Source organism: Cydia amplana, chromosome 9 (assembly GCF_948474715.1).
Source record: "Cydia amplana chromosome 9, ilCydAmpl1.1, whole genome shotgun sequence".
NCBI classification, from domain to species: Eukaryota; Metazoa; Arthropoda; class Insecta; order Lepidoptera; family Tortricidae; genus Cydia; species Cydia amplana.
Genome location: NC_086077.1, coordinates 8,365,075 through 8,509,253, shown reverse-complemented (window position 1 = coordinate 8,509,253; position 144,179 = coordinate 8,365,075). Strand labels below are relative to the sequence as shown.

General features: G+C 40.0%; 4 protein-coding genes and 2 long non-coding RNA genes across 6 annotated transcripts in view; 4 read left to right on the top strand and 2 right to left on the bottom strand.

Annotated features, from left to right (window-relative positions):
- The window catches only part of LOC134651071 (26S proteasome non-ATPase regulatory subunit 12), a 7,719-nt gene extending 2,921 nt beyond the window's left edge, over positions 1-4,798 (bottom strand). The window contains exons 1-6 of the mRNA XM_063506058.1: positions 4,725-4,798; positions 4,403-4,519; positions 3,800-3,912; positions 3,214-3,442; positions 2,373-2,522; positions 1,301-1,524 (exon numbers count right to left, since the gene is read on the bottom strand). Of these exons, the coding sequence (XP_063362128.1) occupies positions 1,301-1,524; positions 2,373-2,522; positions 3,214-3,442; positions 3,800-3,912; positions 4,403-4,519; positions 4,725-4,784 (893 nt within the window). The 5' untranslated portion in view covers positions 4,785-4,798. The remainder of the gene's footprint in view (positions 1-1,300; positions 1,525-2,372; positions 2,523-3,213; positions 3,443-3,799; positions 3,913-4,402; positions 4,520-4,724) is intronic.
- Positions 4,799-6,334: 1,536 nt separating this feature from the next.
- On the top strand, positions 6,335-54,626 carry LOC134651045 (meiosis regulator and mRNA stability factor 1). The gene is made up of 22 exons (XM_063506025.1): positions 6,335-6,722; positions 7,268-7,431; positions 8,086-8,229; positions 8,903-9,063; positions 9,657-9,774; positions 10,226-10,416; positions 15,797-15,950; positions 18,256-18,379; positions 20,980-21,222; positions 24,967-25,504; positions 28,268-28,426; positions 29,249-29,259; positions 30,899-31,034; positions 37,500-37,605; positions 37,783-37,938; positions 46,110-46,304; positions 47,558-47,912; positions 49,797-49,949; positions 51,006-51,173; positions 52,122-52,279; positions 52,931-53,030; positions 53,651-54,626. The coding sequence occupies exons 1-22, from the start codon at positions 6,593-6,595 to the stop codon at positions 53,689-53,691; spliced, it is 3,705 nt and encodes a 1,234-aa protein (XP_063362095.1). The 5' UTR covers positions 6,335-6,592; the 3' UTR covers positions 53,692-54,626.
- Positions 54,627-56,181: 1,555 nt separating this feature from the next.
- LOC134651083 (uncharacterized) lies at positions 56,182-56,682 on the top strand. The gene is made up of 2 exons (XR_010097078.1): positions 56,182-56,368; positions 56,646-56,682. It is a non-coding gene; the product is annotated as an uncharacterized LOC134651083 (long non-coding RNA).
- A 158-nt stretch (positions 56,683-56,840) lies between these two features.
- On the bottom strand, positions 56,841-59,588 carry LOC134651044 (NADH dehydrogenase [ubiquinone] 1 beta subcomplex subunit 10). The gene is made up of 4 exons (XM_063506024.1): positions 59,415-59,588; positions 59,205-59,340; positions 57,866-58,005; positions 56,841-57,040 (listed from the first exon to the last, which is right to left on the bottom strand). Exons 1-4 carry the CDS (start codon positions 59,515-59,517, stop codon positions 56,934-56,936), a joined length of 486 nt encoding a protein of 161 aa, XP_063362094.1. The 5' UTR covers positions 59,518-59,588; the 3' UTR covers positions 56,841-56,933.
- Positions 59,589-63,790: 4,202 nt separating this feature from the next.
- On the top strand, positions 63,791-132,551 carry LOC134651069 (uncharacterized). The gene is made up of 8 exons (XM_063506056.1): positions 63,791-64,131; positions 102,074-102,174; positions 124,534-124,687; positions 125,261-125,446; positions 128,980-129,203; positions 129,681-129,897; positions 131,698-131,901; positions 132,368-132,551. Exons 1-8 carry the CDS (start codon positions 63,958-63,960, stop codon positions 132,503-132,505), a joined length of 1,398 nt encoding a protein of 465 aa, XP_063362126.1. The 5' UTR covers positions 63,791-63,957; the 3' UTR covers positions 132,506-132,551.
- Positions 132,552-135,325: 2,774 nt separating this feature from the next.
- LOC134650695 (uncharacterized) lies at positions 135,326-135,796 on the top strand. The gene is made up of 2 exons (XR_010097069.1): positions 135,326-135,362; positions 135,672-135,796. It is a non-coding gene; the product is annotated as an uncharacterized LOC134650695 (long non-coding RNA).
- The last annotated feature ends 8,383 nt before the right edge of the window (positions 135,797-144,179 follow it).

Here is a 144,179-nt window from a genome sequence, read left to right as displayed (position 1 = left end):
GTGGTCTTATACAGGATGGTCCAAACCTCGACGTCCAAATTTTTTTTTTATATTCCTTACATCGTGGGCTATCAGAATATACCCCATGTATGTTAGCTGATTTTTCGTAGCTTTCGAGTTATGAATTTTTAAACTTTTAACTTTTGTTAAGATATTCCGGGGTGAACCGATAAATTTATTAAAAAAAACTATTCAACTTTATTCAATGTTTCTTTTTGTGAATGTTGTTTAGAAAATAACCAAAAGTCCTTGAAATAGCTTGTAATTTATTTTTATTTAGGTAAGCGCCAAATCTAAAGTTGTCATGCTGGAGCGTAAAACTTTGACATGTCTTTTTTTTTTTTCAACTCGCAGCCAAGTGTTTTTAGCTACTGCGCCGTTTTTATAGGATTATGTTACAAAAATAAACATTCAATACAGGGTTGTATACCCTAGACGACACTTCCTGTACAAATAAAAAAATAGATAAAAAACGTTTATTTCAGGCAGAGCCTATAATCGCGTAGATAAAGTCTGGAACAGTTTGCCCAAATCCCTAATCAAAGCTCCCTCAGTGAACTTTTAAAAACAGACTCGACGACCATTTTATAAATGGACAAAACACAAGTGAAGGTCCTTCACTGAAGGATATTGATGTGCACATATCAGCTATAAGCTGTGCATTCATATAAAATAATATTTTTCTCAAAAATGGACGGCAAAGTCGACGTTGCCGGTTAAAAAATTAAAAAGTTAAAAACATTGCAGTCTCGATTTCGGGACTGCAATGTTGCATACAAATTCCAAACTTTTTCCAAATAGATTTCCAAATAGAGTTCCAAACTTTTTAAAAGTTTAAATGGCCATATCAAATGAAGGCATAGGTTCATTAAACAGCCAAACAGATGATCAGCACTTATTATTATAACGTTGGTACCGCGACTATTTAGGTGTCTCAAATAGGTTGGCGTTTTTTCAGCAGAAAAATACACTTCTATTTTTTTTAAAGGCGGCAAAGCAAATATTTTTAATAGTTTTACTTTTATCTGTGAAAATTAGAACGTTGATTCTGTAAAATATTTATATTTCTTGCACCATTTTTGAGAAAAGCACTATATATGACTCGGCTGGAAGGCTACTTGCTGGCTTTGGATTCATTTAAACGGATTCCCAAGGTCGTCCGTTTAAAACGAATCCTCAGCCAGCAAGTAGCTACTTCCGAACCTCTACAATAATGTACTATTCCATTATGTAATTCCCCATCCTAAAAAAAATAGATTAAAAAAACTTGTAATTGGGGCGATCTGTGTTGACTACATACTTGTAATCAGGCAGCTTGTCAAGATCCTTGTCCTCGTTGACTCGGTGCGTGAGATCGGCCTGCTCGTTGTCATAGGGCGCCAGCACGAGGAACACCACGCTGCCTATGAGCGCGTCCGCGCCGCCCGGAGCGCCCAGCGCCCGGAAGTGCCGGCACACGGACAGGTATGCCCCGTTGTGCTGGTCTACGGCGATCATCAGGCGGTAGAACTTCTCCTTTAACTCCTGGCAATGAAAAATGAAAATGAATGTGTGTGTGTGTTTACGTGTGTGTGTGTAGGTATATGACTGTGTGTGAGATCGTGTGAGTGCAAGTGAATATGTTGAACTTTTCGGAACTTCTTATACAATAGGTACTGTAAAGCATAATATCGTATTTTAAAAACTGGTAAGTACTTAAGAATTTAAGTTAATTAAATAATACCAACTTAGTATATCAGAGCCTCTGTCTCGTCATAGTTAAGTATTTTAAGCCATTTAGTTAGTGATTTTTTACATTTGTACAGTTGCAGATTATATATACTTAATACTTCATTGATAGTAAGTCACTTAGGTGGTAGAGGTCTTTCGTTGGGAATCTGTATGGTCAATGGTAACAATTTTAAAGCACATGAGAGTACTACACACAGTAAGCTCTTAGTGAGTCTACTCTTTTTTAACGGTGACTACATTGGATAAAGTTGGGTGGGTATAATATTACACAAAATAAATTTTGAAAACAGATAATTTATAATAAGTAATGCTGTGAGATAACTTTAACCCTTTAACAGGCTGAGGGAGATATATTTCCCACATATTGCACTTCAAACTTGTTCTATTTTCAATGAGTAAGATTGACATCCCATTGTCATTTTTGATCTGTCAGACCGGTAAAGGGTTAAACAGCATAGTTTAAAATTAAATGAATGTTATCTTTAATACCCCTATTTTTGTTTCTACACGGAAATATCTCCAAAATTTTTATAATACTGACTTTAGACACTAATAAGTAATCTTAATAAATTGTATATTTTTTTTATTTCTAAGGTATTAATTACTTTTCTACATTACTAAGCATTAAATGGTGCAGTTACCTGAGTATTTTCTTCCTCAAAGAACTTTGTGTTGATCTTCTTCGAGATAATTTGTGTCCTGACATAATCCTTGATAGCAAGGCACAGTCTCATCTGTTCCAATATAAGTTCTACTTTCTCGCGCTTGTCCATGGAGCCATACGTTTCCACCTAATAACAATAAGATTTTATAATACTTTGCACATATTATGATTGTTAAAAATGTTAAAATAAACCCAATTTATTCGAAAAAAAACAAAATAAATGCAGTTCTTTTTTGAAATAAAGAAGCTCTATTAACAATAAGTTTTGGCAAAAATTTCATTTTTGGTACAAGCTTTTATCGCTGACTGTACTTTTCTTACGACAGACAACTAATACTCATCGAGACAATTCTAAAAACCCTTAACACAATTAGGTTGCGTTGTTTCATCAGAGTTCATATGGCCACCTCCTGTCTCCATCATCAGATCAGCTCGATGGTACCATAATATTGCATTATCACCCGACTTACATATGTATGCAAAATTTCAGTTCAATCGGAAACCAGGAAGTGGATCAAATTTAACTTGCAAGATTTTATTACAGACAACGGGACAGGTGAAACTAAATAAAAGCTTGTAAAGAGGAAATGCCCAAAAAAATATGCAGTTGAAATCTCAAAGTACCTTCTTAGTAGTAAAAACACTATTTTCCTGTTTTTTTAGAGAGAATTATGTAATAAAGAGTACCATATTTGTATTGCATTGTACCATTAGTTGTTTACCCTTGACAGTGACATAATCCAATGGATACAGAACCTTAGAATATCTTTATAAACAACCAAACAATTATGCCATACAAATAAACAAATAAATTGTACCTGAAGTTCCTGAATAATTTTGGCTGCCTCTGCCACATTGTTTTCCTCTTCCCGGATCTTAGCCAAGATGTGTGTGAGCCTGGCCCTCTCCACTTCCACATAGATCTTGCCCTCGGTGATGGATCGCAGAGTCTCTATGAGTTTGACTTTAGTGTCCTTGTCCGGTGTTTTGTCAACATAAGTGTAGCATTCTTGGACCATTTTGACAACAGCCTGTTTAAGTTGAGATCTGAAATATAGTTTTATACAGTCAAAGCCAATGTATGTGTCTGGTGTGAAAGCCAGTATAGGATTCATAACTGATGTTGTTTCAAATAATTATAAACATATGCAATTTCTACATCCATGGATGCTAAATTCAATATGATAATGATATTTTGTATAATATGTTTTGTCTGTATAAAAAACTCTTGTTTACTTTTTGTTCTTTCTTTTGTTACTGAAAAATGTTTGTCTTGAATATGGATACCAAAGAATTGTTTAGATTAGACCCTTTTTTGCACACTATATTTATATTATATCATTTAATTTAACTCTATAGCAAAATATACGACTTGCTTAGGATATTACTGAAACCTAATATTACCTTCTCTTAGACAAAAGCACAATCTGATCATTCAGTGCAGTCCAGTTCTTAGCCTCAAAACAAATTTGCACAATTGCAACTAAAATCCTGGCAGTTGAAGCCATGTCAGCACCCTGAAATGAAATATATTTTTAAACAATAACATGGAATATGTGTGTAGCCAATACATTCTATAGAGTAAATAAATATAAATATGCCCCAAATTATATGAGCTAATTATGCGTGGATTCATAGTTTGGATACCCCTGAACTAGTAGATTTATATTTATATAGCCCTTTATTCTGAACATGTTTGTTGGTTTTAGTAGTAATCTTAGTTTTGAATGTTTATATGAAGTCTCTCAGTTCAGTGTGCCTGTCGGCAAAGGCCTCCTCCAACTCCTTCCAGTATTTCCTATCTCGCCACCCTTGTCATGAGTGGTCCCACTGTGAGTATAATTTCGTCTTCCCATTGTGTTAATTGAGTGCCTTGCGAACTAGTAGATTAGCATCCAAGAAAATAAACCATCTAATTACCAAGCTGATGAAAAATGAAAGGGTGATGTTTTGATTTTGTTTTTCACAAAGGAATTGTTTTACTATAAACAAGGTGTCTTCACTTACTGTTCGTGTCTGCTTCTCCAGCGCCAGCAGCTGGTCGATGGCTTCTTGAACCTTGCCTTTGGAGGCCCATGATTTCCATAAGGGGATCTTTTCATCACAGGTGGTGCTATAGTCCACCTAAAATAGTGAAAAGTATTATAAAATGTTAATAAAAACGGTATTATCGCTATTGTACCAAAAAATACCCTAATTAGTTAAATCTTCGGCAATTATTAAACCACAGTAGCGCTAACTCTTTGTAGCGTCATCTTCATAACCTATTTTTTAGCCATAAATATTGTTGTATTATGATATAAAGGTTGAACCTTAGATGTGTACTTACCTCCATTTTTACTATTTTGCCACCGGCATCAAGACTAGTAAGATCATCGTTCACCGACATTGTTTCAGGAAAATAGAAACTGAAAAGCAAAAGTTACGGTATATCAAACGGTAACAAATACGGCAATAAAACGGTACCAAATATAAGTGTTATGTATGATTACCAACTATAACAGAAATTTTATTCAAACACACACCCTTTTATATTATTTTAAGTCAAATATAGTGAGAATAATAAACCAAGAAACAAAAAAGTGACTTGCAATAGTTGCAATTCTCTTCTTGGCTTGACTTGACAATTCACGTAGTTTGACGTAACAAATCGCTGTGTTGCCACAACAATAAAGATGCATGCTCCAAAACCACTTATATTTGAAACTTTCTGGAAATACTAAAGCGTTAACACACGATCTAGTACTGACTGTATAGCACTCATAGTGTGAAGCTACTTTAAAATATGATAATGTTGTCGAACTTGATTATATTTCATTCATTCATTTACTCTACTGCTCGTTGTTTGTTTATGAAATGGATTGTAGTTTCCAGTGTTGCCAGATCGTACCTTTTAGTACGGTTATGCGTACTATTTTGGATCGTTGCGTACCTTTATTGTACGCAGCGTACATCGTACTAAATTCGTACCTTTTGAAGTACGATAGTTTTTAAAAAAAATTCGGTATGTTGGTTAATTCGGGGCAAAATTTCTAATTTGAAAATAATGGCCAACATAAAAAAGTACCATGTACATGTAGGTACTAAGGAAAGGAAATTAAAATTATGGACAATATATGTCCAAACAATGTACTTACGTAATTACAAATAGCAGTTGCAGTCAGCAGTTGTGTCTTAACAAAACTCTGATAGTCAAAATTCGGTCGGCCATAATTTTTCATGTATATCAATTTAACTTTGTTTATGTTAAAATGTATTTACTGAGAGAAATACTTAAAACAAATGAGTTGTATTGTGTACTTTAAAATACTTAGTTCTTTTTTTAATTGCAAATTGCAATCGTAAAATGATAGCAAAATGTAGGCAAACGCTGATGCTGTTTTATAATATAACCTTTTTGAATCTGAGGGCCTACCGCGAAAACCGAAATAAGCAAATTGCGGGGTTCTTTCTTTTTTACTCCAATGAAGGCGTAATTAGAGTGACAGACAAAGATGCCCGCAATTTGCGAACTTTGATTTTCACGGTTATAGCCCTGAGGGTCAACCGCGAACCACTTTTGACTTGTGGCCTCTCTGTCTCACTTATGAATTCGTACGTAAGTGTGACAGGGAGGCAGGCAACACGTCGAAGGTGGTTCGCGGTAGGCCCTCTGGACTATTCAAGTTTTTTTTTTTCCAAACAGGGCTATAACCGCGAAAATAGATGTTCACAAATTGCGGGCATCTGTCTCTGTCACTCTAATTACGCCTTCATTGGAGTAAAAGAGAAAGATCCCCGCATTTTGCGAATTTAGGAATTCGCGGTAGATTCTTCAGAAATATTGTTTCTGTAAGAAATTTATCCTAAAAAAAAATCCGTACTTTTTTTACCCAAATCGTACCTTTTTTGACGTACCTACGTACAAAAGCTGGGAGCGCTCTGGCAACACTGGTAGTTTCACCATTCAGTTATGGATATGGCGTAGAGATAATGTCGATATTATTTTTACGTTTTGTATATATTTGTTTTAATGTTAAGACACAAATCTTGTGATTTAAGTATTTCGTGTAGAGAGTAATGTGTTTGTACGTTCGAAGTGTGACATGTTTGTGATTGTTTGTGTTCTACATTGGTAGCCTAATTTGCTTTGTTTAGCATATGCTGAGTGAGAGATAAGTTTTGTATTCGTCACGTAGAACCAGTTAATTACGCATTATGGATTTTCTAAGAGATCTTGAGAGTTGCAACAGGGGCACAAGAAGTTATTCCGCTCAAGGTCTAGCCAGCAATGTTACATCTAGTCCAGTCATGAAAATACCATTACCCCCCCGTTTGTGGATAACAGGTGCGTTCTATTGACAATGGTATTTTTTGTTAGGTAACAGTCGACAAGTTACGGAGGGGCTACAGGCTTAATTATTACACTAACTACTGTAAAGATTAAAAACAATTAATTTATATTTATGGCACAAGTCATGACATGTCCATATTAGTAATTGATCTGGGTTTGTGGATTGTGGGTTTGAATTGAACACGAGTTCAATTTAAGCTCTACGTAACTGAATATTCGTTCACTAAGTTATACAATGAAGATCTCATGTTACACATGTGGAATTTGTGTGTGTTACTTATTTATTGTAGGTATTTTTTGTGACACTGATCTGTTAGATATGGCCTACTTTCTTCCAATTTTGTTTGGTATTTCTTCCTTTACTACTTCTAAATTAAGTGTACTCAGTTAATATAACTTGTTTATTAAAATTCAGTATTTGACTGGGGTATCAATTAAATGCCATGCCATGCCATAAATAAAGAATTCATTTATAATAAGCACATGGTTACACACTGTTTTCTGCCATGTGTTTAATTCAATAATTTATTTACTTGTAGATGTCTCCGATGAAGAATCTTCTGAAGAAATTGAAAGTTGTGTGAGGGATGAGGGAGTGTTTAACCTGGAACGGACCAGAGTCAAATCGAGGTTCCGACATTACAAGCAGAGGTCTAATGTTACTGTGCCCTTAGGAATATTTTGGGACATAGAGAACTGTCAGGTTGGTATCTTGTACATTTTTAAGTTTTTTGACCCAAAAACTCCTGAAGTTTCTTTTCTGTGATGTTATTTATTTCCCAAACTTACATATAAAGTACTTGATCAGATAAACTTTGTTATAGGTAAGTAAATATTTTATAATTGATAGTACTGTTCAAACTTTTGATGGTAAACAGAGATCTACATAAAATGGCAACAGGTTGTTGACTGTTTTATTACAAAGTGATGCATATAAATTCAGATAACCTTACACTTATCATAAGAGGTATTAAGATTATCACTTTTACTTAATTACCTATATTAAATGCAGGTCAATTAAATACATATTTGTAAAGACAGAAACAACAATGAATAATGTGTTAAAGTAATGGTATAACATTTAATGAACTTCTAAATATAAGTCTATATTGTGAACTTATATTATTAATGATAATGTTTATGCATATAATAATCTTATCTACTTCATCAATATTTTTATAGGTATTTACTTTTTTATGGAAGAGCACTAAAAAGTGACTTGAGCTGTAAATATTGATTTAAAAAAATCAATAATCTCTTTATAGGAGTCGCTATATATGTTGACTATTATTTTCAACATTGTAGTTAAAGTACAGTGGAACTTTAAACTGAGAACATATCAATGTTTAACTTCTAGGTGCCCCGTGGCTGCTCGGCAATAGATGTAGTAGCGGCTATCCGTGCCAAATTTCTGACGGGGCGGCGAGAAGCAGACTTCGTGGTGGTCTGTGATGTGAGGAAAGAATTACCACTGAGGCTCCAGGAACTTAATGATGCTCAAGTAAGTAGCTTTATTATCTTGAGTCTAATTGAATCATTATCTCTGTAATAACGCTTGGTCAAGTAATTCAATGCCGAGCATTAAATGTTAAGTAACAGAGATCTGTCACTTTACAAGTTCACACTGCTACAAACACTTAATGAGATTACAGTGTTTTTCTTTTGTTGACAAACATGGCCATGTGAATGAATGCAATTGTATTTATGTAGGAAGTAAAAAGAGTAACTTTGAATATAATGAAATGACATGCTTATTTTGCAATAGTTTGATACTAAGTTATGTCACACATCATATCTGTTTTCTTTTCGATCTTTTCATTGAAGACAATTTTGCATTAAAAAGAGATTTCAACAATCACTATACACATACACACTTCATTAAGATAGCCAATGTCATAGTTACTTTTTAATTATTTCCCAACAGTCAAATATTGATTCTGGAAGGGGTGTAAAATCGAAGAAAATAATCGAGCCCCCTTGTTTGACATTCCAACTACATGGTTCTATATGACGCTATATGTTTGGTGGTACCATAATAAAATTGTATTCTGACAACTAAAATTACCACGTAGTACCTACTTACGGGGGCGTACAACAAATTCAAAGCAAGTTTTTTTCTAAGACTTGATGCTGTTAATAATTCTATATCTCACCAACTGCCTTGTCTTTAACAGGTAAGCTTAATCCACGTGTGCGGCACGCAAAAGAATGCAGCGGATGAGAAGCTGCGGCAGTGTATGCGCAGGTTCGGGGAGCTGCACAGCGCCCCCGCCTCGCTACTCTTGATCTCAGGGGACATTAACTTTGCGGCTGACTTAAGTGACTTTAGACATAGGTATGAAGTTTTTCATTGCTATCCTTCCTTTTCATAGAATGTTGTATCTCATAGAAAATCTAATATTTTAACCGATAGTCAAGTCTGAAAGCCATTATTATTAAAAGTTTAATAAATGAAGCCTTAATCAGTCCCTTTTGTCTTAGGAAAGATAGAATAAGATATTCAAGAATTAAGAGAAAAACCATAATCAAGTAACATTTTACTTGTTGCTATTAAAAATAAAAAGTTTTGGTGCGTCTTAATCCAAAAAAAAGCGTTGATCTAAAATGAATCTACTTGAATAAATTCGGCACAAAAGTGGCACAAAATAATCTAAATGCAGTTCGTTCTTAGAAGTTGAAGAGTTAATTTAAATGAGTTAATATTGAGAGATTATTTTATCATGACTTCAATATTATAATTAGTAAAGTAATAGGTATGAGTTAAATCTTTTTGTTTTGCATATCCATTACGAATTAAAACTCATTTCTAATTAGTAATCTGTTTAATTGTTTAATGCATTCTATATTTAATAAATATTATTTATGTGTAATAACAAATATATGATTAAAATTGAAACATATTAATAGTGTATTCTCATTTGGTAACAGGAAAAATATGGAAGTGATACTGGTGCATAAGCAGAACACATCGTCCGCTCTTATAACCTGCGCCTCGTCGCATTACTGTTATAACGAACTAACTGCGCACTTGCCTAGAAATCCAAAGGTATGTATAGTTGGTCAAACCAAATTGGCAGTAAATAAGAACAAAAAAACTATACTCATCCTTTTCTTTTGGGTGCTAGTACTAGTGTAAGTGATAGTATGATTCTCTCTGTTTGTCTGATGTTTGAAATAAGACAGTCCTTTGACAAACTATATTTCCATATGGAGTTAAAAAATAGCTGGAATGAATATTGTACTAAAAACAGAGATTTCTGCATTATAACGAAATAAAGCAAAATAAGTGAAACGCGTGTAAATGAAAGGAAAGAATGGAAAATGTGTCTGGGAAGCTTCAGTAGCTCAGTTAGAGTGATCAGACCGGAGTTACAAAAGGTCGCTAATTCTAATCTTGCCTGAAGCTGTGATCTTTGAAGAGTTTAAATAAAGATTTGAGTCCTAAATTTTGTTGTTGCATTCACATTATGTTTGATAACATTATTATTATTTCATAGACGCTAAGCCAAACTGAAGAAGAGGAGGACCCAATATGCGAGGTGGAAGTGATGAATCTGCCGCAGGAGCAGCCGCCGGACCGCGTGTCGCGCAGACTGCGCCGGTTGGCCGACAACTGCGGCGGGCGTGTGCTGCGCGTCGACAAGGCCACGGCTGTGCTGCGGTTCCCCACGCCGGACCATGCTGCCAGGTACTGTGTTCACGCCCGACCATGCTGCCAGGTACTGTGTTCACGCCCGACCATGCTGCCAGGTACTGTGTTCACGCCCGACCATGCTGCCAGGTACTGTGTTCACGCCCGACCATGCTGCCAGGTACTGTGTTCACGCCGGACCATGCTGCCAGGTACTGTGTTCACGCCCGACAATGCTGCCAGGCACTACTGTTAGCTGTGCTTAGATACACTGCGGGTCAGGCTGGCCAATAACAGCGGCGGGCGCGTGCTGCGTGTAGAAGGTTCTCCATGCCCGACCATGCTGTCAGGTACTATGGGTTTACCCTTGAATTGCCGACAGACATTTCATCGAATGTCATTTCGAAGACAACGTTTCAAGTATTTTCATTTCATCGACAAGTCATTGCGTCGAAGAATCGATACTAGTTAATTTAAATCTCGGACTTTTAACTGGTACTTGAATTATTTTGCATATAGTTTATATCGTGGTATTTCATTACGGGTTTTCTTATTTCATTTTGGATTGCATTTAATAAAATTTATTACGCTTAATATTATTTCAATTTGTAATACTTTATATTTATTTAATATTTGTAATACTTTGAAAGCCGTTCGTTTCTGTATGGGGTCGCAGTTCTAACCTAACCTAAACCTACTTTGGTAGCCGTTCGTTTCTCTGTGGGGTCGCAGTTCTAACCTAACCTAAACCTACTTTGATAGCCGTTCGTTTCTTTGTGGGGTCGCAGTTCTAACCTAACCTAAACCTACTTTGAAAGCCGTTCGCTTCTGTGTGGGGTGGTAGATCTAACCTAACCTAAACCTACTTTGATAGCCGTTCGTTTCTGTGTGGGGTCGCAGTTCTAACCTAACCTAAACCTACTTTGAAAGCCGTTCGTTTCTGTGTGGGTTCTCAGTTCTAACCTAACCTAACCGAAACCTACTTAGTTTTATTATAAGTACATATTTGTATGACATAATTATATACATAATTTGAAAATTCTTACAACAGAAAAATTTGAAATGAAATGTATAGTAATGTATGTGTAGAAATGTGTAGTACGACATATAAAAATGTATTAAAGTAATACGTCGAACAAATGAATTGCAATGTTTAGTACTTATTTGTGTCAATTAAAATAATTTGAAACGAATCAGCGATCAAGTAATATTCATTGAATAGTATTTCTACGGAGTAAGAAAAATTGAAATAAATAGTATATGAAACAAAATAACGCCAAACAATATTACGAGTACTAATGTTTCGATGAATCATTGTCGATGAAATAATATTCGATGAAAAGTTTGTCGACAAAACAAGGGTACACCGGTACTATGTACTAGCTAGGCTTGGAGAGACCTCGGGTCGTAGACTGATGGATGAACTGTCGCTTCCGGTATTTCCGGACCGATACGACCTTCAAACCTCCAAGAAAAGAGCGTACTCTCGTCTGTAACGCTCTTAAAACCCGGTGGTGCTTCGGGTGTCCATGGACGACGGTAATCGCGATTCGACAGGCGATTCGTCTACTCGTTTGCCTCATATGTCATAAATAAATACAAGGTGTCCAGTAAATGATGGACAACCTTCTAACCTATAACTTCGATTGTATCGATAGCCACGTAACTTTTACTACCCCTAATCGTACATGTTTATTTTCTGGACCAGCCTAAGTTGCATTGTCTATGGTTAAGAGGGTTTCCATTACTAGACGCCCGGTATGTATTTGCGATAAAATTTTACACTACATACACCTAAATTACTGGTATTCATTATAAAAGAAAGAAAATATTTCTGGTATAGGCTGACAATTTAACCATAAAAAAATTACCGGTTGACGACAATACCATACGCTTGACTGCTTTACAAGGTTACTTAATTACACCCAGAAACGAGCCGTTACGCTCTTGCGATTTTAGCTTTTTTATTAATTGTTTACTTCTGAAGCATCTACTTGCTGAAATAACATAAAGACCCGAATTACAGTAATATCAATTAATACAATTTGTAATTTTTATTCATGTTAGTTAATATAAAGACGATTTTGTAAAAATGGTCATGATAGGCTAGTTGTATTCTTAATATTTCTTAATAAACTTAGAGGTAATAATTTTCCAACTACCGACGCTTATGCGTCGCTGTACTCGTAATTTATACCTGCAATATAATATTTGAGTCTAAATCTGTTGAGTTCATATAAATTGCAAAACAGGAAAATACACTTTCGATTTCAATTCGATTGTTGTCATAGAACTGTATAATCTTATATTGAACGCATCCGTTAGATTCTCATATGTGGGTACTTTGTCATTTATACTCATTCAGTTGTCGCAAATGTGTACTTACCCACAATAGGGGTCACCTTACAGTGCCGCCCTTCCACGTCCAAACGTTCATTACATCGCCAGACACAAGCCAGAAACAGTGATTTTTTACTATACATTCGAACTTTAAATATTATCCAACGGCCATAATTCGAAATTCGTGGTGTCTAACACTAATAGTTTAATTTTATAGGCGTCAAACGCCTTTTTAATTAGTTGCTTATTTATTTGTGAATCATGCTAGTCTCAGGGTAAGTTTTTTTTATGTATTTTTACGATTTATTGGAATTTTGTGTAGGAAAAACTGTTTTGGGTATCTTATTTTCGATTTTTTTATGTTCATTATTAGCAGATAAGCCTTAAAATATCATTACAAATTACCATTTATTCACTTGAATACTTAAAAGCATGGCGAATTATTTGGTTAATTTTAAATAATAAAATTTTAACGGTTTATTGCGAAACAAATATAAAGTAAATTCCCAATAAAAAAGAATAAAAAACGTGGACAAAAATAAAATTATCTCAATGAATTTTATTGTAAAAACACCTAGCATTTACTAGTTACGTATTAGCGAGTCTACAATTAAAAATGTATTGATCGTAACATTTGAAATCCTCTATACAAAGCTGCTGGTTGTGTTGGTTATTTAGCAAAATATTGGTACAGATTTTGAAACTTAGGAGTTGATTGCTTTCATTTGTAAGCAGTATTCTCAGGTAAATCTATTTCATCTAATTTACGTATTTGTTACTGAAACCATACTTTAATTTAAGCCTATGGTAATATAGTATGTATTATTATTATCCAAATAATAATTGTCGGGAAAAGTATTCATTCATAACGGTTATAAAGATGGCGGTTCTTTGACAGCTGATTTCAAATATGTACGTTGGAGGGGGTTGCACCTGTCACTTCATAACGAATCAAATTCAAGTTTGTAATGTTTTAAATGTTCGTTTTATAACATGGTTGAACGATAACAGCTGATTTCAGATTTCTCTGATATAAATATGTGTGTACACTTTACATATACAGCAGTGGAATCCGTTTATTATGACTCTGCTTATACTGACCAACCGCTTACTATGACGCAATTACTGTGCGAAGTTTGGTTTTCATATAAAATTCTTTGTGACAAAGTCGGATAAGATGACTTCGCTTATAGTGACAAATCGCTTACTATGACCTATAAATCCTATTTTTATGAAATTATGTCCGGTTATATTGACACATTCGCTGGTTTTCGTGGCCGTCCCCACGTCTTTTCCTGCGAGGACGTTTGGTGCGTGCGTGGCGTTTAATTTGTTTTAGTTTTGATTCTCGGTGAAAGTTGATAATTGGTACAATGTTAATAAAACTCATCTCTCACAAAGGAATTTGAAATTAATTTGGGAAAATTATCAAAAATAAGAAGTTGTACAACTTTGCTTTACATTACTTTAGTATGAGGTGTTTGTCACTTCCCTTCGATGTCATTATATGCGGATTCTACTGTATTTACGTACGTTTGTGGTTTACTCTGATAAATAGCTTACAAGTTGAATACTGAATTTAGGTGTTATCGTATGTTGTACATTTTATAATATTTTTAATTCTGAAAATCGTAGGACGATAAGCTATTATAGTGGTCATTATTTGGTCCGTCATATCCTTAATTTCATTAATTCACTTTCAAACATTTTAAGTCGGACAGCTCTTTTGAATTTCTTTACATTTTTAGGGTTCAGTAGCCAAATGGCAAAAAACGGAACCCTTATAGAATCGTCATGTCTGTCTGTCTGTCCGTCCGTATGTCACAGCCACTTTTCTCCGAAACTATAAGAACTATACTGTTGAAACTTGGTAAGTACATGTATTCTGTGAACCGCATTAAGATTTTCACACAAAAATAGAAAAAATACAATAAATTTTGGGGGTTCCCCATACTTAGAACTGAAACTCAAAAAAAATTTTTTGATCAAACCCATACGTGTGGGGATCTATGGATAGGTCTTCAAAAATGATATTGAGGTTTCTAATGTCATTTTTTTCTAAACTGAATAGTTTGCGCGAGAGACACTTCCAAAGTGGTAAAATGTGTCCCCCCCCCCCAAGAAGTTACAGTCTAAAATAAGAGAATGATAAAACTAAAAAAAATATATGATGTACATTACCATACAAACTTCCACCGAAAATTGGTTTGAACGTGATCTAGTAAGTAGTTTTTTTTAATACGTCATAAATCCCCTAAATACGGAACCCTTCATGGGCGAGTCCGACTCGCACTTGGCCGTTTTTTTATTTTCTAAATTGAATCATGAACGATAATTCGTTTTGTATTTACTAATTGACCGAAGCGTAGCGAAGGTCTACGTTTTGACTCGGGCATTTTGCTTTTGTATGTCCGGATGTTCTCCTCTACAGGTCGCAATTCATAACCGATTTTCGTGAAATTTTGTGACCGAATTCTATGACTAAATAAAAAAATTTTGTCGATCCGGTTTTTGGAAAATTTTCAAAATGGCGGAGTCGTGATAGCTCCCGCCTAAACAAATAGTCGTATCGGTATCATAGGAGTTTTTTCTTTTTGAGATATATTTATAGATTAAATGGCCAAAAATTCAGAAAATTTGTATCGCTGGTTTTGGCGGTATTTAGATATTTAGTTTTTACTTGAGAATGAGTAGCTAAATTTCGTCAGCTTTAGTAAGATAATGGCGTATTTAGCAAACGTTCGCTTTTTTTATTTGCATCGGGAGGTCCCTGGGTCCATCCCCAGTAAGTGTATACTGCTACATAACTTTTTGTATTTTTTTATACTTAAATTTCGTATAGTTGTTTTTTATTTTTATTTTTTATTTTGAAAAAATTAAAAATGTCGTATTTTTTATTTTATCAAGCGCGGGTTAAGCGTATTCGTTTAATTTTTGTTTGTAGCTTTATGTAGTTTTTAATTTTTTGTTTATATTACATGTACTATACCTATATTTTAATTAATATTTTTGCCATACATTTATTCAGTTTTAAGCTCTGCTCGCGAGGTCTACAGCTCACAGAGCCACTAGTAATTAATATTTGAATATTCGCCAGGGCACTGAAGCGTATGGACGGCGAGGATGTGTTCGGTCGTAAGATCAGCACGCGCTACCTGCGCTCCCTGCAGCCCTACCAAGCGTACTCCAGCGACGAGGGCTACAGCACCGCCGGGGTCGACAAGCCCGCCTTCATACCACCATCAGTGCAGGTGAGCGAAGCTGATTTAGTAAGGAGGTCCTAGTGTATGATGATCAACACTGAAGCGTATGGACGGCGAGGACGTGTTCGGTCGTAAGATCAGCACACGCTACCTGCGCTCCCTGCAGCCCTACCAAGCGTACTCCAGCGACGAGGGCTACAGCACCGCCGGGGTCGACAAGCCCGCCTTCATACCGCCATCAGTGCAGGTGAGCAAAGCTGCTTTAGTAAGGAGGTCCTAGTGTATGATGATCAACACTGAAGCGTATGGACGGCGAGGACGTGTTCGGTCGTAAGATCAGCACGCGCTACCTGCGCTCCCTGCAGCCCTACCAAGCGTACTCCAGCGACGAGGGCTACAGCACCGCCGGGGTCGACAAGCCCGCCTTCATACCACCAGTGCAGGTGAGCAAAGCTGCTTTAGTAAGGAGGTCCTAGTGTATGATGATCAACACTGAAGCGTATGGACGGCGAGGACGTGTTCGGTCGTAAGATCAGCACGCGCTACCTGCGCTCCCTGCAGCCCTACCAAGCGTACTCCAGCGACGAGGGCTACAGCACCGCCGGGGTCGACAAGCCCGCCTTCATACCACCAGTGCAGGTGAGCAAAGCTGCTTTAGTAAGGAGGTCCTAGTGTATGATGATCAACACTGAAGCGTATGGACGGCGAGGACGTGTTCGGTCGTAAGATCAGCACGCGCTACCTGCGCTCCCTGCAGCCCTACCAAGCGTACTCCAGCGACGAGGGCTACAGCACCGCCGGGGTCGACAAGCCCGCCTTCATACCACCAGTGCAGGTGAGCAAAGCTGCTTTAGTAAGGAGGTCCTAGTGTATGATGATCAACACTGAAGCGTATGGACGGCGAGGACGTGTTCGGTCGTAAGATCAGCACGCGCTACCTGCGCTCCCTGCAGCCCTACCAAGCGTACTCCAGCGACGAGGGCTAGAGCACCGCCGGGGTCGACAAGCCCGCCTTCATACCACCATCAGTGCAGGTGAGCAAAGCTGCTTTAGTAAGGAGGTCCTAGTGTATGATGATCAACACTGAAGCGTATGGACGGCGAGGACGTGTTCGGTCGTAAGATCAGCACACGCTACCTGCGCTCCCTGCAGCCCTACCAAGCGTACTCCAGCGACGAGGGCTACAGCACCGCCGGGGTCGACAAGCCCGCCTTCATACCACCAGTGCAGGTGAGCAAAGCTGCTTTAGTAAGGAGGTCCTAGTGTATGATGATCAACACTGAAGCGTATGGACGGCGAGGACGTGTTCGGTCGTAAGATCAGCACGCGCTACCTGCGCTCCCTGCAGCCCTACCAAGCGTACTCCAGCGACGAGGGCTACAGCACCGCCGGGGTCGACAAGCCCGCCTTCATACCGCCATCAGTGCAGGTGAGCGAAGCTGATTTTAAAATAAAAATGATTAAAAATTCAAATTGTTTATTTCGGACCAACATAATCCATGTGTTAGTAAAAGCTTTAGTAAGTAGCTGCCAAATAAGGTCTCTTAGTTTCTCTATGTTTAAGGCACCTGGCTGTTTTTTCCTGCTAAATTTATTAACATTTGTGGATAATATTCAAAAAGTCCAGTTGATTACTGAAACATGCCTGATATTTTACGTCGAGGAGGATTACCTCGACTTAAACTTATATGAATTATCATATCATATTATTGGAAGTAAATGGTCCGTTGGAGTAGTTCGCAGGCGGACCATTTTGGTATTTCGGTTAAATTATAGTCTCACAGTCCAATACCATATGGATCTAAGATAGTCAATCTCGTGTTGGTAATAGGGATGACGACACATGTTGAATTTTATAACAAAATCTAGTAAAATAGATAGCAAACGAGCAATTTATCACAATAATGTGGATATTAAAATAAAATATTGAAAAATTACAAAATTACAGGACCTGAAAGTTTCAAAATTTAAGTTTTTTTTAACTTCCAAAAACGATAAAAGTAAGGGTACCATTCGATTCCTTACATTTCATGCAAAAAAATATTGTATAGCAACTATATACATAAACGCAATATTTCACCGACAAAAACGCAATTTTCTTGTTTTGTCCATACTACAAGATGGGCGATGACGTCACGGCCTCTGGCCGTTTTGTATAGGGCGTTTCGCGAGTGAAGTGCGACTGTCGGACTTTGACTACAATTTCTGACTTTTGTGTTACTTTAATGCAATGGGTCCCATATAGACATTTGATCCTAAAAACAAACCCGATCGATTGATACCATAAAAAAAAATTAGTCATGTAGCCTATTAGTTAATTAATAGTGTAGTAAAGTGGTAACGTGTCCCGCAGCCCTCGCCAGTGCCGGCGCCGGAGTGGGCGCGCGCGCTGCAGACGCTGCCGGCGCCGACGCCGCCGCCGCTCGACTTCTGCCCGCCGCCCGCGCCGCGCCCGCGCAAGATCCGAGGCATGCACGGTCAGTGTTATGTATACTTGGTCAACCAGATCTTGACAGTAGAAACGGGCGGCAAATTTGAAAAATGTAGGCGCGAAGGGATATCGTCCCATAGAAAATTTGAATTTCGCGCCTTTTTTTACTGTCAAGATTTGGTTGACCAGCTATATTTATTAAGGCGTATTTACATCAGCGGCATGCATTGTCAGTGTTCTTCACTAGGGATTCTTCACTTGGCTCCGAACTTAAAAAAATCATTGTATTACATACAGAGAGCGAGACTTTGGTGCCGATGACAGACGTATGACGTCAAGCTAAATACAGAGTGTTGTTATTAGAGATGCCACGAATATTCGGCAACTATTCGGTATTTGGCCACTTTGCCAAACATTCGGTATTCGGCCGAATGTTGCCTACTATTCGGCCGGATACCGAATATCTGTTGCACCTACTTAAGAAGAAAAATTGCACAATAAAAATAACCAAAAACTATGTAGGTATATTCATTGATTACGCTAAAGCGTTCGACACTATATCACATTCCTCTATATGGGACGCTCTGAACCAGTGCAATGTACATCCAACATACATAAGAATAATAAGACACATTTATGAAAATTGCACCAGTAGAGTTCAATTAGACAAACTAGGACCAGACATACAAATAGACAGAGGCGTCAGGCAGGGTGACCCGCTGTCTCCAAAATTATTCTTAGCGGTACTCGAATCAGTAATCAATAGTCTCAACTGGAACAATATAGGAATATACATGAATGGTAAGTATCTGAACCATCTGCGTTTCGCGGACGATATCATATTAATGACAGAACACTGCGCCCAGCTAGAATACATGATACAAACTCTACATGAAGCTAGTGCAAAAGTCGGCCTAAGAATGAACTTTCAAAAAACAAAACTTATGACCAATAGCACTCAAAAGGACATAACCGTCGATGGAACGCTACTAGAGTACGTAGACAGCTATATTTACCTGGGTAAGCAGATATCATTCAGTAGTCAACGAAACGAAGAAGAAGTAGACCGACGAGTAAAAATAGCTTGGAATAAATACTGGAGCCTAAAGGAAATCCTGAAAAGTAATATGAATATGAAAATCAAGAAAAAAGTTATGGATATATGTATTTTACCTTCACTGACTTATGCAAGTCAAACCTGGCTGTTCACTGCAAAAATTAAATCAAAAATAACTACATGCCAGAGAGCGATGGAGAGAAGCCTGCTAAACATAAAAAGAGTTCAAAAAATACCACATATAAATATAAGAGCTGTAACAAAACTAATAGACGCTCTCGAACACGCCAAAACACAAAAATGGAGATGGGCTGGACATGTTGCCAGGCTGTCAGACTCGCGCTGGACCTTGAAAGCTACCACCTGGAAAGGACCTGCAGGCAAACGACGCTCCGGGAAACCTAACAGCCGTTGGACTGATGACATAAATAAAACAGCCGGTATAAACTGGAAAGATATAGCTACAAACAGGGATAGATGGAAGTCCTTGGAGGAGGCCTTCACCCGATGAGGGGTTCTTGTCCACCACAAATAATTAATACTTTGTATATTTATAATATGTGAAAATTGACTTAACAATAACAATAAATAATTCTAATTGACATTATACCTAAAATAAATACTTATAAATAAATGCTAACTTATACTGTTGTAATGAAATGAGTGTAACAAATTGGACTTGAAATAAAAGGCTTTTTTATTTTATTTTATTTATTTATTATGTAGGTATATTTAGAATGTGTTCTTGGAAAGTAGACCCTTTTTTGAGCATTAGTTGATTTAAAAACATTTTATTTTTATCATGAGTCTGTTTTGTTTGACTCTATTCATTAATGCTGTTCAACAAAAATATATCTTAGCTAACGTCATCTAACGTTAAGCTTTGTTAGCGACCAGTTTTCATAATAATTGTGACTCAAAATGTTCGCATGTCATGCCGAATATTCGGTCGCCGAATATACGGTATTCGGCCGAGAGAGGGGCCGAATATTCGGAATTCGGCCAAAACCACTATTGAGGTGTTACAATGTTGTTTTAAAAAACATCCTATATGCGACTTAACGTCATAATGACGTCACCGGCACCAGAGTTTCGCTTTCTGATTACATACAATATTGAGGACTGTTAATCTTCAATATTCCTACAAAAAAACTACAAATCATAAAAATTTGAAAGAATGCCAAGACTGAAATCACCCAGACACCATTGCTCAACAATTGATAAGAATTATTTAAAGAATATAACATAAAACATTGAATTGATTGAAACCTGATGATTGCATTCTGGCTACACGGGATAATTTACATCTCGCCAGCAAATTAACATAGTAGAGAGGCAGCGGTTACATTGTATCCTCATAAGGGGTTTGTCTAATGATAATTTATTTATACATTCGATGTAATAAAATTCACTATAATAACAAGGAAGCTGTTCTAGAAGCATCATTTTGATTGCCACAACTTTGGATACTTTGACGAGTCGGACAGTTAGAACCACATCCTGACCGATTTAGCAGCAGAAGATACATTCATATTCTAGAAAAATGTAGTTATGTGCGGTGTTTTATTACAGTTATTTTTTTTTAACAGGCTCCGCGAACCTGGACCGCTCGGGCTGCTCGTCCAGCAACAGCGGCGACGACAGCCGCGCCCGCGACAGCCAGAGCCGCGCCGCGTCGCCGTGGAACTCGTCGGCCTCGTTCAGCGAGCCCAGCAGCGAGGCCGAGGACTCCACGGCCGAGCTCACCGTCACCAACCTGCCGCCCTTCGACCCGGCCGTCATACAGGCCATGCTCACTAAACTATTCAGCCAGTACGTCCCCGTTGTCAAAGGTGAGTCTATTTTTCTCGTCCAGCAACAGCGGCGACGACAGCCGCGCCCGCGACAGCCAGAGCCGCGCCGCGTCGCCGTGGAACTCGTCGGCCTCGTTCAGCGAGCCCAGCAGCGAGGCCGAGGACTCCACGGCCGAGCTCACCGTCACCAACCTGCCGCCCTTCGACCCGGCCGTCATACAGGCCATGCTCACTAAACTATTCAGCCAGTACGTCCCCGTTGTCAAAGGTGAGTCTATTTTTCTCGTCCAGCAACAGCGGCGACGACAGCCGCGCCCGCGACAGCCAGAGCCGCGCCGCGTCGCCGTGGAACTCGTCGGCCTCGTTCAGCGAGCCCAGCAGCGAGGCCGAGGACTCCACGGCCGAGCTCACCGTCACCAACCTGCCGCCCTTCGACCCGGCCGTCATACAGGCCATGCTCACTAAACTATTCAGCCAGTACGTCCCCGTTGTCAAAGGTGAGTCTATTTTTCTCGTCCAGCAACAGCGGCGACGACAGCCGCGCCCGCGACAGCCAGAGCCGCGCCGCGTCGCCGTGGAACTCGTCGGCCTCGTTCAGCGAGCCCAGCAGCGAGGCCGAGGACTCCACGGCCGAGCTCACCGTCACCAACCTGCCGCCCTTCGACCCGGCCGTCATACAGGCCATGCTCACTAAACTATTCAGCCAGTACGTCCCCGTTGTCAAAGGTGAGTCTATTTTTCTCGTCCAGCAACAGCGGCGACGACAGCCGCGCCCGCGACAGCCAGAGCCGCGCCGCGTCGCCGTGGAACTCGTCGGCCTCGTTCAGCGAGCCCAGCAGCGAGGCCGAGGACTCCACGGCCGAGCTCACCGTCACCAACCTGCCGCCCTTCGACCCGGCCGTCATACAGGCCATGCTCACTAAACTATTCAGCCAGTACGTCCCCGTTGTCAAAGGTGAGTCTATTTTTCTCGTCCAGCAACAGCGGCGACGACAGCCGCGCCCGCGACAGCCAGAGCCGCGCCGCGTCGCCGTGGAACTCGTCGGCCTCGTTCAGCGAGCCCAGCAGCGAGGCCGAGGACTCCACGGCCGAGCTCACCGTCACCAACCTGCCGCCCTTCGACCCGGCCGTCATACAGGCCATGCTCACTAAACTATTCAGCCAGTACGTCCCCGTTGTCAAAGGTGAGTCTATTTTTCTCGTCCAGCAACAGCGGCGACGACAGCCGCGCCCGCGACAGCCAGAGCCGCGCCGCGTCGCCGTGGAACTCGTCGGCCTCGTTCAGCGAGCCCAGCAGCGAGGCCGAGGACTCCACGGCCGAGCTCACCGTCACCAACCTGCCGCCCTTCGACCCGGCCGTCATACAGGCCATGCTCACTAAACTATTCAGCCAGTACGTCCCCGTTGTCAAAGGTGAGTCTATTTTTCTCGTCCAGCAACAGCGGCGACGACAGCCGCGCCCGCGACAGCCAGAGCCGCGCCGCGTCGCCGTGGAACTCGTCGGCCTCGTTCAGCGAGCCCAGCAGCGAGGCCGAGGACTCCACGGCCGAGCTCACCGTCACCAACCTGCCGCCCTTCGACCCGGCCGTCATACAGGCCATGCTCACTAAACTATTCAGCCAGTACGTCCCCGTTGTCAAAGGTGAGTCTATTTTTCTCGTCCAGCAACAGCGGCGACGACAGCCGCGCCCGCGACAGCCAGAGCCGCGCCGCGTCGCCGTGGAACTCGTCGGCCTCGTTCAGCGAGCCCAGCAGCGAGGCCGAGGACTCCACGGCCGAGCTCACCGTCACCAACCTGCCGCCCTTCGACCCGGCCGTCATACAGGCCATGCTCACTAAACTATTCAGCCAGTACGTCCCCGTTGTCAAAGGTGAGTCTATTTTTCTCGTCCAGCAACAGCGGCGACGACAGCCGCGCCCGCGACAGCCAGAGCCGCGCCGCGTCGCCGTGGAACTCGTCGGCCTCGTTCAGCGAGCCCAGCAGCGAGGCCGAGGACTCCACGGCCGAGCTCACCGTCACCAACCTGCCGCCCTTCGACCCGGCCGTCATACAGGCCATGCTCACTAAACTATTCAGCCAGTACGTCCCCGTTGTCAAAGGTGAGTCTATTTTTCTCGTCCAGCAACAGCGGCGACGACAGCCGCGCCCGCGACAGCCAGAGCCGCGCCGCGTCGCCGTGGAACTCGTCGGCCTCGTTCAGCGAGCCCAGCAGCGAGGCCGAGGACTCCACGGCCGAGCTCACCGTCACCAACCTGCCGCCCTTCGACCCGGCCGTCATACAGGCCATGCTCACTAAACTATTCAGCCAGTACGTCCCCGTTGTCAAAGGTGAGTCTATTTTTCTCGTCCAGCAACAGCGGCGACGACAGCCGCGCCCGCGACAGCCAGAGCCGCGCCGCGTCGCCGTGGAACTCGTCGGCCTCGTTCAGCGAGCCCAGCAGCGAGGCCGAGGACTCCACGGCCGAGCTCACCGTCACCAACCTGCCGCCCTTCGACCCGGCCGTCATACAGGCCATGCTCACTAAACTATTCAGCCAGTACGTCCCCGTTGTCAAAGGTGAGTCTATTTTTCTCGTCCAGCAACAGCGGCGACGACAGCCGCGCCCGCGACAGCCAGAGCCGCGCCGCGTCGCCGTGGAACTCGTCGGCCTCGTTCAGCGAGCCCAGCAGCGAGGCCGAGGACTCCACGGCCGAGCTCACCGTCACCAACCTGCCGCCCTTCGACCCGGCCGTCATACAGGCCATGCTCACTAAACTATTCAGCCAGTACGTCCCCGTTGTCAAAGGTGAGTCTATTTTTCTCGTCCAGCAACAGCGGCGACGACAGCCGCGCCCGCGACAGCCACCGTCACCAACCTGCCGCCCTTCGACCCGGCCGTCATACAGGCCATGCTCACTAAACTATTCAGCCAGTACGTCCCCGTTGTCAAAGGTAAGTCTATTTTTTTTCCTGGGATGATTTAGCTTCCTTTTTGATTAAAGTATAATAAAATGTAAAAAATATAAATCTTTCTAATTTTATATTGTAAATACAGACAATAATGTACATAAAGATAAAAGATTTTTTATTTGCAAGAATACTTAATTCTAAAATACATAGGTGTTGTTCTGTTAAGTGGTGTACAGTATTCAGTCGCATAAAACGACATGCAAATTTTACAAAAAATGCTACATAGCATAAATGCATAAATGCTAATTTTACATAGGGTAGGAGCAGTCAAGTCGGCTACTTTTCATTAATAGGCAAAACTAATTGTTACATGAAATTGGTATGAGACAATTGGAATGCAGTCACAATTATTCCACCTCTTTTCTACTGAATTTTAGTGTATATATTTTATAATAATTATAACATATAATAAGCGCTAGTGGCCTAGCGGTAAGAGCGTGCGACTTGCAATTCGGAGGTCGCGGGTTCGAACCCCGGCTCGTACCAATGAGTTTTTCGGAACTTATGTACGAAATATCATTTGATATTTACCAGTCGCTTTTCGGTGAAGGAAAACATCGAGAGGAACCCGGACTAATCCCTAAACGGGCCTAGTTTACCCTCTGGGTTGGAAGGTCAGATGGCAGTCGCTTTCGTAAAAACTAGTGCCCACGCCAATTACTGGGATTAGTTGCCAAGCGGACCCCAGGCTCCCATGAGCCGTGGCAAAATGCCGGGACAACGCGAGGAAGATGATGATAACATATGAAATAATGTTCATCTCATTTTATCAGCGCATTTCCCAAAATTTGATTTTATGTACGATTTTAAACATTTTATTTTTGTTTGATAGTGATGGTGTGGGTGTACAACGACGGCCCCATAGCCACCCTGGTGCTCCGCTCGGAGTGGGACGCGCGGCTGGCCATCGCGCGCGTGCACAAGCGCCGGCTCGACAACGCGTGGAGCGGCCGCCGGCTCGAGCTCGCGCTGGGCCGGCCCTGCGTCGCGCCCAACCAGGACGTGCTGCGCGCCCGGCTGCGCGCCATCCTGCTCGACCACACCAACCACGCCCTGCCCCTGCTCCGGCTGAGGGACGCCTACGCCAGCCGCCATTGCTGTGCGCTAACCACGTCCGACATAGCCCGGCTTAAAGACACCGTTATAATCCACGAAGGCTACGGGCGGCTCGTCCAACTGACGGACCTGACGCCTGTCACGGAGCTGGATATGGAGGAGGCCCCGTGGAAGTGTCACATCCACGGTGGACTGAGCACGGGACACGAGGACGGGAGTAGGATTCTGCAGCCCGTGTTTATGGAGATCTCTGTGCTGGCGAAGAATACTCTAGCGCTGCTGGACAGCCACGGAGGAAAATTGCCTTTATTAAGGTTAGTGTAGGAATTAATTTTTGTATTTTGTCTCTGTCTTTACGCGAGTATATGGTCTAAATGAGGATTCAATAAGAATAGGTGTTCTAGTTATTGTTTACTAGCAACCCGCCCCGGTTTCACACGGGTTAACAGATTATACATAAACCTTCCTCTTGAACCACTCTATCTATTAAAAAAAATCCGTTGCGTAAAGTGTCATTCTATGGAACTTGCTAACTATGTAAACAAACCGGCATATTAAAATTGTCTCTGAATGTCAATTTAATAGTGACTTTTGTTTACAAAGTTAGCAAGTTCCATAGAATGACACTTTAGTTTTAAAGATCTAACTCAGATATTATAAGTTTCTTCTATGGTAAGTATATTGACGAGCAGAGTCGGGTGAGGAGTTAGTGGAAGTTAAACACCTGATGTGTGATAGTATAAGAACATTCTGAACCTTTATTCTCTAAATGCCTATTGTTTTATACACGTTAGGTTGCGCTGACACAAGCAATATGCGTTTATGTCGCAGTAAACCAAAGCGTTACTGCTAAACACGGAAAGTGGACATTTGCCACATTACACCTCCCCCGAAAGTTCCTCTCACCGCCGGGGTGGCAGAAGAAAAAATTTAAACGCATGTTACTTGTTTACAATTTTTTCTGATATCAATAAAAAAATATGTTAATAAATTGTATAGGTATAATGGAAACAATCTTTACTTAACTTGATTTTATGTGTCGTATTAATGTCGTAGTCCTTGTAAAAAAATATCGTTAATAAGAAAATATTATCTTCACTTAAAATGTTATTATCTCTGAAACGTTAAAATATTAATTTACTTCCTTTTCTCATAAAATATAAATCTCCTTCTTTAAAACATTTACCTACTCTTCATCTTTAAAACATTTACTATTCAACTTTAAAACATTTAGAAACAATTGGTATTCAACTTTAAAATATTCACTCTCGCTGTTTATAGTTACGGTATCTCCCATAATTCTGATAATAAAATAAACTAATGCCGTATTAAATGTTAAGCCTTTCACGGACACCTATAAGGTCGACTATGATCAAGGGCATAACTGGGTTGCGCCTCTGTGCGCACCCTTCACCTATCAATGCTATCCATAGCAATTCTTCAATAAACACCTAGGGCATGGTCACCCTTTATCAACTCTATAAAATGGCATATCAGGCCAGGCTGTACGGCTCTGCCTGTACCTAGAGACACAAATACATTAAGACAATAAGTCTCCTACAACTTTCACGGAGGATACTGTATATCACACTATGATCAAGTACGAAGGACTAGTGCTCTAGCTATAAGGTCACATTTTATAAATAAATGTGCCTAAACTCCTTAAAACTTTCAAACTTGTACCGTACTGTAAGCTTTCTATAAAATAAACATTATTATTTAACTTCCAAAATTAAAAAAAAACGATGTAATAAATCAAACTTTCGCTGTATATCAGGTGATCAGTCCGACACGTAGCTAAAGTATCAATCATTACTAAGAAACAATTAAATAATTTTATTGAATTGAGTTGTTAATTATTTAATCGTTATGCGATGTATCAAATTTCATTCATCGCTTATTAAAATATTCTAACTCGCGGCAAAGTCTCGCGGCCTAGTTAAGTTTTCTGTCGACGTGCGCACAACGTGTGGCACGCGCTGCAAATTGCAACATACATGATTGAGGACACTATTCGACACTTTTATATTTAATATTATATTATGACTTCTTATGAAAAATTTTTATGCTCGAAACGAAATTGAGTTTAGCGACAACCTTTAATAATTATGAATGATTTAAATATTACTGTTTTGGAAAATGCTGGCTTTTAGAGAAAAAAAAAATTAAAAAAAATTAATTACATGGTGGGTTAGAGATTACATCCTAGTGCTGCGTGGCTGGCCGTCCTCGGCTTCGTCTTCGTCCGGTCCGGTGCGAGTTCGCGTACGCCATTCTTGCTGCTGCTGGCGTGGCCTGGCGAGCTGGCATTTCCATGTGGCGCTCGCTTGACGCTTCCTATGGCTGGCTCTGCTTACGACGATGTTAGTGGGCCGGGATAACCCTGGACTCCTCTTGAAATGGGCCGGGATAACCCTGGACACCTCTTGATTTGCGAGCCGGGATACCCTGGACAGCGCTCTTCGGTCTTCTTAATTTCTTTTCTTAACGCGGTTTCCGCTTTTTGATGTTGGTTGGTTCTTCTCAGGTTGTTTCTTGATTCTTGATAAGCTGGTTGGTTCTGACTGCGTGGATTGGTGTTGAAAAAGTGGTTCTTCTTTTTTTTTCTTGCTTGATTTTTCCTTCTTTCTTGAGTGTTAGTTCCTTGTTGGTTCACTGGTCTGGGTCGCCATCAGATATTATAGGTTCCTTCTATGGTAAGTATATTGACGAGCAGAGTCGGGTGAGGAGTTAGTGGAAGTTAAACACCTGATGTGTGATAGTATAAGAACATTCTGAACCTTTATTCTCTAAATGCCTATTGTTTTATACACGTTAGGTTGCGCTGACACAAGCAATATGCGTTTATGTCGCAGTAAACCAAAGCGTTACTGCTAAACACGGAAAGTGGACATTTGCCACATTACATAACCATACATACAGACAGGGGGAAGCGACTGTTTTATACTATGTAATGATAGTGATACAAGAAGTTACAGTACAGTGTCACTCGTACAATTAAAGTTTCGTTCATTCCATTCGAGCAAGCTTTCTTAGAACCTAGTACATAATTTGGTTATGACTTGTTCGTATTTCAGTTTCGTGGAATGCTACGAGGCGGCATTTAGTTCATTCTCGTACGACGCGACCCGCGGGGTGCCACTGGAGCTGCTGCTGCACGGCGCCGCGGGCGTCGAGCTGCGCGACGCGCCCTCGCGCCATCTAGTGCGCAAGGAGCCGCAACACGATCTCAGTGAGTCCTGTTCTTACAATGTGGAATGCTACTAGGCGGCATTTAGTTCATTCTCGTACGACGCTACCCGCGGGGTGCCACTGGAGCTGCTGCTGCACGGCGCCGCGGGCGTCGAGCTGCGCGACGCGCCCTCGCGCCATCTAGTGCGCAAGGAGCCGCAACACGATCTCAGTGAGTCCTGTTCTTACAATGTGGAATGCTACTAGGCGGCATTTAGTTCATTCTCGTACGACGCTACCCGCGGGGTGCCACTGGAGCTGCTGCTGCACGGCGCCGCGGGCGTCGAGCTGCGCGACGCGCCCTCGCGCCATCTAGTGCGCAAGGAGCCGCAACACGATCTCAGTGAGTCCTGTTCTTACAATGTGGAATGCTACTAGGCGGCATTTAGTTCATTCTCGTACGACGCTACCCGCGGGGTGCCACTGGAGCTGCTGCTGCACGGCGCCGCGGGCGTGGAGCTGCGCGACGCGCCCTCGCGCCATCTAGTGCGCAAGGAGCCGCAACACGATCTCAGTGAGTCCTGTTCTTACAATGTGGAATGCTACTAGGCGGCATTTAGTTCATTCTCGTACGACGCGACCCGCGGGGTGCCACTGGAGCTGCTGCTGCACGGCGCCGCGGGCGTGGAGCTGCGCGACGCGCCCTCGCGCCATCTAGTGCGCAAGGAGCCGCAACACGATCTCAGTGAGTCCTGTTCTTACAATGTGGAATGCTACTAGGTGGCATTTAGTTCGTTCTCGTACGACGCGACTCGCGGGGTGCCGCTGGAGCTGAGGGCTTACCGCGAAACACGTTCGACGTGTTGCCTCTCTGTCGCACTTGTAAGTTCGTACGTAAGTCTGACAGGGAGGCAACACGTCGAACGTGGTTCGCGGTAGGCCCTCTGCTGCTGCACGGCGCCGCGGGCGTGGAGCTACGCGACGCGCCCTCGCGCCATCTAGTGCGCAAGGAGCCGCAACACGATCTCAGTGAGTCCTGTTCTTACAGTGTATATTTATGTCCTGAAAATTCTTTTCCAAGTGCCACATAATATTCATTTTGTCTGCGGTTTTATTGATTTGGCCGACAAGCCGACTAATCAGTAATCAGTGTGTTTATTGCTATGTGTTAGTGTGTGTGTGTTTATCGGCGCTGGGATGGCCGATTAGTCGGCCGACTAGTCGGCTAGCCGGCCAGATCATTAGTTTCGTCTAAGTTCAGTTCAGATGCACTTAAAAAACAACCGTTTTACTCCTTTCGTCACGCTATTCATCATATTATAGTAAAGCCGGCCACACACACTAGGTTATAACCGATGGTTATGCCTGCACAGTTTACTTACTACATAACTGAACGTGTGTATGACATGACTTCTTGCCTGCGCAAGCAAACTCCTTGCCTGCGCAAGCAAAATTGAAAATATCAAAATTTATATTTTTTGCCTGTCGGTTGTGCTTGCGCACTTCGCTTGCGCAGGCATAACTGAACGTGTGTGGCTGGCAGGCTTGATAGGCTTCAGTTATCCAGTGATTGCCGAGGGGATAGGTCGCAAGTCACTGTGCAACAATGTCGTCTCGCAAACGAAATGCAATTGTAGAGGATTTTTAGTAGATTTTTAGGGTTCCGTAACCAAAGGGTAAAACGGGACCCTATTACTAAGACTCCACTGTCCGCCCGTCCGTCTGTCACTAGGCTGTATCTCATGAAGTATGCTAGTTAGACTGTTGAAATGTTCACAGATGATCTATTTCTGTTGCCTCTAGTACAACAAATACTAAAAAACCGGCCAAGTGCGAGTCGGAGTGGGGCTCCCATGATTTTTTTTTCCGTTTTTATAGATAATGGTACGGTACCCTTCGTGCGCGAGTCCCACTCGCACTTGGCCAGTTTTATTATTTTTTAAGTGTGGAGTGGATTCATGGTTTGTATGCGTGCATGGCTGACGAAATATAAACCTAATAGCGCTATTTCGTCGACGTCAACGACCGCTACCGGTGCCATGATGGTTTGAACTGAGAGTTTGTGCAGGTTTGTCGTTACGTGTGTGTGCCCTATGGAACTCGGTCGTGCCTGTTGGTTTTGCTTGCACAAGCAAAACCGACACGCAAAACCTAGTGTGTGTGGCCAGCTTAACGCTAAAAATAAAAAATAAATCCTAAGGCTATATTTCATTTCATACGACAATCGAACATAAGAAAGCGACCACACGGTCAATAATTCGAACAAAAATTTTCGTCAGCACCCTAAATAGGAATTTGGGTAAAATAGGTGAAAAGCGTATGGTAAATATTTGCTGTTTATTTCTTTTAGCCCTGTTTTTCTGTCACATATAAAGTGCCGAGTAATCGGCAATTTTTGCCGACTAGTCGGCGATTAGTCGGTCAAATGAGGCCGGATAGTCGACTTTCCCGACTAGTCAGTACATCCCTAGGTTTTATTCACTTGAAATTTATAACTTACTTTACACTATAGTATCACAAGTAACTGTCATACCCAGGCTCTAGTTCCCGGTCGAGCGGCGAGCGCGAGCGGCCGCGCACGGCGCCGGCGCTGGAGCCGATGCTGGCGCTGTTCGAGCGCGAGCTGGTGGACCTGCTGCGCGCCGCGCCGCGCTGCTGCATACCCTTCAGCAAGTCAGTACCGTGGTTATTGTATCACTTGTAACTGTCGTACCCAGGCTCTAGTTCCCGGTCGAGCGGCGAGCGCGAGCGGCCGCGCACGGCGCCGGCGCTGGAGCCGATGCTGGCGCTGTTCGAGCGCGAGCTGGTGGACCTGCTGCGCGCCGCGCCGCGCTGCTGCATACCCTTCAGCAAGTCAGTACCGTGGTTATTGTATCACTTGTAACTGTCGTACCCAGGCTCTAGTTCCCGGTCGAGCGGCGAGCGCGAGCGGCCGCGCACGGCGCCGGCGCTGGAGCCGATGCTGGCGCTGTTCGAGCGCGAGCTGGTGGACCTGCTGCGCGCCGCGCCGCGCTGCTGCATACCCTTCAGCAAGTCAGTACCGTGGTTATTGTATCACTTGTAACTGTCGTACCCAGGCTCTAGTTCCCGGTCGAGCGGCGAGCGCGAGCGGCCGCGCACGGCGCCGGCGCTGGAGCCGATGCTGGCGCTGTTCGAGCGCGAGCTGGTGGACCTGCTGCGCGCCGCGCCGCGCTGCTGCATACCCTTCAGCAAGTCAGTACCGTGGTTATTGTATCACTTGTAACTGTCGTACCCAGGCTCTAGTTCCCGGTCGAGCGGCGAGCGCGAGCGGCCGCGCACGGCGCCGGCGCTGGAGCCGATGCTGGCGCTGTTCGAGCGCGAGCTGGTGGACCTGCTGCGCGCCGCGCCGCGCTGCTGCATACCCTTCAGCAAGTCAGTACCGTGGTTATTGTATCACTTGTAACTGTCGTACCCAGGCTCTAGTTCCCGGTCGAGCGGCGAGCGCGAGCGGCCGCGCACGGCGCCGGCGCTGGAGCCGATGCTGGCGCTGTTCGAGCGCGAGCTGGTGGACCTGCTGCGCGCCGCGCCGCGCTGCTGCATACCCTTCAGCAAGTCAGTACCGTGGTTATTGTATCACTTGTAACTGTCGTACCCAGGCTCTAGTTCCCGGTCGAGCGGCGAGCGCGAGCGGCCGCGCACGGCGCCGGCGCTGGAGCCGATGCTGGCGCTGTTCGAGCGCGAGCTGGTGGACCTGCTGCGCGCCGCGCCGCGCTGCTGCATACCCTTCAGCAAGTCAGTACCGTGGTTATTGTATCACTTGTAACTGTCGTACCCAGGCTCTAGTTCCCGGTCGAGCGGCGAGCGCGAGCGGCCGCGCACGGCGCCGGCGCTGGAGCCGATGCTGGCGCTGTTCGAGCGCGAGCTGGTGGACCTGCTGCGCGCCGCGCCGCGCTGCTGCATACCCTTCAGCAAGTCAGTACCGTGGTTATTGTATCACTTGTAACTGTCGTACCCAGGCTCTAGTTCCCGGTCGAGCGGCGAGCGCGAGCGGCCGCGCACGGCGCCGGCGCTGGAGCCGATGCTGGCGCTGTTCGAGCGCGAGCTGGTGGACCTGCTGCGCGCCGCGCCGCGCTGCTGCATACCCTTCAGCAAGTCAGTACCGTGGTTATTGTATCACTTGTAACTGTCGTACCCAGGCTCTAGTTCCCGGTCGAGCGGCGAGCGCGAGCGGCCGCGCACGGCGCCGGCGCTGGAGCCGATGCTGGCGCTGTTCGAGCGCGAGCTGGTGGACCTGCTGCGCGCCGCGCCGCGCTGCTGCATACCCTTCAGCAAGTCAGTACCGTGGTTATTGTATCACTTGTAACTGTCGTACCCAGGCTCTAGTTCCCGGTCGAGCGGCGAGCGCGAGCGGCCGCGCACGGCGCCGGCGCTGGAGCCGATGCTGGCGCTGTTCGAGCGCGAGCTGGTGGACCTGCTGCGCGCCGCGCCGCGCTGCTGCATACCCTTCAGCAAGTCAGTACCGTGGTTATTGTATCACTTGTAACTGTCGTACCCAGGCTCTAGTTCCCGGTCGAGCGGCGAGCGCGAGCGGCCGCGCACGGCGCCGGCGCTGGAGCCGATGCTGGCGCTGTTCGAGCGCGAGCTGGTGGACCTGCTGCGCGCCGCGCCGCGCTGCTGCATACCCTTCAGCAAGTCAGTACCGTGGTTATTGTATCACTTGTAACTGTCGTACCCAGGCTCTAGTTCCCGGTCGAGCGGCGAGCGCGAGCGGCCGCGCACGGCGCCGGCGCTGGAGCCGATGCTGGCGCTGTTCGAGCGCGAGCTGGTGGACCTGCTGCGCGCCGCGCCGCGCTGCTGCATACCCTTCAGCAAGTCAGTACCGTGGTTATTGTATCACTTGTAACTGTCGTACCCAGGCTCTAGTTCCCGGTCGAGCGGCGAGCGCGAGCGGCCGCGCACGGCGCCGGCGCTGGAGCCGATGCTGGCGCTGTTCGAGCGCGAGCTGGTGGACCTGCTGCGCGCCGCGCCGCGCTGCTGCATACCCTTCAGCAAGTCAGTACCGTGGTTATTGTATCACTTGTAACTGTCGTACCCAGGCTCTAGTTCCCGGTCGAGCGGCGAGCGCGAGCGGCCGCGCACGGCGCCGGCGCTGGAGCCGATGCTGGCGCTGTTCGAGCGCGAGCTGGTGGACCTGCTGCGCGCCGCGCCGCGCTGCTGCATACCCTTCAGCAAGTCAGTACCGTGGTTATTGTATCACTTGTAACTGTCGTACCCAGGCTCTAGTTCCCGGTCGAGCGGCGAGCGCGAGCGGCCGCGCACGGCGCCGGCGCTGGAGCCGATGCTGGCGCTGTTCGAGCGCGAGCTGGTGGACCTGCTGCGCGCCGCGCCGCGCTGCTGCATACCCTTCAGCAAGTCAGTACCGTGGTTATTGTATCACTTGTAACTGTCGTACCCAGGCTCTAGTTCCCGGTCGAGCGGCGAGCGCGAGCGGCCGCGCACGGCGCCGGCGCTGGAGCCGATGCTGGCGCTGTTCGAGCGCGAGCTGGTGGACCTGCTGCGCGCCGCGCCGCGCTGCTGCATACCCTTCAGCAAGTCAGTACCGTGGTTATTGTATCACTTGTAACTGTCGTACCCAGGCTCTAGTTCCCGGTCGAGCGGCGAGCGCGAGCGGCCGCGCACGGCGCCGGCGCTGGAGCCGATGCTGGCGCTGTTCGAGCGCGAGCTGGTGGACCTGCTGCGCGCCGCGCCGCGCTGCTGCATACCCTTCAGCAAGTCAGTACCGTGGTTATTGTATCACTTGTAACTGTCGTACCCAGGCTCTAGTTCCCGGTCGAGCGGCGAGCGCGAGCGGCCGCGCACGGCGCCGGCGCTGGAGCCGATGCTGGCGCTGTTCGAGCGCGAGCTGGTGGACCTGCTGCGCGCCGCGCCGCGCTGCTGCATACCCTTCAGCAAGTCAGTACCGTGGTTATTGTATCACTTGTAACTGTCGTACCCAGGCTCTAGTTCCCGGTCGAGCGGCGAGCGCGAGCGGCCGCGCACGGCGCCGGCGCTGGAGCCGATGCTGGCGCTGTTCGAGCGCGAGCTGGTGGACCTGCTGCGCGCCGCGCCGCGCTGCTGCATACCCTTCAGCAAGTCAGTACCGTGGTTATTGTATCACTTGTAACTGTCGTACCCAGGCTCTAGTTCCCGGTCGAGCGGCGAGCGCGAGCGGCCGCGCACGGCGCCGGCGCTGGAGCCGATGCTGGCGCTGTTCGAGCGCGAGCTGGTGGACCTGCTGCGCGCCGCGCCGCGCTGCTGCATACCCTTCAGCAAGTCAGTACCGTGGTTATTGTATCACTTGTAACTGTCGTACCCAGGCTCTAGTTCCCGGTCGAGCGGCGAGCGCGAGCGGCCGCGCACGGCGCCGGCGCTGGAGCCGATGCTGGCGCTGTTCGAGCGCGAGCTGGTGGACCTGCTGCGCGCCGCGCCGCGCTGCTGCATACCCTTCAGCAAGTCAGTACCGTGGTTATTGTATCACTTGTAACTGTCGTACCCAGGCTCTAGTTCCCGGTCGAGCGGCGAGCGCGAGCGGCCGCGCACGGCGCCGGCGCTGGAGCCGATGCTGGCGCTGTTCGAGCGCGAGCTGGTGGACCTGCTGCGCGCCGCGCCGCGCTGCTGCATACCCTTCAGCAAGTCAGTACCGTGGTTATTGTATCACTTGTAACTGTCGTACCCAGGCTCTAGTTCCCGGTCGAGCGGCGAGCGCGAGCGGCCGCGCACGGCGCCGGCGCTGGAGCCGATGCTGGCGCTGTTCGAGCGCGAGCTGGTGGACCTGCTGCGCGCCGCGCCGCGCTGCTGCATACCCTTCAGCAAGTCAGTACCGTGGTTATTGTATCACTTGTAACTGTCGTACCCAGGCTCTAGTTCCCGGTCGAGCGGCGAGCGCGAGCGGCCGCGCACGGCGCCGGCGCTGGAGCCGATGCTGGCGCTGTTCGAGCGCGAGCTGGTGGACCTGCTGCGCGCCGCGCCGCGCTGCTGCATACCCTTCAGCAAGTCAGTACCGTGGTTATTGTATCACTTGTAACTGTCGTACCCAGGCTCTAGTTCCCGGTCGAGCGGCGAGCGCGAGCGGCCGCGCACGGCGCCGGCGCTGGAGCCGATGCTGGCGCTGTTCGAGCGCGAGCTGGTGGACCTGCTGCGCGCCGCGCCGCGCTGCTGCATACCCTTCAGCAAGTCAGTACCGTGGTTATTGTATCACTTGTAACTGTCGTACCCAGGCTCTAGTTCCCGGTCGAGCGGCGAGCGCGAGCGGCCGCGCACGGCGCCGGCGCTGGAGCCGATGCTGGCGCTGTTCGAGCGCGAGCTGGTGGACCTGCTGCGCGCCGCGCCGCGCTGCTGCATACCCTTCAGCAAGTCAGTACCGTGGTTATTGTATCACTTGTAACTGTCGTACCCAGGCTCTAGTTCCCGGTCGAGCGGCGAGCGCGAGCGGCCGCGCACGGCGCCGGCGCTGGAGCCGATGCTGGCGCTGTTCGAGCGCGAGCTGGTGGACCTGCTGCGCGCCGCGCCGCGCTGCTGCATACCCTTCAGCAAGTCAGTACCGTGGTTATTGTATCACTTGTAACTGTCGTACCCAGGCTCTAGTTCCCGGTCGAGCGGCGAGCGCGAGCGGCCGCGCACGGCGCCGGCGCTGGAGCCGATGCTGGCGCTGTTCGAGCGCGAGCTGGTGGACCTGCTGCGCGCCGCGCCGCGCTGCTGCATACCCTTCAGCAAGTCAGTACCGTGGTTATTGTATCACTTGTAACTGTCGTACCCAGGCTCTAGTTCCCGGTCGAGCGGCGAGCGCGAGCGGCCGCGCACGGCGCCGGCGCTGGAGCCGATGCTGGCGCTGTTCGAGCGCGAGCTGGTGGACCTGCTGCGCGCCGCGCCGCGCTGCTGCATACCCTTCAGCAAGTCAGTACCGTGGTTATTGTATCACTTGTAACTGTCGTACCCAGGCTCTAGTTCCCGGTCGAGCGGCGAGCGCGAGCGGCCGCGCACGGCGCCGGCGCTGGAGCCGATGCTGGCGCTGTTCGAGCGCGAGCTGGTGGACCTGCTGCGCGCCGCGCCGCGCTGCTGCATACCCTTCAGCAAGTCAGTACCGTGGTTATTGTATCACTTGTAACTGTCATACCCAGGCTCTAGTTCCCGGTCGAGCGGCGAGCGCGAGCGGCCGCGCACGGCGCCGGCGCTGGAGCCGATGCTGGCGCTGTTCGAGCGCGAGCTGGTGGACCTGCTGCGCGCCGCGCCGCGCTGCTGCATACCCTTCAGCAAGTCAGTACTGTGGTTATGTTCACTGCCACAGATTACTTTATTTTATTTTATTTATTTATTTAAGAAACAAACAGTCTTTTATAGTTATATATAACACTGGAAATTTTCTTAAAACTAGACTTACAGTTTCCTTAATGAAAATATTTTAACATCATGTTAATTCAAATTGTTTTCTACAGAGTAAAAACAGAGCTATTTGTGCATACAACAATAAACTAAGAGAAAAATAATAATAAAACTAAAATATAAGAGTACCTATCACAGTATTAAAATTTGTACAATTTTATCAATAAATGTATGTGTATGTGTGTATTACATAATAGGTACAGAAGATTCACTCTCTAACAAAACGCAACTACGATTAGGACAGATATGACCGCTAGGTGGCGCAAGCGCCACGCGCGGCTTATGGCTAGCCACCAAAATTGGTGTGGGACGGATGTACTTTTAAGTACTTGTTGCGACGCGACGAAATCGCAGGTGAGCCACGCTTGCCACTGCTAACCCCCTCCAAATGCACGCTCCGCGCTCAGTTTCACTCTCGACGCCGACCGGCATGGGTTAAAATAAGTGTAGGGAGTTCCGCGACTTTCAGGTAAAGGACGATACACACAGTATACGTAATGGAGCACAGCTCCGGCTCTCATCGCAGTACATTGTTTGTATTGCGTAGGTTCTGTAATGAATGCGGCACGCAACGCAAGTAATGTACTGCGCAGAACTGGAGCGTGATGCATACGAATCTGGTGTGGCTTGGCTTTAATGCTTAACACAGCCTCACGCCAGTGACGTGATAATAATAGGGATGTTAACATGTATTTTGTATAACATAATCTAGTTGAATAGTTGAAATAGCAATTCTTTAAAACATAATTGTGGTTTTAGGTTGATACCAGCTTTCCATCATCATTTCGGTCGCCAGTGCCGCGTAGCCGATTACGGGTTCACGAAGCTACCTGAACTCCTTTCCGCGCTCAGCAGCACTATCGTGGTAAGTGCATAATCTATCGTTTTACATACTATCAAGAAAGCTAGTACAAACACCTTCCAAGAAGTGCGAGTTTTCCGAACTACCCGCATTTGGACTTCAATATTCACTTTTACTTCAGGGTTGCCACTTATGGCTTAATTTTCCCCTAGATATTTTATCGAGTTCGTCCGTTCCCAGGTACTAGGCTCAGGGTCATACCGCATCATCACCATTTCCGCGGCAGCGCAGGGCCGGCGCTGGACCGCCGATCTGCTCAAGCTGCTGAAGGCCGTGCCCGGCCGCGCCGTGCACCCTAACGACATCCCCGCCCTGTACCAGGAGACCTTCGGCAAGGTTGGTCAACGCGTGTCATTACCATTTGTCCACAGGATTTCTAAAACTGCAAGTCGTACACGGCCCTATTCTAAGTTCCATGCGATCATAAGAAGGTTGTTGACCCTTTACCGCATACGAATATGAAGCATTGGCGGATATGATATTCAACTTTATTGCCAGCTATTAAAGTTCGAATTTAAACAAATATTTTTATTACATGCAATAAGGGGTCAAGTAGACTGAGCACATTTTTAACACGTTTTTATTAGGTCGATCTGTATGTAATGTTGCAAGTTAAGTAATGTAATGGAATCTTGCAAGTTAAATTTGATCCACTTCCAGATTTCCGATTGAGCTGAAATTTTGCATACACATGTAAGTCGGGTGACAATGCAATATTATGGTACCATCGAGCTGATCTGATGATGGAGACAGGAGGTGGCCATAGGAACTCTGTGATGAAACAACGCAACCTAATTGGTTAGGGGTTTTTAGAATTGTCTCGATGAGTATTAGTTGTCTGTCGTAAGAAAAGTACAGTCAGCGATAAAAGCTTGTACCAAAAATGAATTTTTTGCCAAAAACTTATTTTCGTAATTTTGTTGTCACTTGTCAGTCCGGAACCTCTTTCCTTCGGCAGGCTACCACTGAAGTACGGAAATTCACAGAAACTAAAAGATTGAATTGCGGATTCTTTGCAGCTTACGTACTTTATCAAACCGCTGATGGTTAAAACCTAACGTTTAAAAGTGACCAGAGCCCGTTTTACGAAAGTAGACGTGTGCGCCGCGCCGGCGCGCCGCCGCCGCTGGCCTTTTTTGCCACGCCGCCGCCGCCGATAAATGATCGGCGTGAAATCGGCGTGACCTTGAATGTTGTTAATTAGCTATTCCGAGTTGGTATTTGGATTACAATATGGATTTTTGTATAATATATGTTACAGTTGTCAAATATAAGTACATCAATTATTAATTAAATGAAACAGAATAGCCAAGTTGCATAAACTATTTGACACACCAAGTAAATTAACTGAGTAATCCTAAGTACTCAAGAAAGATGAGGGGGCGATAATTATGAAGTAGGATTTGTTCCTGTTAATTGGGAATTCACATTGCCTCACATACGAAGCGAAGGCAGAATGCTGAATGCTCCATCATAAGAAGACAAAGAAAACAGGGCTCATGTAGTGGAGTCAAGCAAACATCTGAGAACATTGGTGTGCGAAAATTCACGAGACCTTGACTAAAAAAAAGTCGTGTGCCAAAAATGTCGAGAAGAGAGAAACAGAGTAACAACACTGTAGAAATGTGCAAGCTGTAAATGGGTAAAGCAACATTATCATGTCACTCGATGCTATTTCTTGTAACAAACTGTGCTACTATTGTCGCCTTCCTAGTGGGATTAACAAGAAGAAATACATCGAAATGGCGACTCTTCTGAAGAAATTTGAAGATGCAAGTTTATAGAGGTCTTAAGATCAACAATTTCAAAACCAAAGTAAGGCGATTACAAAAAAGCGAGCTAATATCTTGGGTTGATAACCAGTGCCGGTGGTTGCACCGCCGAGATACGCCGCAAAGCTGGCATGGCTAAGAGTGCTATGGCTAAGGCTAACCTCGACAAGATCTGGAAGAACAGAGGTATTCGACGTGCAACTAAACTGCGCTTGATACGAGCTCTCGTCTTTTCAATATTCCAGTATGGTACCGAAACGTGGAGCCTCAAAAAGTGTGAAGGACAATTTAGGAATGAATGGCAAACGTGCTCGAGTTGGAGCATTGTGAGATGGTAGAGAACGCTATGAAGAGGTCGGCTTGCGGCAGTCTGGCCTCGCGAGATGGAGACAAAGTAAATGTCGTCGTAATCCTCAGCAATGTGAAAACGAGAAAGAAGATACGTCTCAGTGAACCTGGTGCTTCCTGCTTGTACGACAAGAAAATCAATAAATAAAAGCCATAGCAGTCCACTATGTCTAGCAAACTTCAAGGATATTTGGAGTTCTGTTTTGTTAAAGTACCTACGTCATTTTTAATACGATAAGGCAATGAAATCATGAGCAAATTGAGAGTTACCGATCGGATCGAAGGTCATTGGGACCATGTAACCCCTTAATGCAAGCCAGTTACTAGAGAAACTTAAGTTATTATAGCTATGCTATATTCATTTACTGTACGGTCCGTACAAAGGATAACATTTCGCCCGTCAGCACTTTCCGTCACATAGCATAATATACTTATTACCTATTTTAAGACAGTACATGCCCGACCGCCGCGGAGTGTATTCATTAAGGCGCTAATTGTATCATTTTATCATATTATCAATAAATCATTATTTCGGTGGAAACTGCAGTGTTATCATTATCAACTATCATCTCAAGACTGTACGAGAAGCAACCCGTACATCTTTTTGGTCCTTCGAACCGGATCCGAAGGACCACGACGCATCTGCGAATATCAGAATTCAGTACGTTGCCAGAGATGACAACCGAGAGGAAGCCAACCCGCAACACACGCCTAAGATCAATGTTCAACCCAAAACCTAGCAACTACTTACCACATCACTGTGTGCAACGCGCTGAATCATCAACTACAGCTCTTCGAGTTGTTTATAACGCGTCAGCACCTACATCGTCGGGTTACAGCTTGAATGATGAAATGTACAGTGGGCCCAATTTACAATCAGATTTATTTAAATTGATTTTAAGATGGAGGCAATATAAAATTGTCTTTCTCGCGGACATAGAAAAAATGTTTCGCCAGATATTGTGTCACGAAAAAGATCAACTTTATCAGAAAATTATTTGGAGAGATCATCCAAAACAAGCACTACGAGAATATGCCTTAACGACGGTGACTTATGGCACAAAGGCCGCACCATTTTTAGCAATGATGACTTTAAAACAGCTGGCTCTCGACGAAGGTCATCAATATCCTGAAGCAGCAAAAATATTGGATCAAGATTTTTACATGGACGACCTTCTAAGTGGCACGCACGATATCATATCAGCAAAGAAATTGCAAACGGATCTTATCAACCTCCTTAAAGCAGGGGGTTTCAACTTACGGAAGTGGTCATCAAATAACCCCAGATTGCTAGAAGGCGTAGACACCACAAAACAACAATCATTCGATTTCAAACATCAAGAGTCGCAAAAAACCTTGGGGCTGCGATGGAACCCTCAAGACGACGAATTTACATTCCAACTTAAAATACAACCGTCGCAGACTGAAAAAACGACGAAACGCTCACTGTTATCAGACATTTCGAAGATCTTCGACCCTCTAGGGTGGTTGTGCCCTACAACAACAAAACTGAAGCTATTATTTCAATCGGTCTGGAAAGAAGAAGATTTGAAATGGGACGATCAAGTATCAGAAACAATTGAAAACGAGTGGAAAAGTATCAAGCAAGACCTATATCAGATCAATCATATGAAAATCCCTAGATGGTTACAAAACGAAGGAAAGGACACGATCGAATTGCACGCCTTTTGTGATTCCTCGGAACGTGCGTATGCGTGCGTCATTTACAGTGTTATTCGAAGCGACTGTACTGGATCAAGTTCAACGCCCCCAAAGATAACCATAGTGGCTGCCAAATCTAAGCTCGTGCCAGCCAAGAAAGCTGTGTCCCTGCCCAGGCTGGAGCTGAGCTCAGCGTTGCTACTTTCCAAATTATTGAAAAACGTTATGGAAAGTTTATCAAAAAATAATATCAAGCTTTTCTGTTGGACGGATTCGACCGCCGTTTTAGGGTGGTTACAAGGTGATATCAACCGATGGAAGCCGTTTGTATCAAATAGAGTACAAATTATCAAAGAAATTGCATCTTCGGATTGCTGGCGTTACGTCAAATCTGCCGAAAATCCGGCAGACTGCGCGAGTCGCGGAATCAGCGCTACGCAGTTAAAAGAACATCCCTTGTGGTGGACAGGACCTTCCTGGCTATCTACATTTGAAGAAAACCCCCAAGAAGAGAAATATACTACCGATGAAGATATCAAAGTATCAAAACAAACAAACGTCACGACGGTACAAGGCAATAACGTCGTAAGTGACTTAATTATCAAGCACAGCAATATCAACCGTATGACGCGAGTATTAGCATGGATACTACGCGCCGTATCAACATGCAAGCCTACAGTGCCTTATCTTACGGTGGCGGAATTACGAAAAGCAAGAAATATGATTATCAAACATGTGCAACAAGAAGCATTTGGAGAGGATATCCATAACTTGTCTCGACATGGGCAAGTGAAATCGAGAAGTAACATTTTATCACTAAATCCCTTTTTGGACGACAATGGGCTGCTCAGAGTACGAGGAAGAATAGGAAAAGCAAATATTGACCCAAACATGAAACATCCACTTATCATCCCTCACAAAGGTCACGTAACCGATCTTCTCATAGAAAATGCTCACAAATTGACCCTTCACGGTGGAGCTCGTCTGACCTTGAGACAGCTCAGATATCAATTTTGGATCATAGGAGGGAATCGAGCAGTCAAAAAATATATCAACAATTGTGTCACTTGTATACGCCATAGAGCTATGAAGCAAGAACAAATCATGGGAGACTTGCCGGCGGCGCGGTGTAACCCGACACGCCCGTTTTATCACACCGGCGTTGATTATACCGGCTTTATTGACGTTAAATCAAATAAAGGCCGAGGTATAAAGACAACGAAAGGATATGTAGCAGTATTTGTGTGTATGGCGACGAAGGCCATACACCTCGAACTTGTATCAGACCTCAGCAGCTCAACATTTTTATCAGCTCTTCGTCGAATGGCAGCGCGTCGAGGAACTCCACGTCACATTTACAGTGACCAGGGGACAAATTTTATTGGAGCAAACAAGCGACTACATGAGGAAATTATAGACTTGAAAAACACCTTGGACGCAGAGTTCTTCACGACTATATCAGAGATGGAAATTGAATGGCATTTTAATGCCCCATCATGGCCCAGCGCAGTAGGTTTGTGGGAGGCTTCAGTAAAAAGCCTAAAGCATCATCTTCGCAGAGTCATGGGTGAACAGAAGCTGACCTACGAAGAATTATCAACTCTATTATCCCAGGTGGAAGCATGTCTTAACAGCAGACCATTGTGTGCTATCTCTGAAGACCCAGACGACTTGGATTTTCTGACGCCGTCTCACTTCTTATCAAGTGGTCCAAATTTGACAATATACGAAACCGAAAGAGACGAGCGGACGAGATGGCAACTGGTGCAAAAAATATTCTCGGACGTATGGAAGAGGTGGAAATCAGAATATTTGTGTGAATTATCAAAACGAAGCAAGTGGCAAAAACCAAAAGAGAACTTAAAGGTCGGAGACATAGTTATCATTCACGATGTCAACATGCCAGCCGGAAAGTGGGCACTCGGCAAGGTTGTGACCGTTCATCAAGGTCACGACGGATATGTACGTGTAGTGTCAATCAAAACAAGGAACGGATTGCTCAAGAGACCCATTACCAAATTATCAAAACTGCCTGTTAATCAAGAAACGAAAGAAGATTTGAAATCCGACCCCGAACCGAAAAAAGCAGAGCCCGACGTTAAAAAACGACGTCCTAAGAGAACGGGAAATTTACTGACACTTGCGCTCATGCTATTATTCGCAATCATATCACCCGTCCAGTGTGAGCACAGCCTTACGAACATAAATAAACATCAAGGAATTTATTTCGACAAGATATCAAATATGCATCTTATTCGCGACGAATGGAAGCTTATTGCTTATTACAACATGGGACCTTATTGGCAAGGACAAAAATTATTGAAAGAATATCTGCACTCATTAGAAAACATGTGTATCAAGGCAGACAAGCAATCAAAATGCGACGTTATTCTCATACAACTAAGGCACGGATTCGCAGAATTAGAGTATTACAACAGTATAATGCAAGCTCAGCAGCTCACGCGCCCGGCTCGCCGCCGGCGCGGCCTTGCCAACGGAGTCGGATATGTCGCGAACAGTTTGTTTGGAATACTGGACGAACGTTTCGCTCAACAATACGAGAAGGATATCAATCTTATCAGAGATAATGAGAAACACCTAGCGTTGCTGTGGAAAAATCAGACTTCAGTGGTTGAGGCTGAATATAATTTACTAAAAAGAGTGGAAGAGGCCATGGACAAGCAACATAAAATCCTCAACCGCAACTTTATCAATCTTGAAAAGGCGACCAATGTTTTGGCAAAGGAAGTTGTCGCTGTCGAAAACACAAGTGAATTTATGTTATCATCGATTATCACTAACTCAATATTGGTGAATCTAAAAGGCATTCAAGAAACATTATTAGATACTATCACCGACGTTCACCATGGGCAGTTTAATTTTCACTTACTGACTCCAGCTCAGCTAAGGAAAGAGTTAAGCATAATTTCCGGCCAGTTATCAAAGGACTTAACTATTCCAATTGAAAATATACAAACAGATCTACAAGACATCTATCAATTGCTCAAGGTCAAGACAAGGATGACGACCAAGTACCTCATATTTGAAATCAGGATTCCGTTAGCCAGCCGGGACGACTACGAAATCTACCACCTGATACCTGTACCTCAACAGCAAAGTCAAGCAATGATCAGTATTATACCTATTTCCGAGTATGTTGCCATGAACATACAAAAGGACTCTTTCATAACAGTCTCAGAAAAAGAAGCCGATGAATGTATACAATATGATATATCAAATCACATATGCCCTTTACAAAGGCCAATATATCACATGAACGAAGATGACAATTTATGTATCAAGGATAAAAATGAGGCAAAATGCAGGAGTATCAAGCAACCTTGCATGGACAAATGGGAAAGGTTGAATAAACAAAACAATTATCTATTCTTTACCTGCGGTCATCGAACCATAAGAATCATATGTAAATCTCAAGTTACCGCCGAGCAAATAAGCGGAGCAGGCATTATTTCTCTAGGAGATGGCTGTGTCATTAAAAGCGAATCTCTCACAATATTCGCCCATAAATATCACATGAACAACCTTAACATCCAGCCAGATTTAGTGAAGATAGTTATGCCTCCTATTAATAATATCATAAACTTATCAATACCTATACATGAAGACAACGTTTCTACGTCTATTAGCATGGATTTCAAGAAGCAGTTTTTGGATATCGATCGACAAGTCGAACAAATGAAGGCTAGTGAAGCTAGTATCTTAGCCACCCGATTATCAACCCATGACGTCCACCAGTACGTCCTTGTATACTTACTACTAGGCGCCGCCATAGTAGTACTCAGCGTGTATCTATGGAAACGCTTGCGTCTTCGCTGTTCGGCGCGGATACCTCCTGTGCCCCCCAGCGACGCATCTGCGAATATCAGAATTCAGTACGTTGCCAGAGATGACAACCGAGAGGAAGCCAACCCGCAACACACGCCTAAGATCAATGTTCAACCCAAAACCTACTCGAGGACTCACCTTTCAAGAGCACGGGGACTCAACAAGGCCACGTCACCCATCGTTGGAGGACGCTTCGCAGCGAGTGAATGATTTAATATTGTGTTTATTTTATAAGTTTTATCATCTTATTGCATAATTTTATAAGTCTTATCTTTTTGTAATTTTTTATCTTATTTCATCTCGCGCCCGGGAGCATGTACGGTCCGTACAAAGGATAACATTTCGCCCGTCAGCACTTTCCGTCACATAGCATAATATACTTATTACCTATTTTAAGACAGTACATGCCCGACCGCCGCGGAGTGTATTCATTAAGGCGCTAATTGTATCATTTTATCATATTATCAATAAATCATTATTTCGGTGGAAACTGCAGTGTTATCATTATCAACTATCATCTCAAGACTGTACGAGAAGCAACCCGTACATTTACAAACCCTATTTTACTCACAGTCTATTCAAAACAATACGTAGTTCATTGACTAGCAACCTGGGTTGATAAAATTTTCAAGAAAAACAACAAATTAATGATTTTTTCTTAAGAAACCTGAAAGTCAAGGTCACGCCGATTTCACGCCGAAAACACGCCGCCGCCGCCGATTTTTTGGCAAACGCCGCCGCCGATCATTTTTTAATCGGCGCACACGTCTATACGAAAGCCTGGAACTTGTGATACTTGCAAAAATGTGTTAACTCCTTAAGGAGTTAATAGAGGAGGTATGTAGAATCGGGTCCCTATTTTCAACATGCGTGTTGCAGCCATTCTCTCCGGCGGACTACGGCGTGTGCACGCTGGCGGAGCTGATGGGCCGCGTGGCGGGCGGCGCGGTGGCGGCGGCGGCGGACGGCGCGGTGGCGCTGCCCCGCCGCGCGCCCACGCCCGACGAGCGCGGCCGCTCCGCGCAGTTCGCGCTGCAGGCCGTCGAGCTGCTGTGCTACACGCCCAACCTGAGGGTACGTGTCGGCATAGAGAAAAAAATACATAGAGTGCTCACTCCATACATCAGTTCAGACTATTAATTTCAGTATCTACATCTAGCATCGAGTAGCGGAACTATCAGTACTGCTACTTGACAATAGATGTAGCACCGACCGGAAAGTCTTATCTCAACAGCATAAGACTTTCCGGTCGGTGCTACATCTATTGTCAAGTAGCAGTACTGATAGTTCCGCTACTCGATGCTAGATGCTAATAGTCTTTTTGGTACTAAAACTGATGTATGGAGTGAGCACTCTATGTATTTTTTTCTCTATGGTGTCGGGTACGAGGCCGAGGTTGCGCCAGTCTGTCACCGGTAGTGCCTCCGTTGTCTTCCACGGGTGCATGCCCGCGGGCACCATCGCGGGTGAAATGCGTTCGCGTCCGCGCCAGTTAGCGTTTTGCAAGACAGCAGAGGCACTTTTAACCTTTTAACCGCCAGCATAGAGAAAAAAATACAGAGAGTGCTCACTCCATACATCAGTTTTAGTACCAAAAAGACTATTAGCATCTAGCATCGAGTAGCGGAACTATCAGTACTGCTACTTGACAGTAGATGTAGCCACCGACCGGAAAGTCTTATGCTGTTGAGATAAGACTTTCCGGTCGGTGCTACATCTATTGTCAAGTAGCAGTACTGATAGTTCCGCTACTCGATGCTAGATGTAGACACTGAAATTAATAGTCTGAACTGATGTATGGAGTGAGCACTCTATGTATTTTTTTCTCTATGCCGCCAGCAAATTTTTGATCGAGCGTGCTCGTGTCGCCACCGACAGTAATTGTACGACGCAGAGTAAAGTTGGCATAGTTACGGGAGTTATAAATGTGCTGTAAAAACCAAATCAGATCTTTGTCTTATTTATCAGACTGTGGCGAAATGAGCCGGATATGTAATGTGTTATATATCAGACTCTGGCGGTTAAAGGGTTAAAGCGTCCTGCGTCCGCAAAATTTTATTGTATAGAAAATTTCATACTTCACTTCTGAGGAACGTTGATCAGTCCGCTAATGTACATCATTATAAATCTCGCCCATGATGAGACGAGAATCTAATATATAATCGATTATAGGACTCTGGATGAAGTAGAAAACAGCCAACAATGCTGGTTTTGTGGCGTATTTTTAACTTTACGCACAGAACTTTAGCATCATATCCTAATCCTATTAAGATCTCAATGCCAATATTCCCTATCGTCGTATATTTATAATGAAATATTCCTCTCAGATGGAATTCTCCCGCTTCGTGCCCGCCTACCACGCTCACTTCGGCAGCCAGCTCCGCGTCGCGCACTACGGCTGCGTCAAGCTCATCGACCTCTTCGAAGTTATCCCCGACGCTGTCTCCGTATACACTGAACCAAGCGGCGAGCGGGGCGTGAGGCTGGCCATTCGAACCGCCCGAGCAGTACTAGCCACGCGATTCAGAGCCCTCGGCCCTGTGACTTTAGAGAGCCTCCCTCAGGCCTACGCGGCGCAGTTCGGCGCCACCCCGCAGCCGGACGTCCTTAATGCCTCGACGTTGGAAGAGCTGGTTTACGCGACGGGTGGCTGTGTTGAGAATGGCCTAGTTCGTGCCCCAGGTGTGTACCTATTGTGCATATTTAATAGTGTCCGACCGAAGATTCGGTTTCGGTTTCGGCCATAAAATCATGTTTCGGCCGTAGTTTCGGTTTCGGCCAAAAACGGCCGAACCTTTCGGCCGGGCCGAAACGTACAAAATAGTACTTCGTACTATGAAACTAAACTATGTGACAAAGACCAGAAGTTGGGGAGCAAGTAGGGCAACAATGTTTATGTATACAGACATTTATTGGTTTTTAAGAAAACACAATTCCCCTAATGATGGCGCCACCAAAATGGTTACCAAAGCGGTTTAATGAAATTTTTTCAACGATTTTAATAAACTTGCAAAAGTTTCGGTTTTGGTTTCGGCCGAAACTAGAGTCAAAGCCGAACCTTCGGTTTCGTTTTCGGCAAAAAAACATGTTTCGGTCGGACACTAATATTTAATGCATATCAATCACAATTTTCAATGAGCCTAGCCGCTGGGATAAAGTTAGGAGTTAGGACCTCTGGAGGCCTTAGTCCGGGGGACTTTTTATTGTGTTTGACATCTATTTCAGCATCTGAGAGTTAGTCCCACGAATATGCGGCTCATATTTTAAATTCATTTTCATCACACTTGCTCGAAAAAGATCTTATTTCATGCAGGTGCACTGAAGGACAAAGGCCTATATTGTTCCCGCGGGAGTTATAGTTCACTAATTCATACGAACCTAGTAGTTTTAAATGAGTTTTACATTATACTGACGTTTATAAATAATTTTATGTGTATTTTTAAAAATATTTAATTTGATTAATTTAATAGCCTCCTAAGGCCCAACGAAAAATTGAGTATGTAGTCAGTACGGCCCGTAGTCCTACCAGTAGTACTATTGTTTTATACTCATTCAGACCCAAGTACTTAGAAGACTTTTTTTAATGTTATTGTATTTATACAGCACCTACTACAGCACTTAGTTGTTTTTTTTGCGAACTTGTCAAAGGGCTCACAGACAAAACAAAACAGTCCTTTAGAAGCCAATTTCAATAAGCGCGTAATTTAAAAACAAAATGATGGGTTTTCCATTAAGTCCTACTGGTAGGACCGTGGTACGCTATGACTACACAATTGTTGAAGGAGCTGGGTCTGAATAACAAAGTTAATAAGTACTATGGGTAGGACCTTGGGCCTTAGGAGGATAGCCGTTTAAATTATTTTTTACACATTTTTCGATTATGGCTGAATCCGGGTGCCTGTGCCTTCGAATTCTAACCTTGGCAGACAATATGGCGAACGAATATTTGAAATGTCACCGTATTTAAGAATGATCACGCTTAAAATTTGGTATTTTCTTCGCAAGTGTGATGAAAAACATTGTGTGTAACTCCGGGAGTAAAAATATTGTTGCTCGAGTCTTTAATTCACTCCAGCCTGCGGCTGTCGTGAATATATATCTGCCCTGCTAAGCCGAAAAGCGCTATCTCAAAAGAAAATTCATTGCTAACAAACTTTAGTTTCTCTAGCTGAGAATTCCATTTTCAAAATCATTTGACGACCGGTCTGGCCTAGTGGGTAGTGACCCTGCCTGTGAAGCCGCGGTCCTGGGTTCGAATCCCAGTCAGGGCATTTATTTGTGTGATGTGCACAGATATTTGTTCCTGAGTCATGGTTGTTTTCTATGTATTTAAGTATTTGTATATTATATATATCGTTGTCTGAGTACCCACAACACAAGCTTTCTTGAGCTTACCGTGGGGCTTAGTCAATTTGTGTAATAATGTCCTATAATATTTATTTATTTGTTTTTGAGATAGCGCTACTTGGCTTAGGAGGGCAGATATAGACTCACGTACAATATTTCACTTCCCCCCCCCCCACGTTGCACAATGTACTATAGTAACTATTGCCTTTCTCTGTACAGGTGATGCCCCGCTGTGGGTGACGTCGTGCCTGGCGGCGTGCGCGGTGCTGTCTGCGGACCGCAGCGTGGCGCGCGGCAGCACAGAGGACTACTTCTCCAGCGCCTTCAGGAAGCTGCGCGGCTGCGACCCTGATGTGCGACGACTGGCGTTAGGTACGTTAATATAACATTAACTACAATCATTTTCTCAAAAATGTACGGCAAAGTCGACGTTGCCGGTTAAAAAATAGGTCGCGAAGTGCGTAGTTTATGGTCATTCAAAAAATTAAAAAGTTAAAAACATTGCTGTCTCGATTTCGGGACTGCAATGTTGCATACAAATTACATTATTTAACGAGTTCCAAACTTTTTAAAACTTTAAATGGCCATATCAAATGAAGGCATAGGTCCATTAAACAGCCAAACAGATGATCAGCACTTATTATTATAATGTTGGTACCGCGACTATTTCTCAAATACGTTGGCGTATTTTCAACAGAAAAATACACTTCTTTTTTTTTAAGGGCGGCAAGCAAATCTTTAATGGTTTTACTTTTTTCTGTGAAAATTAGAACGTTGCTTCTGTTAAATATTTATATTTCTTGCACCATTTTTGAGAAAAGCACTATATATGACTCGGCTGGAAGGCTACTTGCTGGCTTCGGATTCAATTAAACGGACTCCCAAGGTCGTCCGTTTAAAACGAATCCTCAGCCTGCAAGTAGCTACTTCCGAACCTCGACAATAATAATGTACTATTACCTACTTGCTCATCGATGTTGTAAGCGCCTTACCTTGGGGAGACACTGGGAATAAACATCGACCCATTACCATCAACTGCACGGTTCTAATTTGTGGCTTAATTCTCAAACTTACCATTCACATAGTTACTATGTGTGAATAAAACGGTCAAGCACACCGCATACAGTTTACACTCTCTGTTGCAGATGTTTATAAAATCGTTTACTATAGTTACATTTCTCAATTGTTTTAATAACAAAACTTCCGTGAGACAAAGACATAGTAAATATATTAAAAACTGGTCACTCACGTATCACGGGGTACTCACGGTGACGGTCAGTCTGCGCCGGTCCGTCACCGTAAACGCAAGCTCCTGATGACACTTCTCGGTACGAAGTGAAACATGTCGAGCGTTTTTCGACTTAAAATACGTGAGTGACCCGTTTTTAATATATTTACTATTTCTCAATTGTATTTACATTTTCCTAGCTGGAGTGGTATTGACGGACGCGCGCCGCGTGCAGCTCACGCCGGCGTGGCGTCTGGTGTGGCGCGTGGCGCAGATCCTAGCCGATCGGCCCGAGCCGATGCCCGCCATGGACGTGTTCGTCGAATACACCAGTCGCTTCGAACCGCTGTTCCCGTGCGCGGACTTGGGTGAGTTCTTTTGCATGAACGTATCAAACATAACTAGTAGTTCGCCCCGAACTAAGAACTCGCGTTTCGCCAAAAAGATCAATTGAAGGCAGTGCTACTTAGTCGTGAAGGGATCAAAAACCGCGTGCGATTTATTGCAAGATCTGTGGAGCCCTTAATTGATAAATTTAAGTCACCATAGAGATTAAAATAAACTGTATCTGTGGCAAGCCGTAATCTTTCTTGTCAAATGTCAAATACTAATATTATGTTTATTTTATTTCATTTTTATCTTGCTAATTATTTTAAAATCTTAAATTAAAAACCAATATTATAAATGTGTAAACTGAGCACTTTCATTTGATACCAAACTCGACCTTATTTTCTTGCAATTAAAATGACCAGAATAGCAAGACCCCTCACAAATAGCTTTTTAGCATTTTAAGCTCTTCTAGCTCAATAATCTCTTGATCGAGCCTGCTCAAAATTTAATGACTAAAATATAATGCCCTCAACTATACGTTCACCCAATTACATTTAAATTAGAACAAATTTACTTAAGTTATTGTGTATCAAACTATCCTCTGATAGTTCAGCTTAAAAACATCGAAATGCCGGGACGTGCCCCTAGCCAGTCGTGTGTTCCAAGTTGAATGTAAGAACTTTACTTCGCTTCGCTCGCTCGTTCGATTAAACATACAGTATTGTGTTTGACAAGTGTTGGGTCCATACGGAATGAGCCTGGCGAGGAAATAGCCTTGCGAAACAACTCATGCGAAAACGTGCGACGTCAGAGTCAAAAACACGTACGGCCGCGATGTTTCCGACTTGGCTCCGTATACGGACCTCAGTCTAAACTAAAGTATGATACCGTTCATTCAATGCCCGCGTTAAGTTCCGTGTCATAAAAAAAAGAAACATTCCTCAGAAAAAAAAGATACACTACAATATTGATTTGGTCTGTGGCAGGCTTCGAGTCGGTGGTGGATTTCCTGCGGCACTACCGCGAAGTGTTCGTGGAATTGGGCGCGCGCTGGGCGCTGAGCGCGGGCGTGTCAGCGCCGCGCTGTCTGGGCCCCGCGAGGCAGGTGGACTACTCCGTGCACGACACGCCGCCGGGACAGAAGGTAACATTTAACAACTGCCAATGTTCAAATCAGGGATGTTGCGGATGCAGATTTTTTGACATCCGCGGATGCGGATATTTAAGGGCTCACATCCGCGGATGCGGATGTCAAGATTAGGTACTTAGAAAACGTCAAATATTACATTTTCAGTATTTATGTACAAAAAAAAATGTTTAGTATTTGAGCAAGAATATAGGTGCGTTATATTTAATAAACAGTAACTTCGCCGACTTTTTTGGATCTAGACGATTTCGTTATACGTAATGACGAAATTACCTAGCACTAACGCCGCCGCTAAGACGTTTCTGAGGGCCTACCGCGAACCACGTTCGACGTGTTGCCTCTCTGTCGCACTTGTAAATTCGTACGTAAGTGTGACAGGGAGGCAAAACGTCGAACGTGGTTCGCGGTAGGCGCTCTGTACCGACTTGTTCGACATCCGCATCCGCATAAGCTCCGCATCGATTATATGCGGATGCGGATGTTGAAAATAATGCGGAAGTTCCGCGGATGCGGATGTTCGCAACATCCCTGGTTCAAATGACTATAAATAGTGTTTATAGTTTAATTTCAGCTTTAAACCCTAAGACAAAACCGCCCTATGATTACCGTGCACTCTAGGCATTATATGCTTATAATGGTGTGTTGCAGGGTTCCCGCGTGTTCGAGTCCCCGAAGACGAGCCTGTGGTGCTCGCCGCCCGCCAGCGCGCTGCCCGCGCCCACGGCGCTGCTCGTGCAGGAGAGCAAACGTAAGTAACAACTGGATCATTAGAACCTTTTTTCTACTCCCGTACTTTTATTTGTCATTTAAAGGGTCGTGCACACATCTTTAAAACCCGATCTTAAAGTTGTCAAGACAAGTCTTTAGTCTATGCCCCAAAAAAGAATTTGTGCAGTACACGCAGTATCTTTTTGGCGATTTTACGATACTTCGTGTAATGACCACTTAAAAAATATTGAATGAAAAACAGTGTTGCCAACCTTACTTTAAATGTCATCTCTGACAAATAAGTGAACCATAGACATGTTTTTTTTTTTAATTTTATTCATTCATTCATTCTTTTCCCGCCCGTACCCTCCATTTTTGCTACTTCTTGAATTCAAAATATTTGTTATATTTACAATTTTATATCAAAGTAAGTGTGCTTGGTCGTAGAAAAAGTATTGTATGCAACGTTAACTGAGTCAAAAAATACTCGTGGCGTCTTTATTAACAATTTTCGGCTTCGCCTCAAATTGTTACTCACGCCACTCGCCTTTTTTTGACCTCTCTTAAACAATGGTTGCATAAAATACTATTCTAGAAGTCTCGTAATGAATGGAGGATTGTGTGATGATTTCTGGTTATAACCCAATGTTCTTTCCGCAGGCCGCATCCGCCTGGCGGCGCAGTTCGACGCCTTACAATAGGCTGTTCCCAGCAAGGTGATACATTCCTTCCAATTTTTATCTCGTGAAAATTGCATGCGTTCCAGCGCCACCCCAGCTATATCAGGATTGTATCCAGGGTTGCAACGAATTTTATCATCTAGACTAATTAAAGTGTCCTAAAAATGTGATGTCTATAACAATAATGTTCTATATGTGTTTATTAGGGTTAAGATATTTCAACGCATTCGGAAAATGTTACAATGCATACAATTTTGTACCCTGATCAAAATGAAATCAGTGTGTACTTCGAATGTTATGTTAAAGTTATTTTAGAATTGTGTATAGTCCATATTTATTTCTCCCCAATTTTACTTTATTGACAAAAAGTATTTCTCGTTTATGTTATAGGAATGTTTCGAGTATTTACTATTTATGTATTGATTGTCCCTAATCAGAGGTATATGGCATTAGGTTTGGTCTGTTCATTAATAATGATGCACCGATTAATGAATGTGAAGTATTAATCTTTTTAACATTTGACATTTTTTATTTTAGGTTTGGAAGACTAGAACGGACCTAATTATTATTGATATTTCATGCATTTTACTCTTAACGATCTACATTTATTATCTTATCTTGATCAGATCGATTTGTCTGTACGTCTAATTTTATTAGTTAACGCAAATTAGAAGTAACTATGTTCGTTTTTCTATTTCGAAATATCAATAATTATCTAAGAGGTCTAAGTCAAGCTCAAATATTAGTAGGTATATGATTGAATGTAATTATTATTTATACGTAATATTTAGAACTGTAAATAACATTTTCCGAATGTTCTTATAAAGTACAATATAATTACTGTATGTTTGTTTCGTCGTAAGAATTTTATCCTTTATACATGATCTCCATCAAATCGCTATAATTAGGCCTTACCTGTTTTGTTGAAATGTATTAATAATTGTTACTGTACAGTCTTAATTGTTTTACTTCGTCGGTTATAGAAAATATCACTGTTTCAAAGTCCTGTAATTTTTAGACAACAATTTTACTAAATTCTTGAGATATAAGATTTTACATCGCGATATGCCAGGTTTACATTTAGAATGATATCCACGACCGAATTGTGGTCGGTTTTAGCTACAATGTTAAGAGTCAATTATAAAATGTGCAAATTTTTTACCATTTTTTGTATATTTAAGTGATAACACGTATAAATAAATATTCTCTGACAAAAGAAAAATCGTGCTCGCTCTGGGATAATTAAACTATGACTAGTGTGTTTAGAAGCAGCTGGATATCATTGAAGCTGTCGTTGACTCATAGACGGTTGTATGCATCTGTTCCGACCTGGTAGAATACTTAGGTTCATGTGTTTCGCGGAGTTTTGTTCGTCGATATCGCCCGCTGCTCGCAATTCCACATTGATAATTAGGGTACTAATATATTTTCTATGTAAGTGTGTATCTTACATTGTTAAGATGTGTTGGACTGATAAGGTAGTGTGCGATGACCGCGACATTCCGGTATATGCTAAAGAGGTCTGTCGTGGCGCAATGCATTTATGAGGGTTTTTATGGTGCGTTTTCTAGATGGTTTGCAGCACGCGTTCGAAGCGCAACAAGTACTTAATATCTTCTCTGTATAATAGCCGTGTGTATGGATATGTTAGTCTTGTAAATAGTGTAACCTACGTGCAACACTTCTACTGTGATATTTCATTAGTATTATACCAAGGACGCAACTGGTATCGAAATTAATCCTATCATTTTAGTACATAAATATATGCGTTAAGAATCATGAGCTGCATATTGCTAGGTGAACTCGATTTATTTATGTATATAGTGTACATATGTTTAACACGCGCAAAATGGTACAAAGCGTAGCATAAATTTATTTAGGAGTCGTACATGATTGTAACGCCGGTCCGGCCCTGGGTATCGATGTGGAATGTCGGCGCGCGGGTCAGTTATTCTTGCAGCGTTTATAACGCTCTGTTCCTTTGACAGCAGGCCGATCAATTACCTAAAGACGTCCACCGTCGCATCAAATGTTAATAAATAATGCAGTCTTTTATTCTTATAAAATCGCTAATAAAGCTTTGGTTTCCTCCGAAAGCGGTGCCGTCATATAGCGGCCGTCTCCATACAAATACTACGACATCCATATTTAGCCGTATTATTTAGTATGGAGACGGCCGCTATATGACGGCACCGCTATCCTAGGAAAACCGATCTTAAGCGCGGTCAGAGAAATCGAGCGTTAACAACGCACCAATTGAAGGGATGTTTACAAAAACAACATAACTGACTACACTGGTTGACACCTGAAACGATTAACAATGTTTTTAAAAAAGTGTCAACCGCTCTAAGCAGTTGTGTTGTTTTTGTAAACATCCCTTCAATTACAACCCGCCCGAGATCCGCGTCAGTAAGGCGGGCCTTACGCCGACTGCGGATCGCAATATAATATGCAATTATATGGGTTACAATTTTAATTTACACCACTGCCAGTTCGCATTTTGAAGTGATCGTAAGGGGCCACCGCGAACATCAAAATTCGTAATAGTCTGTCTCTATCTGCATTATTGGAGCGACAGAATGGATATACACAAATTTCGATTTTCGAAGTTTGCGGTGGCCCCTTGTCCTTGTATTTATAATTAATCTTGAAATATTGTTTCATAGATGTTTTTATTTTGAATTTACTTAAGACTGTAGTGTTTTAAGATAATGTTGTTTTTACTCTTATGTGACCAATATCAAAGTTTTACAATTATAACACTAAGGTTTATAGATTTAAGTATTCGAAAGTACAGTAAGAGGGTAATTAATAAGATATAATTATCTATGTCTTCATCATTCTGTGATCTTTATTTTCTGTGTACTGTAGTGAACACTAATTCGTGGTTTCCGTTCATTGATTTGTCACCAATAGTGAAATATCAGTGTTTGGATGTAGTATGTTGTTAGTATTGCATGGAAAAATGAATGTAGTGTTGGAAAATAAATGATATTTTTATAATAACTAGAATCTTGTTTTTTTATTTACTTGAAAAAAAAAAACTTATTCTCAGTGACGTCACCTAGCTACTTAATGTGGGTGATGGTCCTGGGTTTGAATCCCAGCACATATTTTGGAAACAAGCACGAATGTCACTAATTTAATAAATACAGAAATAACACTGAAAATAAATACTAAACTTTGATTTATTATACCGGACCAATGTCTATATTACATTATAACATGTACAGGAAACTAATCAGAAACGCTGATAATTTCATTTACTTAGTTTGGTCTGACAGGGGACCATTGCGCTTCTCCCAAATCATACGATGTTTTTGTTTCATGTAACATTTCCTGGCATCCGCATATCCTCCAAGGTCGCCATCTACGGAATAAAAAAACATCTAAGAAAACGCAATATTATTTTTACCTTTTGGACGCCAATGACCGATATATCCGCACCGTAGGTTCAACGCCAAAGACCGATTAATCGGTCACATATCACAGCAACATACCTATAGACCTACGTGCATATGCATAAAGTTCAATTTCAGTTTTGACACTTCGGTGACATGGCGACAGCGTGACAGCTTTTGTGTTTGACACGGCGTCGAAAAGGTTAACCATGTTTCTAACTTATCCATTTATTTTGGGTTGTGCATCATATGAACGTGTCCCTGATTGACATGGTTGATTGATAGAAAATACCATTTGGCAAGGGCGTCGCGCGTGGGCTAAGGGGGGGCAGTTGTTAAGGCGGAGGGGCAGGATTTCATACATTTAACCCATTGACCGCCACAGTCTGCTGTGGCCGTCATCGAAAAGTCTTGCTACGGACGCCAACGACGGCTACAGCCAACAACTTCGCCAATGTAATAGGGATTTACGTGGGACTCCGTAAAGTTCAATTTCGCTTAAATAATTGCGATCGCCTGGCGTCGGGAGCACGGCATATTCCTTCGCCGTCTGGCGGTTAAAAGGTTAATTACAAAGTTTATTCTGTAGGTGTGGGAGAAACACAGTATGGGCCACCTCACGCCGTCTTTTGAGCCTCGGCGTTTAGTCAGCGCCATAGATTAGTATATGTTATGGTCAGTGCTATGGAAAATAGCGTCGCTGCGTAGTTACGTTGCATCGAGCAGCACAAAGACTTAACTAGACGTCGACACTCGGGAGACGCTAGTGTGGGGTGCCTCTAAATTGTACTTACATTTAATAAACCAGGCCTCCTCAGCATCCTTGTACTTGTCCCACAGAGATTTGCAAACGGTCAGGTGGTCTGGAGCCTCATACAGCATACAGTCTTCATAACGCTGGCGGAGGATGGACAGGATTTCAGAGTCTACAGCTCTGAAATATAAATAACACGACTGGTTTATTCTGTGAATCCACTACAGTTTAATTGATAAATTATCTTTCTTAGCCTTTTAACAGCTTAACATTTTTTATCTAGCATGCTCGTGTCGCCGCCGGTAAGAAGTTACACAAAGTTTCGACTTATTTATCTGACTGCAGCAAAATGAGCTGGATACCATAGTATACATATCTAGTAGTAGTAGACATATCTTATATATCAAACTATAGCGGTTAAAAAGTTAATGATTCTGTTGATATCATCAAGCCAAGTTTAAATAAAAGTGGCTTAAAGCTGCCCAATAAAAATGTAGACTATCAGGGCATTTTCACTTAACTGTGCACCTTTAACGGCCCGTTAGCAATCGTTACAAAACTGACGGTCAATGTCAAATCCCATACATTTTGTCAGGAATGTAACAGTTAGACGTTACCATAGAGAAAAAAATACATAGAGTGCTCACTCCATACATCAGTTCAGACTATTAATTTCAGTATCTACATCTAGCATCGAGTAGCGGAACTATCAGTACTGCTACTTGACAATAGATGTAGCACCGACCGGAAAGTCTTATCTCAACAGCATAAGACTTTCCGGTTGGTGGCGACATCTATTGTTAAGTAGCAGTACTGATAGTTCCGCTACTCGATGCTAGATGCTAATAGTCTTTTTAGTACTAAAACTGATGTATGGAGTGAGCGCTCTTATGTACTTAAGTCGCACTTAGTGCAAGTTATAATGAAAATACCCATCAATATCATCTCTTCTGCCTGATCCAAGGTTTTCTAGAAGTGATAACTCATCTCATGAGCAAAAGATCACTTGTTTTTTACTTCTGTCCTGTTTACTACAAACTAATTTTGTCAGTAAAAAAATCACTTATGACTAATCACTCACATAGAAATTAGCTTCATAATATTTAGGTATTAAAAATTATGAATTAATATACATTATTAAAATGAGTAATTTCATTATAATTTCAAAACATGCAATTAAAAATGGTCACTTAAATCACCTGGTCTGTGGTCTGGTAACTACCAAAATGGGTTCCCAAAATGTGTCAGTTACACCAATTTGATTGTTCCAGCAGAGGGGATGTGCAGTAATGTCCCTAAATATAATACTGATAAGAACTGAGCAATAGCTTACATTGTTTACTAGAAAATTACCCCTAAATAATGTTGTAAAAACTAACCTATCACGTTTGAACTGCGCGTTCGCCTCGAAGTCACACACTACATCGTCTGTGTAGCACTCGTCGATAGTCGGTACCCGGCGATACTTCTGGTGGTACCACGGGTACTTCTGCTGGTTGGGCTCCACGATCGACTCTGAACCAAAACACAATTTTATTGTTAACCCCAAACACTTACATAACTAACTTTCAGTGCTCAAAATATATTACCTCGGAACCATGTTACCGGTGCATCAACCGTTTTATAAAGTGCGCTCATAAATGCCTTGAAAGCATTATCTTCTCCTGGCACTTTCGTGTCCCCAGCGGTCATTTTCGTTGTATTTATGTAAAATGAAATAAGTAATTGATGGAAAATAGACTTTCGATTATTTTGACATTGACGTTACGGCATGAGTGGTGGGGATAACTGACAGAACGGGATAGTCTTATGTATCTTTCAGTAGGAGTAGCAGCGAAAGCGCTATTATTGTTTATCCTTGTCACAGTCTCACATCTTGTTTTATTCCCCACCGTAAATTGACCACCGTGATTGGTCGAATTCATTTGTTGCCCACCATAATGCGACGCTATGATTGGTCGAATTTATATGTTTTGTCCCTCACGGAGGCACGCGTAGACCACTTCTATAGGATGCTACCTTCTATGGTAACTAACATGGTAGTCATTAATAATTTTTTTTGTCAAAAGACCGTCTCATTTCAAACAAAGACTCTCTGTCTCTGTCCAATTTAGAAAATAGAGTTACAGAAAAAATAAACCATTTTGAAAAGACACTCCTCAAATGTTCAAATAAGTATAGTTCGTCAAACCAATTTGTCAGTAATTAAGAACAAAAAAAAAACTACATAATACTCATCCTTTTCTTTTGGGTGCTAGTACAAGTGTAAAACAAAGATAGTATATAGTTTGTGCGGAAGAGAAGAGTCGTGGAATGTATGGGGCCCAATACATTTCACGACTATCTCTTTCCGAACAGACAGTACGATTCTCTCTGTCTATGTTTTAAATGAGACAGTCCTTTGACAAACTATATTAATAATAGCTAGCTAGCCCGCGACTTCGTCTGCGTGGAATTAGTTCCAGCAGTTAGAGGAAGTATAGCGCCTGGATAAAACTAATGGCAATAATTTGGAGTATAATATGCTTAATTGCTTACAGCAATTAACAGGCGTTTCATTAATTTTCTCATTTCCACCCCCTTTTCATCCTCTTTAGGGATGACTTCCGAGATAAAAATTATCCTATGTCCTTCCCCGGGATTCAAAGTCAAACTATCTCTATGCCAAATTTAAACTAAATCCGTTCAGCGGTTTAAACGTGAAGAGGTAACAGACAAACGGAAAGACAGACAGACAGAAACACTTTCGCATTTATAATACTAGCTTTTGCCCGCTACTTCGTCTGCGTTGAGTTAGTAATTTAGGTAGCTTATTTTTGCCCATTCTGCTTTTAATCGATTTCCCATACAAATGTCAACCTCCTTAAACGGTGATTTCTGGGATAAAAACTATCCTATGTCCTTCCCCGGGATTCAAACTATCTCCATACCAAATTACAACTAAATCGGTTCAGCGGTTTAAGCGTGAAGAGGTAGACAGACAGACAGACACACATTCTCATTTATAATATTACTATGGATTAGGGGAGTGCCGAGTGAGGCATTGCGCTAGTTTTAGTCCACTTGACGAAATTTGAATATAAACCTACTGCTGCACAAATTTAGACTTATTGCAATCATAATGTCTAAACAATATATCTATCCCAAATTTTATATTAAAGGAAAAAATGGAAAAATTACGCTTCCGGCAGGAAAAGGTGTGTATGCATGAGGGAAGGAATGGAAAGATTCGCAAGATTCTGGTAGGCTTCCGTAGCTCAATTGGCAGAGCTAACGCACGGATTGCGGAGGTTGCGGGTTCATGTCCTGCCGGAAGCGTAATTTTTCCATTTTTTTCTTTAATATAAAATTTGGAATATCGCTCGCAGACGTAATCTGCATGTTTAAAAAATTGAATATATCTATCTATTTAAAAATTATATTTCACAAGTAGCAAAGTAAGAATGAAATAAATTATTTGCTAATCCGTCAAGTGGACGAAAACTAGAGCATGGACGGAAACTAGCGCAATGACCCTATATTCTTTGATTAGGGTTCACTTAGGTACTGATCTTACACAGATCAACCTAGCTCCAAATTAAGCACAGCTTGCACTATAGGTGTCCTAGGCGACGATATTTAGGTATAAGTACTTAAACACCTTAGATAAATACAAATACTCCTTATAATATTATACATAGAAATGAAATAAAATGAAAATCTTTATTTTCTGCCAACTATTATTGACCCATAAATATATTCCTCAAAACTAGCATATTATATACTTACCTACATATTATTATAAAATATGTAGGTACCGTAAAACGGGGTGAGTAGGTTTCGCGGGGAGAGGTGGGTTATGAATGGGGAGAGAAGGTTTGAGAGGGGGGTGAGTAGGGATTTTAAGGCTACTGCTGCAAAAATAATGTATTCCAATTTAAAATGGAGCTATAGTAATACGCATAATAAAAAAAAATCTATCCAACAATCTTCCAAAATCACCTTTGTATGAAAACCCCTCTCACCCCAAATACGAGGCAATACGGGGTGAGGTGGGTTTTCCTCTTTATCGTTAAAGTTATGAAATGGAACTACCCAAAATAAAATAAAAACTAAAATACAAACGTCCGGAACACTTATTATATACACTATTCAGTTTTCATATGTAAAAATAAAATGTTATCAAGGTTTGAATTTCAGTTTTGACCCTACTCACCCCATTTTACGGTACATAATATATCTAAATAACCATGACTCAGAATCAAAGAGGCATGTGTTCATCACACAAATAAATCCTCTCACCGGGATTCGAACCCAGGACCATCGGCTTCATGTGCAGGCACAGAATAAATAATAGTACTAGCCTACAAGATACAGAAGACTCACTCTAACAAAACGCGTCTGTCACGATCTGGACAGATATGGCCGCTAGGTGGCGACAGGCACGCGCGGCTTATGGCTCCACCAAAATTGGTGTGGAACGGATGTACTTTTGGCTACCTGTAGCAAAGCGACGAAATCGCGGAGTGAGCCACGCCTGGTGCAGGGCCACTATCGACTACCAGACGGGTGGCCTGTAAAATGTATAAGTAATCAACCTTTATTATATTCATTTATAAAACATCATTCATATTTCATATATTATATTATCTACCTACTAGCTGTTGCCCACGACTTCGTTCGCGTTGGTTTAGTAATTTTCGATACACCCCTTAAACCCCTATTTAACCCTATTAGGGGATGAATTTTTAAAAGGTACTTAATACCTCGCGTTTTGATCATACTGAATAATCCATACTTATACCTAGGGTGCATACGCGTACCTAACACGCGTTTACCTACTTATTAGTTCCATACTGCCATATGACCCATGGTGTTTTATGAGAAATAAAGATCTTTAAACCTAAATATTCGTGTTGTTTTGTAAATTGGTACAAATATACCTCGTGGTATCCAGATGAACATACTAACAGTCCTCGGGTTATCACCCTCCAGGTGATAACTTATTTTTTCTAACATAAGCAGCTACTTATGTTGTGGCCGCATTACCTACTAGAGATGATATGATAATGACATTCCGCATATTGTTGGGGGCGAAGCTCGCGCGGGAAGCTCTACAGCCAGTCATCGAACGGCGGCGAGCGCATGCGCGGACACTGGCGTCCCTCGGGGTTGCTGGCTCAACACGAATAGCACAGTTCTTTCTGTTATTACCCGGACGTAAAGTTCGGACACAAGTCGGAGGCAGTTCAGTGCTCATTCATTTAACTAATTTAAGAGCCAACAGGAGTGGTCAAATCTCCATACAAAGGTACTCGACTGTTTCCTCCGTGGGTTTTGAAGCTAGAGCAATGATTTTTTCAACACAGATTAATATTGTCAATATCTGTGTCGGACCGTTTTGCTTTTTTTGATATTTTTGTTTTTTTAAGGCGCTAGAGCCCTTCAAAAATGGCCAAAATTGACTATGCCGCAATGAGAGGCGTGCTATTCAAAACTGACATAGTCAAAAAATCAAAACGGTCCGACACAGATAATGTCATAATCATTTAGATTTCCAAATTTGGTTATGATTGGTTATGTTTTGGAGGAGGAAACAGTCGAGTACGAAACCTCGATTTTTGATATTTTTACGCAGGATTTTTCGCCTTGTCCTTATCGCACTAGTTTTAGGAGCCGCTTCCGTTAGCAAGACGGGTATATTTACCAAAAATATTTAAATCTTAGCTCCTGTTGGCTCTTAAGCCAGAATCTCTCAGATACCCGTACCTAATTCCTACTGTATTCGACAGTTTCGTTAAGTTTTTTTATAAAAGGGCTTCAATTTGCCTCTAATCGTATAGTGTTCTAAAACTTTTCCTCATCTTTTCAAATATACAGTCAGCAATATAATTTGCTTAGCACCTTTGCATAGGTATTACTTTTAGGTATCTGCAGCTGACTGTACCTATCGTATCTACAAGCAAAGCTCGCCACGTGAATGCTAGCAAATAAGCGTCGTTACGCTTGCAACTCGCGTCCAACAGAGTCCTGTCATTTAGTAAGCGGCAGTGCGCGGCATCGCGCGTGGCAGGCGCCAGGCGGAGCACGGCCACCTGCTCATGTGACAACACGGAGCGGAGCTAGGCGGGCGCGTCTCGTGCTAGTGGCAGGATGCGGTGGCGAGCGCGCTCCACCACCTCGCGCGCCAAGGAGCGCGCGAACATAAGTTTCTTCATCTTCATCATGTTCTTCGCGGTATTCGGAGTGATCGTGCTTACGGAACTGCTGCTACTGGAACGCCCGCCACTCGCCTCTTCCAGGTCCCGATATAGCGACGACGTGCAGGTCAGCTTACAAAACATTTTCATTGTTTACGGTTTTTGTGAAGTGTGAAGAGCTTTTTTGGTGGTTTTATTTTTAGATAGAGGTTTAACTTTAGTGTGGTTTGATAATAACAAAACGAAAAGTTTTTTTATGGTTAAATGTAGCCAAAATAGCGATAAAACTGTGCTAATCAGCTTTATTCTGATAAGGAATTTACATTTATTTAACAATTCTCCTTATCATCAGTTTAGTATACCAAAAGTGCACTCAAATGAGTAGCTACCGTTTTACTATTATGTATAATTCATGATTAGTAATCATACATGAATGATAATATACAGGGCGGTTTATGTATGGCCAATGGAACGGCACGCGGCAGCGCCTAATTAAACAAACGAACAATAGTTGGGAAAGAGCGTCCTGAAAATTGGTCAAAAGGCTGGGTCATTATCTCATAATAAAATGAGTAGGTAATGTGTACCTACTTATTTCGTTATACCAGGGGGGTGTCACTCCGCAGTTTAGGTACATTTGGCCGGCGCGCCCATCGGACAGGCGTATGGCAGTGGGCTGCCGCTCGGCGTGCACGATAGTCGTGTCACGTGGCGCTCGCGCAAAATTGAAAATACACAATGGCTTCAAAACTTACTTCCGTGAGAATCAGACATACTATCTCCGGATAAAAAATGTATGTTTACATAATCAACGTTTGTAATTCCTACATATTTATCTTAAAAATAATAAATCAGTGGGTATAAAGTCTATTTTTTAATTCGGTAGACTAAAATGACATTTCATAGCATGAAATCATGAAATGACACATGATGTTCATACTATGAAATGTAATTTTAGTCTACCGAATATAGACTAGGTATAAAAACTTGTCAAGTGATAACCCCGTGCCGACACTCACAGCTCGGTCATAAAACTGCGGCGCGCAAAGGAGATTCACGGTTCGTGCGCGGTTTTAAGTTTAAATTTTGCTTGCAGGCGGCGATATAGGTGTAATTTTATACCTAAATCTGACTTTTGTGAAGGAGTGAATTTTCTGTACGATAGTACTATTAGTTATTCTGTGGTTATACCTACCATCAATTTCGTCAGTATCAAAAGCAAGGATAATAAAACAATGCGTAAAAGTAGGTACAATCAGCAGCAGAAGTTGCTAAGCGGGCGAGGTGTTCAAAATGATATCGACGCGACTTTATTGTTAAGAGAATAAGAGCATGTCAAGGTAATTTTGAGCTTAGCAACTTCTGCTGCTGACTGTATATAATTAACCCAACAAAAACATAACGCCAACCGAGGATTCCGTGCAAACTTTTTTTTAGATATATATAGTTTTCAGCAGGGATCGGGAACGGTTCCCAAAAACCATTTGATATCGCTCTTAAACCGTTATTAATTTCGTTCGTACGAATACCGGTTTATTACGGTAACGTTTTTGTAAAAGAACAAAATAATTTCGGTTACCGATATTCAAGAAGAACGAAATCATTTCGTTCATTGAAATAATTGAAATACCGGTTTATTACAAGAACGTTATACGAAAGAACAAAATGATTTCGGTAACCGATATTCCCGAAGAACGGAATTATAACGTTCTTCCCTAAGAACGGAATTATTTCGTTCTCAAAACCATTATTAAACTGTTCCGAGCCGCGCGCCTAGTTTTTCCTTTGTAGACGCCGACACAGAGCTGCCGCCTTGTGCTCTCTCTTTCCCACACGAAGATAGTCCGTATTTTTGTTTCGCTCGGTTAGCCATCCACGTGCTGTGCTGTGCACCTGCGCCGGCCGGCAAGGCGCACGGCACTGAGGATCTTTTTGTTTTGATTACTTGAGTTGCAACTTTCGAGGTGATAGGTCTTAGGTGTAATTAAGAGTTAACTGTGAGTGTGCTGACCTGCACCTGTCATAACAATGCTAACACACGTTATCGAGGCAGGCGGTGACTTGTCGCTGACTAGATGGGCCCCTAAAGGCTCCGTCACACAGGCGCGTATTGCGGGCGGGGCGTATTATTGCCTAAAATAGTTTTTGAAGTGAAAACTTCTTTAGCGGCGCTGGGCACTTTTTGAGGTGGGGAAAAAATGATAAACTTGAGACAGCGTAAGGCGATCACGTGACCGTAAGGGGCGTAAGGTTTAGATGGCCACTCATAATCGGGGAGCGCTGCTCGGGCCCGGGCCCGGCGCCGCGGTAGGGTGCCGCGCTTCAATAGAATAGGTTTGGTTAGGTTAGGTTAATTTAGATGGCATTTAAATCAATAAAGAAAAACTCAATGTTATTTGACATTTATGTTGCGGACTCCTTTTCAAGACTCTTTACCTATGTTCAAATAATTTGACGTTGTCATGGCAGTATGTAAATAAACATGTCAATGAAAAAGTGTGATCTTATTTGAGAATGATAATAATATATACTTATATATAATCAATAAATAGAATACCTCCGCTAAACGTATGTATCGTGTTACCGGGCGTCAGTAACATAGTGAGGTGAGTTTTCATTTCTATCGGCACTCCCGGAGTGCAACCGTTGTTGCTTTTTAATCTAATCTAAAATACCTTCTGTAGGTAGTTGACTGCATTACTGCAGGAAATATGCCTAATACCTTTTTTTTTGAAGGCGGTTAAATATGTTTTTTTTTCTTCTATAAAATGACCTTTTTGATATTTCCTGCAGTAATGCAGTCAACTACCTACAGAAGGTATTTTAGATTAGATTAAAAAGCAACAACGGTTGCACTCCGGGAGTGCCGATAGAAGTGAAAACTCACCTCACTATGTTACCGACGCCCGGTATCCGAAATGTACGTGAAATTTCATTAGCTTTCCAAAAATATAAGTTTTATTGGTGTATGATATTATATAACCAAGTAATTACGAATTTTGTTCAGCATGGGTCACTAGGCGCCGTCACGTAAGTAAATGGCGGGTGACCGGCGTCAACTTTTCATTATTTCTCGGGTACTATTTTATTGATCAGTTGGTGATAGATACCATTTGACAGAATATTAAACGTACTATAATTGGTTTTCAATAACTGTAGTAATAACTTTAGTCATTTTCAAAATAATTGAAAACATATGATTTTTACCGTGCATGCACATAAGTACTGCTAAAACATGCTTCTAACTTAATAAATTATTATAACTTTACCGCAATTAATGTAATTACAAAATATACGAGACATTTCATTAGCTTTCCAAAAACATGTTTTATTGGTGTATGATATTATATGTGCTATTATCTATGAAAAGGGACCTTATTGCCGATGGCGCTTACGACATTGACATCGATAAGCAAAAAACGTAGTAGTTTAAAATTGGGGATTCTGGCACATGTTTAGTTGTTTTGATTCCCAATTTAGCAATTAAGTTTCTTTGAATACTTGAACAGTCAATGTTGCTGTCTATCCAATGCGGAGGTCAATTTATGTTATGTGACGCTGATGAACTGATCAGTCATGTTGTGTTAGAAAACTTAAATCGGATTTAAAGGTCCCTTTGTAGTTTTTTATAAATAACTCTTAAACGGTGACCTGTAGCTAAAATGTTCTGATACATAAGTAATCTTCATAAAATTGTCTACATTAAATATTCTATACGCTTTTTCGCTAGGATCAATATTTAAAAAAATATTTAAGGGAGAAAGTTAATTATAATCAATTGTTAATATTTTTTGTAAATAACTCGTATATGGTGGCCTGTAGCAAAAAATGTTCTGATACATAAGTAATCTACATAAAAATTTCTACATTAAATATTCTGTACACTTTTTCGCTGGGATCAATATTTAAAAAAATATTTAAGGGAGAAAGTTAATTATAATCAATTGTTAATATTTTTTGTTAATAACTCGTAAACGGTGGCCTGTAGCAAAAAATGTTCTGAAGCATAAGTAATCTACATCCAATTTTCTACATTAAATGTTCTATAAAAAAAATCGGTAGGTTCAATATTTAAAAAAATATTTAAGGGAGAAAGTTAATTTTGTCCCAGGCGATGCCGCTTGACACAATTGTTCCTTGGATCATACTTAATTGATCTGAAGTCTTAACCTGGATATTAACTTTTGATTTCCCCCCAAAAAGGGAGAGGAGAAAAGTGGTTCCGGCGGTACACTGCGCTCTGTTTGATATAAAGCCGTAATCCGATGATTGATTGACATAATTGTTCTCCCAGAAGGAGGTTCGTGGGGTATTTGTCTTTGGTACGGTCGTATAGAGGGCGGCTGGGTGACCTCCATAAAATTCCGACTTTTGGTCTACCGCTTCCGGTCAGAAAAATGTTTGACGGTCCGGCCAAATGGTCAGACCTAGGTGGGGGATGCTCGACCAAATGTTATAGAGGGACAGGGCAGTTTGTGACGCCGCCATTTGTTTTTTCAAAATGGCCGACTTTTTTATTTTAATTTTTTCAAGTTTGTCCTAGCGCGCTGAAATTTTGGTCACGGAAACTCGGGGTCCCCTAGATTCCTATAAAAAATTCTTTTTTTGAAAAATGTTTTAATTGCGGAAAAACTGGGCACTTTTATTTTGTATGGCAACTTTTAAACGGTGCGTGATAGGTGGGGGGTGCTCGACCAAATGTCATAGAGGGCCTCTAGGGAAATAAAACTGCATTGAAAAAAATTCAAAATGGCCGACTTTTTTTTTTTTGAAGTTGGTCCGAGCGCGCCGTGATTTGGCATGGCAGAAGATAGAGGCCTCTAAATTCCTATGAAAAAAATCATTTTTGGAAAAAACCCAAGATGGCGGAAAAAATGGCAATTTTTATTTTGTATGGCAGCTTTTAAACGGTGCGAGATAGGTGGGGTAGACGTGTGCGTCGATTAAAAAATGATCGGCGGCGGCGTTTGCCAAAAAATCGGCGGCGGCGGCGTGTTTTCGGCGTGAAATCGGCGTGACCTTGACTTTCAGGTTTCTAAAGTAAAATCATTAATTTGTTGTTTTTCTTGACAATTTGATCAATCTAGGTTGCTGGTCAGTGAACTACGTATAGTTTTGAACAGCCTTAGAGTGAAATAGGATTTATAAATGAATATATGTACTTCAATATAGGATAGGCATGATAACTTGATTTCCCTAGTAACTGGCTTGCATTAAGGGGTTACCTGGTCCCAATGACCTTCGATCATGCTTTCCATGGCTTGTCGTATTAAAAATGACGAACTTTAACAAAACAGAACTCCAAATATCCTAGAAATTTGCTAGATATAGTGGACTGCTATGGTTTCCTTTTAACGGTTCTCTTGTCGTACAAGCACCAGGTTTACTGAGACGGATCTTCTTTCTCCATTTCGCCCGGTCATAAACTGCTGCAAGCCGACCTTTTCATAGCGTTCGACCATCTCACACATGCTCCAAGTCGAGTACGTTTGCCATTCATTCGGCCTAATTTCATGTTTCTCTACATCATGCATTGGAAACCGCATAATATGTCCGAAGAATCTAAGGGCTCACCATGGCATATTGTGAAGAGCTGAGTGGCGATATTGAGATTTGAGCTCTTTTTAATCAGAGCCTCCAGGAAAATGATATCATCACTAACTACTGTTGAATATTTTATGTTAATTCTTTCCATTTGCCCACTCCACTCGTTGAGAAGAATGGTGAAGCTATCGATCCCACATTACGCACAAACAAACGTACGTTTCGGCTCCATACTGGAATATTGAAAACACGACAGCTCGTACCAAGCGCACTTTAGTTGCATTCGAATACCTCTGTTCGTCCAGATTTTGTCGAGGTTAGCCATAGCACTCTTAGCCATGCCAGCTCTGCGGCGTTTCTCTGCGGTGCAACCACCGGCACTGGTTATCAACCCAAGATATACAAACTAGCTCGCTTATTCGTAATCGCCGTGCGTCGTGCGTCGGTAAATGGGAGTGCGTTTGCCCTGTCTACTACCATTAATTTTACTTTGGTCTTGAAATGGTTATCTTAAGACCTCCTAGAACTTTCATCTTCAATTTTCCTCAGAAGAGCCGCCATTTCGATGTATTTCTTGTTGTTACACCACCTTGCAGAGGTCCTATGGTAAATGAGCCTTGAGATTTCGTTGCCTATTCAATTGTAAAGCCTACTTCATATATCGCTCTCTCATCTTTCTTGACGCTGAATATTGAGGATTCTCAATTACATTAATGGGTGTGTCAAAATTGATGTATATTTGACCACTGTAACATATATAATTCCAAATAATCCATATTGTAATCAAAATACCAACATGCAATAGCTAATTAACAACACTCAAGGTCACGCCGATTTCACGCCGATCATTTATCGGCGGCGGCGGCGTGGCAAAAACGCCCGGCGGCGGCGGCGCGCCGGCGCGGCGCACACGTCTAAGGTGGGGTTGCTCGACCAAATGTCATAGAGGGCCTCGAGAGTAATGGAATTGCATGTAAAAAATTTCAAAATGGCCGACTCTTTTTTTTTTTCAAGTTGGTCCGAGCGCGCTGACTGACGAACCAAGCAAAATCCTATACAAAAACTGTGTTAAGCGAGCCCGAAGGGCGAGCTTCAGGCTGGGGAGGCCGAAGGCCGACCCCGACGGAGGACCAAAGGCCCGGAGCCTTCACACCGACTCCCAAGCGTGCAATCCCCAGTAATTTAAAGCGAGGCCGAAGGCCGAGCTGCGTGAATGCAGCGCTTCCAAGCGTTCTACCAAGTCAACTGTCTTGATAAGCGAGCGTCGGCGAAGCGCCGAAAAAAAGTCGGCCATTTTTAAAATTTTTTAAATGCAATAGGCAGTGCGAAGTTTGGTTTTCATATGAAATTCTTTGTGACAAAGTCGGATAAGATGATTTCGCTTATAGTGATAAACCGCTTACTATGACATATAAATACTATTTTTATGGAATTATGTCCGGTTATACTGACAAATTCGCTGGTTTTCGAGGCCGGCCCCACATTTTTCCCTGCGAGGACGTCTGTGGCGTTTAAATTGTTTTAGTTTTTACTCTCGGTGAAAGTTGATAATTGGTATAAGGTTAATAAAACTCATCTCTCACAAAATAGTTTGAGATTAATTTGGAAAAAATAAAATAATAAGTTTATTAACTATGCTTTGTATGACATCCGCTTAGTATGTTTGTTACTTCCCTTCAATGTCATTATAAGCGGATTCTACTGTATATAGAAAATGCCTAAAGCAAACATAAGTTAATAAAATAGTCTACTTCATTTGGCATAAAACCATCCCTATTATCCTCGCAATTTAAAAAGTCGTATGTTGTTATGAAAGTCGTATGCAGTTGTTACGTTTTAGCTTAGCACGGTAGTATTGAAAAAATGTCGTCATGTTTATTCCAAATTTTACTAAAGTTATCTGTTTACTACAAGTGAAAAGTGATTCCACTGTCCTTGATATGAACTAAAACAACTTCTGCACCACTTTACGACACATGAAGACATTTATAATTACAAAAAAACGTAGTTTTTATAAACCAACTTAGCCATCCGTCACTGAATGTCATCTAGGCCGAACTGAAGTTGCCAATCGAACAGTCTGTAAGCACCGCCTACAATCGAATACTTTACGTTGGGTCATAATTGAGCGGACAGAATACTTCCATGGTTTATATGCGTTCACTGGTTGTAAATCGCTTTCTGTTTTTGTTCCACTAACACTTAGTTTTTAATCTTAATTGTTACTAACCATTATGGGCCATTGTTGTCTTTTAAATAAATAAATTGAATTGAATTGAATTGAAACTTTGAGGTCCTGTACTTTGGTAATTTTTCAATATTTTATTTTAATATCCACATTATTGTCATAAATTGCTCGTTTGCTATCTATTTTACTAGATTTTGTTATAAAATTCAACATGTGTCATCATCCCTATTCCATTACTCTCGAGGCCCTCTATGACATTTGGTCGAGCAACCGGGTGGGGTTGTCTCGCACCGTTTAAAAGCTGCCATACAAAATAAAAATTGCCATTTTTTCCGCCATCTTGAGTTTTTTCCAAAAATAATTTTTTTCATAGGAATCTAGAAGCCTCTATCTCTTGCCATGCAAAATCTCGGCGCGCTCAGACCGACTTCAAAAAATTAAAAAAAAAAGTCGGCCATTTTGATTTTTTTTCAATGCAGTTTTATTTCCCTAGAGGCCCTCTATGACATTTGGTCGAGCACCCCCCACCTATCACGCACCGTTTAAAAGTTGCCATACAAAATAAAAGTGCCCAGTTTTTCCGCAATTAAAACATCTTTCAAAAAAATAATTTTTATAGGAATCTAGGGGACCCCGAGTTTCCGTGACCAAAATTTCAGCGCGCTAGGCAAAACTTGAAAAAATTAAAATAGAAAAGTCGGCCATTTTGAAAAGAAAATGGCGGCGTAAAAAACTGCCAGGGTCCCTCTATGACATTTGGTCGAGCACCCCCCACCTAGGTCCGACCGTTTGGCCGGGCCGTCAAACATTTTTCTGACCGGAAGCGGTAGACCAAAAGTCGGAATTTTCTGGAGGTCACCCAGCCGCCCTCTATACGACCGTACCAAAGACAAATACGCCACGAACCTCCTTCTTGGAGAACAATTATGTCAATCAATCATCGGATTGCGGCTTTATATCAAACAGAGCGCAGTGTACCGCCGGAACCACTTTTCTCCTCTCCATTTTTGGGGGGAAATCAAAAGTTAATATCCAGGTTAAGACTTCAGATCAATTAAGTATGATCCAAGGAACAATTGTGTCAAGCGGCATCGCCTGGGACAAAAGGGACAACTCAGTGCACTAACTTCCCCATTAATTAACTTTCTCCCTTAAATATTTTTTTAAATATTGAACCTACCGAAATTTTTTATAGAACATTTAATGTTGAAAATTGGATGTAGATTACTTATGTTTCAGAACATTTTTTGCTACAGGCCACCGTTTACGAGTTATTAACAAAAAATATTAACAATTGATTATAATTAACTTTCTCCCTTAAATATTTTTTTAAATATTGATCCCAGCGAAAAAGTGTACAGAATATTTAATGTAGAAAATTTTATGTAGATTACTTATGTATCAGAACATTTTTTGTTACAGGTCACCATTTACGAGTTATTTACAAAAAATATTAACAATTGATTATAATTAACATTCTCCCTTAAATATTTTTTTAAATATTGATCCTAGCGAAAAAGCGTATAGAATATTTAATGTAGACAATTTTATGAAGATTACTTATGTATCAGAACATTTTAGCTACAGGTCACCGTTTAAGAGTTATTTATAAAAAACTACAAAGGGACCTTTAAATCCGATTTAAGTTTTCTAACACAACATGATTGATCAGTTCATCAGCGTCACATAACATAAATTGACCTCCGCATTGGATAGACAGCAACATTTACTGTTCCAGTATTCAAAGAAACTTAATTGCTAAATTGGGAATCAAAACAACTAAACATGTGCCAGAATCCCCAATTTTAAACTACTACGTTTTTTGCTTATCGATGTTGCTTAATAACTACGTCTTTGATTGAATTGCCATAAAACTACCTCATTAAGCTATTTATCCGAAAATCCTACATAAATAATATTTGTATTACTTGTATATATATTTACGCCTTAAACATGCTAGAAAAAATGGTTATAGATATAATTTCTTGCAGACTTTGTTCTGATAACGTTCAAAGTGATATTAATTACATAATCACACAGAAATATGGTCTAAGTAATAAATAAGTGCATTTTAACAAATTCGCTAAATGACACCACCAAATTTGAACTCTTTGCGCAAATGCTAAAGATTAAATTTCCTTGCGCGCGGGGACAGTTTTGATGCGGGCGGTGGCGGGAGTTCGTGCCAAGGACGCGTGGACAGTGTGTGCGTGGTATATAGGTGTGTACCTACAAGTGACGTGCGCGGGCGTCTCGCTCGCACCAAATACTTGTGCGGCCAAGTCTGAGCGAAATAAACGCGCGCGTGAATGATGATAGCTAATTAAAAATAACTGATATAATTTCCAATATTATTCTAATATTGGTTGATGTTCAAATTATATTCGTAATTATATACCTACGTCGATTATGAACCACTGCAAAAATAAAAATTGCGCCTGACTACCACCGTTCTTATTTAATTTCAGAATGGTATAGTGTGGAGTGGCATTATAAAAGGAATACTTATTATCGTAGTCATTTGACAGTTTTGGTGACACTTTCACATTCTGTCACAGCGAAGTGTGTGTAGGCCCACGCTAGGAATTTATATTATAGTCTATCCAACAACTTTGTCAGTAGAAAAAGGCGCGAAATACAAATTTTCTATGAGACAATAACTCTTGGCGCCTACATTTTTAAATTTGCCGCTTTTTTCTACTGACGGAAATGGCTTGACAGACTTTATATTTCAACAAACGCATCATATTGATTTATTTCTATTCAAAGTCTACGTCCCTAAGTTCCGTGATTGATAAGTATAAAATAAGAACGTTAACCAACACAACAAATTTTCTATTATAGTACGAGACCCTTCTGCAAATTGCAGACTTCATTATTTTTGTAGGAATAAAAAACGTGCATGGCAGATAAGAATTTTATTTTAACCATGTATGTTGAAATAAATGTTATTTGTTATTATATTACTGTAGTCGCAAACAAGCACACAACTAAAGTTTTGACAAACGGACGTCCATTAGGCATCTAGATAATTATGTACGTGCACTTGGCCTGTTTTGTAAACATATGGCCTATCGCAAAATGTCGTTATCTGTGTCACTTGTATATTTGACAGACAGATAACGAAACTTGGATTTTTGATGCTCGTGGTAGATCTTCAATTTTTGATTATTTATGGGTAATTCAAGTAGTTGGAAATTGTTTTGGTTTAAAAGAGGCTAAAACAATTACGTGATTAACAAGGGAGGTGTTGTCTTTAAACCACGAGCATAGCGGGTGCTTTAAATAATGGAACATTGAGAGTTGCGAGACTTGCGAGGGTTTCAAAGTACGAAAGGAGAGCAGCTGCCGAGTGAAACTCAAAATTTCTAGCGCACTATGTGTGGATATAGGTATGATACATTATCTAGACACGCACACCAAGTGTTAAGCCAAGTTCAAAAGAAGAGAATTGGCGACGCAGCTGCCCTATGTTGTATTACATGGAGCCACTTTTGACCCCTACGTACCTCAAAGTCTATTAAAAATAAACATATGTATATGAAATTTTGTTGATTTCTTAAGACCTTTTAATGCTAACTAGAATCTCACATTTTTATGAATATAACTCAATCGGTTATTAACATACAAATATCTAAAATCTGGATTTTTCTCACGGACTGACTAACCTAACATAAAAAAAATAACCCATATCCAGATGGCCTAGCAAGTTGAAATTTGTACAAGATGACGTTGAACTAATAATTTCTGTACAAAAAGTAATGACATCCCAACAAAAACAAAAAACAACGGGTTGCACCCAGGGAGTGCCGGCAGAAGTGAAAACTCAATGACTAGTGCAAAATGCACTATGTATAATTGAGGTTAACGCCATCTAGCGTTATTTCGTCGCATTACTTGAAACCCCTAAGCACGTCACTGTTAGTACTCGAGTTATATTAATACCAGATAAAGCGAAACTCACTAGATGGCATTTAAATCAATAGAGGAAAACTCTGTAACATTATTAAATTGTACAACGGGACTTAATCGCCTATCTAAGTTTTGAGATTTACCTCTGACGTTCTCCGAGACCACGGGGACAACGCCGTCCTCGAAACGTCGGAGGTAAATCTTAAAACTTAGATACGCGATTAAGTCCCGTTGTACAATTTAATAATGTGTAAAAATCGTGAAAGTTTAATCAGTATTATTCTGTTGTATTCTGCTTCGGTTTTGTTTTTATGTTCTGTGTTGTTTTGTGTTTGTTTTAAGTGTCAATGGGTACACTGAAAATCAGCGTCGTAACACAACTCATGTGCTGCGACACATGCTGAGTGTTATCCTTTTCTGGAACCCCTCGCAACACTGTTACTTACCTACTAATTTACCTATGTAGATTTAAGCCTATTTTAGTGTTGTTGTGTATGCACAGACCAACCCCTATAGACAGAGCTTATAGGACGACTCGCGGTCACCACTCGTGCGAGCAATAGCGCTTATACAATATTGCTCGCGCGCCGCTCCGATCAGTTGCGTCCACGATCTATAACAGTGCGCGTGTCTACGAAAATAAATCGCAATTTATTTAACACAGTGGGAAATAATGGGATTTTGCAGTGTAAAATGGTGTGGTTAGTCATCTAAGACTTCCACTTACAAAACAGATGGAATAACATTCCACAGGATGGTCAAATTAATTATGTTCTTGAAAATTATTTCTGGTCCGCGAGGTTCATCTATATATATAAATGCAAGTGTCCTGACTGACTGACTGACTGACTGACTGACTGACTGACTGACTGACTGACTGACTGATTCATCAACGCAGAGCCGAAACTACAAAAGCTAGAAAGTTGAAATTTGCACACTAAGTTGCATTTGTAAAGTGTACAAGAGATAAGAAGCGATTTTGAAAAATTCAACCCCTAAGGGGGTTAAAAAGGGGATTAAAGGTTGTATGGGGTTCAAGTTTTAGTTTAAGCTAGGAATTTGAAACTTTGTGAAAATGTATTACATTAAAAAACAAGAAAACTAATTTCAGCGTTTTCGAAAATTCATCCCCCAAGGTGGTGAAAAAGGGGTTGAAAGTTTGTATGGAGATCAAATATTTTTGTGAGTGTGGGACTTGAAACTTTGTACATGGGTATATTATTATAAGACAGGAAAAGTAATTTCAGCGTTTTTGAAAATTCATCCCCTAACAGGGTTAAAAAGGGGTTGAAAGTTTGAATCCATTACAAATGCTTTGAAACTTCTTAGAAAGGCATAATAGCCGATTACAAAAAAAAGTAATTGCGACGTTTTAGGAAATTCAACCCCTAAGGGGGTAAAAAAGGGGATGAAACTTTGTCTTGGGGTGCAAATTTTATTTTAAGCTAGGACCTTGAAACTTTGCAAAAAGGTATTAAATTAAAAAACAAGAAAACTAATTTCAGCGTTTTTAAAAATTCATCCCCCGAGGTGGTGAAAAAGGAGTTGAAAGTTTGTACGGAGATCAAATATTATTGAGAGTGCGGGACTTGAGTCTTTGTATAAAGCCATATTATTAAAACTCAAGAAAAGTAATTTCAGCGTTTTTAAAAATTCATCCCTTAAAAGGGTTAAAAAGGGGATGAAAGGTTGTATGGGGTTCAAGATTTATTTTAAGGTAGGAATTTGAAACTTTGTAAAAATGTATTATATAAAAAAATAAGAATACTAATTTCAGCGTTTTCGAAAATTCATCCCCCAAGGTGGTGAAAAAGAGGTTGAAAGTTTGTATGGAGATCAAATATTTTTGTGAGTGTGTGACTTTAAACTTTGTATATGGGTATATTATTATAAGACAGGAATAGTAATTTCAGCGTTTTTTAAAATTCATCCCTTAACAGGGTTAAAAAGGGGTTGAAAGTTTGAATCCATTACAAATCCTTTGAAACTTTTTAGAAATGCATAATAGCCGATTGCAAAAAAAAGGAATTGCGACGTTTTAGGAAATTCAACCCCTAAGGGGGTAAAAAAGGGGATGAAACTTTGTCTTTGGGTGCAAATTTTATTTTAAGCTAGGACCTTGAAACTTCGCAAAAAGGTATTAAATTAAAAAACAACAAAACGAATTTCAGTGTTTTTAAAAATTCATCCCCCGAGATGGTGAAAAAGGGGTTGAAAGTTTGTACGGAGATCAAATATTTTTTAGAGTGTGGGTCTTGAATCTTTGTATAAAGCCATATTATTAATTCTCAAGAAAAGTAATTTCAGCGTGTTCAAAAATTCATCGCTTAAAAGGGTTAAAAAGGGGTTGAAAGATTGTATAGGGTTTAAATTTTATTTTAAGCTACGAATTTGTAACTTCGTAAAAAGTTATTTCATTAAAAGAGAAGAAAACTAATGTTAGCGTTTTTTCAAAATTCAACATTTAAGGTGGTGAAAAAGGGGTTGAATATTTGTATGGAGGTCAATATTTTTTGTAAGTACGGGACTTGAATCTTTGTATAATGACATATTATTAGAATACGAGAAAAGTAATTTCAGCGTTTTTAAAAATTCATACCCTATAAGGGTCCAAAAGGGGTTGAAAGTTTGTATAGGGTTCAAATTTTATTTAAAGCTAGGAACTTGAAACTTCGTAAAAAGGTATTTTATTAAAAAACAAAAAAACCTATTCAGCGTTTTTAAAAATTCATCCCCCGAGGAGGTGAAAAAGGGGTTGAAAGTTTGTATGGAGATCAAATATTTTTGAGAGTGCGAGACTTAAATCTTTGTATAAAGCCATAGTATTAGAACATAAGAAAACTTATTTCAGCGTTTTTCAAAATTCATCCCATAACAGGGTTAAAAAGGGGTTGAAAGATTATATAGGATATAATTTTATTTAAAGCTAGGAACTTGAAGCTTCGTAAAAAGGTATTTTATTAAGAGAAAAGAAAACTAATTTCAGAGTCTTTGATAATTCATCCCCCAAGGTGGTGAAGGGGGTCGAAAATTTGTATGGAACCCAAATATTTATTGGAGTGCGGGACTTGAATCGTTGTATAAAGGCATATTATTACAATACAAGAAAAGTATAGAATAGAATAGAATACTTTATTGCATATCACATTACAAACATGGATGGAATCGAACATAAAGGTATACATGTGACACCCTGCAAGGGCACGGCAATATAAGTAAATTCAGCGTTTTTAAAAATTCATCCCCTAAAAGTTTAAACAGGGGTTGAGAGTTGGTAGGTTTTATTAAATAGTGGACTTGAAAATCTTCTGGGGGTTGAGAGAGATTATATCGAGATTATCGAGAACAATTTTATTCAGTTAGGGGCTTGAAACTTCGTAGCCAGGTTGTGAAAGACAAATCTCTCTGCGTTGTATAATAATTAACAAATGATTAACCGTCCCTACTGCTATCTTTTGCTGCGTAATGTTCTAAGCTAATGTAGAATTTATAACCACCAATATACAAATCCACGCGTACGAAGTCGCGGGCAACAGCTAGTACTATATATACTGGTCAATATGGTTGCACTGAGCAGCAGTGAAGTATGCCCGTCCCTTTTCGTCAACTTGAAAATGCAATGTGCTATCTCTTTCACGTTAACGGCTAGTGGTGTGACGATGATGTTTTCGTCAGTTCGTGCTTTCGCTCGTACCGTATTGTACCATTTGTTTGTATTACCAAATTTGTACCAAGAAATGTAAAATATAACTGTGATTCTCTTTTATTTTTAATTGAGAATAATGGATGTGTAGAATCTGTAGTTATTATTAGGTACATGGTAGTTTATCTTAGTAGGTATTATGTAGTTTAATTTTTAGTTAGTACATATTTAGTATGACCATTATTGAGGTAGCATCAAAATAAGAAAATAATCATATTTTTAGCAGGTTTTCAGAGCCGAACATGTGACAGTCTCCTATATGCAAGCGTCCATAGGCTGCGTTTGCCACCAAAGTGACGAAGTATAACAACTATCTGCATTTTTTAAATTCATAATTGATTTATGAATGATAAATGAATGACATGTTTTTCTTAAGAAGCTAAACCACCTTCAAATATCCATGAACGTTAAACATTAATGAAATATTTCAAGGCTGACACTACCGTACCGCAACCCTGCCGTTAAGTTTCACCACAAAATGTATGCAACATCGAATACATATTTAATTTCATACATAAATTCTTATGATAAGAATCTTAGCTCATTAATATGCATAGTAAAAATATTAGATACATTTTTTAAGTACTTAATTAACGATGATATTGTTTTAATATTATTACTTAAGTAATTTTTCTATGGACTTTAATGATATTAATTTTACCACAATAAATTACGGTACAACTCGTACCAGTACCACTGCCTGTAATGAACATGTCCCATCCCTACGCCTACACGTGTCAGCGCACCATGTTTGAAACGACCAATCGCAACGCCGTGAGCACCCCTCCCGCACCTCACAGTTTGGTGATTTGCGTCGCGAACAAAATGGCCAATATTAGGTTTCTATAGGCGGTTTTCTGTGTGTGTATGTGTGTTTCGAATAAAGCATCATTCATTCATTCATTCATTCATATTGCTTGATAGCTGTCCGGTCCCTTATTGAAATCTATACGTAAACTACCTACTTGAATACTTTGTAGTTGGATCTCACACTATATATTTCAAGTGCTAGGTATGCAAATTAGTAAATTCTGCCAATTCTTTTTTGAAAATTTTTATTTAAAATTATATCAGCAGTCATCATTCATTTTTTTTTAATAATCATTGAAAAATCACTTAAATCTGAACTGATTTATTACGCGTTACGTTTTATCACCGCTATCACACTATGTGAAAGATTTTTTTGTTAATTCTTATAAATCATTAATTAATGTAATCTCTACTACTACCACTACTAAACTCAGTCTAGGTACGCACTAATTCACAATTAAATTAAAGGATAAACAAGTATTAAGCAGTGTTAACTCTTACTTAGTTTCCCGGCTGCCGCGAACCGCGAAAGTTAATCAAACAATCAAACATTTCACAACAATAATAAAAAGCGGCCAAGTGCGAGTCGGACTCGCCCATGAAGGGTTCCGTATTTAGGCGATTTATGACGTATAAAAAAAAAACTACTTACTAGATCTCGCTCAAACCAATTTTTGGTGGAAGTTTACATGGTAATCTACATCATATATTTTTTTTAGTTTTATCATTCTCTTATTTTAGAAGTTACAGGGGGGGGGACACACATTTTACCACTTTGGAAGTGTCTCTCGCGCAAACTATTCAGTTTAGAAAAAAATGATATTAGAAACCTCAATATCATTTTTGAAGACCTATCCATAGATACCCCACACGTATGGGTTTGATGAAAAAAAAATTTTTGAGTTTCAGTTCGAAGTATGGGGAACCCCAAAAATTTATTGTTTTTTTTCTATTTTTGTGTGAAAATCTTAATGCGGTTCACAGAATACATCTACTTACCAAGTTTCAACAGTATAGTTCTTATAGTTTCGGAGAAAAGTGGCTGTGACATACGGACGGACAGACAGACGGACAGACGGACAGACAGACAGACAGACATGACGAATCTATAAGGGTTCCGTTTTTTGCCATTTGGCTACGGAACCCTAAAAATGGTTTTGATTTCGTCAAATTCAAAATCTCAAACAAAATACTTGTTTTGGCCGAGTCCTTCTCGTATTATAAAAAAAAACATTATAAGCTTTACAGGGACGCATTAGAGTTTTAAATCTATTGCAGATGCAGAAAATCATATTCGTAAGAATAGGTATTAGTGAAATTTGCGACAACTTAAATGATTAAATGCAACCGCGGCGATCGGCCACGCGGACCGATCCGAATTGTTCCGAAGATAGCCGAAAGCATCGCAGAGCGAGAGCGAGCGAGCACTGAGTGCGAGTGCGAGCGAGATAACAACACAATGATGGCGTGACTACCTGGCGGGCGAATAAACATGACAGTATCACAAGCTGTATTACACATTACGCGCTCTGTGAGTAGACTTGAACTGACCATTCATATCGGCGCGTCAATCTATGTGGAATTGAATCCATTACGCGCACTTCGGCCAGTGGTTGGTGCTCGCGCGGATGCACCCTCGCGTAATGAATGATTTTTGAAGAGATTATTACGAGCATTACTTACTACTTACACATGTCTACAGTTGACAGTAGAAAAAGGGCGGCAAAATTAAAACATGTAGGCGCGAAGAGTTGACATCCCATAGAATTTTTTTTTCGCGTCTTTTTCTACTGACAAATTGGGTGTGTTTCAGTATAGCCCTATTTAATTGGCCTATTATTGTATTCAATTTAACGCGCACGCAAAGACGGAAAGTCTGCAATTACTTAAAATTTACTTTCTTATTAACAGCACTCTTGCTCAGTTTAAAGCTGATAATTAGTTCCAATCTAGTCTTCCATGATATTTGCGTTCACTGGTACATGTCTTGTGCGAGTAGATATATGTGATGTTATCTATGAAAAGGGACCTTATTGTCGATGGCGCTTACGCCATTATTAACGATGCTCCGATGTAAATACAATGCCGCGCGACGCTGTGCGGCGTAAGCGCCATCGACAATAAGGTTTTCATATATAGATAATGTCCCATATTAAGATTAAGGTTTTAAGTAGTTTATTATAACTGCACTACCACGATACTTTTTTTAAATATTCGCGCTCGGGGCGATGGAAGTGTCAATGGTACCTAGCCGACCGTACCTTGCTCTGGCTAATAGTGCATGGCCGCCATCTTGGATTCTAAAATGGTCATCATTTTCGAAATCTGCACCCCCTAAAACCTTTTAAACTACACCCATGACGACTTTTATGACATAGTGCATGGCCGCCATCTTGGATTCTACAATGGCTATCATTTTCGAAATCTGCACCCCCTAAAACCTTATAAACGGCACCCATGACGACTTTTATGACATAGTGCATGGCCGCCATCTTGGATTCTAAAATGGTCATCATTTTCGAAATCTGCACCCCCTAAAACCTTTTAAACGACACCCATGACGACTTTTATGACATAGTGCATGGCCGCCATCTTGGATTCTAAAATGGCCATCATTTTCGAAATCTGCACCCCCTAAAACCTTATAAACGACACCCATGACGACTTTTATGACATAGTGCATGGCCGCCATCTTGGATTCTAAAATGGTCATCATTTTCGAAATCTGCACCCCCTAAAACCTTTTAAACGACACCCATGACGACTTTTATGACATAGTGCATGGCCGCCATCTTGGATTCTAAAATGGTCATCTTTTTCGAAATCTGCACCCCCTAAAAACTTTTAAACTACACCCATGACGACTTTTATGACATAGTGCATGGCCGCCATCTTGGATTCTAAAATAGCCATCATTTTCGAAATCTGCACCCCCTAAAACCTTATAAACGACACCCATGACGACTTTTATGACATATTGCATGGCCGCCATCTTGGATTCTAAAATGGCCATCATTTTCGAAATCTGCACCCCCTAAAACCTTATAAACGACACCCATGACGACTTTTATGACATAGTGCATGGCCGCCATCTTGGATTCTAAAATGGTCATCATTTTAGAAATCTGCACCCCCTAAAACCTTTTAAACTACACCCATGACGACTTTTATGACATAGTGTATGGCCGCCATCTTGGATTCTAAAATGGCTATAATTTTCGAAATCTGCACCCCCTAAAACCTTATAAACGGCACCCATGACGACTTTTATGACATAGTGCATGGCCGCCATCGTGGATTCTAAAATGGTCATCATTTTCGAAATCTGCACCCCCTAAAACCTTTTAAACGACACCCATGACGACTTTTATGACATAGTGCATGGCCGCCATCTTGGATTCTAAAATGGTCATCATTTTCAAAATCTGCACCCCCTAAAACCTTTTAAACGACACCCATGACGACTTTTATGACATAGTGCATGGCCGCCATCTTGGATTCTAAAATGGTCATCATTTTCGAAATCTGCACCCCCTAAAACCTTTTAAACGACACCCATGACGACTTTTATGACATAGTGCATGGCCGCCATCTTGGATTCTAAAATGGTCATCATTTTCGAAATCTGCACCCCCTAAAACCTTATAAACGACACCCATGACGACTTTTATGACATAGTGCATGGCCGCCATCTTGGATTCTAAAATGGCCATCATTTTCGAAATCTGCACCCCCTAAAACCTTATAAACGACACCCATGACGACTTTTATGACATAGTGCATGGCCGCCATCTTGGATTCTAAAATGGCCATCATTTTCGAAATCTGCACCCCCTAAAACCTTATAAACGACACCCATGACGACTTTTATGACATATTGCATGGCCGCCATCTTGGATTCTAAAATGGCCATCATTTTCGAAATCTGCACCCCCTAAAACCTTATAAACGACACCCATGACGACTTTTATGACATAGTGCATGGCCGCCATCTTGGAATCTAAGTACTAATAATAAAAGTTAAAGTATACTACTATACTACAATATAAATATAATGCAACCAATCCAACTCTAACGTCCACGCTGGCAAAGGACGATCCTTTGAAATGGCCACCGCGCCGCCGCTTGCCCTTGTCTAATTCTCGGAAAATGTATTTGGGGCTGCGGCTGGCGAAAACCGTTTTGATTTCGTTCCCGAGAACGGAATTAGCTTTTCGTTCCCGCGAACGGAATTAGCTAAGAACCGTTCGCTCCCAAAACCATTTCATAACCGGTAACAGAGAACGAAAACGTTATACATGGTTATACGAAAGAACGTTTCAATTCCGTTCTTTGAGAACGGAATCGGCGTCAAACGTTTGTTCCCTGAACCATTTAAAATACCGGTTAGCGAAACCAAGAACATTATAATAACGGTTTGGGGTCATTGTACGAAACCGGTTTGAAAAAAATACTGGTATCCGATCCCTGGTTTTCAGATTTACTCCTACTTGTAGTGTAAGAAGATATTACTTGCGAAATGACATAGTTCTAGGTCATCGGGAAGTACCCTATAAATTTTGATTATCTTGTGTAGTGTGTCGAAAATTCGAAATATACGTTTTTTGCAGTATAAACGGCCGTAAATTTTCTTTTACGTTAACTTAGACTTTTGATTTTTTCACCACTCCAAGAAGCTGTAGATCTGAGTAGGTATATATGTAGGATGTAATTTTAATTTCAACTATACCTCCACGAGTTCCCAAGATAAAGGGTCTTGACTGGCAGACGGACGGACGGACAACAAAGTGATCTTATAAGGGTTCCGTTTTTTTTCCTCTTTTGGTATGGAACCCTTAAAAGAACTCCCAGGTACTGTATCATCATCATCATCATCATCCTGTCCTAGCCGATTTCGGCCTCGGCGACTGGATATTCACTGGCTATTGAGAGCGACGATCGTGAGCTCTCAGGTGGCTGACGTAGCCTATTTTTGCGGCGAATGTACGTCCACACTCACCGCAGGCACTCCTCCGACAAAATTGTAGTTTATGACCGCAGGTGGTCGGGCCTTTAACTCGTCACGCTTCGCGTCGAGTTCCACTCGCCTCTGTTCTTCAAAGGCTCGCACTTTTGTACTCACTATATGCCTCCACTTCGGCCGATCTTGTGCCGAAGTCTCCCAGTGCGATGGTTCAATGTCACATCTCCGCATGTGACGCTTCAGCACATCTTTGTAGCACAAAAGTTGGCCGCCCTGTTTCCGCTTGCCACTTTGCAACTTAGAGTAGAAGATGCGCTTAGCAACTCTGTCACTAGACATACGGGAGACGTGACCACACCATCGCAGCTGTCGCCGCATTAGATAGGCTTCAATGCCGCTGACATTAGCACGGCGTAGAACTTCGGTGTTCCTGACACGATCTGACCAAGAGATGTTCATAATGTCACGCAGGCATTTAAGGTGAAACCTATCCAATGTCCGAATGTGTTTTCGGTAGAGACACCACGTTTCGGAGGCATACAGGAGATTGGGCAGAACTATTGCCATATACACAGAGACCTTTGTCAGGAGCTTAATGTCATGTGAACGGAACACCTTGACGCGCTTGACCTTGAATAATGAAGGTAATACTTATAGATACTTACGTAAAATAAACGTAACTGTAATGCGTTATTAAATAAACCATAACGCGATAATCTCATGAAATACTTATATAGCCGTCAGTATGTGGGTCAGTTTCCTTTATCTCATTTTGCACGGTCGATGATTTTTAGCTTTAATAAACATTTTTTATGAGCATTGTTGTACGTAGGTAGGCTAAAGTGCCATGCCCTCGAAAACTTATCAAAATTACGAGTTTTAAACATGATATAATTTCGCAAACTTTTCATATTTTTGTATGGTGAACAGAATTTTCCGTTACCAGAAAGAATCTTTCTTTTTTTCTTGTGAAATTTTCTGGAAACAATTGAGAACTTTTGCAACTTTTAAGAAATTTTCCGCTACTTGAACATCTGTAGCTGTAGGTAAGTCCTTTCAGTCAATCAACTCCTAGGTACGTTTATCTAAACCAAATCTAAACTAAAGAAAGTGATAATCTTTTCCTGCCATAAAGATAAAGGCGGTGTTTGCGCCACGTATTAAATACTTAACCTATGAATTCTGACCTCCTTGTCGGGTTTTCAATATAGACGGCAAGGCGATAATAAAAAGAGAAAAAAATGTCACATGTCACATCAATACATGTAAAATAAAACTCGATTCGATATATTGTGTGTTGAAGAAAATGAAACCAAAGGGATCCCTATAATTAAGTATACATACAACAAAATAAAGTGCCGCCGAATCAGTGGAGACTGGAGACTCTATAAGGAGGAAAACGCAGAACCAGTGCATGTAAGTTTTTCCGCATCCCCATTTTTTGGCCTTTGAACCGGTTTCCAAATTTACCTTTAAAAATATTACATAATAACCTTGTTGCTCACTGAATCGCGTAGGTACAAAATATAATTTCGGATTTCCTTTCGGTTTCTTAATTTTCAAAAAAATGTTCCCGTCATAATTCTATTTCAAAGTACGGTCAGTAAATTAATTTATTCTTATTGTCTGTTATTTTTATTTCATATTTCATTTACGCGTAGCGTGTGGGATTATTCATCACGCTACCTTATAAATGCGTTACAAATAAATTTCGTATTTTGTAACTGTCATATTGTGACATAATTTTCACGGAACATTTTTGCACACCATATTCGTTAAGTATATAATTTCAGTGTATTTTAAGTTACTAAATACACTCTACTAAACTGAAAGCTACGGGTAAATTATTCCTAAAAGCCTCAGTTTTTCATAAACTGTAATTAACCTATTGCGAAGGTTACACTTGTATTAAGGTATTATACAAGCGTAACGTTCGTATTTACTTCATTTTCCTTCGACTTGCATTAAGGTATTATACAAGTTGAATATAATTTATAATTATTTGTGCATCTTAGCACAAATTGTTCATATTTTTTCGTGCTGTCATAGTAATAACTAGGTAACCATGGCAACGCGACTTAAGCTCGCGGAAGCAAAACGTGCTCAATGTTTCATGCGTTTACAAAATATTTATGACATGATTCCAAAGTTAAGCAGTGACAAGAAGGCTTTCTCGCAGTTCATCGCGCAAGCTCGATTGGTCGATCAACTGAGAAAAGAATTTATAGAGTTGATGGATGAAGTCAATCTTCTGAACTTGGAGTTGGACCCGGAGTACATCGTCAACTACAGCGCAATGAATGCGTTTGAAGATCTCTACTGCGTAATCAAATGTCAAATTTCGAAAATTGATGCACCTGTTCCGAGCCTCTCGGCATCCAGGGATTCGAGCCATTCATGTAAGGACGACTCCATTAAAATCCCTCGGATTGAACTTCCTTCTTTCGATGGAGATATTCAAAACTTCCCATTCTTCTATGAAACATTTAAGCGTGTCATACATGAGAATAAAAAACTTACGGATTCTGAGCGTGTTCATTATTTGTTTAGTCATTTGACAGGAAAGGCAAAGTCGATCTGTGCGGGAGTTATACCTGCCGCAGAAAATTACAACACAGTTTGGGAAGCATTGATCGCGAAATATGATGATAAACGCGCATTAGCTACGTCATATTTAAACCAGCTGTTTTCGATGAAACCTGTCAACATCAACGGTCCTTCGGCATCTAATTTAGAAAAAATAATTGATTCGTTTGCTGCTACTATTTCAGCAATAAGACAACTCAAGCTCGAAAACTTAAGTGACTTTATTTTCATTCACCTGGGTCTTAAGTTATTAGATTCAGATACCACAAAGAATTTCGAGATGTCTATTCGGAATTCTTCTACAATGCCTACATATGACGAATTCATTTGTTTCGTTAGGGAACAAGTGAAGATTTTATATCGGACATCGCAACGAACGCCAACTAAGGCTGAAAGCGGCTCCGCTGCCAACACTAGCAGCGTGCGAGCTCCCCTCCCTCGCACGCCCCAAGCGTATGTTAGCACGCAAGGGCATGACAACGGAAGTTCATGTGCTATGTGCAAGAGTAATGATCACTCGCAACTTTATAATTGCAATAATTTCATGAAACTCACGCCTAACGAAAAATTTAATTTCGTTAAGGAAACTCACGCGTGCACTAATTGTCTGAACACGCATCATACTGCATCGAAATGTTCCTCGAAGAAAACTTGTCGTAAATGTAAAGGCAAACATCATACAACGTTACACTTCGAAAACTCAAAACCTGCAATGAATAACAACGAGTCCAAGTCTTCATCTAAGGATGATAGTGAAGCTAGCACAAGTTCATCCGTAAAGGACAACGGTGCCTCTGTATGTACTCATTCGGCATCGGGACAGACTACATCACCCTTGACGGAAATTCTCGCCACTGCTCAGGTACTCGCTAGTGGGCGTAACGGCAAGGACAAGGTTTTGAGATGTCTGCTGGATCCAGGATCACAGAAACATTACGTTACATTGAAGTGCTGCAAGAATTTAGGTCTTCCTGTACACAGCAGCCCAGTGACGTCAATAAATGGATTAGGTGGAACAACGATAACACAACCCATCCGAGGAAATGTCAACTTAACATTTAGGTCAAGATATGATCCTAAACATCAATATACTATCGAAGCGCTTGTTTTAGATGAGATTACGCCTGATTTACCGACCTGTCATATTGATCAATCTGCAACTGATCTGTTTGATAATTTACATCTAGCAGATGACTCTTGGGCGATTCCAGGTGAAATTGACGTACTTCTTGGTGTTAAGTTATTCACCAAATTGTTAATGTCAGATAAAATTGAAAACGAACCTGGTTTGCCTGACGCTTTAGAAACTACACTGGGGTACATCATACTAGGCGATGCTCCCGCAGTTAACGCTTCCTACTCAGCAGCTGGGTATTTTACTTCGGTTGATGTCGGAAATTTAATGCAAAAATTCTGGGAAATTGAAGATTTGGATGGAGGAGTGATTCATAGTCCAGACGAGAAAAAAGCTGAAGATATTTTCAAGAATACAATCAATCGTTTGGAAGACGGACGTTATGAAGTAGCACTTCCGTTTAAATTGGACCCAAGCAATTTAGGCGATTCTTACAAGACTGCTGAACGCAGATTTTTAGCGCTTGAAAGAAAATTCGTCAAGCAACCTGAATTAAAACCAGCTTATGATGAAGTTATCCGTGAACATATTGATAAAAAATATTTATCTGAGGTTCCAAATGATAAGTCAAATGATGCTTATCACATACCCCACCACGCAATTGTCAAAATTGACAGAATAACCACAAAGGTTAGAATTGTGCTGGACGCTAGTGCACAGACCACAAGCGGTTTATCGTTAAATGACATACTTCACGCAGGACCAAGTCTTCAAGCTGACTTGTTCTGCATTCTCCTAAACTTACGATTGTTTGGTATTGCTATCACGTCTGATGTACGTCAAATGTATCTGTGTATTGACGTACGGGGGGAGGATCGTCCTTATCAGCGTATACTTTATAGGTTTAATCCTGAAGAAACTATAAAGGTATTTCAGTATAATAGGGTAGCCTTCGGTCTACGTAGCAGTCCTTTTCTGGCACTGCGAACTGTTAAACAGTTAGTAGCTGATGAAGGTGATAAATACCCACTCGCAAAGGAAATTGCATCTCGTGATATTTATATGGATGATGTAGCCAGTTCCGTTATTGATGAAGACCAAGCTATGCAAGCGACTAAACAACTGCTGGATTTGTTCTTGAAAGGTGGATTCCAACTGGCAAAGTGGTCGTCAAATTCTGCAGCTGTTCTGAAAGAAATACCGAAAGGACTACATTTATCCCAAAGTGTCACCTTCGACGATGATACAACGTTGAAGATTTTAGGTCTGCGTTGGTATCCTGGTGAAGATGTATTCAAGTTCCAGGTTAGTCCCGACGATCGACCGTGTAGTAAAAGAAACATTCTTTCATCGGTAGCTCGACTATTCGATGTTCTGGGCCTAGTTGCCCCTGTAATTGTGTTCGCTAAGCTTCTAATAAAGGAGTTATGGCTTTTGAAAATTGATTGGGACGAATTGCCGCCTGATCATATTGTACGCCAATGGCAACAGTTCCAAGGTGAACTACCGCTACTATCTAACATTAGCATTCCCAGACATATTGGTGTCATTGAAAACTGTTCATTAACTATAGTCGGCTTTTCAGATGCTAGTGAAAGAGCTTATGGTGGAGTGGTTTATGCCTACGTCACTTTTCCTAATGATGACCGAGGTGTCATTAATTTAATTTGCGCTAAATCTAAGATAGCGCCCGTGAAGGTTGTCAGCCTAGCAAGACTGGAATTATGCGCAGCATTGCTATTGTCACAACTTATAAAAAGGGTGGTTGATACCTACTCAACCAGATACCCAATCGACTCTGTGTTGGCCTTCTCCGATTCAACAGTGACACTTTGTTGGATTCATTCGTCGCCTCATCGATGGCAAACTTTTGTGGCCAATCGAATTACCAAGATCCAAGATAACTTATCAAGCGATCATTTTTATCATATTAAGGGAACAGAAAATCCAAGCGACTGCCTGTCTAGAGGCTTAACTCCAGCTCAACTGGTGATCCATCCTCTATGGCTATCAGGCCCTCCATGGATGAAACTCCCGAAAAACGAATGGCCGATTCAGGCGTTTATACCAGACGAAGTCAACGTTCCTGAAGAAAAAACGGTTTCTTTAGTGACTTGTGACAATTCGAACGACAACTTAATTTATGATTTGTCTAAACGGTTCTCGTCATGGGTTAAATATGTACGCACAGTTGCCTATATCTTAAAATTTATAAAACGATTACCTAAAGGCCCTATTAATGCTGATGACTTAACAGCAGCCGAATTAGAAATCGTACGAGCTCTACAAAGAGTTTATTTCAGTCAACATATTTTAGATATGACCCTGAAAAAAGGGTTTACAAAGGCTTTAGCAAGCCTGAAGCCATTTATTCAAGATGGAATCCTTCGCGTCGGAGGACGTCTCAGTAATTCTGATGAAGATTACGATTATAAACATCCTTTGTTATTGCCACGTCGTGATCACATCATTAACCTACTGGTCGATTATTATCATCGACACCATTTACATGCAGGACCTGAAACTCTTATATCTATTATACGACATCGATTCTGGATCATAGCAGCTCGATGTATTATTCGTCATCGCATTCATTTATGCAATTACTGCTTCCGGACCAAGCCAAAGGCTAACTCCCCAATGATGGCAGATTTACCAGCGTGCAGGGTAAATCAAGTTGAGAAAGCCTTTATACATACTGGCTGTGATTACGCTGGTCCGTTGTATTGTACACCTGTTCGACGAAGAGGCGTGAAGAGTCAAAAGGTTTATTTGTGCTTATTCACATGTCTCACAACGCGAGCAATTCATTTAGAACTTGCAACTGACTTAAGTACAGCAAGCTTTATGTCAGCATTTAAGCGGTTTTTATCCAGACGTGGTCCTGTAAAATATATGTACAGCGATAACGGAACCAACTTCCAGGGAGCCAATACATATTTGCAAGAACTTCATAATTTCCTTGCGAATGAGTATCGAGACGCTTGGGAAACTGAACTATCAGCCAATAAAATAATTTGGCGATTTATTCCCCCCAGTGCTCCACATTTTGGAGGATGTTGGGAAAGTAACGTTAAATGCGTCAAATCACATTTGTTTCGTACGATAGGTAAACAAATCTTGTCATTTCAGGAATTAATGACAATTCTATGTGAAATTGAGGCTTTATTAAATTCTAGACCGCTATCCGTGTTAAGCTCTGATCCAGCTGAACCTTCCGCATTGACGCCAGCTCATTTTCTTAATGTTACTCCATTGAAATATCTTCCAGCTGCGTCTGTTGCGGAGGTAACATCTGATCATCTTTTGCAAAGATATCAATTATTAGATCGCTTAACGCAATCATTTTGGAAGAGGTGGCGCGATGAGTATTTGCACACGTTGCAAACCAGACAAAAATGGAATACTCCTTCTCAGCCTATTAAGGAAGGAACTGTTGTAGTCATCCTTCAAGATAATGTTATGCCTCTACATTGGCCGTTAGGTCTTATAACTCAACTCTTTCCAGGCAAGGACGGTATTGCCAGAGTTGCTTTGGTTAAAACAAAATCAGGCACACTTAAAAGACCTTTGGTCAAATTATGTCCTTTGCCTTCTCAATAATATAATTTCATATTTCTATTAGTATTTAGTTATCTCTCTCAAGTTATGGAGGCTTCATATGTTTATGTCAATTTAGTTTTCTCTGAGCAATAAGGATGCTATTATGTAGTAAATGATTTATTTTAAATAACTTTTTGAAAGCTATTCCTTTCAAGGCCGGGGGAATGTTTGCGCCACGTATTAAATACTTAACCTATGAATTCTGACCTCCTTGTCGGGTTTTCAATATAGACGGCAAGGCGATAATAAAAAGAGAAAAAAATGTCACATGTCACATCAATACATGTAAAATAAAACTCGATTCGATATATTGTGTGTTGAAGAAAATGAAACCAAAGGGATCCCTATAATTAAGTATACATACAACAAAATAAAGTGCCGCCGAATCAGTGGAGACTGGAGACTCTATAAGGAGGAAAACGCAGAACCAGTGCATGTAAGTTTTTCCGCATCCCCAGGCGGACTGATCACAATAAAATAACCCGTTTCGCTGAATACTGACAATCGACTTGTTATTCTCGTTTCTGCATTTCTACCCGCTGAGATCCAATTTGTTGGTTCATTGAGCTTTGTTGTCATGTGCTATTTCCTGTGTGGTGTGGAACGTAAGGTCAACTTTAGTGTGCGCCCTTAGGACTATCCCTTGATATATTATGCTTCATTTGAAATTGCATTAGGCGACTCAGACGTCCCTTGTCTCTACCTATTAATTTTTAAGTTAAGTAGTTTACGAAGAAAAAAATTATTTTACGAAGCACGTGTCATCGTTTTTATGACTGTAACTGTAACTCGTCGTACATATTTTTCTGTACTTTATTTAACGCTTAAATTCAAAGCTAAATAAGCTGGCTCAAGTTCAAATTATGTGCCTATGTAAACTACAAACTTAAGCTAGCCATGACAAATATTGATCCCTCAATTAGATACCTAAATTTCAATATTTTTTATTATAAGTACAGATAGGTTTATTTATTATTATGCACATTAAGTACAGATAGGTTTTAGAAGAGGTAGCACCCTTTTTTATCATTTATATACTTAATGATAATGATACTCAATAACATTTTCGATCTTTTGTTTCAAAAAAATGCTTTCATGCAGGTTGACATCGTTTGTGAAAAAGAGCTTTGTGCAAACAACCGATATTTAAGAAAAAAGTCGTTACTGAAATGGTTCGTCTTTGTTAAGTCGTACCTAGCCTAGGTGTATTTCGATTTTGAAAATATGATACCAACATCAACAGCATTCATCTCGCTCCGTCCCTGTCGCACAGATATTTTAAGCCCAAGCGTTACGTACATATTGATACCATATTGTAACCAAAGTTACATTTTAAAAACACTGAATATGCCTCCAAAGCAAGCGTATGTAGTAGGTTACGCTATTCTATACGTCGAAGCTTTTTCAAAAACAAAACTGAAAAGGCTACCGGACGCCCTATTTTCCGGAAGTAATAAAACAGGCACCTGTGAGCCGTGCAACATTTGTAACTGTTCTATTTTCAAATGATTTTCACGCAGTTTTATTCTCTTCCATAGATTTAAAAACTTTAGCCAATTTTGTAATGGGTTCGGGTTCTAGAGTTAGACCAAGATAAGTCTGCAACGATTTTGATAGCACACGCAGTGCAAGTGTTATTTTAAACGTCAAACTTCTATGATTATGACATAAAAATAACACTTGCACTGCGTACCTATGCTATCAAAATCGTCGCAGACTTTTCTTGGTCTAACTCTACCATTTTTTTCTCTTTAATAAGGTACCAAAGAAAAAGTGCCAAAGAAGGCCCAGCATTATATGTATATATATTTACGTTTAATATGAACTTGCAGTTTTGTCTATCCTACCAGCGATCGAGGACGCAAAATTTGAACCCATTCACAATTTATAAAAGTACTAGCCGTTGCACTGCACGCGACTTCGTATGCGTGGATTTGTATGTTGTTGTTGGTTGTTATTTATATTATTCTACATGAGCAGGACAGTTGTAGAACATTGTGCAGCAAAAGTCAGCAGTAGGTTTCATCATTTTACAATGCATGACATTTCAAGTTTCTAACTAAAAAAAAGTCCTTGATTCCCTCTCAACCCCAAATAAATCAAATGTTTCTCTTGTTACCTTGGTAGTATTTTTCAGTTCTCTCCCGATGATTTGAGTCTGTTAATGTTTATATTAATTGTTAAAAAAAACAAATGGAATTTTCGTTAAAGCAGTGGAAAATAAACATTATATACTGGTTTACTATATTGGGGCTCGATAATTAATCTTTTTAATGAGGTTCAGACTGAAAGGGCACATGTTTTGGATACTATCTAGAGATCATATTGGAGTTGGGCTTTTAGTTTGAGAATTAGGTAATTAGGCCGCGGTTAGACTCAAAGGCTCTTAGATACCTCTAATATTAAGCAGATTAATGTTTTAATTAATATTTAAGGGCTTAGGAAAATGCGAAATGAAACCATTGGAAGTAAGACATAGACAAGATTTTTTTTTAAATAGAGATGTGACACATACATGTCGAAATTGTGTTGCTAGTTGGCTTTTAATTGTTCTAGTCTAGTAGTCTAGTTCTAGGTTATCTAAAGAGAAATATAAACAATTATTGTTTAAGTAGGTTAAGGTAGAAATCAATAAAAACCCTCCAGGCTATTAAGCTCCCTGAATCAGCATTATTTTAGCATTATATTAACTCATTCACTGCCGAAGACACGGTTCGCGTTACTGAATAACCTTGATTAGTGCTTGGATCTTACACACCAAAAACTAATTCAATAACGTAGTGCAAATTCAATAATCAAAAACTTGTATCTTGTGTTGTGCTGGCAAGTTGTGTTGTATTATAAAATGTAAAGCATCAGAATACTTTTGTTACTTTTTGTACTATAAGTGTAACTAGTATTAATCACAGACCAACCCCACAGGCAGTTTACTGTGGTATTCATGTACCGTTATTAAAATTGAAAATATTTGGAGAAGGAGTTTAAATTTAAACGGATACATGTCACACAAAAACTAGTAGGTATTTAGAGACAAACCAAAGAAAGTCTGCAGCGCTAGATTAAAAGTAGTTTTTAAAAATCAGTATGCGACAACACCACAGAAAATGGATTAAATAGTCTTGATACTTGTGAAATTTCTACCATATTTACCGTCTATGAAAAAATTAAGCTGTATGCACAGCTTAATTTTTATGGTAAAATAAATTTCATTCCAATAATAGATGTAACTATTAATATGTAGACATATACTAATATTGATAAATAATATTGGCAGAATGTGACATTTGGCTTCATCAAAATTAATAAGCTTTTGTAATATCCGCGACGGCGGTAAATAGGTACAGAGGGCCTACCGCGAACACCGAAGTTCTCAATATGCGAGCATCTTTCTCTTTTACTCCCATTAAGGCGTAATTAGATTGACAGAGAAATTACCCGCAATTTGCGAACTAAAGTTTTCGGAAAAACGAAATAAACCATTAAAACAATAAACATATATTAAAAATTAATTTTAGCTTTAACTAGTAGGTACCCATGCCGTGAGCATAAGCATGGAGGTTGTGGGTTCGAGCTCAAAACCCGGCTAGTACCAATGAGTTTCTCGAAATGTTAGAGGAAGTTCATAAGTATGCCTATTAGGTGTGTTCAATTTGCTGTGAAACCTTAGTCTAAACCAATATTATATTATCTAAGTAGGTACATATGGTGAAGTATTAAGATGTTTCATTCCACTTACCCGTCATCAACTCCAAATTTTGTAAACATTGTCGTTTTTCAGCTTGAATCGCCTCGTGCTGACTTTTTACAAGTGTAAAATTATTCGTCATGCGGAAAAGTAACTCCCGCACGCTGGTTTTGTAAGGTTTCACCATGTTTATTCCGTTCATCACAAAACACAATGAATATTTAAACGATTTTGACAAACACATACCATAGTGCATGACGTTTACTGACTGCTTAAAAAACATTGCCATATGTAGTTTTTTAATTCGATGTCAAATTATTGCGCTGCAGACTTTCTTTGGTTTGTCTCTACCTATTTGACAACTTGGTCAGAGTGTTTGATTTATATTTTGACTAAAAATAAACACATGTGTGGTCTTTCCATTGGACTCTAGGTACATATAAAATAGTGTAATTGCTGCCGAGTGTCGAGATGAATAATAGACTTGGTAGGTAAATCTAATTCAATTAAATATTTTCAAGTATCCATGCGACCACCTATTATAATATGAGACCTGTATGAGACAGTTCAGGAATTTAACACATACGAAATTCAAGTCTACTTAAACTAAATATAGACACTAAAAATTATACCGACACTGTTATCGTACGTTCACACCGATAGTTCCAGTTCCATGATGTTTTCACGTCATGTCGCTAATTTTCTTGCTGGAAACATACTACTTAGGAACTACCTACACGTGATCGCGGCGCTACTTTCTAAGGGACTACTGCGAATCATTTTCTTTCGTCTATTTTCCTTTCTATCGCTTAAGACTGATAGAGACGCAGGTAACGAAATTTTGATTTTGTATATTTGCGGTAGGCTCTCTTAAGTCGCCACAAAGTTTATTGGTTCCTATGTTGGTTTATTTATTTATTTTTCTACTCCCGTACTTTTATTTGTCATTTAAAAACGTCGTACACACACTTAAACCCCTGTGTTATAGTTGTCAAGACAAGTCTTTAGTCTATTCCCCAACAAAGTATTTGTGCATACACTCAGTATCTTTTTGGTACTTTTACGATATTTTGTGTGATCACCACTTAAAAAATATTGTATGAAATACATTGTTGCCAACCTAATTTTAATTGTCATCTCTGACAGATGAGTACAAAGTGCATTGCTGCCAATTTACAAAATATTTATTAGGTTCTATAGTAGAAACAATAAAATTGCTTCAGAAGTCAGAAACGCGCATGTGACACCCGTAATATAGCAAGATCCATAGACTACGAACACCGCTTAGGCTACTGTGGCCAAAATCGAGAAAAAAACTGTCCAAAATTGTAATTTAACTAAGAGCAAGCACCAGGGCCTCATGAGTTACAAGAAGGTGTCACTGACCATTTGACCAACCAGCCGTGGGGCGCGGGGCGCGGTGGCCGGGTCGCGTATCTTAACTGTATACTTTTGGTTTGTTTACCTACATAATTATATTATTATACTCAGAAAGTGTAAGTGACCCAAGCCTCTAGTGCCCCAGGCTGGAATCGAACCAGGCACAGGCCCACACACCTGCCGCGATAGCAAAGGACGCTGGTTCGATTCCAGCCTGGGGCACTAGAGGCTTGGGTCGCTTTTTCTGAGTATATGACATTTATTTCAGTTTATAATTTATATAGTAGTGTGACTACTCGAAATAATAATAAATTAAAATATTTTCTGAAAATAATTTAATTTGTTCTAGTATGTAAAACGGGCTATTAAAAAAAATCGATATATATCTAACAGTTACAGTTACTAACGTCATCAAAATCATACTATTACTTCATTAATTACTCACTGTAATTATCCCCAAATTCCGTAATCGCGTATTTGATTATTTAAAACAGCAGGTTCCCAATTCTCTACAAACCCTTAAATTACGACAGTAAATTTACAATTTACCGAGTTAAGAGGAACAGCAAACCAAGCGTGGCTGCGACGGGAATAAAAACTAATATAAACCTAAATCACCGAGACAAGTTACTAATATAGATTGTCAATCTGTTGGTCTATACTAGGTTTACATAAGAATCACTCTATTGATAGGTAAAAACCGCATGAAAATCCGCTCAGTAGTATTTGAGTTTATCACGAACATACATACACACAAACAGACAGACGCTTCGGAGGACTTTGTTTTATAAGGTCTGGTACCTCTACCTACGTTATTTGGCGCTTTGAACCGTCGTTTACGTCGCTACTGCATTCGTAATTCGAATGGTCTAGCTGCTAGTGAAACTATAGATGACGCATAGATGGCGTGACGGTAATAAGTAGATGACAAAGTGGGTCACAGAAGGCATCTATCTACATGACATTGAGATTTCCCTAATGTCAACCCATCAATTGATAATGCTATCGGTGAAAGCACTGAAAGCTCGCCCTACTCCCTACAATTGAAAGGATGGGGACGCGTTTTCATGATAAAGCACGTGCAGACGTGCACTTATATTAAGATTACCAGTCTTTATAATTTAGCTGTACTTAACTAATACCTAACCTTCGAGGGTTCGACGAAATTTGGAATACCTATTTGCCATCTGACTGTTGCCGCGGGCTGTGACTGTGACGTAACTTTGTTTGTTGGGAAAGCTTTGGGCTGAGTGAAATTGTACCTACTTTTTCGCAAACTTCGAAAAAAGCAGGTGTTTCTATTTGACTTTGGAATTATATAAAACTTAATATTATACCTATATAAACTCCACGGATTTTTTAACCCTGGTAAGCTACCAAATGCAGACTAAATGTCCTAAGCGTAAAATAGTCGTCGTTGCTTAAAATAACAATTATACCTCCATTTTATCGCTGCGTTCAATTTAATGGCATTTCCATTTAAATAATTTGTGACGGTTAGCACAAAAATTATTTACAATTATAATAGGTATATTACCTATAAGATATATGGGATTTCAGTATGATTTAAATTAATTCCAATTGCAACCTTGTTTTGTTTAATGCATGGAAAGGGCATTTATTCGTGTGATGAGCACGGATATTAAATTGGTTCCTGCTGAGTCATGTTTTCTAGGTAATTCAATATTTATATATTAGGTAAGTATATATATCGTCGCCTTAAATATTGAGATTACTTTGGGACTTAGTCAATTTGTGTAATAATGTCCTATAATATTTATTGATAAGTCAATATGAAATATCTACTCCTGTATTTTAGTCGTAGGTAATTATTGTTGAATGAACAGTTTATTTTAACGTACCATCTTATAAATATATTTACGATAAACGTAGGTACCTAGTTGTACATTGTAACCAACATTATTAGTAGCGTTGTTAGAAAACACAGGGTAGCAGAAGTGAATTTTGTCCCCAAGCGTGGGGAATTAAGAACTTAATTTGTTAAAATAATATGTTGCGGATTATGACGGAAATAGAATGCATAATAAAATGAAATAAAATGTTGCTAAGTTATATTTATGAACAAATGAATATGCGTGAATTTTCAGTGGTGAAAATTGTAGTTGTTGCAGTATGAATGTATGACTGGTAGAAAATGTAGAAATACTTTCAGTAAATCTTTTTAGCTACCTACCTTCGACCTATTTGCACATGTATCGTACTAAATTTTACAGTATATTATGGCCCTTTAAATTTTCGACATAGTTGCGTAATGTGCTAATTATCCCACTAGTGCGGTCAAGTAGCATATGTATTGTAATAGTTTATACTAGACTAGTATCCAAGCTAAACCTTAATCAACTCGTGGAGTACCTATCGGAAGTCGTATCACTCAATTACAAGGTCGGCGCCAGTAATATTGATCGGAAAAAAAGCACAATTAATGTTACAATTTACGGGCTCCCTTTTTTAATTACTGTATGCAGCGCATGTTATCGTAATAATGAAATAGGTATTTGTTACACTGCTATATTTATTAATGTTATCGAATTTAAGTCGTTTTGCAGTAGGTAGGTATCCAATAATTCTATAGTTGTTCATATAGGTACAGCTTGGGTACGATGACATATGTCATCGCCATTAAATGTATTGAACGCATAATCTCGCAAAATTAATAAACATAAAATAATAAAATAAAATAAATATTATAGGACATTCTTACACAGATTGACTAAGTCCCATAGTAAGCTCAAGAAAGCTTGTGTTGTGGGTACTCAGACAACGATATATATAATATACAAATACATAAATAGATAGAAAACAACCAAGACTCAGAAACAAATATCTGTGCTCATCACACAAATAAATGCCCTTACTGGGATTCGAACCCAGGACCGCGGCTTCACAGGCAGGGTCACTACCCACTAGGCCAGACCAGTCGCCAAGCCAGTCGCTCAATTGTATTGAGATGACATCTGTCATCGTACCAACCTGTATGAACAACAATACTACAAGCTGTGCTCGACTTTGTCATGCTAATAGCCAATAGCACCACTATTGACAACGAGTTAAGTTTTAAGATGACAGTCAAGTACTGGGACAGTGACGAGCACTTCAACTTGGATAAGTCTTAATGTCCTTAATTGTCATCTTGGGGGCCTAGACAATATGACTGTCGTTGATAAGAAACGCCAATCGAAACTTAAACAATGTATGGAAATAGTCACATGACTGCTCGTAGCATCTTTCAACCCGATACATTATTTCTTTTGGTTTGGCGTTTGTCGATGTATGATTGTCATCTTTACTAGGCCCCTAGATAATATAAGTAGGATTCGTATTTTCTCGGAAACGTTCGTATTTGTCATGCTACTTCGGTCAACCTCAGTAGTTTTTGTACCGAGACTGAATGAAATAGCAAGACACATTCGTATGTTTCCGTCAAAATACGAAGGAAAACAATTATGCACTTTACATCTGTACATATTAGCTTCTGACGAAAACGGTGGAATTGATATCGATATACAAATGTTATGAGACATATGAACCTGGCTTCGACACCTTTCTAGTGTCGAATAAACTAGTATTTAAGAATAATTAAATCCATTTTCAAACATGTTTTCTCGAAGACGGTCACGAAGAGCCGTACATTTTTAATGCACTATACCTACCTACTTAATTAAGGAAAGGTTAGCTTATCGACTCCTTTTCGTGTATCTTTCAACGAAAAGGGGACGAAGTCACGTGACCGCTTCTCCATACAAGCGTACTCCCCATTTTCCTCTCTGATTATTAACATTATAGAAAATATTTTATACGCTATTTGATGAATATTAAACACAGCTTCTTTGTTTCGTTTTCCCTTCGTTTGATTTTTTTAGAGTTTTATATTAAGTATTACATGTGTAGAATTTGTATGGAGAATGTTTTCGCTCGAAAATATAAACTCTTCTTCCAACACTCAAAAATAATCGAACAAAGGGGCATAGACCTTACAACGATTTCGAGGATTGAGCTCCGGCCGGCATCTGGTGTCCGAGCTGGTCATCCACGACATCACCGCTTGACCTTGGACCTGTTTCCTGAAGGCATCGGCGTCTGCGTAGTGGATTCCGTATGTGTAATAAATAAAGAGTGTTCGCGAGTGCTTTAGGAATAACCAAGGTTAGTTAAAAACTTAATTTGAACTCAACTCAACGTCAGTGGACAATATAAGTGTAGCTGTGTGACTCAGTGTTAAATAAAGACTTTCTCCAGAATTTCTACATCTTTTCATTTACATTACAACCCAGTAAAGGCGCCCTGAGGTTCTCAATATTAACAGTTTCATGCCTACGTTGTTGCGACCCAGTGAAGTACCAGTGGAGCTGATCTCAACTGTTACAAAGGTAGATTAGGTAGGTACCTATACAATAAATTTGTATATAAATATTTTCCATAATGTCAATATCTAGGGAGGAAAATGAGGATTACGTTTGTATAGAGACGCGGCCGTCCAACTATCCCTCCAACGAGTCAATAAATATACACAACACACTGCAGGCAGACTAGAGGCACACGGCTTTTCCTTCGAATTTTTACTAAAACAAAATAAGTACTAAAGCAATTGATTTGTTACAGGGATGGGAAGCCAAAGGCGATTCAGGCGCGGAAGGCACGGACCCGACGCCACCGGCGCACGCGCCGCTCGACGCTGTCTGGCAGCCAGTCGCCGGCACTCGGTGAGCACATCTCCGATACTTGAATGTTACTTTAGTTAGTGTAGGTAGGTAGGGTCTTTTCGGTCTTTTGCATAGGCAGGATATTGTTACTCGTAAGCAGAAATGGAAATTTTAAGGTAAAACCAATTGCTTTCTCTTTGCTGAGCCTGACGGAGGCAGTATTAAATTAGAACACCTCAACTGTTCAGATAAAAATGTTTACAGCTTCCCGCTATTTGAGCTGGACTATTCAGGCGCTTACCAAAAGACAAACCAACTTAAGTGTAACTTATGATGGTTACGGAGTTCGAGATCACATTTTTACTGATTTATGTTAAACGAGTGGTTGGTAAGCTACGAGAATTTACGGGTCTCGGGTGTGATTAGGGTTGCCAGATCGAAAGGCGCTGTTATCGGGAAAAAATATAAATTTTTCGGGATTTTGGGCCTTAAGTCGGGAAAATGAACCATTCAAATGAAATTAATTGTATTAAAAACAACTATATTTTACATTATTGGCACTAAGTCAGCTGCTCTGCCCAATCTCGCCACGCGCGCCCCGTGTGCGCGCTGACGGGCTCGACGCGGGTCGCTGGTTCGCTCGACGACAGTTCAGAACTTGAAATTATTGTTTTATAACGTGATGCTGTTTTTCGGGACAATCTTCACTTTGTCGGGAATCGGGAACACATGCTAAAAATCGGGAGGATCCCGCCGAATCCCGACCATCTGGCAACCCTAGGTGTGATTCCAATCGCCAGTGTTAAGTATAACATGACTAACCAACATTAATGCCCTCTACGATTATGCATCTTCTTTAGCCTATGTACAGTACATATGTAACTACCAATAATAGGTAAGTCTAAGTGTGTGTCATTATAAAGTAAACATTAAACTAATTCCTTTGAATTTCTTGGCCTACGTGCAGGTTACGATTAATTATAATTACGCATACGGCATAGTTCATCGAATTTTGTCAAAGGTTAGCTGGAAAAGATCGCTTTTAGGGATGAGTTCGCCTTAGTACATAACATATTTTATTTTTATTCGTTTTTTCTGTTTTATGTAAACATGTGTATGTACAATAAAGTGACACACATACATAGTTTTATGGAACTTAAGGCCAGGAAACAAGTTCAACCTATGTTTGTGGATTCGAATCCAGGCTCCTTGAGCCCAATGAGTATTATTGAAACTGTTATTTACCAGTTGCAATTTGGTGAAGGAAAACATCGATCGCATGTTAACAGGGCTAATCGCAATTAACCCTAATTTTCCGTTTGGGTTAGTGACATGGCAGGTCACTTCCGTGAAAATCTAAGTCTGTGAGATTAATGAGATTATTATGGTATGAATTGTTAAAAAGCGGTACTTCGGGATCTCCTTTATGATTCACCTGGGAAAGCCCTGCGATGATGTTCAGGTAAGAGCTTTAAAAACTCGACGATCCCGGCTATATCCTTTGGGAATATACGGCCTGGGTTACATTCCTCTCATGCCGACGTAGCGTCGTAAATAATTTCTAAATGCCAGCGTAAATGAATAGCCCAATAAGAATAATACAAGACCAGACAATCCTATGAATAATGGGCAAGTCTGGGGACCTCTTCGTTTGTAGCTTTGTGCAAGAATTATGCTAAAAGTTTTTTTCACACGGAATCAATGATGATAGGTTAATTATTATCCTAGTTTAGGCCAGTTATACAGTGTGGAAAGATACGTCGGGCCCTGGAGGGAAACTACCTTAAATCCTTAAGCTGGCTCATTTTACTTAATGGAGACATTCCTTTATTTTTAACAAGAAACAAAACTGCATTAAAAGTATTTTTCTTTTTTTCTTCAATTTGGCTTGTCTAAAAAAATCTTGAGTACTAAATATTAGATTTTATGGATATTTTGTACGACAGACGAGTTTAAGACCTAATGTTTCTTGGAGAAATGTTATCATTAACATTAACTGTATCGACTAGTACAATAAAATCGCGAGTTTTTATTTTTTGGAATTTTTAGTCGGTTCGAGTCCCGGGCGAGGCAAGCGAGTTTTAGAAAATCTTTGAATGCAGTTTTGTTTCTTTTTAAAAATAAAGGAATGTCTCCTTTAAGTAAAATGAGCCAGCTTAAGGATTTAAGGTAGTTTCCCTCCAGGGCCCGACTTATCTTTCCACACTGTATATGTTTCTATGTTAGATACCACAGTAGGTCAATTGGCTAAAAAGACAAGTAAGTAGTAACTAACACTGATTCGTTTATTTTTTTTGAATCATATACTCGATCGTATCGAAAAAAAAAAAAAACATTCTGTATGTGACAACCAAATAAATCTCAATATTCCATCGTAAACACACATTGGGAAACCCAACCGAAAACTAGTTCAGCATCTTTTCCGGGTAAGTGGGGCCCTCCGGGATTTGGACATAACAACTTTCATGTCCGCATTAAAAAGTATAATGATTTGGCAAGGGTCGTGTAGAAATATTTGCTATGGTAAACATGCTAAGAATATTATTAAAATGTTATTCTACATACTTGGAACTTAGTTTTTCATTGAATTGGTTTTATCCAACATACGATCAATCAAACAAAGTGTTCAATATCTTTTCGATTATACATGAAACTATCATTACCATAAACATCGCCTATAAACATCGCACTTTTGGGCATAGGTAGGCACTATAAAAACGTGAAAAACCTAGACGTAGGAATAAATACTAAATGTGATCTCGTTACGAAAATACCCCCGACGAGACCATTACTCGCAGCTGCCCTAAAATAACCTTACCTATTTATTTCTGTGTATTGATGGTTCGAACATTACCTCTTTTAACTCGATTATTCGTATCGGACGCCAATAACTTACCGCGAGTTACCTACTTCGTCAAATAGTAAAACATTTATTTACTTACAAAAAGGTTTTGTGTCAAATATGGATAATCGTATTTTTTTATTTTAGCAGTTAGTATAAAGAAAAGAACAAACCGATTTGCGATACCGTTTGCAGCGTGGTTGCAGCGTTGATTTGAACCATGTCATTGTCAATATCCAGTGTTCAAACCAAAGTGACATTACCAAATTAATACCTACGCCCAAGCGACTCAAGCCTTTGAATTGTTGAATAATTTATGTACACTGAAAAGTTTCAAAAGTCGATCTCGGAACGGAAACGGAAGTACATTACAAAGTCGTTTTAGGCCAAGTTTTCCTACTTAAGGGTCTTTGTTAGGTACGAGTATATTATGTAGGTATATTGCATTAGAAAAGTTATATTACCTACTTGAGCATTTGGTCATAAGTATTGATGTTAGACCATGGTCATAAGACCCAATTATTATGTGCTCTGATTACACGACATTTTATTGCGGCCGGTGTGAAATGTAGAATATGCTTTACATATCCCATAGGAGGCATACTTGGTCTAGCACGTGGCAATCTTGGCATGAAAGATATTGCTTAGCTACTTAGTCTAGTTTATCTTTATTTTTTAATTGTCAAAATAATAAAACTTTTACTAATTTGAATCTTAAGTTTAGTGTGAAATCCTATATTTAAAACCATTAAAAGGAGAGGTTTCTTAATTAATTTATTGAAAGTAGTATTTAACGTCGTTATTGAAAAGAAAACTGGAATTTACAGTTTCAGAATGATTTGGGACTAGACTAGAGATTTGGGGAAAGACTTCAATAATCATTAAAAACATCTGACAGTTAATACAGAGTTTGTAGAGTTGTTAGAAAATGAATCATATTCGGCTAATGACTTCAGTAGTTCAACCTAGTGGAAGAGACCGGCGGATCAAAGGAGGTTCGTTATCTCTAGAGAGGTGGTAATAATATTTCTCGCATCAAGTGTTTAGGGGACGTCCGAAAACATCTCGCAGATAATATGATTCGCTTTAGAAAATCACTCTAAAAAACTATGTACTAATACAAAACTGTGTCTAATCTAACCACTTTCACACATTAATATCCATCAAGTTATTCAGGTTTCTTTGGGCGTGCCAAAGAAATACACATACACGCACATTACTTTAAAAACAATACTGTATTTATCTTCGTCAATCAGGTAAGAATCACTTCAACACTACATCGTAAACATAAAATCAATAAACGTGAAACTTACTCACACATACATAACTCTCACTGACATACTGCTATTCTCCTAATTAAGAGTATATTAGCTATTTAGATATTATATAAAGGTAGGTCATCCCATACATTATCCTATTCAAGCAGCATTTTCTAGTTCATTAATGGAATTTCCAAATAGAGATACAATCAGGCCGATAAGTAGGGTCGGGACTTGGGTCAAAGCAACTTGAGAGCAGATTTGCTCTTGACGTTTTAACAAGGGCGGGCACCTTGTAGATATGTATAAGGTACCTACCTATTACTTACTTGAAAAAGTAACGGGCCTATTAGCAAAATTATTTACTTTGGTCTGATGAATGTTCTAAAAAGGTAATTTACGTAGGTAATTAATGAAGTTCTTAGGCAATCTAATAAATGCACTCGGAACTTTGGGATGTAATAAAGTCTCAAAATTTGTATTCAATGCTTTCGCTTATAAGTTCTTAACTTATCAAGTCATAATGCCCTTAAGAGTTTCAAGCGCGATGCATTTAATAAAACTATTTAAACTGTCGGCCGGACTGCTGGCTGCCTGCCAACCTCGTGGTTGTAAAGTATTACCTTCGTTATTTTGCTTGAAAATTGTTTCAAATTTCGTGTGTTAGTATGTACATCGGTCTCACTCAGAGACGTTCATCAGGTTACAAATCCACCGCTGCGCTGCCACGTTAGGCAAAATACGTACCTACTTTGCATTATATGCTAATTTTTTTGAACAAACTCAAAGGCTTCTGTTGCCATGTACACGACGAGTAAAAGAAAGCACTAGTATTTTTACGAAACTGTTTTGTATTCCATTATGAGAATATATTTATTTCTGTTCCTTTTGTACGAATAACATTGCGTATCGATTGATTGTTTACTAGGTAGGTAATATACTTACTGAGGAAAGCAGAAGTCAATGTCAACCCCTATTAGGAACAACAAAGCTGTCTGTGATCTAATAATAATATGGAGGAAACTTTATCCGTTCCTCTTTTTATCCTTGATGTTTGAGATTATATTAGTTCAGACTCCGTCTCTCATAATACCTAAGTAATCTATACTGTCCTTTACTATGTTGAAATGTTACTGTAAAATGAATATTTGAATCAATGTAGGGATAGCGTTTGCTGATGTAAATTGGTATTTATTGCATTTTTATTTCTGAATATGACCTCTAATAACATGCACAATGAAATGGGGAATCACGATATCGACAAACGTTGTGATTGACGCCTTGATACAAAGGCACTGAGAGGGAAACGTAAAGTGTTTCTTTTGGAGCAAAGGCAATTGCCGGGGCGAGTTGAAAGGCTTCGATGAGCATCATCGACGGAGAGTCCTCAACAGCTCTACACGGTGCCCCTCCCGTTGAACTTTAACATGCATGCCTTGAGGGAATTTTTGTTTCAAAACATATTGTTGTGGCTTCACTTTGTTTCTACTCTTTCATGATTCAACTTTAAAGGTTTCATTTTTGTGACGAAAGTTTAAACTGTTTAAAGGATCGTTGCACTGCAAACTTTTTTTTATAATACTGTTCTGTTTTTAAGAGAAGTCTGTTTAATATTTATAAAAGTGAAATAAAGTTGGCGGAATTTTATAGCAAGCGCTCTTCTCGACATGCATATTGCGAGTTTTGTCGAAGACGATTTTCCTGAGACAGTTTTTACGTTCGTGACGTCAGACCGTTCCGAAGTCGTTACCAGTTGAACCGGCACTTTACAGGTGACACGTTTGCTTTGTGGCTGGAATGTAGAAATGCTGTTTAGAGAGTTCAGTATAAGTCCTTTATAGGTACTACAATTCAACGTAAGAAATGTCATGCGACCTGTAATGAAAATAGGTTATAACCCTACGGGCTTGTATTACTGACTTCTGTAGACGTTCATGTACCTAAGTAACAATATATTACACATATAAAATAATAACATTAGTAACCGGTTTCGTTCGGGATTTAAGTTTAAGCAATTTGAACATAAAATTCAAAATCAGAGGTTAAGGTTATTACAGTACAAATTGTACTATGGGGAATATTCTCGAGCGAGAACGTTCTCCATACAAAACAGAGAACGTTCTCGAGAACGGCACAACTATAGGTAGGTACAATTTAATCAAGGTCAGGTAAGAAAAAGGATACTGTGCATCCTTCGCCAGAAATAGATTCTGTACCTACCATAAATTGTTATACTTATTTATATAACAGTGTTTACTAAGTATAAAAAAAGAAAAAAAAGGCAAACAGATACTTCAAGTAAATAAGTTTCTAAATTAAATGCTTTTAATAAAAACTTGGGCTTGAAATTGTGTACCCAAGGGATACCTACATTTTTTGTAAATCCGCGCGCCGCATTTCCGGATTCAAATTGGTACAAAACAAATTGAATCGTTTAATCTGCTTTATGCGTTAATAGCGTGTAGCGGGATTCCGAACGGGGTATAAATTCACAGCGAGCCTGCAGGCGACGGCGTAATGCATATCAATTCACCACTAGTGCAGCCGTACTCAACCACACACCAACTATGCTTATACAGGATTTAAAGAACAAAGGGCTAGGTATGTGTATTGTGTATTATATTATACACAATATCTGGGAGACCGAGCTTTGCTTGGAAAACATATAAAAGCTCAAAAATGCGCGTTTTCCCAGAAATAAGACCTAGCTAGATGGATTTTCGCACCGGAAAACCCCCATATAATAAATTTCATCGAAATTGTTAGAGCCGTTTCCGAGATCCCCGAAATATATACATATAAGTAAATAAACAAGAATTGCTCGTTTAAAGGTATTAGATAGATAGATTAGATTAGATAGATAGATATATGAGATAGATATTTTGTTTGTCAAACAAAAGTTACGACCTTTTAGGAGTAGAAAAAACAGTTTCATGTTTTTTTTTTGATCGGATCATTCTAAACAGGTGGGTTAATAAAATGCAAGTTATGTAATAAAGCGGATGTAAACTTAATTAAATAACTTTTTCTTTCTAAATACATATACCTTTAAATTTCTATTAGCCCTAATTTTTACTGACATTAGACGTTGTTAAAATAATTGTACGAGCCAGAATTAAATGTCATTAGCGTTAATCAAATCAAATCAAATATCAAATATCATTTATTATCATCAGGCAACTAAAGCCCATATATACCTTACAAACTAACATACATACAATAATAAAAATCTTACAAGCTAAAAAATATTTTATTTCGGCGACACGATGGTTTTCTGTTGTGTCGCCTGTTCCGGTGTAGGATTTGGCAGGTTCCCACGGAACCGCCGAAACACCACACCCTTCGGTCAGAATTCCGCGCTCGCGACAATGATATTATATAACCATAGATAGGTTATACTCATACTTGAGGAGCACAAAAAATACTTCCATATTTATTTCTGTGCCTACGAAGAAATCTGTTATTTTGGATTCATTTTCTCATTCCGTCCATCTTTGTCACACTCGTTGTTAAACATAAGGTCGTCTCTTTCTTTTTCGGTGTGTGGGAGCTCGTTAGCACGTGCACATTTCTCGCTTGTCCAGCCGCGACTAAAGGCAACTTGTCCAATTTGTCACAAGGTAAGCGCTTCAATTTTGGAACACCTATAACCTATCTTGAGTTATAAATCATTGGCTCGCGATGGTTTCTAGCAGCGGCCGCGGCACACACGGTTAATAATGCTCTATTCTACTTTAATGCACTAAGAAGCCATCAAGTCCCGCGAGGGCAAATCGCGTCGCGTTGTAGAGTGCCGCTGCCGCTACGTGCTTTGCACGGCATCGTGAGAAAACCAAACCGCAGTGTGGTGTGCGTCCCGTGTTTATTTCTTGTAACAGGTAAATAAATATATACAAGTATCCTTAAAATATATATAAAAATAAACCATTCTGAAATATAGCCACGTTTGAAAAAATAAAACCAAGTGGTGCCTTCCTTGTAGGAAGACGCCTATCCCCTGTTTAACGGTTCGGATAAGTACGAGTCCTTTCCCTATTCGGCGCAGAACTTCTCTTAGTCATAAAACTTAAAGCGATTCTCAATCTCTGAGGTTTAATTCTTTAATGCTTTAATGCTTTTATTTTGATCATCATACTTGTACGACTTGCATTTCAATTCCAGTTTCAATCTAACAATCCTGTTTTTTTATTAGTACTCGAAGGCAAGGCGTAAGTTAAAAGCCTGAAAGACGGCTGAAGTTAATAATACGTTCTACTTAAATGCAATAAGAACCATCAAGTCCCCACGCAAGGCTGAAGCGTGCCGGGTATTGTGGGTTTCTAATACGTGCTTTGCACGGAATCGTGAGAAATCTCACCGTCCCAGGGTGAGTGTCATTCCATACCTATAAACTTATTTGTGGCATCGTGAAGGTAAATAATAAGCTTATTATCCGAGTACCTATACTGTCTTATCACCACAATTATGCCAGCCAAAAGACGTAGTACCTACACAACGGTCTTTATCGATTTTCTTTAAATAAATCAAAAAAGTTAAATAACATACAACGGATATGTTTATCGTATGCTATTGCTATTAGAGTTACTCACTATTTATAGTAAATAAGGCAGACAAACTCAAGTTGCAGAATGCTTACCCCGACAGAAATACTATAAGTAGTTTACCTACTCCTGCTTGGGTTGCGTGCAATTCCTAATAGATATTATAATTTCTACGACAGCCTGCATTTCATATTCAATATTTTCAAAATAAAACCTTATAAGAATAGTAAACTGCACGAAAACCTAAAAAAGGTTTTTCCACTAGTCCTATTCCCACACCAGTCAATAAATAACAGACCGGAAAGCTGCAATTAAATTCTGTAGTATAAATTAATATTAATAAATTAATAAATTGCCCTTTGGATCCTTGGAATGTTCTTTCTTGAAATTAAAAATGTATTGAACGATATCGTGGTTCGTGGTAGACTAGAATAGCTGCATTTTGTATTCATTACCGGAAGACTTCGCTGGCTAACGTTAATAGATAATACTTAAGAGATAGACTTAGATATAGGTACCAAAACTTCTATTTCTAAATTTTGTTCTCGACAGTTTCCTTCTTTCTTAACATTTAATAAGTAATTAAATGGATAGTTCTTTACGATATATTGAGCAACATATGAGTTACGTTTACTTCCTCATCAGAGAGCGCGTTAATTTATTTTTTATAAAAATGAATATTTATTGAAAATAAACCACAGCTACGTACAAATGTTTGCCTACACTCGTACCTAAATAGGCACATGTCGTACTTATGTCGGCCAGATGTGAAGGAATTTAATTAGTGTCTCGGAATTCATGTGAATTAAACTTCCTAATGAAGGCTTTGCTTATGTTAGCCGCTGACGAGAAATTCTACTTGGCTCGGAATTAATATCGTCGTACAAAGTTCGCGCTGCGCGGTATTTCATTCCGCGAATTTGCCTTGTCAGCCTCAGATTGATAGGTATCTTCCCTTGATAACGGACGATATTTTATTTTTCAATTCGCAGTTTGCGCATAAATGAATGATTTAGGGCTGGCACTCGTGGAGATAACTTTAATCGGTATTTATTGGTTTATGGAATCCATCGGAACGATTTCGATAAATCTTTTTATTTTTCTTTACCATATATTCAATTCGCTGACGAGTTGAATAAGTAGCAGCTCCAGCAGAAAATACCGAGTACCTAAGGCCACGAACAATGGTAAGGTTGGTTGTGAACTTAATCCAATCAATATCAATTTACCGTGGCTCGTACGAGAATGTGCTATAAAGAAGATTAAGCTAGGAGTGACCACTTAAATAGCACTCAACTTATGAGCAAAAAGTTAGATTATAAAAAATGTTTGATGTCTAGTGCATTCAGCGCAAATACGGTTTTTTATCAAGTTGATATTTTTATGGCTCCGTACCTCAAAAGGAAAAAAACGGGACCCTTATAGGATCACTTTGTTGTCCGTCGGTCCGTCCGTCTGTCTGTTAAGACCCTTTATCTCGGGAACGCGTGGAGGGAGGTATCGAGTTGAAATTAAAACCATATACTCAGGTCAATAGACCCTAGACGCGGGGAAAAAGCCCTTGGCTATAATATCCTGTATAGTGACATGAAATAAGTATTAAAGAATATGCTTATATGTACATAGTCTCTAAAATTTAAAAATTCATTTAGTTGCCGATACTCCTCCAATCCGGAGCCATTATCATAAAGTAAGCACTTGTATCCCCCGAGTCACGAGCGCGCTACCGCGGATTACTTAATGATGCTTACTTACTAAATAACTACCTATACAATCCTCTATTTTATGCCTTTGAATAAAGGGGATCACACACAGGTGGGAACACACAGAGTGTCGTGATCGAATTTGTTTTTACTTTGCAAGAGTTGCACGACGCAGGTGAACCTCGCGATCTTTGCACACAGAGAAAAAACATGCGGTGTAAAATTTTAGCTCAAAATCTAAGTGTCTAGGTAGAAGTACCGTAACATGATTTTACTCATATGAGTCCAATATTGATATATTTACAACGACATAAAGAAGAGGTATTTTTGGTGTTTTTCCTTTCTTCACGAGGTGCCGTATTTAACCGCCCGCCCGCCTCGGGAATACATGGGCTCAACTGGGCTCAACCCACACTGCACGAGTGAACATAACAAATGATTATTATGACAAGGATTCGGTCCTGTTGAAAAATTAAGCAATGTAAACCCTAGCTACGAATATATAGTGCAGCGCCGAACTGTTGGGGCAGTGGCACTATTTAATATTGACAGAGCCTTCCCGATATCATGCGACCCAGATTGCTGGACTAGAGGTAGTTATGGAAGCTTTGCCTATTTTGCAAGTTAATCTACGGAAATACAAGCTCTGCAACAACCTTTGCTAAACGAAAGCTGAAATAATATATAAGTAACTATATTAAATATATTGAACTTTACAAGATGAGGCAGTTTTTATCGATCGTATATTATGATTGGCTTCAAATGCCTTAGTTTTTCGGGCCCTAATTAAGAGGAAAGTGGACGATCTCTGAATATTAAATTTATAGATTTTTTTTATACAATATGATGTATAATAACAGCTATGCCGCTTTTATTTATTTTTATTTCGATTTTTCAATTGGGTTAGTATTAGGAGCTTTTTAAATGTTGCATGGAATTAGTTTTTCGCTCCTAAATTATAGGTAATAATCAAAAAAGTCAAACGAAGGGCCATAGTTATAGTTAATAATACTTATTGTAAATCAAATTGTGTAAAAATATTTTTATAGTAAATACTTTCTCAACTTGGAAGGAACGTGAAACGAACCGCTCATTCGTATACCCAATACCCAATTACGGATTGAAAAATAACCACTTCACACAATATTATCTATTATCAAAGAGCGTGTGAGCGTAAGCGTACCAAAGAGAATTATGAAAATGTCAAAGATGAAAAGACCAACCACCTATGGGCCCGATTCGGATTTTGTAATAGACATCTATTAGATATCTTTTAGACATCGCCAAGATACGATAACGATATGTTTAAGATCTAACCTGTCAAATTTGACATTTCCGCGATTCTGGAGATACTCTTGAACGATTTCCACAAGATATTACTTAGAGATCTAATTCACATCTAATAGATATCTAACACGATCTACCGTAAAAGTGGCATTGGTTGCCCGAATTGCACTGCAAAAGAGAACTAGTTGAAATCTAAACTATAACGTAGGTATCTAGAATGGATCTAGTACGTGTCGTCTCTTGTGAATATCTTGAAGTTCGAATACGGCAGTATGTATTTGATCGCTTTTAATTACGACAATTTATTCGTGTTCAAAAACAAATTTGCAATTCATACGAACGCGACTTAAGTATGTATTTTACATAATTATAATTTCTCGCCCTATAATATTTTGATTGATTGTAGACTGTAGTTGGTTCATTTATTAAAATACATAAGTAATAATTACCTTTATACATGAGCTCAGATTTCGTTTCGTTTTGCTTGTATATCGCCCGAATTAGGTTAATGGCTAAAGTAGTTATTAGAAGCTATGTTTGTTAAGTGCTGGTTAATGGGATAATTTGTTTTTCAGGAGTCCGCAACAATATTATTACTAAGTTAAAATAAAACATTCGCACGGTGTAAAACATAGGTCATGTATTTGAGTTTGTATTATGACAGCCGTGATATTGCTAATGTTGTGTCGTATGTAAATTGCTACCCGTTGTTTTTACATTTATATGAGTTCACGCATTTCAAAACCTACTTTTACCGTACATTCCCTGTTACATATATCGCAACTTTTCACAATTTGTCTGCTAAGGACTATTGAGATACTATTAGATACTTCGTCTGTGTGATAAAAACTATCCTCTCCTTCCCCGGGCCCTCCAACCCAATCCCTCGGGGGTTCCTCAATCTATCTCCATACCAAATTTCATCTAAATCGGTTCAGCGGCGTTAAGGCGTGAAGAGGTAACTAGACAGACCGACAGATTGAGTTACTTTCGGATCTAATTTAAAATGGTTGTTTTTGCCGGTGCATGTGACACAAGTCGAGTTCCATACATCCTTACGCCACGAAACCACTTACCACTAGGTGATACGTTTTCAGCTTTATACTTCTTTGCCATCAGTGTAGTTTTAAAAAGAGGCTGTTAAAAATGTCGTATACCGCTCCAGATTGTCGTGTCGTCCGCATTGTCTGCGTACTGAATAGGAAATGACTAGGGCAGATCCGTCATGATTTATATGTGGAAGGGAAATGAGGCTTGTTTGCAGTTCCAGGCACGTCGGTTAGAAGCTGGAACTGGAACTCGTTCGGAACACCTGAAACTAATTTAGAACTCTTCACTATATGCTACACACGTTTTTGATAACATTTGGAATAGAGAGGGATCAATTTAATATCTTATATTAAAACTTTCGCCTAAAAGTATTTAGGAGCCGAGTTCTATAAGCAGTAATTGAAATAGCTGAATGAAGTTGAATTCGAATTGAAAATGCATAGCTCTAAATGACATTCGATCTGTAACACTTTATGTAGTTTAGGTATTGGCCTAAACATGTCCACGATAGATCACTTACTTACGATATATTAGTATCATGCTGACTTTAAAAATCTTATAACACTTTAAACTCTCGCGTTTTGTACACATATTTAATTACACAAACGGGTTTACCGCAATATAATTTAATTGTTTTTATCTTGAATTCCGACGTTTCAGCTGAGTTGCACCAGCTGTGGTCACGGAAAGACGGGTTTAAAAATCTTATTATATTTTACTAACAAATAATACTTCTTTCGTACATATTTGCTTTATTTCTAAGCATTGTAATAATATAAACTTGAGCCCTAGTAGCACGGTCGCATTTTTGACCGAAGCGTAGCGAAGGTCTACGTTTTGACTCGGGGATTTTGCTTTTGTATGTCCGGATGTTCTCCTCTACAGGTCGCAATTCTTAACCGATTTTCATGAAATTTTGTGACCGAATTCTATGACTAGGTAAATAATTTTTTTTTGTCGATCCGGTTTTTGGAAATTTTTCAAAATGGCGGAGTCGTGATAGCTCCCGCCTAAACAAATGGTCGTATCGGTATCATAAAGGTTTTTTTCTTTTTGAGATATGTTTATATATTAAATGGCCAAAAATTCAGAAAATTTGTATCGCTGGTTTTGGCGGTATTTAGATATTTAGTTTTTACTTGAGTAGCTAAATTTTGTCAGCTTTAGTAAGAACTATAATGGCGTATTTTGCAAACGTTCGCTTTTTTTGTTTGCATCAGGAGGTCCCTGGTTCCATCCCCAGTAATTGTATACTGCTACATAACTTTTTGTATTTTTTTTATACTTAAATTTCGTATAGTTGTTTTTTATTTTATTTTTTTATTTTGAAAAAATGAAAAATTACGTATTTTTTATTAGGGTTCCGTAGCCAAATGGCAAAAAACGGAACCCTTATAGATTCGTCATGTCTGTCTGTCTGTCTGTCTGTCCGTCTGTCCGTCTGTCCGTCTGTCTGTCCGTCCGTATGTCACAGCCACTTTTCTCCGAAACTATAAGAACTATACTGTTGAAACTCGGTAAGTAGATGTATTCTGTGAACCGCATTAAGATTTTCATACAAAAATAGAAAAAAAACAATAAATTTTTGGGGTTCCCCATACTTCGAACTGAAACTCAAAAATTTTTTTTTCATCAAACCCATATGGGTTATACATATGTGTGGGGTATCTATGGATAGGTCTTCAAAAATGATATTGAGGTTTCTAATATCATTTTTTTCTAAACTGAATAGTTTGCGCGAGAGACACTTCCAAAGTGGTAAAATGTGTGTCCCCCCCCCTGTAACTTCTAAAATAAGGGAATGATAAAACTAAAAAAAATATATGATGTACATTACCATGTAAACTTCCACCGAAAATTGGTTTGAACGAGATCTAGTAAGTAGTTTTTTTTTATACGTCATAAATCGCCTAAATACCCTTCATGGGCGAGTCCGACTCGCACTTGGCCGCTTTTTTATCAAGTGCGGGTTAAGCGTATTCGTTTAATTTTTGTTTGTAGCTTTATGTAGTTTTTAATTTTTAGGGTTCCGTACCCAAAGGGTAAAAACGGGACCCTATTACTAAGACTCCGCTGTCCGTCCGTCCGTCCGTCCGTCCGTCCGTCTGTCACCAGGCTGTATCTCACGAACCGTGATAGCTAGACAGTTGAAATTTTCACAGATGATGTATTTCTGTTGCCGCTATAACAACAAATACTAAAAACAGAATAAAATAAAGATTTAAGTGGGGCTCCCATACAACAAACGTGATTTTTGACCGAAGTTAAGCAACGTCGGGCGGGGTCAGTACTTGGATGGGTGACCGTTTTTTTTGCTTGTTTTGCTCTATTTTTTGTTGATGGTGCGGAACGGAACCCTCCGTGCGCGAGTCCGACTCGCACTTGACCGGTTTTTTTGTTGATATTACATGTACTATACCTATATTTTAATAAATATTTTTGCCATACATTTATTCAGTTTTAAGCTCTGCTCGCGAGGTCTACACAGAGCCACTAGTTATCGTTTATCATGGTGATAAACGATAAAAATGCGACCGTGCTGAGCCCGCAGGTTTATAAATAATATCTCATTTGTTAGTAGGTATTTTGATTATTAAGTAAACTTTTGTAGCTGATATCTCGGAGAGTCAACTTTTAATTAAAAACATTATAAATTTATGATTTATAATTAAAATACATCAGAAGACTGCGTACAGATGATTTGGACCCCATGAATGTTCTGTGGAAATTTATAGTTTTGCAGATGGAGAGATAATCTAAATCTTGCTCCATACATCATATCATCATTTATTTAAACATCAAAACAGTTTTCACACAAATCTGGTTCACAATGTTCACATGTAGAGCCCCCTCCAGACAGATTCACGCACGAGTGTGGAGGGGGCTTAGCAGATTTCGTTTTCTTGACTATTTATTTTGTAAGGTCACATTCATAGTTACTTTTTAAAACATTCAAGTTACAAAAGTTAAGTTAGCATCTTTCTCCGCACATATCTTATAAGCATTGTTCGAATTGGGCCGTAATTTTGTATTTTTTTGATAAAAGAATGAACCGCCTGGGGTTGACAACGGACGCATGCTTGCCCTGAGCCAACTGAAATGTGGGGACAGACGACCCTGTTCCGTTATATGAGCAAAAAATGTTTTCGAGTTTCGAATCTGCACACAAATCCCGTAAATTCCAATTTCGTTTTTATTCTTCGTTCAGTTTATTCGAGAAGAGGGAGTAGGTACAGAAAAGGCGCTGGTATGGATGTATAATGCAATTGCGGAAACCCATCCATCAAGTCGGCATCAACCGCCTGTTCCTAGTTCCGGCGAAGGATGTTGTCATTGTGAGCTATTAGATTACATTTCCTGTTGAATGTAGTTTCATGGTATATGCCTACCTATTAAACTACTCAATAGATTTAATCTAAGTGCACAAGCCCGTTACAATATTGCGCAAAATATAGGGGAATCTGCACAAAACTGTAACCGTCATTTTCCTTCATTTAATATTACATCAAATATTGGGACGAAATTGGCTTGAGCTTTGCTTCGTCATTTATCAGACACTGTCAGGCTAATTCGATTTTGAGGGTTCCGTAGCCAAATGGCAAAAAACAAGTCAAGTCAGTACAAGTTTCATTCTATTTTTCGATGAGGTTTTTTTTGATGAATTTTTGTCCAACTTTTTTGCCCTTTGTACAAAATCTGCCAGGTTAAGCCTAGGCCGACCAAGTGCGTTGGAAGCTACTAAATGTCAGGTACCTCCACAGGGTAGGTACCGTAAAATGGGGTGAGTAGGATTCGCGGGGAGAGTTGGGTTATGAATGGGGAGAGAAGGGTTGAAAGGGGGGTGAGATGGATTTTTAAGGCTACTGCTACAAAAATTATGTATTCCAATTTAAAATGGAGCTATACTAATACTCATAATAAAAAAAAATCGATCAAACAATCTTCCAAAATCACCTTTGTATGAAAACCCAACTCACCCCAAATACCCTCGTATTCGTATCGGAGTTGACTACGGGGTGAGGTGGGTTTTCCTGTTTATCGTCAAAGTTATGAAATGGAACTACCCAAAATAAAATAAAAACTAAAATACAAACGTCCGGAACACTTATTATATACACCATTCAGTTTGCATATGTAAAAATAAAATGTTATCGAGGTTTGAATGTCAGTTTTGCGCCTACTCACCCCATTTTACGGTATATGAGCGTTTTTCAAAAAAGTGTACATTTCATTCATGTCTTCAAAATATTGACTTCTTGGGCTCATTTTACTCAGAATCATTTGTACATTCACGCCTCATACATAAAAAAATGTGTCCAAAAATTTCCTTTCCTGATCGTCACATTCTTGTATGAATTTTTTTTTATTTGTATAAACGTGACGCACTGGAAAAAAAATTTCATACAAAATTTTGGGACACACTTTTTCAAGTATGAGGCGTGAATGTACAAATGATTCTGAGTAAAATGAGCCCAAGAAGTCAATATTTTGAAGACATGAATGAAATGTACACTTTTTTTGGAAAACGCTCATATTCTATTTTTTTATCAGGTTTGTTTAATGCAGCCGGCCACCGGACAGTCCGACTCGCACTTGGCCGCTTTTTAGTTATTATATTTAGTAAAGAAGAATAATTTATAAAATGAAGCAATAGGCACCTGACCAGTCACCACTGTACCCGCACAAATGCAGGCGGGATTTGCAGGTGCGGCGGCTAAAGCGGCCGAAAAGCTTAAATAAAATGCATAAGTACAGGGGTCTCGGCCCCGAGTATATTTTTATGCCATTTGGGGTTGAGTGAGACCCTTGGCCCGTGGGGTCCTAGTGCCTTACAACTTTTCAAAGACCTGGCGAAAAGACTAATCGACCTACCTGGTGACCGAAGAGCTGGCAGCTTTCTCGCGCAGCGTATTAGCCTCGCAATACAGCGGGGAAATGCTGCCAGCGTCCTCGGCACCATGCCAGAGGGGTCCAATTTATTAGATTTATTTTAATTTTATTTAGTATTAGTTTTTAGTTTTAATGTAGTTTTATTTAGTTTTAATTTATTTTTATTTAGTTAACTTAGTTTATTTCTTTTTAGGGTCCGTATCCAAAGGGTAAAAACGGGACCCTATTACTAAGACTCCGCTGTCCGTCCGTCCGTCTGTCACCAGGCTGTATCTCACGAACCGTGATACAACAAATACTAAAAACAGAATAAAATAAAGATTTAAGTGGGGCACCCATACAACAAACGTGATTTTTGACCAAAGTTAAGCAACGTCGGGCGGGGTCAGTACTTGGATGGGTGACCGTGTTTTTGCTTGTTTTTTTTTGATGGTGCGGAACCCTCCATGCGCGAGTCCGACTCGCACTTGGCCGGTTTTTTAATGTACAGTCACCTGTTAATTTATTTATTTAATAAAGTGTTAAATTTTTGTATGTTTTGGTTATTTTAGTAAGTTAGGCACTGCAATTAAATAAGTTTTCGAAAAATATAATTCTCTTGAGTGGCCGGTGCAGTGAGCTGAGATTGAATTCAAAGCTCGGCTTTGTTTTGAAACAACCGGCCGGCACAAATTCGCAAATGCAAAATTAATTCCGCTTTGACATGCGGGCTCTGGAACGTTCAAGCGGCTATTTTAATTAGAGATGCCCCGAATAGTGGTTTTGGCCGAATACCGAATACCGAATATTCGGCCTTCTCTCGGCCGAATACCGAATATTCGGCATGTCATGCGAACATTTTGAGTCACAATTATTTTGAAAACTGATCGCTAACAAAGCTCAACGTTAGATGACGTTAGCTAAGATGTATTTTTGTTGAACAGCATTAATGAATAGAGTCAAACAAAACAGACTCATGATAAAAATAAAATGTTTTTTAATCAACAAATGCTCAAAAAAGGGTCTTCGTATTTAACAACTTTCCAAGAACACATTCTAAATATACCTACATAGTTTTTGGTTATTTTTATTGTGAAATTTTTCTTTTTAAGTAGGTGCAACAGATATTTGGTATTCGGCCGAATAGTAGGCAACATTCAGCTGAATACCGAATATTCGGCAAAGTGGCCGAATAGGCCGAATACCGAATAGTTGCCGAATATTCGTGGCATCTCTAATTTTAATAATAGCGTTGCCGAATTATTTCACGCTCATTTCGACGTAAATTGTTAATAATACGAGTACATAGATTGTATCTACTGGCTACTGGCAATCTTTTGCATAAAATAATTAAATCATCATCTTCCTCGCGTTGTCCCGGCAATTTGCCACGGCTCATGGGAGCCTGGGGTCCGCTTGGCAACTAATCCCAGTAATTGGCGTGGGCACTAGTTTTTACGAAAGCGACTGCCATCTGACCTTCCAACCCAGAAGGTAAACTAGGCCCGTATTGGGATTAGTCCGGTTTCCTCACGATGTTTTCCTTCACCGAGAAGCGACTGGTAAAATCAAATGATATTTCGTACATAAGTTCCGAAAAACTCATTGGTACGAGCCGGGGTTCGAACCCGCAACCTCCGGATTGCAAGTCGCACGCTCTTACCGCTAGGCCACCAGCGCTTTTTGCATAAAATAATTAAATGAGATTATTAATAATGTTTCAGTCTGATTATTGTACCTATTTAATTGTTTTGTATCATCATTAACCATAACTTTATTTGAATGGCGACTGCATCAACGTTGCTGTTGCAGCTTCATTGACCAGTCACCCACAGAGCTAATAGTTATTTGTTTTACAAGGGGGCAAAGTTGTTAAGGTGCATTCGGGTATTTCCGAATAAACGAAAGTGGCGGATAATTCCGAAAGCTGACTTTTACTACAACGGAATATGAGTGATTTTACAATGATTTCCGGAATTACCCAAATAAACCTTACCTATTTAACCGGTCGTGCTAATATTGATACCCGAGCTAGCAAAAGATTATAAAATTGAAATGAATGGTACAAAAAATGGAATCTTTAGCGTTGCGAGGGTTTCAAAGCACGAGGGTTAAACAAAATTTGCCCCCGAGTGAAACACAAAATTGAAGAAGCCGTATTGTTATTAAAACAAACATGATTCTAATTTTAGCTACAATGGAGGAAGGCCTAGATTTCCACAGTTAAATATAGGTTAAGGTCGGTCACTATTATGTTTGTTACTGAATATCAAAATATTTACTTTACCTAACGGTATTTAAACAGAAATATCGTCCATAATGTTCAATACATAGTATTTTATTATTGGGACATGAAAAGACGAACTAAACTACATGTACTTATTATAAAACTTAAAATACAATACATTTTTGATGTTGGAAAGTAGTATTTAGGTAAGAATATTAAATTATCTGACTAGCCGCTAACCGAATTCGATAAACGCCATATATCAACAAGCTAGATACTGAAAAGAAACTCCGGATAATTTGTATGAAAAGAATACTTACATATAACTACATGACTGAAAACACGGGTCTTATTAAGCCGTGCAAGATAGCAACCTACAAATTACCTATGTTATCACCAGTGTTATAATACCCCAGTTTTGAGGATTTATAACGCAGGCATTAAAATATTTGCAGTTATATTAGCTAATCGAAAAGAGCATAAAATTATGTACCGTATGTATTTTCCGACGCGCTCTAGCCTAGCGTAACTAGGGGCAGAGGAAACCCCTTATTACGTGGACCGGTCCTTTCATATTTCTCTAATGCGAGCCTCCGCGGCTTAGCACATAACAAAATGAGATTTTTCAGTCTGCTGCTCTTAATAACCGAGACTAACCCACCAGGAAAAATATTTTATCTAAATAGAAAAAGAAGAATTGCCTGCGGAAAGGGGTGGTTTGTTGAGGTATTTAGAAATTTCTGATTGAAGAGAGTATACCTACGTAGTATTATGGCATATTATTTTGTTTTTCGTGGATTTTTAAACGTAAATTCGACTAAAAATGATACCTACGACTATTCTGTCTTATTATTATTAAAATACTACAGGGCCTTAATTTCGTGTATACCTATTTCGTTCAGTAATATCTCCACTACTAGGCATTTAAATTCTATTAATAGAATTGAAAGGAGTGGTCACTACCACTAGATTCCCAATTTATATCGCTCGTATTTCAAAAACAAAAAGCGGCCAAGTGCGAGTCGGGCTCGCCCATGAAGGGTTCCGTATTTAGGGGATTTATGACGTATTAAAAAAAAAACTACTTACTAGATCTCGTTCAAACCAATTTTCGGTGGAAGTTTGCATCATACATTTTACATCACATCATATATTTTTTTTAGTTTTATCATTCCCTTATTTTAGAAGTTACAGGGGGGGGGGGGGGGGGACACATTTTACCACTTTGGAAGTGTCTCTCGCGCAACTATTCAGTTTAGATTTTTTTTTTATTAGAAACCTCAATATCATTTTTGAAGACCTATCCATATACCCCACACGTATGGGTTTGATGAAAGCATTTTTTTTTATTTCAGTTCTAAGTATGGGGAACCCCCAAAATTTATTGTTTTTTTTTCTATTTTTGTGTGAGAATCTTAATGCGGTTCACGGTTCACAGAATACATCTACTTACCAAGTTTCAACAGTATAGTTCTTATAGTTTCGGAAAAAAGTGGCTGTGACCTACGGACGGACAGACAGATGGACAGACGGACAGACAGACAGACAGACATGACGAATCCATAAGGGTTCCGTTTTCTGCCATTTGGCTACGGAACCTTAATTAGCATTTCGCCGTTGTCCACCGATTTTCGAGTGACGAAATCAAGCGATCTAATTTATAACTTAAAAGTTTTAGTTATAGTATTATCTTTATTTTACACGTACCTAAATTTTGTTACTTGTGTGCACATTTCTTGGTTTTTATCGCTCGGTTAACTTGTTTAAATAACATAGTCTTTCTATGATTTCGCAAAGTCAGGAATAAATTAGAATCCCTTAATCGTGCAAGGATAGCAGTTGTAAAAGGGTTTCCTTGGGAGCTGCTTAAGTGTCCGCTGTCCCTGCTACTCGATCTGTGGTGTTTCTCGATAAATTATCCTTCATTACACGTTCCTTGCTCTGATTTATGGTGACACCCTATACTTACGGTAATACTTGTCTAAGGGTGGTATTCCATCTGTCCAATAGAAATTATATTTATATACATATATATTATAAAATTGTATAAAATGTTTGATTTGTTTCGATATAAAAGCTAGACCGTACAAAAAGAAATGAATTTTCGCATCTGGATTTATTTTTGTATCAAAAAATTGAATAACAAACCCGTGCCGTATTGTTATTAAAACAAACATGATTCTAAATTTAGCTACAATGGAGGAAGACCTAGATTTCCACAGTTGAATATAGGTTAAGGTCGGTCACTATTTTGTTTACTGAATATCAAAATATTAACTTTACGTATAAACGGTATTAATTAAAGAATGTTTAATTTTAATTGCACCCACCTAATTAAGTAGTGTTATTTACTCACCAAGGAGTCACAAAAACTGTAATAATAAGATTAAACATTTATTCATAAATATTACGAGCGTATATATTATGACTTGACCTATACGGAGTTATAACAGAACTATAAGTGGAACAATTTTTTTGTGATTAACGTCAGTAATTTTATAGTTACAAAAGATGTTCTAATTTAAATAACAATAATATGAGAATACCATTGTTTTACATAATATAAATAGTAGGTAAAAGTTTCAACTGTAAATTCTAAAATAAAAAAAAACTAGTTCTCATAAACATTTCTTAATTCCAGGTTCAAATTCTTCGTATACTCCGCATATATGGAGCGACGGACGGTGGGCGCGGTGCGGATCATAGCGGCGACCAAGACACGCGGAGCAGACACTGTGGTCTGTCGCTTGTGGCTTCTGGACAACCGCACGATTACTGTCAAGGCTAGAGTTAAGGTATGAAGCAGGCTTCTAACCCATGGTAGACTCGGTGTGGGTGACCGCGACAAACAGGACACACAATACAGCGTTGCATGTCCGAGTCAATGTATGTTAGACTACCTACTTACTTTGAAGTGACAGACAGTTGGGAACGGCACGGGTGAACACGTTGCGCAGACAACGTGGCCCTGCCACCTGTTACTGCTCGACAACCGAACGGTTACTCTCAGGGCATTAAAGCAGCATACAAAATAAATGGTTACTAGAGAACTAAGATGAATTGAAGGTTGATTTAAGTTAGAGTTTTTGTATTTCACGGCCTTAACAAAAATACATATACCTATAGGTAAAAGGTTCAACGGGAAAAGGATAAGTACAGGAGGATGGGTCTAATGGGTCAATCTAAAGTGTCATTCTATGGAACTTGCTAATTATGTAAACAAACCGCCATATTGAAACTGTCAAAAAATATGAATTTACTAGTGACTTTTGTTTACATAGTTAGCAAGTTCCAAAGAATGACACTTTAAGTTAGTATACTTTTCTATCTACGATCCGAAACAATACGACCGTTCTCTCATATTTCAGCCTATACGCGAAAATTGGAACCTCAAGTATAGTGCGACGTACGTGCTATGTAGCCTGAAGGACACTGGTGTCAAACCGCAGGAGACTGTTGGTGCGGCAGTGGCGGTGATGGCTAGCGCGCACACGCATAACGCACCTACTAACCTGCTGCCAGTACTCGACACCACGCCCAAGAGTGGCATAGAGGTAAACTTAATTATTAACTACTACAGTCTATACCAATTATGGCCATTTAAAAAAAGAATAACGTATGTCATGCCACTGCTGGGGATAAAGCACTAACTATCGGATATTTATATCACCAAGTATTACTCTCCTTTTAAGCTTTAAAATAAACTTATTTTCTTAATACATTACCTATAGTATCCTAACATCTCATCTTTGAAATAAATTAAGTTTACTATAAAAAAAAAATTAAATAAACTAACTTATCTATAAAATAAAACTAAATTAAAACTAAAAACTAATACTAAATTACAAAAAAACCTATAAAAGACCCAATCATAAAAGAAATGCCCCGTCCAACAGTTCGGCCTGCGGCATGGACCCCATTAATACATAATAATTTAAATATGTAATTAGAAGATAGGGGCAGTTTGGCACCATTCGTACACGGGGAACCTACGTACAGTCACTACTACAGCGTACTAGGACAACCGTATCTGTGCGGCTTTGTGTGTGTGAGTAGGTGCCGGTAGCGACCTGTATCACACGAAGTTAGCCGTCAGTGCGGCCACCGCGAGCGACACGAGAGGACGTTATGTGTTTTCACGCACCCAAAGTAATTTATTTATCGATGTTCTCGGATGTTCCGTGCTTAAGTGAAGTGTCAAATTCCATAAGTTTATTATCCAACGGTAAGTAATTACTATCATATTCATAATAAAGTACACATTTTGCGTATTTATCTGCATGCTTTCTGTATAGGTAAAATATTTTATTTTTGACCTTCGGGGAAGGTTCGTACGCCTACATCTGGGGCACGTTCATACGCGTACGAATGTACCCTCACTCGTAATCATGACTGTACGAATGTACCCCTAGTAACAAGTTTTTTTTTTATTTCAGAAAATTTGCAAAAATGGTGCGGAATTATAAGAAAAAAAACACAAGATGTACAACAGTAAATGAAAATGATATGGTACAGGCAATAAAAGATGTTTTAGAAGGAAAATTGTCGTATAGAAAGGCAGCGGATAAACACAATGTTAAAGCTTCAACTTTGGAAAGTCGAGTAAAGAAAATAAAGAACAAAAGTGATGAGGTTGGCCCGAACCATACATATCAGTCTAAATTCACAAGTTACCAAGTTTTTTCTAACGATCAAGAGTCAGAGTTGATTGAATACATTGAAGAAAGTTCGAAAATGCATTTCGGGCTCACACTACTCCAAGTCAGAGCACTGGCATATCAGTATGCCAAAGCATTGAAACGAAAATATCCACCTAAATGGGATGAAACTGGATTGGCAGGTATTGACTGGATCCATGGATTTCGAAAGAGAAATAATCGTTTAAGTTTAAGAAAACCGGAAAACACAAGTGCTGCCAGAGCTTTTGGTTTCAACAAAACAGTTGTAAATGAGTTTTTCGATAATTTGAAAACTGTATATGAAAGACACAGGTTTACTGCAGATCGTATATTTAATTTCGATGAGTCTGGTATATCGACTGTTTTAGATACTCCGAAAGTGTTAGCTGCAAAGACACAAAGGCAAGTCGGACAAATAGTCTCCGCAGAAAGAGGTGAGCTGGTTACATTTGGCGGCATTATCTCAGCGAGTGGAAACACCATTCCTCCACTGTTTGTGTTTCCTCGAGTACATTATAAAGACCACTTTATGGAAGGAGCTCCAGAAGGTAGTCTTGGGACTACAAATAGAACTGGTTGGATCAATTCTGAAATATTTGTAGAAGTATTGAAGCATATACAGAAACATACACTGAGTACAAAAGAAAATCCAATTCTATTAATGTTAAAACGGCAATTAAAATATTTTTGATATTTATTTTGCTGTTTTATTTAACATGTACTAAGCTACCCCGCACTGTCTGAATGTTCCCCGACCTATGTACGAACCTGCCCCTTTTGAGGGGTAGATTCGGGCATTTGACAACTTCTACTAAAATTGAATTTGCTCTTTTGTTGTAAAATTTACTCACTTCTAATTTTTTTAATAAGTAGCGAAAGGTATCTGCTATGTCATAATGGCCGAAGGAATAGTCTCCCTTTAAAACCAACATTTTTAAAAATCTTAATCTAAAAAGTGTACGAATGGTGCCAAACTGCCCCTAATCAGTGAATTAATATTGCTTTTTAGTACTTTAACCTAGTGTCCGACCGAAGGTTCGGTTTCGGTTTCGGTTTCGGCCAGTTTCGGCCAAAAAATCATGTTTCGGCCGTAGTTTCGGTTTCGGCCAAATAACGGCCGAACCTTTCGGCCGGGCCGAAACATACGCAATGGTACTTCGTTCTATGAAACTAAACTATGTGACAAAGACCAAACGTTGTGGAACAAGTAGGACAACAATATTAATACATATACTGATTTATGTATACAGAAATTAATCAGTTTATTATTAAACACAGTTCCACTAATGCGACCTTTGGATTGAAAGTCGCACGCTCTTACTCACCGCTAGGCCACCAGCGCTCAAGGGAATAATAAGAAAACTATTGAAATAAAAATAAATGTGGATTATTTGTGTAATATTACTCGTTAGCGGTTTAGGTATAAGTAAATGTTTCGACAAATTGATTTTAATTTCAGACACATAAGTCAAGAAATAAAGACATTAGAACCGTTTAATGGTGATTTTAAGACCAGTCTTTACAATTATTTTCTATCGAGCCGATGTCGTTCAATCATGTATCGAGTGCGGCCACGCCGGCCACGGTCTTAAAATATAATAAATATTAACATAGGTATAAATATATTTTTTGCTTTACTAAATCAAATAGTTTTTCTTAAAAGGGGCTACCTGCGGTTTTCATCGATTTTTGACAAGTTTTGAATCGTATCTCCTACTTTTGCACTACAGATAGATTTTTTATAAGACAAACGGCTATCGGTTCTTCAATCTTTATCTCCATTATTGTCTACGGGATTTTGAAAGAAATTGATACTATTTTATGATTTTTTTAAACATTGTCTAAAAGAACACTTTTTTCGTATCTAGATTGCTGTGATATACATATTTGGGTTCATCTTTGACGTGTCTTAAAAAGTGTCTAGGGTTTTAATTTTAAACGAATTAACACAAAAGTTATGGCCAGAAAACCAGTTTTTTGGCTTTAAATTGTTCAACTTTGATGCCAAATATCTCGAAGACAATTTAATTAACTTTTAAGTAAATATGGAATACTATATTGCTTAAAGCCGTTGCTGTTATATGATAAGCTACAAAAAACATAAGAAAACTAAGGGATTCAGATCGAAGGTCATTGGCGTGGCGGAGCCCCTTAAGTAATATATTTCAAGGACATTGGGTGTTCACAGCCCCTTAATATGAGTTTTGTGACGGCGGTTTTATGACATTTTTTCAACGATTTTAACAAGTCTTCAAAAGTTTCGGTTTCGGTTTCGGTTTCGGCCGAAACTAGAGCCAAAGCCGAACATTCGGTTTCGGTTTCGGTTTCGGCAAAAAAACATGTTTCGGTCGGACACTACAGTTTAACCATAAAGCCATAATATTGCAATGACGATTCTGTTTTTCCAGGAAAACCTACACGTCTGTGTAAAACCATTCCACTACTCCTACGCCAGGGACGACTGGCTGGTGGAGTGGTTCGAGCTGAACCGTCTACTGGGGGCGAGCCACTTCTACATGTACAACGGCTCACTGAGCGCCCCCGTAGCGTGCCTGTTAGAACAGTACCGGCGAGAGGGTCTCGTCACGCTGTTACAGTGGAAACTGCCAATTGTTTCTAAAGTAGAGATAAGGTATTACAAAACATATCATGTTCCTCTTCAGTCGTTTCATCAATGCTGAGGTTCGTGACATCATGGCCTTCTGTTAAAGACTAGGTTCCTACATAGGTGATAAGTTAAAATACACGAATATATTATTAGCTAGTAATAGGTTCGCATCCTATAATGTGACATAAGCTTCATCGTTGTTAGTAGTGCGTTGATATTCACAAAGTTGATAGGCAGAGATAGGATCACTTGACTTCAATACAAGCCGAATTTGCCCACATACATACATACTTGTCGGATTTAAGCCATTCCACTAGCCCTCGAAGCGTGAATATTGCGTGTCGACAACACAAGTAAATCGGCATGTTATGAAATCACAGTTTTGTCTTAACAACTACTTTTTTTGGCAACGAAATTTGTACCCTATTGTTTGTAGCTCAATACTCTTAGGCCACATGCAAAGTTGTACGAATGTACGCTATTATTCCTTTGTATTTCCAGGACGGAGGGTCAATTCGCAGCGTTTAACGACTGCCTGTACCGCTCCATGTCCACGGCGGGCTGGCTGCTGGTGATCGACGTGGACGAGGCGGTGCTGCCGCGGCGCGAGCGCACGCTGCCTGCACTACTCACTGCGCTGCGGGCCTCATACAATACGCCGGCGAAGGCGCCCTCGGCGTTCATTTTTAGGAACGCTTTCTTTTACTTGCGGTGGGAGGTGAGAAACTAGATTTACTTACGGCTGTTGTAGTTGGTGGTGACAAACGTGTACGAGATGTGGGTGCCTGCACCGCAGGTAGGTACATGTAGCCCTCGATAACCGCCACACAAAGCGCTCTTGGTATTTTCATTTAAAATAACGGTAGCCATTGAATGGAATCAGGTTCACTTATTAGCTAATTTACAGTAAATAGCCTAATTTACGTCGCCTACCAGATCGCTAGCTGCTCGCCGCGCTACCTGCCTCGCCTGCCTGCCTGCCTAAACTTTATTAATATACATATTACCCGATGAAGTGATACTCTTACCGCAAGTTGAGAAAATATAAAAAAAAAATGTTTACCTCAATTTATTTATCTACTATAATGTCTACTTGGATCTTTTGAAATCGAGAGAGTTTACGCCTTATTTACTATACATTACAATTATAGGTACATGCTATACACACGACCCTATTCCTAAACAAAACAGTATACGAGGGGCGTTCATAATATTCTCGGTATTGATATCTTACAACCTCTTCTAAAATTTCTTTCGTTACTGGCCGCTAAGGTTTATTCATTGACATTAAAAAAAAGTATAATTCGAACCGAGATGTTCTTTTGTTTTTCTGCAATTGCTGAACAAACATGAACATCATGTGGGAATTGACAATGTTAACTAAATTAGAGCATCGATGCGTGATAAAATTCTTGACAAAACAGGGTAAAAATCAAAAAACCATAAAAGAGGAAATGGATTGTGTTTACCGTGAGTCTGCTCCTTCTTTATCTACCATTCAAAAGTGGTCAAGCGAGTTTAAACGTGGAAGGGAGAGTGTTGAAGACAACCCTAGACCTGGCCGGCCTGTAGTAGCTACTTCACAAGAAAATATTGATAAAGTGGAAAAACTTATATTGGAAGATGGTCGAGTGAAGGTAAAATCTATAGCACAAGTAACCAATCTCTCTATTGGTACCGTACATGATATTATCCATGACCATCTTAATATGTCAAAAGTAAGTGCAAGATGGGTTCCGCGAATGCTGACTCGGCTTCAAAAAGACATGCGTGTAGCTTGTTGTTCCGATTTTATTGACCTGTGCGGTGAAAATCCTGATGAGGTGCTGCAAAGAATAGTTACTGGAGATGAAACCTGGGTTCATCATTATGACCCAGAGAGTAAACAAGAGTCCATGCAGTGGCACATTAAGGGTTCAGCTCATCCCAAGAAGTTCAAGGTCATCCCTTCAGCTGGCAAGGTCATGGCCACGATATTTTGGGATTGTGAAGGAGTATTACTGATCGATTATAAAGAAAAAGGTGTAAATATCACAGGACAGTACTACGCTAACATTCTACGTCAATTAAAGGATGCAATCAAAGAAAAGAGGCGAGGAAAGTTAACCAAAGGTGTTATGCTTCTGCATGACAACGCCCCCGTCCATACTGCTCATATTGCCAAGGCAGCTATTGTTGAATGTGGGTTTGAAACTGTTACTCACCCACCGTATAGTCCGGACTTAGCCCCCAGCGACTTCTTTTTGTTCCCCAATCTTAAAAAGGATCTGCGTGGAAATAAATTTTGAAGCGCATTGAAGGCGGCAGTGGAGGAGCATTTTTACACCAAAGATAAAAAATATTTTTATGCAGGATTAAAAAAAATAATTGATCGATCTTTTAAGTGTATGAACATAGGGGGGGAGTATATTGAAAAATAAAAATATCAAACTTTTCGTACTTGTTTGTTTTCATTCTCATACCGAGAATATTTTGAACACCCCTCGTATATATGATAAATGTTTGTTAATCTATTTAGGACGACGCCGACGCGCCGACGCCGCTGCTGACGTCGCGGAAGACCCGGCGCTGGGCCGCACCGCACGCGCTCAAGAACCGCAGCAAGTACGCCGTGCGGCCCAGCGCCGCTATCGAGCTCGGCAACCACTTCCTCTGGGAGATGGCTCCGGGCGCCAGCGCTGTGGGGGTCGCCACTGACCGCGCGTTGCTACATCACTATCGGGTGAGCGACCAAACTGCGACGAAATAGCTAGAAGGTTATCAACCACTTCCCCTGAGAGATGGCTTCTGGTGCTAGCGAACTTGAGGGTGACCACTGGCCGCACGTTGCTAAGACATTATCGGGTGAGCGACCAAACAACGTCTAGATAGCAGTTTAGCTCGGCAACCACTTCCACTGGGGAGTGCTAGCGCCACTGACCGCGCGTTGCTAGATTAATCTCGGGTGAGCGACCAAGTACAAATTATCTATTCTGTGGCTGAACCGCTAAGATTCCGATGGTTCGAGTTCGTGGTGCGTATGGGTGAAGATCGTACGTCCGTTCGACGTCCTTGGTACTGCTGGAGCGACGAAGTTCAAAAAGATTTTAATCTGTCGACTAAACAATGCCTTTGGACTAGTATGTAGACCAAATTTCTAATAGTGTTTTATTTGACTTTGTATTTATATTTCATTTGCATCATTACAGATGGCATGCGAATTTGGAGGTATGCAGTGCATCATGGTGCCATCCACAATCGACCGCACTGCCCACCGGTGGGCAGAAGAGTTGATGGCGAGAGTTACTACGGTGAAGCAAAAACTAGACAAGATCTGCCCAGCGTAGGCAACGGTACAAGGCTGTCTGGGGAACTGGCGGACAATGATGTGCCGCTGGAAAGTTTCCAAAATTTCGAAACTTTTACAAAGGAAAATTTCCGAAACATCTCTTATTTTTGTATGGTGATTGAAAATTCCCATTTTCAAAATATAAATTTCCATGAAATTTTCCTGAAATTTCTGATAACATTTGCTATTTTTAGGAAACTTCCGCAATATGCACATCTGTAGTGGACAGTATCCACAAAAAGCGTGTATTTTAAAGAAAACTCGAGAAACCCGGTTTACTTGCACTCTTGGAATAAGTATGGGTAGTAGGTACCTAAATTTTTCAAATGATTAACGTAAAAATTGTATTGTGCCAAAAAATTGTAAAAGGAAAAGTCGCAGTAGGCGGGAGTACAAAATCGAAAATTTATTAAAAATGGTTCTATATTTTATGAACACGGATATTTAGCAAACACGCGGAGTCCACCCTCCATCGGTTCAAGGACCACGGGGTCCGGGGTTGCTCAACTAAACAATAATTCCATCAATTTATTTAAGCTTAAGTGGGTCAATCAACTATTTCTTGTTGTTATTCTGTCCCATCAGCGAGGAGACAATAGTAGCATAGATTGTTAGAAGAACTGCTGTACCATGTTCTACTAACATGCCAATAGATGTCCCATTATGGAAAGGTCTTATAACTACCATAAAATGCAAGTTTGGTTCATTTAAATAAGAGAAACCTAGAATTTTAAGAGTGACTCAGGAGACCGTAATAACCATAGCAACGTGTGACAAGAAAAGGTTGATTAACCCAAGTACAAGATTTTTAAACAGTGACGGGTGTAAGGAATTTTCTTATACCTATAACAACTTTATTTTCTAATTAGGTATTTTCTTTATTTAGTGTTTTAATCGCCTTCATTCGAACTTTGAAATAGATATACAAATCTTTCCTATTTGTTTATGCATTATGCCTGATTTCTCGAACATGGCGGGACCGTTATACTTTATGCAATGTGAACATACATATATGCTTTATACAAGTAGGTACCTACATAAAGCAAAGTATGCTAACATGTTTACGGATGACGGATTTTAACTAGTTTAGCCTCTATCCTGGAATCCTCTAGACGGAGTTTAGAGCAATTATTTCATGAAACCGATGCTGTCAAAAATACGGGGGTGCGGGGGGACGAGGTGAGCGAATCCCGTGCCGTGATTGGTCCGTTCAAAGACACGGACCAATCACGGCACGGGATTCTGACACTTTGACTCGAAGATGGAGTAAAACTACCGTATATAGTGGCAGAGGGGGTAGCGTTACTATGCCCAGTCTAGAGGATGTCTTGTCTGTGGCCGGTACCCAAAAGGTTTTTTTTTAATGCTATGTATAATACATATGGTCCCCCACACTTACACCTACCCCACACTTAGACCTGAAAGTTCGATCGGAGTCAAATATCAGATGTTTTTCGCCTTTTTATAACGGATGAAGGTACAAAAGTTCGAATATCGAATATGAAGTAAAGATAACTCCACCCTTGTTACCGTTAACCGTTATCTGAAAACATCAGACCAAATACATGTAATACTAAACAAATGCGTATGTTCCTGAAAAAACCGTCATTTGTCGGTCTGGTGTACATTCACAGAATAATTCGTCTTATAGATACGATTATTAGTCGTTCACATCTAAAAAAAAACTAATAATTTGTAGGTAAACTGTTAAAATGGTCGTATAACCCATTCTCGTAGTTGTTCTAATGGGCTTAATAAAATTAGGCCGTAATAAGTAAGTACATGTACAAAATGCTTGATCTAACTCTAAGTGAACTGAAACTTGTATTCGTTTAAATTAACGATAACGAAAATTGTGTTTATTTATATAAGGCCTCGTAGGTTTAATTAATGCCCCAAATAAGTTTCATAACTCTACATATAAAAATATATTAAAGGAGGACCAGCTTTTGGATACATTTGTGATGTTTTTTTTTTTTCATAGGTATTTTTTGTTTGTTTTATCGCTACATAACTTGCGTCAGCCTATACTTCGTTTTTTTAGCATTAGAAAGAAGGTAAGCGATCTTGACATATCTTTTAACTAAAAAACGCTTTTTAAAAATCAGTAACTATTACTTATGAAAGCAGAAGAATACAAATGATCGCATTAGATTCATAATTGTTACATATTTTCCATTATTTATTTTTAAAACGTGTTTTTCAATAAAAAGACACGTCAAGATTGTTTACCTTATTTCTAATGCTAAAAATAACGAACTATAAAATTTCATTATTTATATTGCTCAACAAGTATTCTAAAGAAATCGGAGGACGTTGTAAGGACAATTTATACTCTGTAATTACCTACTCTTAAATGTATAAGCTAACCTTGTGTAAAGGTGTGTCTACACCAATGTAGAGCCAGCTGTAGGGTTGCTTGATCCCCTGCTTACAAATTCCAATCATTCAAAATGGGTTCATGCAATTTTTCAGCTTGCTGTACATTCATCGTCATCTCACGTCTTCAAGTCGTCTTGTTTCAAGCGCATACGACTGCCACGACTGTATATGCAACTTTAGAACTTATATGCTACTAACGACCCGCCCCGGCTTCGCAAGGGTTAACAAATTATACATAAAGCTTCCTCTTGAATCACTCTACTATTAAACCGAATCAAAATCCGTTGCGTAGTTTTAAAGATCTAAGCATACATACAGACAGACAGACAGACAGCGGGAAGCGACTTTGTTTTATACTATATATGTAGTGATTTCGCATAGGGCCTGCACGGCGGCACAATGTGAAGTTTCATGAAACATCTTCGTATTATTTGAACTCCGTGAAAAAATCTCTAAGGTAACATGCAATTACCGTCTCATCATCTTCCTCGCGTTGTCCCGGCATTTTGCCACGGCTCATGGGAGCCTAGGGTCCGCTCGGAAACTAATCCCTGGAATTGGCATAGGCACTAGTTTTTACGAAAGCGACTGCTATCTGACCTTCCAACCCAGAGGGTAAACTAGGCCTTATTGGGATTAGTCCGGTTTCCTTCACCGTAAAGCGATTGGTAAATATCAAATGATATTTCGTAGATAAGTTCCGAAAACTCTTGGTACGAGCCGGGGTTTGAACCCGCGACCTCCGGATTGCAAGTCGCACGCTCTTACCGCTAGGCCACCAGCGCTTCAATGGTTTAACAATCAGCCTAAAATAATAAAGTTAAGAACATTTTGATTATATTTTGTGATTCAAACTGTTAATATCATTGACATACCGTATTTAAAGAATTAAATAATAATGGATGTTGTGAAGTAGATTCATTTACCTGATCTCAAGTACATAAGTATATAATTGTATATAATAATCATACCAAGTCAAGTTTCGAATTAATTACAAAATGTTTCGTCTATTAGGTTTTTCACTAATCACGAGGCTTATCATAAATCTTGTAAATATTGTAGTTATCCGTCAGAGTACATAAGTGCACATTTTATATATTGAAGCCTATATAGCTATAGCTATTGCTCTTTGTTAGATCATTAACATTATATCTGACCATGGACCTATAATATTACGGACAGAGTTTCGCTTACAACACAACTGTGATTCCAACATCCACCAGTTTCATAGTATTTACGCGTGACACACACACATAGACAGCCCACATCCACCAGTTTGCCGTCAGACGAATCGAAACGTCATTGAAGTAAACGTGTCGAAGAAAAATATAAAATATGCCGGCATGCGTAGTTAAATCCTGCTAGAATTGTACCGATCGAAAGAAAAAAAGTCACGGAATGACTTTTCATACTTAAGTTTATCAATTTGTACGTAAAATCACGATAATTTGTTGTTTATAAATTATCAAACTGCAAAACAGGAGTGTGACCAGTAACATGAATAGGGTAATTTCCCGAAAGTAGGGTAATTGATACCCTTCTAATTAAATCATTATGTATTAAGAGATCATTTAGGTAAATGGTTAAATTATTGATTGTGCATTTCAAACTAGGTCGGTATGGTAATTTCCCGATACTAAGGAGATTAGACGCTTACATGCATGTTTGATAGTTAACGTTTGTTTGTTATGTATTATAATTTTTTTGTTGAAAACCAGATATGTTTCAATTAAATGTATAAATTAAAAAAACATGACGAACTGATTTCATTACGATGCTAAGTATCATTAGGTATTGAAAATAATGTTTGCACAAAGTAATTGTGCAATATTGCGCATTTTCAAGACCTATAAAATCAGATACGTAATGTCTATTTTTTTATTCGGTAGACTAAAATGACATTTCATAATATGAACATCATGTGTCATTTCATACTATGAAATGTCATTTTAGTCTACCGAATAAAAAAATAGACTTTACACACCTTTTTATTGTCTAACGTAAATCTGTCCTAATTTTTTTATTTGAAAACAAGGACGATATTAAAAACAATTGTTTCACCATTAGGGGAGAATTTGTGTTACATGGTAACACTTGTCTACACGCACACATTCAAACCGTCCGCCATTGCAGTGTCACAGTTTGTCTTAGGTGACAGTCCGTCCGTAATATTCTAGGTCCATGCATCTGACATTAGAATACCTACCTATGTATAATGTTTACCATGCGACAATATCTAATTACCTGTTAAAATGAAATCCTCTCATTATGTATTCAATAAGTTTAGTAGTAATAGTAACAATGCTACAGTCTACAGTCTAAAAATTCCCACATATAGGACTTTTAATTATCAATTGATAAAACCTTTATTTCAAGAAATTACCTATGACAATAAATATTTTTTCACCAAACCAGCTGGTAATTAGGCTCTCTTGATTATTCAAAAACTGATAATATGAAAGTTGCACTTTATACACAAAGAAATAAAATGCAAATTTTTAGTTGTAAATTGACGTTTGCTGGTAGAATTGACTTTGAAATGATGATTTTTAATGATAAATATTTCATAACATTCATTTTGAATCGATTTGCTTTGATTTTGTTTGATAATTTAGTTAGTATCTTCGTGTTGGTGTGGTGAAAAATTTTGTGCTTCACTTGGTGGCATAATTTGTTTCATTTGTCGTGCCTTGAAGCCCTCGCAATGCTAAATTTTGGAATCTATCGCTTGCTCGGGTATCAATATTAGCTTTTCAAGTGGCATATGTCATATTTGAGTTGTTGGAATTTCGATTTTATTTCAATTAATCGAATTTCAGATTTAAATGACTTAAATTGTCCGGAAGCCGGTTCCTGGTACTTGAAGAGTTAGCACGAGATATTAAACAATAACTTTGCCCCCTTGTAAAACAATCTATTATTTTTTTAGTTTCGAATTGATGATTTTGTTTCTCTAAATCTATTGAAGTAGATACTTAATAACAATTCAGGTGTTCTTTTGCAGGGAACGAAGTACTTATTCTATTATATTTATACAGTTGGGTCTAGCATCCACCAGAGCTGAGCCAGATAGCGAGGAAACTCTATCACGACATTCACGACCAATGCATACGTCTACGTCAAGAAAAACGCGCACACCAAGAACGCTTCCTCGCATTGCTCCACAATCTCGCACAACTTTGGTGGTTCACCCTTAAAATAATTGATATCGGTACCTGTTCTTTAAGACCCTTATGGTTTAGACTATTTGCTCACTTATTCAATTGTCTACTTTGCTGTAGATTTAAGAAGTGGGGCTGTACTATTAAAACATATCATAACACTTTTACATATTATATTTTTTGATTAAAAAACTGCTTTACAACTTTCATATTGAAGGCTTTCACAGCTCATGGACTAAATTAAGTATAATTTACTGTACGTATAAACGTATTTTAATTGCAACATCGTACCATTTAAGTCAGTCGGTTTGTCAGATACCTTCGGGGTGGTTTCCTTTTTCATTTTGACTCACACGATCAGTCGCACCCAGCGCCACCTATCATCCCCAATATGTAACTTGCGACGAACCGCCTCAGTTAAGTGGTAGACACTGTAGACAGTGTTCGTTCAAATGCTCTACCGCTGTTTTTATGTTGTAAAATTTTATAAACATTGTATATTATTTGATCTATTGCGATTGTAATCTTAGCTAGGCCCCCAGGTATATCACATAGCGTAAAATAGCGAAAGAAGATAACAACGCATACTCATAACTTATTTGGGTTAGGTACTAACTCCTAAGAAAAGTTAACCGAAAGAAGTAGATACATGTTAGTCCAACTATAGTCATGAATTCGTGATCATGAAATTATATTTTGAACATTAATAATTTTATTTTACTTTAGATTTCTTAACCACGAGAAGCTAAACAGCGTTTGAAAAGACACCAAACGAAGATTTAGTGGCAAAAAACTATTCTGTGTCTATATTTTTATCTGTGATGTCTATTTTAGAGAAGGGTTCTATTGAAGTCAAGGAATAACGGATTTGTTAGCCGAATATTTATAAAGGTCTTTTTTAATAAAATATTGACTACAAGCTTTGTTTTATTTCTTTGCGTCCGGCCCGGCCACGACATTGCGCGACTGGCGACGGCGGCGGCGGCGGCAACCATAAGCGAGATCGAAAGGTCCGATCGCTGTGGTTGCCGCCGCCGCCGTCGCCAGTCGCGCAATGTCGTGGCCAAGCCGTTAAGCACTTGATATTTGGAGTCGCGCGATAGTCGACAAAATAATGCAAGGCTTTCTGAAATGATAAACAGAGGGGTCCTGTGCTGCCCCCTACAGTTCATGCACGTTCCCTATTGCCACACCAGGCACTAGTGAGATGAAATTGCTGCATTCATTCCTTGATAGAGGACAGTACTGTGTCATGAATAATAGCGACATCCTTCGTTTGATTCTGAAACTAACGGAACGCAGAGTTCCAGATGTAAAACCAGATAGCATCTCAAAGCGACAGATGTCAGCGTTTTATAGTTTGAAACTAATTTGATGAAATCTAATACCTAGTATTTTGTGCAACAGGACATAAATTCCTCCGAGGGATATAATAAGGGTTCTTAAAATTCAAGGGCCAAAGTTACAAAACGAAACGAAGTTGAGTTTTGTAAAGAAAGACAGGCCCGAGAATTTTAAGACCTAGCTAAGTATGTACTTCCGTTGAAGACAATATTTTTTCTAAGACGGCAAACACCTAAAATTAAAATTAAAATCAAAGTAATTATTGGTTTGTAGTTCTTTCCCTAGAAGTCAGAATAAAAAAAACAACGGGTTGTACTCCGGGAGTGCCGACAAAAGTGAAAACTCAATGACATCCTACGTCTTACGCTCTCGCGAGTTTAACATTTTTTCCCCATCACAAAAAGTGCACAGTGCCGCTAAAGAAGTTTTCCTCTCCAAAAACAGTTGCATAATATTGTATGCATTTGTATGAATATTCCCTAATAACACTGCTTTAGGATCCTTATCCTTATCCTTTACACTGAGCCGGGGCGAATGAAGTTGTTTTCGATCTTACTGGACGTTATTTAATGTACAAATAAGAGTGCTGGAGTACAAAAAGTGATTAATAGCATCTTATATTGCTGCTATTTGAATCTTAGCAAATTCCAGAAAGTCTGAAAACTGGTGTGTGTGTGGCTAAAAATATATTATGTAATGGGCAATATTTATCCATTCATGTATTCGGAGGATCTAAATAAATAATTTTACAATTATACATTTATATAGGTATAACTAAATGGTATAAAATTGCAATGACATTTTATGAATGGAATTAATTAATAAAGTTGTCATGCACTTGTCTTAGCTAGGTGTACACGTACACTGTACATAGCTCGTAGGATATACGTACCTACATATCTACCTACCTTAAAATAAAATATAATAATTATTGCTATAAAAAAATAAGGTTTATGTTTATAATCCTCAATTCCAAGTACACAATACCGTGTAGCCTCTAACCTCTTTAACAATTTTCCGAAATCCCCAAGTAATCTAAACAACTAAACCCTTGTCCTACCTAACCGCTCCATATTTGCGGAGTTGTAATTTATAATTAACCCTGGAGGCAGCCACTTAAGTTTCAGCGATACTACAAATCACTGAGATAAGGGGAAGTTGTGTCTGAACCCACGTATGACTAATGCGCTCAATTAGCTGGACCGTGCCGGTCGCCTGTTTACTCTTTTGCCAACTTGGATTATATACAAACAGCGCCCAGCTTCGTTATTTGCAGCTAAACTAAACAAACATTTAAGTCGGGTGAAGATTTGGTGCGTGAAAGACATGCAAGATAGACATGATATAGTGTTATTCGCAGATGATACTTCCCTTATATTTAAAGTGGACAGAAAGGAAAATAGCTTCGATAGCATTAATGAAGCGCTATCTACCGTAGTAAACTGGTTTACGGCAAACAATTTGCTTTTGAACGCCATGAAAACCAAATGCATCAAGTTTACGCTACCTAACGTCAAGCAGGTAACTAACAGCAAGATTAAAATAAAAGGTGATACGCTGGAATTTGAAGATCGAACTGTTTTCCTGGGAGTCACTTTAGACTCAAAACTGCAATGGCATGCACATATAGCCACTCTAGCCGGCAAACTCAGTTCAGCAGCCTATGCAGTGAGGAGAATCAGACAGCTAACAAACGTAGAGACGGCCAGGCTGGTATACTTTAGTTATTTCCATAGTGTTATGTCGTATGGAATTCTGTTGTGGGGAAAAGCGGCAGACATTCAGACAATATTTGTGCTGCAAAAACGAGCTGTACGTTCCATCTATGGACTGGGCGCTCGAGTATCTCTGAGAGAGAAATTCAAAGAGGTTAACATTCTTACCATTGCATCTCAATACATACTTGAGAATATTATGTATGTTCGGAAAAACATCCACGAATTCAAGCTTAACAGTGACATCCATAACTATAACACTAGAAACAAACATAAACTTGCTGTGCCCGCCCACCGCCTCCGTAAGGTTAGTACGTCTTTCGTCGGGAACTGTACACGTTTTTATAACAAAGTCCCTACTGACATAGCGAATTTACCACTTACCAAATTTAAGTCACACATTAAGCGCTCCTTGTTAAGTAAGGCGTACTACACTGTAAATGATTTTATACACGATAGAGATGCCTTTAAGCCTGTAGCTTGATTTCGATAGTATGATAAGAGTTCAATAAATATTGTTTTTTCATTGTAAATTAAATATGCTAGTGTCCAGTAGAATTGACACATGAGACAATCATGTTCTCGCTTGATTATATTGTTTAATTTAATTTTAGTTTTGGACACTTGGAGACCATATACATCTCTAAGTAATTATTTATTTTATTTTTAATGATTCTGACACTTGGAGACCTTTACATCTCTAAGTATTTATTCATTTTATTATTTTTATTTTATTGTACATACTTATATTTTTAATGATTCGGACACTTAGAGACCTTTACATCTCTAAGTCAATTTAGGCTAGTAATTATGTGAAGCTATACCGTCTTTTATGTAACATACGAGCACAAAATGCTGTGTCTCACAGCTAAGTGTTATCACTATTTTAATATTAATATAGGCCGGTAGCTTGAACATGTTATGCTCGCTTAAAAGTCTTTGCTTACGGTGGCGTCGTTGATCGGGTCGCCACTTTCCCGAATGAAGGTTGAGGGAGGCGATGGCTGAGATACGCGTCGTACTCGTGAACGGGTGCTGTTTGTGGAGACGGGTCTGTTTAAGCTAACACGAATATATTTAGTAACTTTATTTTTTAATTTAATTGCAGTGAGACGCCTCATTCGGTTCTCGTATGTTTTTTTTTTTTTTTTCTCGTAATGTGTTAATCATACAGGATTGTGACTCTTGGAGACCCTATACATCTCTAAGGATAATTTGATAAACTATGTTATTTTTTAGTTCTGACACTTAGAGACATTTACACCTCTAAATAAGTTTAGATTTTTTTTCCATGTATCTGTTTTGTTTTTATTTTAATATTATTATTATAGTTTTTTTATGTAATTCGACATTAAGAGACCTTAAACATCTCTAAGTAATTGTATTACGTTAGTTTGATTTGGTAGCTGTAGTTGTATTTAATAATTGTTGATGTATAATTATTATTATTTTGCTTGTATGTAAATTCAATGTTGACGTGTAAAAGTGCCCTTGTGGCCTATTTGCTGAATAAATGTTGAAGTTGAAGTTGAAGTTGAAAAATACAATCACTACTTAAGCTTGTTTTCTTTAACATAATGTTTTAGTTCAGCTGTTCCCAGAACAAACGAGTCATTTTTGTTTAACCATACATAGGTATACATATGTTTTATCGATTTCCCACACAAACTTCCACCCCCCTTTTCACCCCCTTAAAGAGTGATTTCTGGGATAAAAACTACCCTATGTCCATTCCCGGGATTCAAACTATCTCCATACCAAATTACAACTAAATCGGTTCAGCGGTTTAAGCGTGAAGAGGTAACAGACAGACGGACAGACAGACACACTTTCGCATTTATAATATTAGTATGGATTAGTATGGATTTAACTGTCCTTGCCGGACTAGCATGGAACATTGGGTACTAAATTATAAGTTATATTTATTGACGTAACTCTTTTCGCTCAGTTTGTTTAAAACAAATCTGTTAAATAAGTTTCATTCAATCTGTCGTTATCTAAGAACAATTTAAATCTATCTGAATAAATACAAAACAGGAAAGCTTAGAATAATCGGCTCAGCAAACAAATCCAAATGGGTTGCATGTTTAATGTAATTAATTACAAAATGAATTATTTATAAGCAATTCAAAATGTCCCATCATTGAACTTTGATTTAGGGAAATGAACTGTAACACAGCGAGCCATGTAAAGTAAGCCGCGGCGCTGACGAGCGAACTTCCCGGGAGGAGCAATAATAAATACACTCTAATTTAACTTCGCAACAAATGAAGGCAATTAGGTGGAACATAACAGTATTATTTATCTAGTGGCAAGCTCGGCGGAGATTTGTGCTTCTAATTTGTATGATGTTTCTTGTATATGATGGCTAGCTTACAAGTTATAATGTTTAGTTACCAAATATGTCTTAGTAGGTAGGTAATGTGTTTGATCTCATTATAAATAGGCTATTTAAAAGTCTTGAGTAAAGAAATCTACGCCCAGCACAAAACTACGTTTAGGTATTCAATATTAATTGCGGATAAGCTTTTTACGAGGGGCGTTCAAAATATTCTCGGTATTGATATCTTACGACCTCTTCTAAAATTTCTTTCGTTACTGGCCGCTAAGGTTTAATCATTGACATTAAAAAAAAGTATAATTCGAACCGAGATAGTCTTTTGTTTTTCTGCAATTGCTGAACAAACATGAACATCCTGTGCGAATTGACAATGTTAACTAAATTAGAACATCGATGCGTGATAAAATTCTTGACAAAACAGGGTAAAAATCAAAAAACCATAAAAGAGGAAATGGATTGTGTTTACCGTGAGTCTGCTCCTTCTTTATCTACCATTCAAAAGTGGTCAAGCGAGTTTAAACGCGGAAGGGAGAGTATTGAAGATGACCCTAGACCTGGCCGGCCTGTAGTAGCTACTTCACAAGAAAATATTGATAAAGTGGAAAAACTTATATTGGAAGATGGTCGAGTGAAGGTAAAATCTATAGCACAAGTAACCAATCTCTCTATTGGTACCGTACATGATATTATACATGACCATCTTAATATGTCAAAAGTAAGTGCAAGATG

Excerpts from the sequence above, each read along its gene's own strand:
- LOC134651069 (XM_063506056.1), top strand. The coding sequence starts at position 63,958 with ATGCGGTGGCGAGCGCGCTCCACCACCTCGCGCGCCAAGGAGCGCGCG. Across the intron at positions 102,175-124,533 it reads CAGCCAGTCGCCGGCACTCG|GTTCAAATTCTTCGTATACT; the intron begins GTGAGCACATCT and ends TCTTAATTCCAG. Across the intron at positions 124,688-125,260 it reads CTGTCAAGGCTAGAGTTAAG|CCTATACGCGAAAATTGGAA; the intron begins GTATGAAGCAGG and ends CTCATATTTCAG.
- LOC134651044 (XM_063506024.1), bottom strand. The coding sequence starts at position 59,517 with ATGACCGCTGGGGACACGAAAGTGCCAGGAGAAGATAATGCTTTCAAG. Across the intron at positions 59,341-59,414 it reads ACCGGTAACATGGTTCCGAG|AGTCGATCGTGGAGCCCAAC; the intron begins GTAATATATTTT and ends GTTTTGGTTCAG. Across the intron at positions 58,006-59,204 it reads GCGCAGTTCAAACGTGATAG|AGCTGTAGACTCTGAAATCC; the intron begins GTTAGTTTTTAC and ends TTTATATTTCAG.
- LOC134651045 (XM_063506025.1), top strand. The coding sequence starts at position 6,593 with ATGGATTTTCTAAGAGATCTTGAGAGTTGCAACAGGGGCACAAGAAGT. Across the intron at positions 31,035-37,499 it reads TGCTGCATACCCTTCAGCAA|GTTGATACCAGCTTTCCATC; the intron begins GTCAGTACCGTG and ends TTGTGGTTTTAG. Across the intron at positions 51,174-52,121 it reads GTTCCCGTGCGCGGACTTGG|GCTTCGAGTCGGTGGTGGAT; the intron begins GTGAGTTCTTTT and ends GGTCTGTGGCAG.